Source organism: Melozone crissalis, unplaced genomic scaffold (genome assembly GCF_028551555.1).
Source record: "Melozone crissalis strain CALT ecotype California unplaced genomic scaffold, PUWL_Pcris_2 ptg000027l_1, whole genome shotgun sequence".
Taxonomy (NCBI): Eukaryota; Metazoa; Chordata; class Aves; order Passeriformes; family Passerellidae; genus Melozone; species Melozone crissalis.
This window is the reverse complement of record NW_026535805.1, coordinates 85,313,535-85,457,713: the sequence shown is the minus strand read 5'-3', so window position 1 is coordinate 85,457,713 and position 144,179 is coordinate 85,313,535. Positions and strand designations below refer to the sequence as shown.

Sequence of the window (144,179 nt, the reverse complement as noted above, 5' to 3'; positions counted from 1 at the left end):
GTAGCATTTTCTCACCCCCTGATGAAAAGTTGCATTTGCACAATAAGAACAATGCACACAGACTGAGCCCATAGCAGATATTCAAACCACAAGGCACAAGTTATATAGAGCTACTATAGTTTAATATGTCTTTTCTTCATTCATATCACATGTAGGATAATGCTCATCATTGTAATCTCTCATGCTGCAACAGCAGCCTGCTAAATTTGAACACCAGTGAGAACAACTGCACATTCTTGCCCTTCCCTCACTTCTTTTCCAGCTGCAGGTGGGAGGATCTTTCTCTTGGACATGGAGAAATTGCTTGATGAGATTTAGAGTATTTTTCTTCAACAGAACTACTTCTTTGTCGAGAACTACTTCTTTGTTGAGAAACTGAGATACTTTCATGAACTGGTGATATGCGAAGTTTGGAAGCAGCACAGAAAACGCCAAGTATTGTTGTATTTAAATAAAGCAATTCAGGAAAAAAATGTAGTTGAATGGATGCAAAGCTATTCAGCCCCTCTCTTTGTCCTACGTCCAAAATGCAAAATTCACATTCTAGCAATGATCTTGGAAATCTCAGTATATTGCAGAGCAAGAAATTTTAGCAGAACCAGAGCACATTGCACATTGTATATAAGATGTGAAGCATCCAAGAAATCCTCCTGAATTCCTGCATTCCTTTCCTGTAGACCTGTACCTATGCAAGGTGTCAGGATACTGAGGAAGGGATGAGATCTGACCTAAGGCACTTGTGTGCTGCTATTAGTAAACAAGAAGTAATGACAGAATATGTACAGACTTTCATGGATTACAGTGTAATTACACTAAGCAGATATAAAAGTAATTAACTGGTAAACTGCTGTGCTGTTTGGAAGAGAGAAAAACCATATATTTATCTCATAATCACACAGACACCACATGAAAATTAATTGCCATGTAATTATATGATCAGCATTTGCCATGTTCAAACAGTATTTGTGCCCCTTTAATTTGAAGTGCCACTTCATTTTAAAATATTAAATTACTAAACCTTCTGTGACTGTGATCTAAATCTAGAGAAGTAATCGCTGTGTGTGGTAAAGCATGTAAGAAAAAAAGTCACTGAATGCTGAATGACCCAGTTCACTTTCCACATGCAGAAGGAAAAAAATTAATTCTGGCTGATGGAATTTCACAGTGTCCCTCTTTTGGATTATTTTTTCATGTGCTCTTTAAAATATTTCTGTTTTGACAGACCTAGAGGTTTAATCTAGCCTAGCTCAAGACAGCAATTAAGTGTATGCTCAAACCCAGCTGATCTGCTTGAAGACAGGAGGTTTAGAACATGCTTTAAGGTCAGGGCAGGATTCAGTGCTGTGTTGCACAGAAGTAAGTCATGGCTCTGAGCTTATGGTTCTTTAGAGGTAGCGCAGTGATTTTCACATTATTGGCAAAATTTAATATGCTGCTCTAAAAAGACAATTCAGGTTTTGACTGACCCCGGGTTACTCCTGCCAGAGCAGCATGAGAAACAGAAGAAATGGGACAGAGGTGGATGAGGAGTCAAGGGAAAAGTCCTGGGGAAACCATCATGCTGTTGCAATTGAGACAAGAGGCAATGGCAGAGCACAGGGTTTGAAGATTTTATGAAGGTTGGAGCACCATAAGCAGTGGCCTTCACCTCTCAGCCTCTCCTGGATGGCAGCAGCAAAGAAAGCTGATTTTTTTCAGGGCTCTGGAGTAGCTGTGGTGAGCAGTGAGCCATTTCCAGCTCACTCTCAGCAGTGTGCTGCCTGAGACATCTGCCTGCTTGGGGTCTGGGGTCTGCTCTGTTTGCATGAAGTCAGAGATATTTTTGCTTCATATTGGAACAGTCCAGTTGCTTTGTGTGTGAGGTCCTGGGCAGTGGCCTGTCACCCTGCCCTGGCACTGGAAAGCAGAGGTTGCTTTTGGGACTGAGAGGGAAAACTAGGCTCTGTTGTTTTCTAGTGTCACTGTAATCTAGTTGCTGTTGCACAGAAGTAAGTCATGGCTCTGAGCTTATGGAATGTGTTTATTGTAAGAATATCTGCCTTATGGTGATTTCTTAGACCATCAGCTATCATTCATATTTTCAAGTTGATAATAAATAATCTTTTATCTACACTTCAGATGATAAGACACAAGGACTTTTCCTGCCCTCAAAAAAAAATCCCTTGGAAGTTAGTACAGTAGCAGCACAGAGCAAATAATTCACTTGGATCAAATAAAAACTAAAGAATTAAAGTGGAAAAGTCTTCAACAATATTGTCCTTGAAACTTTATAAGGCTTCCTCCCACTCACTGTTTTCATACCTAGTTCAAGTGGCAGGTTCCATCAGTGCTTGTCATTTATGAACATTTGTATATTGCTCTGTACAGGTGGAAATTTTGATGACTTCACACAATGCAAGGCAGCAGAGAATGAGGAGGGTGCCTTTCCAGAATCCTGAAGCAAAAATGCAAAGATTCATCTCTGATTGATTATTCCTTCAAGGCAAGCTTGTTCCTGACCTCTCTTCAAAATCTACATCATCCAGAGCTACTGGAGGGCAAGTGTAAAATGTACAGAAAATCCACGCCAGGATCTGTTTGATATGGTTGCCTACTCCCAATCTCTATTGATCTTTGGGAGCTAAAATTCCAGGTCTTGATCTGAAATCTGCTACTTTCAGTAACTTCAAAATCAAAGGCTAGAGTGGACTGTCTTTTTCCAGAGCCAGCTAGAAGCAGTACTATCCCTGAAGCTCCATCAGGATATAGTTCACTTAACATTTTGCCTTTTTAACTTATATTTTTCTTTATTGTCTCCTTTTCTTGGATATATCTTTTGACCATTTTTTCTAGTTTGGTTGTAGATTATAGAAATGTGAATGGTATTATTCATCATTCTTTAAGGAGCTTATGAAGACATCTATTCAAACACATGGATGGGTCATAATTTTTGTGCTGACAGCATGAAAGGAGGTACAGTGCTGGGCAAGAAAGCTAAACTTTGTATAGATATTCATGGTTTCATATTTTTTAAAAAAGGAAGAATGAAAGACATCCCACACACCACCAAGAAATACTGAGTGTATAAATCCAGAGTGTCTTTTACCCTCTACTTTTTAAACTCAGAGTCTTGCAATCTCTGCATTCAATGCTCTCCTGTCAAATGAGATTAATTTTTCATGCTGGCAACTAACGAGCATGGAAGATCAAATCCTTAAATAAAATCAATAACTTTACTCAAGTTAGACCAAAATTAATTGATTTTTCTTACTACTTGTGGTCCCAAACTCTCCTAGCTCTCAGTGGGGAATTTGTCTAAATAAGGCTAATTGTGTGTCCTCCTTTGTCTTTTCACCATGTAAATTATTTTCTGCTCTGAAATTCTAAGTTAAGAAGACACTAATTTCTTCTGCCTTTCTCCATTGGACGAAAGAATACTGTATTTAAAAAACCAAAATGCTGCTCATTAATCATCAATAGACTGAGAAAACTGCTTCCAATTAGCTCTAACCATGAGCAATGAGTGGGATAGAAAGAATTCTTTTGAATGACATTGTGGTTTTTAAATATAAACACTTGTTTACTCAAAAAGTACTTTGGGATTTATCAGAATGACAGTTTCTTTAGGTGTTCTAACACCTGGAAAATTATTTGTTTGCTTTGTTGTATTTCTCACAAGCTGATAAAGGGGTAGAAGCTGTCCACAGGTTTTGGGGGGTTTTTTGGGTGAAGATTTAGAGAACTGTATAAAATATTCAGTTAGGGGGGTCATATTTGTCCTCTAGCTGTACTGATGGAAATCCAAAGAAATTGCCAATGAGGAGTTATGGTAGATTTGCATCAGTACAAAGACCAGAACTGAGTGTATGATGGTGCATCTGTATTTGTACATCTAGAGAAGGACATTTATTAAATACTGTACAGTATGAACCAGAATATTCACATACTGATAATGAACTAAAAGATGTGGAGCTACCTTTAAGTGTTTTTGCTGTTTATCACAGCTAAGCTTGGTTGTGTATCTTTGAATATATAAAAAATGAAGAATTTTGAATCACCTATCCCATTTTCAAAATATCAAAATGTGTCGTGGTTTAATGCAGCCAACAGCCATGTCCCACTCAGCTGCTCTCTCACTTCTCTGCCAGTGGGATGGGGCAAAGTCAGAAGAGTAAAAGCAAGAGAACTTGGGGGGTGAGATAAAGGCAGCTTAACAGCTAACGGAAAAGCTGCACATTCAAGCAAATCAAAACAGGGAATTCATTCATCACTTTGCATGGGCAGGCAGCTGCTCAGCCATCCCCAGGAAAGCAAGACTCCATCACTTATAACAGCTACTTGGGAAGACAAATGCCATCACTCTGGAGGTCACACCCTTCTTCCTTTTTCCTTTTTCAGCTTTATATTCTGAGCATGACACCCTATGGAACCCTCTGCTGCCTGCTATGAGGGAAATTGACTCTACTCCGGGCAAAATGGGCACAAAATGAAATTTGATTAAGCATGTAGATTGAGATAAGATAAAAATGAAGAGAGGTATATATTTTGGTATTCTTGATTGATCAAATCCATACTTGTGAAGGTGAAACAGTCTGATATGATCTGTTATTTACATGTCAAAATTACTACACTATATGGAATTGATGTGGGATGCTGAAAACCCTTGCTGGAACTCAGCCTTATAAAAGTGAACAGCAGGAAGTGGTGTGTTTTTCCAGGATCTTATAGAGGCTTTCTTTGCAAACAACACTTTTTCCTTGAAGTTCTTCTGCCCAAGTCACTAATACTTGGTAGGGCACCTATATAAATTGACAGGATTTCCACATGATGCTGTATTTAACACATTACTGTGTATCTCTGAAATCAGAACGTTTAGTCCCATAATTCTTAATATTAAGATTGAAAAACTTTGGTTACTCTCTTTTGAAATGCAAAATGAGAATTATATTCCCAGTTTTGCTTGTTTTCTATTTTCTCCTCTAGACTTTCTGAGCATAGGATAGGAACTGTGGGTCATAAAAATACCATCTGCTGAGACAAAGACACAGACTACATAATTTCTGAGAAGGTGGTACAGCTGCCAGTACTTCCACTGTGTAATGTGTTGCAATTAAGGATATGTGGTTGAAAATGCTATATAGCCTTCTGGCGTTTTTTCCACAGAAAGGATAAGAGACAACTTTCACTTACAATTACAGGAAGTTTTTCGCTTAAAATTGTTTTGAAGAGTTCTGTTTCTGGAGCTGAAAAACATCAGAATTCATATACATCCATGATATGTTACTGACACTGATTTTATGAAATCCTGTTCTGATGCTTCTTAAAACTTTAAACAAAAACACAGCAACAAAATTACATCACACAGGAAGGTAATATAAATACTAGGGAAATATTTATATATACAGTGACATTCAGAATAATATTGTTACTGAAGATTGTGCTCTAATTTATCACAGCAGCTTCACATAGTTATTAATCTAATAATCATGGTAAGGACTCTATCTGCAGAGCACTTTGACACTCCAATCCTTGTCCTTGTGGGACATATGGCTCTACAGAACGGAAATGCTCGACGCTTTTTTGGCACAATGGAAGGAATCAGTGTGAAACTGAACCTTTCATCTCCAAATCACTTCATAAACAAAACCAGACACTGTAAATATCACTACCCCCATTTCAATAGATGAGGAGAATATAATTTACTTTCACACTGTCATGAGTCATTCCGAGCAATTTCAGGACTGCTCAGTTTCAATTTCTTTGCTCTTGATAAAAATAACACAGTGATGAACACACTGTTATTACAGCCTCTTGTCCATAATTATTTCAAGCTACAGTCGATTTACATTGGACAATGTGTGTGGGTATAGAAAAAACCTGTGAAGGTAGGACAGCACATGTCCTATGTGGTATTCATGCACATGTAAAGCTGAGGGAGAATTAATTAGATATATAAATTATTTGTCCTTTGTTGAAAGCCTAAATTTCCATACTCACAATGTTAGTTATTTAATCTGGCCGGTTAGCGCTATGGTTGTACAAAGTGGTAATTTTAACTTCATGTATATTTATTTAATTATTATTAAAAATAATTAACAATAGTAGGCATATAGGATTTTCAATCTAGCGGCAATAGCATAACTACCATAATAAAAATGCACAGATGATATCACTGCAGAAAAAAATGACCCATAGAAAAGAGGTTAATAGTTTTCTTTATTATTTATGGACACACATTTGCAGGTTCTTTAACCTCACTGCCTTTCCAGAACACAGTCAATGTATCTTGCACTTCAATAGAGTTCTTTCATTATAAATTTGGAAAACAAAACCAAGGAATATATTTTTGCAATTGTTCTGTATCGCAATTATTTCAGGTTTTCTGATAATGATTTCTGCTTGCACAATTTGTTGAATAGTAAATATTAGTAAATCTAATACCAGATGAACTCATTGAGCTAGCCAGACATGTAAGAGCTAAATTAAAAAGCTTGATATAATACAACTTCTATTACTGTTTTGTTTTTGGTTTGGGGTTTAGTTTTTTGCTTGTGGGTGTTTTTACTTGTTGTTTTTTATTTTAGTTTCTTTTTTTCATATCATAAAAAATTATATTAACACAAAGTTGCTTTTGAAAAATCTGTGACTTGCTTTATTCCAGGCCACTTCTATGCCATTATCCATTGGGTAATTTCCAAAAGTTGAGTTGGGGTTATTCTCCTTTACTGGAATTTATTAAGATCGAATTTCTTTTTTTTTAAGGAACTTGGGTCTATTTGAGAAGAATGTTTACTGCAATAACAAGATGACTGGTGTATTTAGAGTGGAAAGACAAATGGATAAAAAGCCTGGCACACCTGTTGAACACAGTTAAGTATTTTTCTGGGTAAGTGGAGTGCTTCACAAGGGAGAGAGGCTGAGGGTGATTTCATTCAGCATAGTTAGAATTCCTGACAAGTTCCCTTTAAAGCACCAGATCTCTGTTGGCAGTTCTGGCTTCATTCTGGGTCTCAATTTCCTTTTTACAAAGGCACAATTCCTGTCATGGCTCGATAAGCAAAGTTTTAACAACATGACTGCTTGACATGGCACCAAATGATGGGATTTTTATTCTCTGAAAGGGTTTTCTTTACATCTAGATCAGAAAAAAAGTGTGTAAGGAGACTGCTTGGTGCCATGATGAGGTCTAAAGGTTTTAGCAACATTAATGTTTGAATCCCACATAAGTAATCAGACTAAAAGTCAATCACTCAGGTCACACTGAGTTAAAATACACAGACAGAGGATCAAAAGCTTCAAAGATTTTTAGGAGTTCTAAGAAGACTTGTGGTTGCCACTTATATAGCTATCTTCACATTCAAGCCGTGCAAACTCATAATTCAAAGAAGAAACTGCAAAAAGACAAAAATTTAGAAAAAGGTCCAAAAGCAACACTTATACTCTCAGACATATAATAACCTTGAATGTTTCATCAAGGAAGTTTTAACCACAGTAACCTTGCATGTGCATGTTAGAGAGACAGGAAGTGTGATTTACTGTAACCAATGAAGAATTCACTGAATATTTAGATTTAAACATTATGGTAATAATATTTTTTTCCTGTCAGTACAATACAGTTGCTTTTGAGTAGAAGGCTTTAAAGATAAAGTTATGTGATAAAATTCCACTAAAAAAATCTTGAACCATATCAGAAGTATCTTCTGTATATATGATGCATATAAAATATGCCATTAGTATAATATATATAATTAATATTATATATGAAGTATTCCCTTACTACTGCAGCAGAAGTCTTACAAGACAGATTCCATCTCTATAGAGAAATCTCTATAGAGATTTCACTAGAACTATAACTAATGTATAGCCAGTTGTAAGAGAGTCTGCAGTGGCCCTTCACTCTTTCATTCTGGAGATAACATAGCAAAATAGGAATACCTGATAAGAATATGGGGTTTACATCTTAACCTACAGTTGAACACAGAAGCTGACATAGCTGGCAAAATAATGTGATAATCTCTCTACCCAATCCACTGGTCTAAGTCAATGGGGTCCAGAGCCTCAAGGTCCACACAGACACTAAATAAATCTGTGCCATATTCCAAAACTCATTCTGCCTCTTGAGATACCTCCTGCAAAACCACTGCAAAAATGTTCCCTAGGTTAGCAATATGGATAAATACAGGCTTAGATATCAGTCTGGTACTGTAGAGACAGGCATTGTACTCAGATGGAATAATACAAAGTAGGCAGTGATTTTGATTTTGTTTTTGTGGAAAAACTTGTCTGCAGTGCAAGTTCTGCATTTGCATGTGTGAGACTGTACAACAGCAATAGCCCTAAGCTTGAGCTCCAAGTAGGATTTTAAAATATCAGTAAGAGCCTGCAGCCTGAAATCCTGGCTAATAGTGTCAGACCATAAATATTTATGAACATATACTTTTGCAGAGATGTTTTTGTACTTTCACAGAAGCTTGTTTCACTTGTACTCTAAGTCAACAACATACTCACCAACTTTACACTGAAAGCACCATGCCTGGAGTCATACAGTAAGCCTTGCCCAGAGCAAAGTGCTGCCTTAGGAAGCTATGGGAATTCTGAATGAGACCTTGCTTGCATTCTGCCAGCTCCAAGTACAAGCAGAACAACCTCAGGGCTGGCTGCAAAAGATTTGGTAGATCCTGAAAATAAGCAGATTACAAGCTCTTCACTGGAAACTTAAATAATGGCTAACTTCCCAGTTTTGAGAGCAAGGGTGAAACCAAACTCTGAGCATCAGTAGCCTTAATATATTTTTTCGCTTAATTGTGCAGTGCTTGTATGCAGGCCCAGTGCTGCATCCTAGAGGGTGAATCGAGCATGGGTGCACCTGAGGGTGCTGCTCATGGTTTGGTCTCAGCTGCCAACTCAGCCCCGTGCAGCTGCTCCCTCACTCCCCCCTGGTGAAATGTGGGACAGAAATTGGAAGAAAACTCATGAGCTGAGAAAAACCAGTTTAACAGGTAAAGCAAAAGCCATGCACAAAAGCAAAGCAAAACAAGGAATTAATTCAGCATTTTCCATTGACAGGCAGGTGTTCAGCCATCCCCAGGGAAGCAGGGCTCCATCAAGCACAACGGTGACTTGGAAAGACAAACACCATCATTCCAAATGTCCCCTACCTCTTCCTTTTCCCCCCAGATTTACAAGCTGAGCATGACACCGTATGGATATGGCTGTGGTCAGTTGGGGTCAGCTGTCTCAGTTGTATCCATTCCCAACTTCTTGTGCCTCCTCACTGGTGGGGTGGGGTGAAAAGCAGAAAATGCCTTGACTATGTGCAAGGACTGCTCAGCAGTAATGAAAGCATTCCTGTATTATCAACACTGCTTCCAGCACAAATTCAAAATATAGGCCCATACTAGCTACTATGAGGAAAATTAACTCCATTCCAGTCAAAACCAGCTCACCACAGTGGTGAAGAGTCCTTGGTTTAACTAGCATAATATTTCAAATATTTGCAAGTTTTTACATATCCCAATTTTATTTTACTGTGGAAGGTCTTTGGGGCAGTAACAATATATATCTGTCTTTGTGTGCATATTCAATGTATACATTTGTTCTTATTCTTAGATGCTCCAGGAGGAAAATGGTGAATGCATCCAGTCAAACACAGACACTGGAGGCAGAAGTCATGATATTTTTAAGAGTGTAAGGTGGAGGTAAAACTAACTTCCTGATCTAAATTCTGATCGTCCATTGTTTGTTTTTCAGTGTTCATTCTTGCATCATTTATCAAATATTCTTTCTGCAGGCAGAAAGCATGTGGGAAGAAATCCTGAAATCCTTGGTTTTTAGCCAAGAAAACTGTGAGAGAAATCAGTTATTCCTGAGTGGATTCAGAGCAGCAAACCATGCTTGTTATCTGTTGTTTTCCCCAAATTCTACAGGATATTAGCCTGCTGAATGCAGATTTCAGGGACAACAAGTTCCTGCTGTGCAGAGAAGTGCAGCAGAGGGGTTTGACCCTCATCTCTTTGCTCCTCCCTCCACATTAGTGCAGGGCAGTGCATGGCAGGGCAAGGCAGAGCCTGTGTGACTGTGCTGCAGATTTGGCACCTCCCAAGGACTGAATTCCATTCCCTGAGTCTGAAGATTCAGGCTGCTGTGCTCCTGGGGCAATACAACTGCTTGCTGCTGGCTATTCAGGGCTCACAATAAATTGGCAGTCTCACCCTCACAAATGCTGGATTTTCTCAAAGTGAGAAAAGTACTGCTGGAGAAAAGAGGGACACATTTCAAAGTCCTGCAAATAGCTTAGCTCTGTTAAACTTGGTGGTACTTGACCGCTAACATCAATTCAGGATTTTGATATTTTGGCAGAAATGAGCCTTGAGGTTTCAGCCATAGTGAGTTCATCATTACAGTTATTTTCTCTCCAGGTTTCACGGCAGGGAGAAAAGAAATGGCTGTGAAATCTTGTTAGCTATCTGAAAACCATCTGTATTTTCTTAATGAATGCTGCACTCCTCTTGGAACCATGAAATATGCAATATTGTATGTTGACTCTAAACCAAATTGTGCAGAATTGAAACTTTGCATATACACTGAACTTTCCTTTATTTAACAGATTCTCCTGCGAAATCTACCAACGTGATATTAATCATTTAACAGCTGCTACAAGGAGCTCTCAGAAGCTTTGACTTAATGTATTGCACTGGAGTAATTACTAGGCTACAGGCACTCGTTCTATGCAGGGAGGAATTCTGAATTTTGGCTCATTACTTTTTATGATCACTATGTCCTTTAGTGTAAACTTGTAAGCAGCCTGTCTATACTACAGCTATAAAACACAAGGATGGGGGAGGAAGTATTATTATATGTGCAGCCTACCAGAAATCCTTTAAAATCCTTTGAGGAAACCTTCAAATAGTACCAAATGTTAATACAGAATAGCAGTAAAATATTCAGCTGAGTTTCACAAAAGAAGATGGATATTTCATAAGCATCCCAAAAGACCTATGAAATGTCAAAGCTTATAAGCCATTAAGTATTAGGCTGCTTTGATTCTGAATTCAGAATTGGTGTGCTTTAATTTTTGCATTATCATTAACACAATTATGCAATACATTGAGGTTTAACAGAACATTTAAAAAACCAAAATAGCATGAAGTGTGGTTGGGGGATAAGAGACAGGCTGTGCCAGAGAATCTCCTCTTCTCTCACCAAAATAGTTCACACTTCATTATATGAATACTGTGTGATCTGGGACAGGTTCATAGCTCCTGTGAGCTGTGCACATCCAAGCCACAGCCCCACTCCCTGTTGGCAAAGGAGACAGGCATGAACCCCATTTATACCAGGCCTGACCCTGATTTCCATTAAAAAAAGGTTTACACTACTGAGGTGAAGACCCATGGTGCATTTTCCCACATTCTCCAGTTTGGACAATGAAGGATCAAGGCTGAGAAAGTTGCCACAAACATACCTGCACTGTGAGCTAGATGGCCAGGGATACAAAGAACTTAAAATAAGTCCAATTAAATTCTTTGCTGTATGTACCTAACACTTGCTTGACCTCGTCCACTCATTAATTGAAGAAATGGGATAGAATAATTTGACTTTATAATCTATAAATTGCTGAGTTTATAAGAAACCACTAGCTATAAATCATGTATGGGAAAGAAAAACTTATCTAAAATAAGTTTTGTAATAAAAAATGTCAGGGACCATTAACTTCAGGCATTGTTACTGCTCTGTGAACATTGCAATTAGGCATCTGCTTAACTTTGAAACATTAAATAGTCCCAGATTAAATGAACTAACTGTTTGCATATTTAGCACTGGTTGTAAACTGTTAGCAAAACCACCACCACAGAGGAGACTGTAGACAGCTGCCTTTGACTATTGGTTTTTTTTATGTAATTAAAAGAAACTTTTCCTATTCATTTGTATTCCTGCACATGGGACCATGTCTTGGAGGAAATGCCACATTTGCGTCTACATAAGTGGAAGATGTGGAGATTAGGACATCCTACAATACCTCTGTGTAACAGGACATTTAATTCTTGAAGAGACCTTACCTTTGAGCTTGGAGAAGCTGAGGTCCAGCTGAGGAAGCTCCACAGGGATGTTCCTGTATTAAAGCATCACTAAGAATGAAAAAGAAAATGAGCCACAGGTTCCCTGCTTAACTATTTGACACTGATGGTCAATAAAGCAGTAAAAATAACCTCTGGCAAGAACTCCTTTGCTGCCTAGCAGATCCTCCTCATTTTCCTTCTCCTGACTGTTTAGTCTCGAAATTCTCCTTCTGAGAAGGAGAATCTTCTCTCACAGAGTAAAATGAATGAAAATCAGACAGAAATCCCTGCCACATAGGACAAAGCCCACAGCATTACAGAAAAGAGCACAATGGCATTTTTGAGGACAAAGGAGTGAGCTTTTTGCCAGGGAATGAAAACATTACTTAAAGGAAAGAGTGGGCAAGAGGAATTTGCAAATGTTTTTTGGCTAGCAGAAAGGTTATGTGAGAATATGCACTTTAGGGCTTGGATCCTGCCTCATCTCTGACAGCACTCCTGGACCCAAACCCTGAAGCTTGGAGGTCTGATCTCATTCTGGCTCTAATTCAGAGCAGGGCCTGTCCAGTGCCTCTCCTGCTGCTGGTTGTACAGCCCACAGCAGAAGAGGAGATGCCTCAGTGCAGCTTTGGGAGGTGTGTTTGTCTCCATGGTGACTTCACCTGAAAGGAAAACTGCTGCATTAGACAGAAATGAATTTCTGCTGGATTTTCTGATACACAGCTTTCCAATTAGCCGTGCTGGTGTTTGAGAACTGGGAGCTATTTCACTCTGTTTCTCCCTGGAATTTCATGCCAGTTTTTAAAAGGAGAACTTGCAAAGAAAACCTGAATGTTTTGTGAAACTTAACCTTCATCAGAGACTCCAACACACAAGGATTAATCTCTTAAGTGAAACTGTGTAGACAGGAGATCTATTTAGAATTACCCACCATGTTTCTAGCACTCTAGTATATATAAGCTGGGGAGCTGCGTCTTGGGACGTTGTTTAGACCATGCTTTCACTTCTTGTAGTATATGCACTGGTTATCCAATAATACCAGTGTTTGAGAGTTTATAGGATTACTCACAGGCTCTGTATTTGAAAGTAGGAAGCAGCTACTCAGGTTCCTTATGTGTGGGTACTGCAAATGAAATGAAAAGCAACAACTGGTAGTGACAGTAGTTCAGACTGAACCAGAATCCAGCATGAAATGAGGCCTTGTTGAGTTTGCTCTTTGAATTAGCCTTTCTTTTTTGCTGTCAGGACCTTGCCATGAGCTGTAGGGGTGCTGGTGCAACCCTAATGATCTCTCTAAGACGACACAAGGGGCCCCTTTGGAGCTGGATTTTGTATCTCATAGTGATTCCATATCTTTTCTGTAGAGTTCAGAAATCCTGAGCATTCAGTGAAGCTAATTGCAACCGGCACCTTTCACTAAACCCACGGGCACACGTGTAGCAGACTGGGGGAGAGATTTACTTCCACAGGCTAGCAAGGATTTAATCTTGTGATGTGTTGGATATCTGTATCTCATCTCACAGTCAATCAAAGTTGAAGGCACTCCAGCTACTCCAAGACTGAAAAAATAGAGCCCCATGTCTCCCATAAAGGGAAAAGAAACTCCATATTAGCCTTAATGTGGCTGGTTTCTAGAGTTAGTAATTCTTTTGAAAGAACACTGGTGCGGTTTTTTGTAGTATGTAATTTATGGGTTTTTTGTAATATCTAATTTGTATCTACTATCTCTTGCCCTCCTAGCAATCCATTTATAAATACTCCTGCTAACAGTATAGAATTTTGAAGTGGGGCCATGAAAAGCCTTTCTACATTAAACTGAAAGATAGGAATTAAATCAGGCCCATTCAAAACTATTGATGTCGTTCTCAAGGCTACCCCTGCAGTTAAGATGATTCAGTTATTAAATCAGCTGTAAGATTTCTGCCCATAAAATATCAAGTAAAATTCTATCATACCAATTAATTGTTATTTTTTTCCTCTTAATTCACAGCACTGCAGAACCAGACTGTTTTTAGAACTCCAATGCTTTATTCATAAATGCACTTTTAAAATAACGATATGCTTTAAATGCTGCTAAAGCAAAAATCATTCAAGTTAGAAGCAGCTATAACCACTTCCTTTCAACCAAAAGAATTGAATAGGGATTATAGTATTATTTATTTTAATTTAGTTGGAATTATCTTTCCCCACATACAGTCTTTCCCTACTGATTACCTTTATTTTAAGTTAAAGAAGAACAAGAAGAAAAAAGTCAAGTGTCCATCAGGCATCTTTGCTTTGCACAGACTTCAGAGCACAGAGAATGAAATAGAAACCAACTCTGCAAGAAAAGTGCTTTATAATTTAAGAGTGAAGTACACAAAAATCAACTGCTCTGTGTTTATTGCCTCATATGCCATATGAAGGATATTGCCACTCAAACTTTTTAAATAGCTCTTCAAAATGGGATTGTTCTGTATAGCTTGCAGCTGTTTGCAGTTTTATAAGTCTGGAGGAAATGTACAAATTATGGACAGATTTGCACCACCCATTCAGCTTTGTATCTCAAAGATGCTTTAGACATCAAGCCAATGCAAAATAAAAAAATCAGCTAGGAAGAATAAACTTGGAAAGACTTGACTTTGCCTTACAAAAATGGTACAGCACGTCAGCTAGGTTTCCTTTTCATCACCATTAATTTATTTGGATGTAAGTTCTGAAAACTCAGTGGTTTTTGGTGAGAATTTAAATACAGAACCTGGATAATAATGTTGGGTGACCTTTTATCACTAACAATATAACAGTGGCAGAAGCCAGTTCTCTAAAACTCAGTGCAGGTCCTGGAAGAGAAACTTGAATGATTTCAGGCACAAGAAGTAGAATATTTTGGTTATCACAATGCCTTCCTGCAGCTTTTCTAATATCCCTAGTAATAGTACACATTGTCTTTCAAATCCCATGCTGAGTTTGTCTGAGATCCAGCAAAACTCCAACCCCATTTTATTTAGAGTATGTGATTTAATGTCAAGGGAAACACAAAAATGTTTCATTTTGTAATAACTTCTTTCAGCCTAGTCTTAAAATTTACAACTGTAATTGTGATTTCTCCTAGTTTCCAAATAGCCCTCAGGTAGAACTAGCCACTTCATGTTTACCCTTCAAAACTAACAAGCAGAAAGCTGTTTTCATCTGGATTCTAGTCCTTGCTCCAGAAAATTAACATTCCCTCAGAAAATTTTCCTCTACAATTTACTCTGTGTTTTACACACACCATAATCTTTTCCCCTCCCTTTACACTCATTAATGCTCTCTGCACACTAAAACAGTTCTTTGATCATTCAAGACTGAAAAGTCTGTGCAAATCAAAATGATGTTATTTCGTGCTGGACTTCTAAGGTAGGATATGCTTCACCCAATTTATCTCCACAGGATTTAGATATTTATATGAATAAACTATTTATATATTTATATTTTGTACTTTCAGCCATTTACCTAAACTTCATTTACAGTTAGTGGAGAGAGGCAGGCATCTTCAAGTATATATTGATCTTAAATATCTAAAATACATATCTTATTAGTCATTTCATGGAGATATTTGAAAGGAGAAAGCCTAGGTGTCAAGACTTAAACATTAAACTATACATCCAGCCTTAAGACAGCTGAACTTAGGTGATATGAAACAGCTTTACCATGAATCTGGTTGGTTCCTTTGGGCTCATTCCAGCTGTGAGCCTACTGGTCCCTGTACATGACCAAATTTTTTCCTGCTTTTTATTCTTTCTTTTCTTCCAAATCAGTTCATGTAAACATATATCCAGCCAATCTTTTGCTGGATATTGAGATGGGAGGCAGTCAAATTAACATCAGATGATATATCTGAGGACATGCTAGGATAGTTAACTTGCTGTGAAATAACATGAAAAAGTGGTAATGGTTTTAGAAAAAGTGATCTCTTCAGAGCTGCTTAGATCTACCCAGCTGTTTCACATTGCTTATAAACTAGATTTTTTATTTTTCAGATCTCTGATTTCAGAAATAGTTGATGTCTCAATACCCCGAGAAATCTTGTGTGCCGAACTAATGCATGGAATACCATAGCAGACACTGTGCTGGCTCTTTATTATTTTTTCCTTGAAAAGAAATGGAAATAGATTAATAAAAAATGCAGAGTCTGGACAGCACAATAAAAAACAGTAAAAATATTTTTTTCCCCTTCTCTTGAAGTATTTTTTTCATTTACTTCCTTTTTTTTTCCTTCTAACTAAGTTGACCATAGCAAATTTTGTGGATTGTGAATTGTAATTTCTAAGAAATGTCTCATTTGCTTTACACTTCCCTGACTGTTGTTTCTGTTTGAACCTCTCAGGCTTTCAACCATTTTCACTCTCATCTTTTATGTAATAAAACCCAATTTCCCAGCGTTGCTTCCTTCTGCTGTTAGGTCTTCTAGAACAGCAGTGAAATTCTGTCTCATCTCCTGCTTTGCTTTTATGACACTGAGATTGTTGTGTTTCTAATCCAAAGTGACACCTTTTTTCACCATGCCAGCAGCAGGGAGCTGGTGCTGAGCTGTGGTGCTGCAGGAAGAGGGGTCTTTTCTTCAGCACAGCCATGCATCACAGTCCCACACATGAGGGAAGGATGTGGAGGTAGAAGTGTTCCCTCACCCCTTGGTGGGACATTAGGAGAGAAAATTCTATGTACTTTACACAGTTGTGGCCATTCCACCTTATCTACAGTTCTACTATCAGCACACTTTTGAAAAATTCCTGGGCTTTGAGTTTGGGCCCATGAGCTTTCCTGGAGCAAACTGATGGCAAGTGACAATTCTGTTTGCTCCTCCCACCACACAGTATTGATCACCTCACTGGATAAATCCTTTGATCAATGTATGTGATGTACAGCAATCCAGTCCAGCTCACCATATTATCAGCCAAATAACTTCAAAGAAACATTGGAAAGATCAGAATACGATGGTTCTTTTTGAATGGAAGAAATAATCTAAAACTGAAAAGGCAAAATTCACTAAATACAGGTTCGGCAATCAGGAAGGCAAAATCAAAGGTGTAAGTACAAAATTAGTAATAACTGAGTTGTCAGAGATACTGCAGTGAAGGCTGTGAGAGTTGTAGCAGATCACAAATGAGACATGATTCCCTGCTGGGATGTTATAATGAAAGAAAAAGTATCTCTTATTCTGTGTTGTATTACCAAAAGTGGTGTATAAAGGAACAAATTACTTCCTCTGTTAAGGACTTCTGAGAAACTCGAACTTGAGCAACAAATTTAAAGAAGAAACTATAAAAACCTAGAGAAAGACCACTGAAATGAAAGAAAAAGCACTTGGGAAGCAGTTGGGCTTATTTGATCTAGAAAACAGAACAGATGGGAAGATGGCAGCCGGCTGTGGCTACCAAAATGCAAGTATGAGGATATTCTACATAGTGATCGGAGGTAAAAGTTACTTTCCAGCAAGGCAGATTCAAGGCAACTACTCATAGGAAAAGCACTTTTATCCCTCCTTTATAGTATGAGAAGATCCTTCCTGGGTAGTTTCTGGCACATCACTGGCCAGAGATATTGTAGTTAAAACCACTTTACCTCCAGATACCATGTTCAGTTCTTAAATTCTCTCCCTGACAAAAATGCTTTTGGTTCTATAACATAATCTCTGCAAGCAGTCAGCCTTTAAGAACAGTGGCTGTTTTATTCATTTACTGTGAAAATGTTTTAAAAGGGATAAATATAAATTGTCCTAACTTGAGAAACAATGCAAGTATAAACAGAAATACATGCAAGCTTATTTATTCCATTCATAATTTACTGTGGAATCTTGCCAAGATGAATTACTTCCTTCCAAAATATTTTGTTGAAGGATGAAACAGATGGGCAGGGATTTTTTCTTGCTATGTGTCTATTAAATTATAATTTATGCTACCAGCCTATGAGCTTTGTCCAGCTGGGAGCCCATACATATGCAGATTCAGTCCTAGTAACAGATTATATGTTTAGTAGGTAAGTCAGTGGGTACCAATTGAAAATCAACACAAAAGAACTTAGAAAACAGACTAAAATCAAAAGATATGCTGACGTAATTTTAGAACAAATTCCAGTGAAATTAGCTTTATGTAATTTTGGAACTAAAATAGATTTTTTCTCCAGCAGACTCTTTGTTGAGCCTCATGGATCTAGTGTTGTTGCAGAATAATCTAGTGCGTGTAAATTGTGTGTATAAATTCTGTGTAAGTTGTGTGCTATATTATTGATGTTCCTCAGTGAGCAAACCAGACATTCACCTAAAAAGGCTGCTGGGCCACAATATTTTGATAAAGAATTCTGTTTGTTGGTATTACCAGTGAGTTCAGACACAAACTACACCTGGGAACCGAACATGGAAAAATAAAAAAAAGGGATAGGGTATTTTCCTTGATAATTCAAGAGATATTAAAAAGTAAGCAAGCTTTATTCCAATAATCAGTCTTGCCTGCAGTTGTATGAGGGTTACATTGTGCAGAGGTATAATCCAGTTGCAGTCAGTAAGGTCCACTCAGGAAAAAAGGAAAGTGAACATACAGTGAAATTTTATAAGTAGCATGGGAACAATTGAGTGTTGCCATCCCAAGAATGAAATAGAAGGGTCTTGTCAGTTTACTGAGGCTTCTGCCAGAAGCAGGAGGAAGAAAGAGAGGATCTGAGGCAGAAACAAAAAGAATAAATGACATTGCAAAGTATACACCTTTCATTCACACTCAGCCTAGATATCTGATGGTATCATCTTGCTACCATGAGATTAATTCAGAATAGCTTGGGATATTGGACATAAATTCAGCTCAGCATAACCTGATTTTTTTTGGTAAGAAATGTTGTTCATTCATCTGGTTCTAACCTTCTAACCATGTTTATGTGTAAGCTGTGTTGTTATGCAAATTTGTTTTACTGAGTTTTGATGTTGAGGTTGATTGACCATAACCTATTACATTAGAGAAAAAAGCTGTGCCAGTCAAGAGTTTGGATGGAGAATGTTATTTTTGTGTATTGTAGTGAAAATTAGAACACAAGAAAATAGTGGTGGGGTTGTAAATATGCTAGGACTGCTTTATCTTATCTGTGTGACTTTTAAATTTTAAATTTTAGATCTGCTAGGTTGCACATTCCTTACTCAAAACCTCAAAAAACACAAACCAAAACAATATGTATAAAATTTTTGGGGATTTTAATCTGAGTGGTATGGAATTTTTGAAGCATGTTGATCTAAGTAATGAATTAATATCCTAATTTCCTTCTGAAAAGTGAAATGCAATATGTGTGAAATAGGTGAATTTGGAACATCTATTTAGTTGTGTTTACAAACATGCAAATATTCATTTGATTCACTAAAAGTCTTCCATACTAGGCATCTGATTTGCCATGGTGAATTTCTTTTACATTTGTACTAGTATATTAAGTCCCAGTTTGGTAAAAAATGTGTCCTGAAATTTAAGGAATTTCAGCTTATCAGAAGAGCCAAATTTCTTCTGCTTGCTTTGATATTTCTCTTGATCACCAGTTCCTGTTCTGTGCAGCTCGTATTTGGAAATTTGTACAGAATCTTGCCTTCTATTTCAATTATATGGAGAGAATCCTTTTTGTCTGAATAGAAATTGTGTGCTGTGTTTTAATGAATGGACTATTTAATCAAGAGCTCTCAATTCTCCTAATACCTGAAAAAGATTTAGTTCACTCTTACACAGTTGAACTCTGCAGGAGGGCTTTCATAGTAATCAAGGGGAGGAGGTCATCAAGCAGCACAAAATTTAGGCATAGATTAGGTTCATATTTTATGTCATACCAGTTGTAAAAATTTTGATTTCATTAAAGAGGAATTGCCACTAAAAAGGGGTAAAATCACGTTAAATACAGGAGAGTAAATTATTAGAACTCTGCCAAACTGATCAGGCATTGAACTGTAACAGAAAAAGATTTTTCCTAAATTGAGTTTATGGCTCTTTTAAGCATAACGTGATTACCATTCCCAGAGAATGTGACAATGCCTTTTGCAGGTGGTGGGATGTGATATGTTTTAGTTCATGAGAAAGACTGTTCACAAGTTTAAATAGGTACCTAGTATTAAATGCTTAAATCTATACTTGAAATTTAGCTGCATATCTGTACTTGAAATATAGCTGCATTTCACTAGTGACATATGTCCATGACCATTCTCTGGGACTAGCTATGGTGGCCACACATGTCCACACCAGTCAAATCTATCCTCCAGAACAGAATAGTCACATATTCAGTGCTTCTTGGCATGAGATGACCCCTGAAATGTGCTAGGGAGGTACTGGGAGGGCAGCAGGTGGTCTGAAACATAAGTGGGAGCAGGGTTCACTCTAATAATGAAGTTATCTAGATCCCTCTAGCAATGTAACATACTACATCAGATAACAAAAGCCTGGGATGTGATGGAAAAAGTGACCTTGAATATTTGATTCCCGCTGTCTGTGTCTGCATTTGAATATTTGGCCCATAGTTTCACCAAAAACAGATTTAAGAGAGAGTTGTGCATTCCTCAGTCACTTTAGGGGCATGTTGGGAAAGAAATTCTATGGGGTCAAAAGTTGTGGAAGTCCATAGAGCCAAGCAAGGATGAGCCTTCTGACAATGATGAGAGGGCTGAGAGAACTGTATCTATCTGTGGCTCCAGGAGGCTAATGCTGGCTCTGGAATTAGTTAACAGAAACCAGACTATATTTTCCAGAAAGAGACCAAGAATTCTATTATTGATTCCAGCAACAATGTCATGGTGCTGACAGCAGTTGTGAGGCAGCTCTATTCACACACTGCAGTCTCCAAGGTGTGCAGCTGCCTTGTCCCTGGCAGGACATTGCTTAGCACTTCTGCAGGTGCAGACAGGCAAGCTTTCAATTTACTCACTCAAGAGACTTCCTTTGAGATAAATGATGCTGTTACACAGGTCTGCTATCTGCTGCCATGTCTGAGGCTGACCGAAAGAGGTGCATGCTGCTGGGATTGCCCGAGGAGTGCACATTGTCAAATATCTAAGGCAGGAATTTTAGAAGTTGTCCAGTGAATGTGGTGCTGGCATTGGTCTCCAGAATGGAAAGCACTGCCCGCCTGTGGGGCAGTTCTGAGATGCTTCATGGAAAGCTCACCATGGCACTTTTGTGTGAGGGCACAAGGAGGATCAAACTGGGTAGAGTAGGAGTCTCTCCAACCGGGTTGGGTGTCTGTCTCCAAGAACAGACACAAGCAGATGTCCAAATGTGCAATTTCGTAGGCTGTCGAAGAATCATTTTTTAATGGCTCTTTGGCTGAATGCTTATTTGTGAGCAGCTTGTGTTTGAATGAACAGTTGGGAAATGGTTGTCCTTTAGCAAAAATTCTTAGCTGTCATTCTCATGTTTAAAACATTTTATCTGGACGTTTGAGAAGCAGAGTTTTTGTATGTGAGACATGAAAAATATTGTGTTAAAAGAGCTTTATGTGAAACTTACAAATTCAAGAAGTCTGAAGAAGAAGGAAAAGGTTTGAAACTGGGTTAAAAGTGAAGCAGCAGTTGTTTCAGCACAGAGCTTGGCTTTTGTGTTGCATGGAAGGTGAATGATTGAACCTGCATTTCTCTAAATGTGTAAAAATGGCACATATTTATACTGATGTATGGTAGAAGGAGATTTGTGTCAGAATTAGACATATTAGATATCCCCTAAGGATATGAGGCTTAACTGATTAATTTCTCTCCTTCTCTTCTTGTCTCTACCTGTTTCCCTTTCTGCCACCCTCTTTCCACTTCCTAACTTATCAGCAAATCAGCTGATTTTACAGTGTTGGTAGATGCAAAGATAATACGTTCACATGATTTTCATCAAAATGGACAATGGAATAGTACAAGCAGAACTGTAACGTCCCCTTTCTGAAAGAGAACCTGATTTATGAATGCAACCCCCCAGAGACATGAGGGAATCCACAACTGAGAGCTGTTATGAGTGCCCTAATTGTGAGTAAAGCTTTAATCAGTTATCATGCCTAATTATATGCTAGAGAATCCGACTACAAGACCTGAATTCATAAATTAGGCTTCACTGCTTCCTCTGCTAGAGGATCTTAAAAAGAATATATATCTGTTAAGAGTATGGGGCTGCTGATAAGCTCTGCTGAAAGACTGCTGTGGAGGTAAATTGTTGGTTTTGGTAAAGAGGGTGAGGAAGAGCACCATATTGTCTGGGTTAAAAAAATGATGGTGAAGTGGGATGTTTTGAGAAACTTTTTAAAACCAGAACACATTGTGAAGGAAAACCCAGAAGCAATTAGCTTCAGAGGAGATTACAAAGCTTATTAAGCATGTAGTGTCATACAATGGAGATATTAGAACAATGAAATCAACAATGCCTTGAAATTAACGTTTCTGGACTTCATAAGCAATTTCAATTATATTATGCTAATATGTTAAATTGGGAAAACAAAAGCTATGTAAGGCTTTTAGATAACATTGGGGTGCTGAGCTGATAAATGAATGAAGGGAATTCTCCTGTAGTGGGAATAAGTGACTGAGAAACTCTTAAAGGAATGTAATTGGGAAATACCCTCAAACTAAGCAATCAGCCACTGGGAGAATAATAAGAAACCACTACAACACCCAAGACACCAGCAATAAGGGTCTCCCTTGGGAGGAAGATGGAAAAGTTATCAACTACTTTTGAAATTTTGAAGCTGATATGACCAAGCATCTCAAGCGCTGTGTAGATGTCTAGCCACTCAGATTCAGAAAGGATAAATTCCTCCTAGCAGCTAAGAATGTCAGGGGATGGCAGACTTGTGATGTGGAAAGCAAATGGAAGAACAAACTAAAAGTGGAGATGCATTGCAATGCTATGGAAGCCCATCATGAGCCTAAACTCAAGGGAGGAGAAAACTATTTTTCCTCCTAAGATAAAGCACAGTGCTCTCACAAGATGAGATGGACTTTCACCAGAAGGAATGTTCTGACTTAAGGAACTGAGATTTCAGAGCAGCAAAACACCTTCAAAAGTAAGTTTTGGCATAAGTATGAATTGTACCCTCAGATTTGCTGAGAATTGCTAGTTCTGGGTGTCCTGGACTAGAATGTGTCCTTTCCAGTCAAGTCTTAAATCTTCAGTCAAGTCTTAATATCATGCTGCCTGCAACTGTATAAAAAAAGACAAACAACTACTAGAAAACCAAATGGCTGGAAGAAAACAGGTCTCTCTTCAGTACGGGTTTTCCAAAACCTTAAATGTTCCACTGAGGATAGCTTAGAGTTGTCTTAAAAGGATTGTGCTGAGAGTTTAAGAGAAGAATCTTTGAGACCTCTTTATTAAAGTTGTGGTGAAGTGTGAAAGTGTGCATTAATGTCCACCCCAGGGAGGTGCTCCCAGTGACTCAGTCACACCATTCACTATGGATTAAGAAATTTAGAAAAGTGCCTACAGTGTGTTTTGTGACTAACTTTCCTGGAGAATTCTCGAGATTTTCTGAGTTGAAAGGTTTAGCAGATCCCCTGCAGAAGGGCAATGGTTTGAAGTGAGCTTGCTCAGCTGCTGGGCCTGTGCAGACAGGGGTTTGTATTTTTGTACAGCCATGCTGTACAACAACTGAGCTCCTTCACCCTATGCAGACAACCAGATAGCTCAAGTGTAATGTCAGTCATCAACTCTGCCTCAATTCTTTAATGCAAGGATGAAAACATGATATTTATATAACACATTTTATATAAAAATAAAATATATTTATAAAATAAAATATTTATGCAAGACACCAGTTTTTCTGGAAAGTAAAGGCCATAATTCTGAAAACACTTGTGCAGATGCTTTACATAAGTGTGGAAAGAATTTAAGCCTACAATTTGCAACATCAAAGGAAAACATTTTTATAGATGCTAAAGGGTCAGATATATTTCACCAGCTCTTTGATCTCCTTCATTGAATGGGACTGGTGGCTGTGAGAATTATTATCATTTTGGTGCACATACCTGCATAATTTTGCTGATAAGATAGGGCTCATAAACGATTTTTTTATTTACAAATATATATTTGATCCTTACAAAATGGTAAATGACCTCTGCCTTGCTGCACAATATGTTTACCTGTAAATGCATTCATCTTGAACACAAACTTAAATTTAATGCATCAGAGTCATGTAAAATCCCTACAAAGATTAAGGGTTTGATTCTGTAATTTTTGTAAGAGGTTTTGAGTGTTCATATTAAGTGCCATTGCTTACAGAGCTTTTTAATATCAAACAGATAGAAGATAAAAGAATTTTTCAGACATCCAACATGAATGACTTGAAAAATAATGGAAACAAAGAAGGCTGCACTTTTGAACACATTCTCTTGTTGATCTAGCTCTCATATGGCTGGTAGGTGGCCTACAGGATTAATCCTGCACACCAGGCAGTGCAATCCAGCTCTCAGGAATGCTTGGAGATGCATCTGCACTTTATTATTTCTGGGAAGCCTGTCCAGGGTGCTGGAGGGTTCTGTGGATTCAATGAAGCCAGAAGTGCCAGGCAGATCCTGGGCTGAGACTCAAGGGCTGTGCTGAGACAGAGCTGACAAACTCTGCTGTACACAAACTGAGCCCGTGCAGGATGGTATGACTGCAGTAAATATTATAGTATGGCTAGATGCATTTTGGTTGATTTTTCTTCTGTTAATCAGGGAGTATTGGATAACTGCCTAAATTATTATCTTGTGGTATTGTTCAGCATCACTTGCTGTCTTTGAGCTCAGGACTGGGACTGGTGTGGTATAACCACATGACACCCTGGATCTGCATTTGAGTAAAAGGTTTCAAGGGTAAAGCCACCACTCTGGATGTTGTTGTTACATCCAGCAGATTGCAGTGCAATATATTTGTTTGACAAGCAGAACTGATTAAAAATCACCTGATTGCCCATGTACCTTATTACATTTCATTTCAGTGCATTAAACTTAATGTGAATTAAATCTAATTCAGTGACAAGGAAGGGGCAGTGGCATGAGGATGTCAGGCTCACTACTTCAAGGTTACAGAGCCTGTATTTGTAGCTGGAAATAGATTTTTTTAAGTGTCAAAATGCAGATCGAGGATGTAAAGACCTACAGTTGGTGTAGAAGGACAGGACATGATATGTCTGAGGAAACCACATGGATAAAAGATGAACAGAATGTCAACAAATATCAGAAACTGTGGTAACAGGACTGGGCAGCTTAGAAGCAGAGTGAAGTTCATAACTTGTCAGTGGGTATGTCTGAAAGCTGGAAATCAGCCATTAAATGATTGCTCCTGTTGCAGGAATAACATAATTGTGGTATGGCAATAGTCTGTGACTATATAGAGATTATTTTGAAACCATTTGCAACTCTTCCATATTGATTAACCATATCCCACTGAGTATGTGTTCTTCACACATGAGAGAATTCAGATGACAGAAGCCAAGAGAAGAATGAAAATGCAGTTAATGATATTTTCCTCATTCAAGAATCCTGTCATAGAAAAACAGACTCCTTTAGGAAAAAGAACCATTTCAGAAAAAAAGTGTTAAAATTAGTGTGAAATTTCTCAAATTAATTTCATTTGGCAATTACTGGAATCTTAGGTTTTTGATTAAAGACAGGAATTTTGACAGTAATTTTGATCTTTCAAAAAGCCATCAATCATAACATCACAAACAACTAATTTTGATTGGAAAATGAAACCTGGTAATTTTTCACATTTCAACACAAGCAGTTTTATTTTCATTCCTTCTGATTCATTGTACATCAAAATCAATTGTAATAACAATTGTTTTAACTGCAAACCATTAAATGTTTTTTAATGTGATCTTAGATAGAATTAAAGATGAAAACACTCTGAGTAGGTGAGCTGAGTTACTCTCAGACTCCATTTACTTTTTCAGACTTGTGACTACCTTATGTATACTGGAAATTTAGGAATTCAATGCTTCTCTGTACACCTACCTGTAGAAACCTGTTCTGAAGTATCTTAAACTACCACCAGGTCTTTGATTTGTTATTCCATCCAAAGGGTTTACCAGAATAAAAATACATGTTGAGATGATATATTTCTTGAAAGGTGACTTCTGTTTTAGTCTGTGTCAGAATTGACATGGAGTGTTTTCTATTTGGAGTGGTGGTAGCTGCCTACGCTCAGGCTCACTGGCTGCACACTTGTTTCAATGAAGTGCTTTGTGCTGCACTATCAGCCTGTGTAGAGCTTATGAAGAGCTTATTGCTTGTTTCACTGCATGAAGAAGTTGTGCCAGCAGCAGCCTTATCAGCCAGAGATGCAGTTTCAGCATCTGTAATAGAACACAATTGCTGGCAGGGTTAGAAACCTGCACACCTTGTGTGCCTGACCCTTTTCTCTTTCAGGTCTCACTGCAGTGCTGTGCTTTCAGAAGCATATCATTAAACTGACTGCTTCTGACATCCAGGGCAGGGACCTGGCTTTCCAAACACACAAGGCTTTGTTGGCATATCCAGGGGAAGTTTGTGAGAGGAAGTAGAAGTGGATAATTTAAGAAAAAAGGCCTGTTTTAAAGACAGAAAATTGTATGTTCTGCCCTAGATTGAATTTTCAAAGTGGATTTTGAATGTAAGAACGTGAAAGGGTTGTGTGTGTGAGTGAAATGTGGCAGGAACTTCTGTCACACTTTACTATTGGAAAGTCAGTCTGTCTCTGTACTTGTCAAGGATGAGCTCAAGATGATGGTAAGTTTGCTTTAAGTAAAGGGCAAGAGTTAAATAAACTTTTAAAGAATGTATCCAAATTAACAAAGGTTTGTTACCTCAGAAGTAAAGTACATTTTCCTGTCTGATAGAAAGGAAAAGGTTCTTTGAAGACACCTAACCAATTCTTCAAGGTGCATGGCAGTCAGATATAATATTATGTCTTGGATGATCTGCAATTTCTGACCAGATGATCTCTTCTACTGGAAATACTGCATTATTTATTACATTTATTTCAGTGGCAGCTATTTCCACTGTTTGCATAAATATTTAGAAATAAATCTGACACCATTGTTTTAACCATTTGCTATTTTAGATACAGTTAATCTCTGCAAATGTAGTTTATTTGTACCATAGATAAAGCAATGAAATATGACCATGTAAATTGCTATTCCACTCCTCAGAAAAATTTTAAAGATCATTGTTAAAAACAAGGCAAAGTAACCTTAATTACAATATCATATTAATTCATCTGTGCTGGTTGCTGTACATAGTAATCTCACATGACAGTCTGTATGAATTCAGTCTGACCTTGAGCATTTACAGGAATTTCATGTGCAACAGCTTAAAAAGAACCAAAATTCTGTTTGTGAGATCTCTGCCAGAGGTCATGGTTATGAGTAGCAGCAATCTTCATATCAGACTTTTAATGAGAAGTACCACAAGAAGAAAAAGTGTGACATCAGACCTATAAAATAATGATCTGAGACTATGGTACACTTGGAATGTTCTCTTTTTATTTTAAATATACCTATTACAATATTTTGTTAGGCTTATATAGAGCACTATTATTTACATGATCCAGTGTTTATCCTTTAGGGAGAATTCCAGTGCTCAATAAATAAGAGTCAATGAGCTGCTTCTTAACCACCTTGGAATCAGTGTTCTGAATTATTAATTTCACATAAATGGTGAAAGTCTTTGAAATAATGATGGTTACCTGTAGTTTCATTCAGTAGGTATCTTCAGTCTGCAGTTAAATTATGTTGAAAACTCTGAACATAGCTATAGGTAATCAGAAGAAAGTTCAACAACAACATCATACTAAAAAAATACCACAAAACATCAGTGGTTGGTTGACCTCTACAGTTTCCAGATGCATCTCAGGGTGATGGTAGTGTTCAAAGGGAAGAAAAAAACCAGTTTTTGGTAGACTCCCTGATATAAAATGTCTAGATCATGGGGCAAAATATACAATCGCTAATAAATAAAAAATACTCTTTTTACAATATCTTTCAACATGGCATCTTAGAACGTGCCTGCAGGTAAGAATGGTTTCTATTATTTTTATTAAGATTCAATTTGCCGTGGTTACTCTTTCTTACACATGAATTTATGCATTATATATATATTATATAAAACACATAAAAGTTGTCAGTACAAGGAATTGCATTAGCTGGGAGCACGAAGAAAGGGTTCCTATCAGATCTCACTCAGTGTTATGGGTGCAAGTTCAAATGTAAAAGAAAGGGACTTTGGTCCTGATCTTGCACTAACACAACAAATGCAGTCCCCACATGTTTCTGCGCACAGAACTTACTCTCCCTGCTGAGGTTGTCCCAGTCCTGCCTCGACAACCACCCCATTTCCATGTGACCCATCACAGAAACTGAGCTTGAATCAGGACAAACAGCTTGTTTTTTCCTCTTAATCCTCATTAATGTATCTCAGAGGTAAAATCCATGGCACATTATTTAAGTGACTGAATATCTATGACATTCAGCTATGGCACACAGTTTTGTTTCCTCAACATACACAAAGACAGCAGGGAAATGCAGCTCATAACTACTGGGCATTTATCCTAGAAAATGTGACATTGTCATCATTATTGGACTAGAAACTTATGTTTATTGACAGTGTGCCCATTTTTCAACAAAACATCATTGATTTTAGTAGCATTACAGTTTGGCAAAGAATAGTTTCTGAATTATCTCTGTTACAGATTTGAATCTCTGGCACATTTAAGACGCTCACCCACCTATTCAAATAATATTTTAAAGCAAAATTAATGTTTGATATAAAATAACAGTTGTGTTGCAAATGTGGAAAAATAGTCTAATAAAAATAAGTATAAAAGTGATCTCAGATTTATGAATATGTTTCATATAAACAAGTCCCGGTGAATTATCTGTGTTAGAAATGGCCCTTCACAGGCTGTGTCACAACAGAACATCACATTTTTCACAGTTTACAATAACACAGTTAGATTCACAATGTAATGACACCTTATATCAGAAAAATAGTATTTTACAAACTATACATTTGGCATCTATTTTTAGATTTTTTTTTTCTGTTTCTTTTTCCAGTTCCTTTTTTATTTTTTCCTTTTTTTTAAATTTTCTTACAAAATAGTGCAAAATTACAGTGCGTTAATAGAAGATTTTGTAAATCCTAATAAAAAGTCAGTATACTTAACTGTGTTGTTCATTCACTGGAAACAGTTTGGCACATTAGGATTTTGTATAGATGGAAAAGCTTCTCACTTCTTTTCAGTGTGTCCACGGATTCTTTAAAACATTAAATTACACCAAGGGAGTTAACTTTCCAAACTTTTTAATGTCAGCTCTTATGTGTGCTAGAAAGCGGCAAAGAAAATACAGGTTTTGTATTTAATTTATTTGCCAAACAGCATATATCAGGCTGGCTTTTCTTATGATGTTATAAAGAAATGGATTGATGGGAACATTTTATGTCTGGTGACTGCTAAAGTGCTTATTTATAGTTTCAAGGTTCTGTAGGAAATTTGTCCCAACTTTATATGTATGTGTTGGTATACCATATATCTTTCAAATTTTGCTATCAAACATGTTTCTATATCTGAATCCAACTAGGCTATATCAAGCCAGGGGGATAAAGTTTCATCAAATCCTCTTTTCCACTGGACTAATTCATAATAAAGAATAACAAACAGTTGCTTTTGCTGACAATTTGCAATGATGAAATTATTTTCCTGCTAATTAATTACTTAAGAATGTTAATGAGAAGTTCCCCCAAGTATCAATAATTCATTTGCAGAGACTGGCACCACACCTCAAAAAAATGAAAATTCTCTTATTTCTTGGAACAGCAAAGTCTTCTGCATTCTCATAGGCAGGCAGGGTAAGACACTCTACAGGAGTGAGAGTGTCTTAAACCCCTCTGTGAGTGTGCCATGAAATGCACAGAGGGTGTCAGACGAGTCTCAGCTCTATTCTTTGCCCTCCTTGGCTGAAAGCAGCAATGTAAAACCTGCGATCACAGAACTCCTGCTAGAGGCTGCCAGCAGTGACCTGTGCCAACCAACTCCTAATTCAGGCTGTTAACCTGGTGGGAGAGGCTCTCTGCCATGTGAGCAAAACTCTGAGATATTCACTGCACAGAGGCTGTTGCTTTCAGTCAATTGGTGACACTAAACATTGGCAATTAATTACATTTGCAATGGAGTAATGAAATTACTTCCTCCAGTACGAAAACTGCCGGATGATGTCTTTAGGCCAAGTTATTTCTCGCAAGTTGATGATTTTATCATCTGTATCACCCTGTAGCAATAGTGCCATGAATTAAAATTGCCACTGCAAGGTTTATTTCATCAATTTATTGGTATTTCTGTACCTTTTATGAGCATCTCTAACCAGTATGCTTTTTACATTGATTCTCTGAATGTAGAATTGTCCATAGCACTAACTATATATTCAAAAATTAGAAGGGAAATATCCATGAATAAGACAAGGGTTTTCTACCCAAGCCATTTCATCCTTGGCTCAATCCTTTGTTACTAGCATAGGAATCTCCCAAATCACCTGCTAACTCTGGTAGAAGATTTGCCCAAGCAAGAAGCAAAAGATAAAAGTGAAATAGCTATCTTGTATGAATCATATTGATTGATTCCTAACATTTTAAAATCACTTTTATTAAAAACAAAAATGCTAAAAGAGAACTGTCAGCCAAAATTAATGAAAAACCCCACCAGCTGGTAGGTGGGTATACAAATACTTCCCCTGGACTCTGTTCTCAATAAACACACTAGTTTTGACCAAGGAAACACTTGAGTATTTGTTAAATTTTCACTGCTAGGTTTAAATAGGTCAGAAGCCTACACAGAGACGCCTCTTGTTCCCACTTTGCACACACAGTGATTACTCACAGTCTCACCTAGAATGAACCAAATACTTTCCTCCGAGGAAAATCAGGGGTGGCTGAGACTGACTCTCTGTAGGGCACAGTGAGTCCAGATTTCAGGACATGACCAGGTTTTATGCTTTCATCCTTGGACAGGCCTTGAAATATTATCTCAACATCCTCAGCCACTCTGGCTTCCTCATGTCACATGGAAATTCAGTCACCCTGCACAGCACGGGCAGGCTGTAAGCTGAGGTGCTGTGCTCAGGGGATGGCCTGAGGTGGTGGAGCAGCAGAAGAGCTGGACCAAGATTTATAGGTTGGACGCCAAATCAGAATGAATCCAAGGCTTTCAGTGTGGACTATTCACTTAGTACTCAGCCGGCCTTTACTCTCTATGTACATGATGCAAAAGAGGCTGCACAAGTTGGTCTCTGATGTCTACAGATTGCACACTTTGGCTGGCACAATTCCTAAAGGCAATGAAAACATATTCTCTGGAGCCCAAGTGCATTAAGGAATTTAAGATGCTCTTAAAATTAAGCACACACTTAAGTCTCATTGTCATCTGCATATCCTTAATGCCTTTTTGTATCGTGTCCAGAAGGTGTTGCTGCATGAGGACTTATAAATCAAATAAGAAAATCAGAATAAAGATCATTGAATCTAGTTAAGAAATAGAATTATCTTACTGACAAACCTTTCTCTTCTCCTGAATGTTATTCTGCATCTAATAAAAAAGATAATACAAGGCTAACAGGAGTCCCATTCTTGAATAAAAAGGAGAAGTTATTGGTTACTTTACTGCTTGTTTAGAGATAGGAGAAAATTATGTGGTCTTTTTAAAGCCTATTTTGAGAACAAAACAATGAGTGTCCAGAGAGAGCAAGTAGTCCCTTATTGTGTTCAGTGGTGTCCATTTCCCATGTCTTACTCAGCCTGCATGAACTCTACAAAGCCCCACATTGATGCTCTCTCAGTCCAACTTTCATTTTATTTGATCTCTTTCTTAAAAGACAAATATGTTGCTGGATGTCTCACACCTTCAGTGGGCCTCACTCAGGCTGCTTGCTCACTGTGGTATGGACATGTGGAATGAGGCATTCAAAGAAACTGGCAACAGGATTCCCTGAGGAATGGGGATCTCATACTAAGCAAGATCTGCTGTGGCCATTGTCTATGAAATGAAAGGAAAACTGCTTTAGAAGGATCTGCTGCCAGTTTTGTCTTATACCCGTCCACATTCAGTGGGGTAGCAATGCATGTTCGGTTAGAATTTTATCTGGTTTGGGTCATATTGTCCACACTGAGAAAAGCAGTAATGTTGATAGCTCAGTGCATGACAGAGAGCCTAAAAACATCCAAAGTAAAACAAAGGATGGTGATTACCCTCTGTCTTCACTGACTGCTTAGTTAACTTGGGAGGAATGCAACTCAAGATTGTTGTGGGCTAGCAAACAAAAAAACCTGAATGTCTGAAAGGAATTTCTTGAAAAAACAATTAGGACTGGTGTGATTTCTCAACTTCTAGTTCACTTTTTTTGAGGTAATTATCTTCTTTTGCCAGCAGTACCAAAGCACAATACCTATTTTGTCTAGTCCCTTCCACAGTTGCTTAAGTTTGCTCCTTTTCTTTCACAGTGATTTGTTATTTGAGTGTCTGTGCTTGCTGCCCATGTAGAGTAGATCACAAAAGAAGCACAGACCTCACAGAGCTGAATGTCAGATACTGACTGGGAGCAGCCTTAGGTGAGTTAAGTGTCTAGGTCTAGGCAGGCAGCCTTCGTGCATGCATTGAGCACAGATGTTTTGTATCCATTGCTTCACATCATTTACTACATCATCATAGGCTGAACATGCCCAAAATTGCTTCATCTTCTGTCAGCAAAGATATTTCCATCCAAAATGGCTTAAGACCTGATACTTGCAGATCACCTTAAAATCTTCATAATAAATTGACTCAATTTTGTTCCAGCACTTACTCTTCAAGAATGCCAGTGCAGCATTAGGGTCATGTATATTTTTTAGGACTGGGTAGTGATTCTTATGCACAATTCTGAATTAGATTTCTCTCCTGTTTTATTAATCTTTGAAGCAATTTTAGCAATGTTTCCTGAATGAAATATATACAAGCCTTGTGTGGAGCTTTTCTTCTTGTGAAGAGAACAACACTCTTCACTCCTTCCAGTTCCATCAAAAGACTTTTCCATTTCTTAAAATTCAGCCTAAGATTAGCCATGCTGGCTAGATCTTGTGCTTACAGAGGTAAAGACATTACTTACAGGATTAAAATTCAGAGTATATTGCAAAACTTTCCTGTGTATACACTGACCAATATTTCACACTTCATATATCTTATATATTCTTTCTTGTTATTACTATAAGGACTTAGCTGAATTTGCTGCCAAGGAACCAGTCTGAATCCACCCAAGGCCTTCTAACACATTGAACAGCGCTCACAATCTGAAGTGAGGAATGGTTGTACACATTCACCTCTCATTGAGGTTAATGCAAAGGACTTCCAAATTCCAGCACTGAGGGAATCAGGTTATTCAGCCAAACCAGTGGTATGTTCAGTCACTGAGAATTTCACAGTCCTCCTGAAAAAAAAATGTTATGATGTCCTGTAGGACAGACTAAAAGCTAAAGAAACTTGCCTTCAAAATGATAAGATACTACTTATATTACATGCACATCAGAAGTTTGTTTTTAGAAGACTCAGTTTCCTTGTATTGCATTAATGTTCAAGGTAAGCTTATCTTGCTGCATACTAGAATGCTGGTGAGTTTAGGTGATTCACAGTATATTGAAAGCTAGCTGGATCAGAATACAGCTTTTGAAACCACAGGCAGAGCAGAAGTAATTCTACAACTTTTCCATGGGGTTTTGAGTTCTATAAATTTAACTAATTACTCTTATAGCCTTTTGTGTTTCTATTCCAGCCTGTAATAAGTCCCACTGTCTTTTGCTAAATATTTATAATTTATCTCTCATTTCCTTACTGCAGCAACTTTTTTGTCTGCAAATTTAATCTCAGTTACTTGATTAACTACTTAGCTTGACCAGGGTCTTATTCATCTCACAAGCAGAAGTCTTTCCAGTTTACCTTTTTTCTTTTTTTTTTTTCCAGTAGCAGGTGTGATTTGCAGCACTTTGACCTGAAAATCCAAGCTGATTTGCTGTCATTTGATATTAAAGCATACCCCTACATTTATGCCATTAAACCAACCTTGTATATATGAATATATATGGCAATCAGAAATTCGTCTTAGCTGAGAGAAAGAAGTAGTAAAATCAAATGATACATGTTTGAAGCAGACATCTTAAAATTATGACAACCATCAAAATTTTGGTTTTGCTATTAGAGCAAATTTGATACTTAAAAACCTACTTATATTATCAAATATTGATAGCAGTTGTTGCTCTGAAGAGTTCATTTGTAATACCTTTCATACACAATATTTTCAACCCCCCAAATTTATTAGCTTGGTAAGTTGGAAGTTTATATAGCCTCATAGCTTATTTACTAAATTTCAGCAAATTTCTCTCAGAAAATTGACTGCTTAGTAATTTTTCCCGCACTTATGTGTCATAACATCAAGTTGTCCAGCTACAGTTAAAATTCAACAGATGTTTATAGAATTGGGGGAAAATTCACTATTATTCAAGAAATTATATGAGAGAGCTTTCTAAAATTTCTCAGCAAAGTGCTTCTAAAAATCCATTATTACCAGCTGAATTCAGTGCATAAGTCTGATGTAATAAAACACCTTTTTTAAAATCTGTTTATTTCAGTGTAACACTACTTAAAGCCCTGGTTCAGATTAAAAATACTTGAGACATATTGAAGGCCAAGGGTGTGCTGTGTTTGAATACACTCAAAAATTTGATTAATCTGGGTTCTGGTCAGCAGGATTAGTCATTTTCTCTAAATATGACTTCTCTTTTCTTCAGAGGGTAAGAAGAGACATATTCCTAAGGCAACCTAAAGGGACCATTTGTTAGGAAACCTTTTTAGAAACAAAGACTATCCACTATTCTAATACGTTTAAAAAGCTATAGTTCTAGGTTCATTACCCTTAAAAAGGGGGCAATTAATCACACTTCCATAATGATAGGTATTGTACTCTACTGTGCTCTTAAATGCAAGATGAACATATGAAACTTAGCTGTCTTTTGAAGTGTTACACATATTTCTATCTGGAACAACAAATTATGTTCTTAAAATTTTCTCTGACATTTAAAAATTGTTTCCTCATTTTCCAAATAGGTTAAACAACAAAGATAATGGTAAAAAAAAAAAAAGAAAATATAAAAATGAGTACTTCAAGTGAAAGACTGAGACATGTTTCACAGAAAATGTGGAAAATCTTGTTTTAAATTTATAATAAGCAATCAAATACTCTTCAGTGCACATAATTAGTATATCTATTATAATTTGAAACTGAGTACTGATGACTGCTGCTGCTGATCTTTTAAAATCTCTTACAAAATATAAATAGGATAGCCAAAAGAGAATAACTGATAAACCATGATGTGAGATTCTCTTTTCCTTCCTTTTTTTCGCTTTTCCTCTCCTCTCCACTTGGACTGAAGTCCTTTCTGGCTTCTTCAAAAAAATGCACACACGCACCCACACACACCCACACACACCCCCCACAAATTAATTCCAAAACCATTTTTCTAAATTTCCAATGGACTTGTATTCCTGGTGTCTTTTCACGTGATCACAAGCTAGACATGCATGTGATTCCCAGAACCTAGGAAGATGCACTGAAAAATCCTTCTTCCAGTTGAAATAACTAAGATACATCTTATTATTTTTGTCAAGCATCAGAAGATATTCTGCCAGCTCTCTGGGGGAGAGAAAATCTTCCACATGTATGAAAGAGTCTGCTGGAATGTAATTCTCATAATTTTCTCTGGAAGGGCCCAGTACGACTGGTACTGATCCAGCCAGAAGAGCATTGTAGAGTTTCTCAGTAATGTAATCTTTGTGGATTGAATTTTCAAAGGAAAGGTAGAATTTGCACGTGGAGATAGTTGGAATGAGGTTTTTGTCATTGACGTAGTCTCCGAAGGCTTGTCCGTAGGTGTGGATTTCAATGTATTTGCTGAGCTCATTGTAATACTTGACTCGAGCGTGCTCAGGGTTCCAGTTACTCACAACCCAACAGACCAAGTTTTCCTTACTTGGTACTTCAAATGTGAAGGAACTGGTGCCAACCATCATGAAGCCATAAGGCACCTGGATATCTGAATCACGCCGGTAAGTCAGGGTCAGGTTAAAAAGGTGTTCGATGCCACTCTTTTGTGGAGTATGAGTTGGAGACTCCAAGTTCATCCAAATCCACTTCTGGAACGGTGGCCTGGCTTGCTGAGGTAAATTGGCCAGATCCCAGCTGATGTCTCTGTGATGAATGAGGACAGCGTGGGATCGGTTATAGAGCGAGCGGTCAATGGTCAGATGGCACCCGGGGATGTTGAACATCGTTTGGCAGGACGTCAGATCGAACGTCTGACCAAATGGCCAAACCCAGATCAAAACAGTAGTTTCATTGAGATTATCAGTTTTGGAAGAAAAGAAGTTCTTCATTTTCAACACTGAACTGGCTGATTCTATAGGACCAGAAATCCAGCTATTTGTTGGTTTGATATAAATTAATATAAATGCCATGAAACAACCAAGGATAATGAAGATAATAAAAAATGGCCGGAAAATTCCTTTAGATGTCGATGTCATAATTTGCTCTGAGAAAAAAAGAGGAAGAGAAAGAGAGAAAATAATATTAGGTATTAAATTACATATATTTATCTTTTTAAAATAATTTAGATATCAAATAGATAAAACTTCAATAACACTGAGCTGCAACCTCAGAAATATCTTTTGAATGGAGAGGGCATGGTCTCTTGCACTGTGACAAAGTGACAATATTTCTCTTCTTCACATTAAAAGCTCACTGCCAAATTAAAAGCAAGATTTTAATATGTCTCATACTTGGTGAATTAGTACATATTGAGAAGTTTTTTTGCTCAGAACCTAGGCCAAGCATTTGGAACACAGAAGACAGAAAAAATTACCCTTTAATTCTATGCCTGTGTCTGGATAACATAAAGGATAACATGCTGCAGATTTGTTACATTTGTATTTGTGTGAATGTGGAGGACATAGGATTAGAAGATTGAAAAAGGAAGGGACTAGAACTTTAATTGTGTAATCAATAAGACTCTTATTAGAAAACTATTTCGTGTCTGGTGGCTACATAGGGATGAGCATTCATGCCTTCTCCAGGGGACTCCTAAAATACCTAGGGGAGGAAGCACCAATAGAGAGTTTCCCTATGCAGCCACATATCTCACATATTTCCCACATAAAAAAAATAAAGAGAAATTAATGTAAAATATGTTCTTGTATATTTCATTATGTTTTTATGTGTTAAGAATGAGAAAAAGTAGAGATATGCTGCATCGTTATGAGGCATCCTTTTTTTTTCCATGGGTGGATAGGGCTGAGAGGTTCATAGAGCCTCCTTTGTCCTTGCTCTAGTTGTTTCCTCCTGAGAGAAGTGATCAATCTCTTTCCAGAACTACTCTACCATATGGTTCTTGCAAAACCTAACAACCCTAGTTAGGGGTTGTTAATTGCTAACCTTTGATCCTGAATGTAGCCCTAGAACTCACAAATGTTCTAAAACTAAGAAAAGTTAAGCATGCAGCACCATGGCACACAAGGGAAAAGGAGGGGAAGTCAGTTACAGGAAAAAGTACTTTGAACATTCTGGCACACTGTAGATTCTACAATGTGTTACAATTACTGTAAAAGTTGTCTGACTTTCGTTTTCTGCACATCTTTCAATTTGTTGTGTTTTGTTTTCTTGCCTAGATAGTGCCACAAAAAAATTTTATTAAAACCCCACCCCTATAAACAGAAAAATATATAATATACAGGTGCATAAATATATATATATATATATATATATAAATAAATCATTAAATTCAGAATGAAGACATGATTGAATGTGATTCAGGGGTCCATTAATAGCACATAACTTTGCAGCCTTTGTGAGTGCAAAAACTGATGTGTAGTGAGTGTAGCAAAAAAACCAGAAATGTTTTCACATTCATTGTTGAGGAAAGGAAGAAGGAGGGAACATCACTTAGCTTAGCTTTACTCCAACACTGTATCTTGAAGAAAAGGAAATTGTCACAATATCTCCTGGTTTGGGAAATATGGATGGTTTTAATTCTGGTTTTATTTATAGTGGTGGGTTAACCTTGTCTGGCTGTCAGACCCACCCAGCCACTCTCTCACTATCTCTCCTCAACAAAACATGGGAAGAAAATAAGATGAAAATCTCATGGGTTGAAGTAAGGATGGGAATGTCACTTATAAGTTACTTTATAGGCTAAACAGGCTCATCTTGGGGTGAAATAATGTAATTTATTGCCATTTAAAAATTATTTATATTATGAGAGACAAAGACAAATATTAAAATAAATTTTTCCCCTCTTCTTCCCAGGCTCAGCTTTCTCCTTCATTCCCAACTCTTATACCTCCTACCCACTCCTGAGCAGTGCAGGGGGATAGGAATGCGGGTTTGTGATCAGTCCACAACTATTCCTCTTAGCTCCTTCTTTCTCCTTGTACATTTCCCTTCCTCCAACATGAGTCTTTCCTATGGGATGCAATTCCTTCAGGGAAAAAAAAACTTCGCTACTGAGTGGGCTGTCCATGGGATGCTTCAGGACACATCCTCCTGTGGGGTCCTCCCCAGGCCACCATGGGCTGCAGGGGAATCTTTGCTCTAGTGCTTGAAGTACATCCAGCTATCCTTCTTCTCTGACCTTGGTGCTCACAAGGTTGTTTCTCACGTTTTCCCCCTCATTTTCCACTGCTTGTGCCTTTCTTGAATGCACTTTCCCAGAGGTGCCAGCACCTTGGCTGCAGGGCTTAGCCATGCCCTGCAGTGGGTGTGTTGGGATATGCTGGAATTGGCACAGGGTGGCCCTGGCTGCTCTTTGGAGACGCTGTTCAGAGTCCCTGCTGCCAGTGCCTGGGCACAAACACCTCCTACAATTATATAAAATATATGGAAGGCTGAGTCTGGTGCTTTTGTCAAGGCCCTTTTTCTGAAGGACATAGTTTAGCAGGCCCTCTCTGATTTCAGCAAAATGATTTTGAGGGGAGTAAAGGAGGGGAGCGGTGTGTGTCCATGGCTTTTCCACTTATCCTCATCAGTTTAAATCCCTCTGAAAGAAAAATGAGGCTTTACAGCAACATTACATTGGCTTTTTTAAGCCTGTGTTGATTGTTTCTTGAAATTATGTCTAGAAGGAAGGATATGTCCTATGAGAGCCTGCTTCCCTGCCTTACTACAGGGAAAGGGAGAATGGGACCTCTAAGGAAGAAGGGATTTAGGTTGAACAGCTCTAGGAGATGAAATTCAAGGAAAAAGCAAGAGACTGAGCTGATATTCATGTAAAGCTGTTCTTTGTTTCTGTGCTTTTGAAAGCAATACACAGCACAGGTATAACTTATCACTGAACAGAGAGTGTCAGCTGAGTTTGAACAATAGATTGGGACACGTTTATTTTCAGGAGCTGATAATTTTCTAGGGATTAAAAAGGATGATGAAAAATCAGAAAAAGGATTTTAACATTGTGCCTTGTCATACAGTCACCCTCCAGTTATAAGCCTTTTGACTCAAGTCTCTGACAGGGATTATTTTACACTAAGCTCCTCTGCTAACTAATAACAAACCCCTGCATCATCACATGACAATTCTTACTGCATAGGAAATGACCAGATATTATATCTTCTGTCCTCTGCCTGAAATTCTAGTCTGTCCAGATTTTTGAAATGTAGAGCCAATGTGAGGATAATCACTTGTGGTTTGTGCTACCCCAAGTACCAATATTAACATCTGACCATGTTAAACAAATGAGTTTGCCAATTTTTGTCTCTTCTGGGTTGATTTCCTCTCCTGGTTTTGCTGTCCTGTGAAGGCATGTCCCCCTTCTGATGTGGGATCATGGTTTTTAGTTTTTGCCTTTTACAAAAACATTAACCTACATCCAGGCTCTATAGTCCTTTATAGTCCTGCATCCTTTGGATTCAGAGAACCAGCCATTCATTATGCAGTCTCACAGATCCTTTAGGTGTATTGGCATCACTGGCATGCTTTGCTCTGAAACTACTGTTAATGGGATTGTGGAAAAAGGTTCTAATAGCAGGACTCTTTAAAAAATTGAATGAGAGTCTTGCAAGGAAGCAGAGGACCTAAGCAGACTCCTAAAAATACCACTTATCCATACCCTGAGGAGCTGGACAGGGTTTTTTCGTGGAATTCTATTTTTGTATTCCATTTTGTGGAATACAGTAACAACTATTCAGATGGGAATAGCGGCGATTTTTCATGATGAAGTACTAACAGAATCAATAATTTCTGTGCTTCCCAAGGCAGATTGAGGGACCCATGGAATGGACCAGCAAACTCTGCTTTCATGGCTTTTGGGACTGAGTCCTGGCCACAGTCAGGCAGCAGAAAGTACAGTGAAGGCATGTGTTTAGCACTTGTTGACACATATTATTTGCATAGCATCATAAAGTGGGTTGGGTTGGAAGAGATATTTTGAGAATTAGCTTGCGTGTACTACTAGGACGTAAAGGTTATAGTGCACTAGAATTCACAGACAATTGTTTCCATAATAATCTCCAAAATGGGGAGTCTTTCCCATATTTATTTATGTCCTTCTTTTTTGTGCCCAAGATAACCATTAACATCTGACTGTAATTCTACTAAAAAGGTGACACTAAGGAGACATTTGTTGCAAGCCATCACCTTAGATCACCCTTCCCCTTTCATGGCTTTTCTTCCACCACAGAATCACAAATTTCCTTTCTGTGGATTCCCTCCCCCATGCATGTCGAGTCTGAAAGGAGAACTTTGTCAAAGAGATGTGTTTACTGAGATTTTTGCCAGCTGGAAGAATTCTGTACTTTTGATAGTTTTGTTATAAAGTACATTTCAGAGTGTTGTGGAGTAGCAAGTATTTTCTAGGTGCTTTTTTTCCCAAGTTGAAAGTATAGTATTTTATCAGTACAAGACTGTTTTTCTCGGTACAAAACTTAGCAAGCCTTCTTTTTAAGTGCAAATCTTGGCATTCAATCAGCAAGCAACTGCATTTAGCAGCAACACAAACAGGGAGATAGTAATGGGGTATCAGACCTGTTAACCCCAAGTTTACCAGGCAAGGCTTGCAAAAAAATGTCTGGTTTTGCATGCATTATGACGAAAAATCAGTTTATTAAGAAATAAAATTGAATTTTATGGAAACTGTTTTATCATATTTTCCTTGCAACTGGGACTTGTCAGTCATTCCAGAAGGGACAGATATATTTTGCTTTTTTTCTGATTATGCAATACTGCAGTGGGGAGAAAATATGAACTTTCTCGTCAATAATATTGATGCCTTTTTCTCTGGCATTTTTTGGCACCAATTTCTTCAGTTCCTCAAAGTTTTGTCAGTAGCCCAAAATATACCATTACTTGCAGAGGTATAACTTTTATTACTAGTCTAGTACTGAGATTTTCCAAAGGGAAAGGACAATATTTTAAAATAAAAATGAAGCTAAGATTCTTAAAAGCATGGATACTGAACAATGAAAAAAAAATCACAATACTTTTCACACCTTAGAATTCTTAAGTGTTTGGGGCTAACTCTTGTCCTCCCACTAGCTGGTCTCAGAATTCCTCAGGTGGAAATGCTTAACCTCAAGATCCTCAAGGATTGCTCCTGGCATCAGAGTGGGTGAAGAGCAGAAGGACTTTGAGGTTAATAGAGCTGTCTACCTCTAGAAGAAAACAATCTAGGTAGATACTTCAGGGCTATAAAAGGACAGCTGAATGCAGTGAGAACTGATAGGAATCACAAGCAAACAACTGTTATTGTTAGAAAGAAAGCTCATCTGAGATTGCTCTCCCTGTCCTCTGGCATGTTTTACCCCCCTTGGCCATGGCATATTTGCATTTATGCTAAAAGCTGGAATTTCTTAAAGCACACTTCCAATTAGCTAGAGCTGTTTCACCTGCAGTATTGAAGAAAACCTGCTTGCCTCAGGATAGCCAGCGTGTAACTTCTTATCTCCAAGTCACTGCTGCATGGACATGCCCCCGAGGGCTTTTGCTTTAGCTCTGAAACTGAGGAGTGCTCCTTTTATTGGAATTAACTCACTGCTCCCAGTTAAGCTTTCTCTGTTGCAACTGGAACAGCGGATTTTTTCTCCCCCAGCATCCAAACACAGGCTTGTTTCCACACATTTCCATGCCTGTCCACAGATTTCTGAAAACAGCCCAGCATGAAAAGGCTCAACAGAGCTGCACAGAGTTAAAAGGCTGAAAACAGAATGAGCTGCTGATCTCAGACTGCATATTTTTATTCTACTGTTTACAACATTGTTTTTCTTCCCCTCTCCACCTCCTCTGTTTTTGAGTTATTTGTTATTTCCACAGATTCCAGTTTTGTGTGTTTGCACCCTGAGAATAGTATAGAATAATTTCATTCAGTGGTGGTAAATTCTACTTCGAACAGTTTAAAAAAAATTACCTAAAAGCACCCCGAGGACAGGTGGCCATTAAGATAGATTGCTTCAGAATGGTGCAGAACCTGTCACTGGAGACTGGCAAGAACCAGGTTAGACAAGCACCACTAAGCAATGAGAGATCAAATTGTGCCCCCAGGTCCTAGGGCTGGGCTACAATGACCTCACTTTGTTCCTTCCAGCCTTGTGCTCATGGCAGTAAACACAGATTCTTATAAAATGAACCCAATAAGAATACAAACTGGCAGTCAAAAACTGCAAAGAATTGTGGAATAAATGAGTAAAATCATCCCCCATCCTCAACGTTGTCTTGCAAACTGCTAAGTTGCCGCATGGCACAGAGTGAAAATGTGAAGGAAAGCAAAAAATTATGTGGACAACAGCAACTACAAAGTCCCTGTTTTTAAAGGCTAAACCTAAATCTTGCTGTCAATTGCTGGATGGGGTACAGCTGCTTTATTTTGTGAATGTCTGAATCTTGACCCCCTTGCTGAAGAAAATCCTATTCTCAGCTTCCTTCTCCAAATTGCTGTGCAGTGCACAGCATCCTGCCATGGCTCAGCAGCCCCCGCCTCCCTGATTGTCATTATCCTCTCCTTCTCTCCATGCCAGCCACACACTGTCACTCTCCAGCTGCTTATGCAACAGCTCAGTGGTTCCTTACTGCGATCCAGTGTACAGCAAAAGACATTAGCCAGGGACACAGTCTCTCAGAACAGCAGGGGGAAATGGCTAAAGCACTGCTGTCCATACCAGAGTGACTTTATGTCCACCAACACTATCACATATAAAAGAAAAAAAATACAGTCCTATCAGCAAGAAACTTTTCCAGACAATCCAAAGTTAGTGTCAGGACGCTGCACATGGCAGCAGCATTGCTTTCTAATCATGAGCTTACGAGTTTGTCTCAGAGGATACAGGAGGTACCTTTTTCTTCCCTTGGCACAATTGGAAAATAAATGGCATGCAAAGTGATCAGAACCTCAGCAGCATTGCCAGCCTTGGTAGCATGTAGACAAAACCTTTTTTTACCTTAACTTCCACTTTTGCTTGTCCACATCACAGCTAGTGTATGACCAACAGCAATCTGTGAAAGGGGTGATGGCTTTCCATACTGTGCTAGGTATAGAAAATGGAGTTCTTCACCACTGTAGCTTAGCAGCAAATTTTATCTGCCTTGCTAGAAAAGAGCTTTTTTATCTTTCTGAATATAAAGCTCATCCTAGTTATGCAGCACAAGCCAGTCCTGCCTCTTTCAAAAGCCCTGAAAAGGCTCTGCACAAAATGAAGCTGATCAAAGAAAAGTGCTCCAAAAGCAAGTGGTCTCTTCCTCCCCTCTTTCCATGTGGTTTGGGAACAGCAAACTGCTGTTCTCTCTGATTCTGCCAGAATTGCAGAAAGAGCTCTTCAGCAGCTTTGTGGCTGGCTTGTAAAACTGCAGCCGGCCAGCTGAAATATGAATAACATACCTGCACAAACTGTGTGTTTGTGATGGCCACCCGCCCACCAGAAAGCCCTGGCTAACTCACAGTGCCTGTGAAAATGATGTGAGCAAAGCCAAACAGAGAGAGAGCATGAAGTGGCAGGAGAAGGACCATAGGCATTCCTGTGCACATAAGTTAAACTCCCCATCAAACAATCACAGTTGCTTCTGACTGATTTCCTAATATGTAGTTCCCCTGCATAGTGGAAAAACACCTCCTCCTGTGAAGAAGATAAATCAGAATCAGGAAAAAGCAGAGGATGCCTGCTTATCATATTGAACACTTACTCTGGGGTATATTAGTTCTGTGGCAAAGCAAGGCTTTTGGAGCTCTGAGCCCCAGCTGTTTGTGCAGATATGATTAGAGGCTAGGTGCTGTAGTTACACTGCCCTATCTTGCTGCATAAGCAAGCTCAAAAAATTTAATTGAGGTTTAATGCTGCCTTTTGTGCAGATAAACCTGCATAGATCTGAGGATTTTGCCACTGGCAACACAACTTTTGAGACAGCTCTATAGCCAGGAAAGGAAGCCTGAGAGGCCTTTAAGAATACCATAAATTCCCCATAATCTGATCTCTGCTTAACATTTCACTTCTCTGCTTGCCTAGCACCTTTTCCTTAAGAGACTCGTTATACCTCTAGGTTTGGGATCTGTACTGAAGGAACCAGTTTTCTTCAGATGCAGGTCAATGTTCTTGGTTTAATTTGAAAAATCTTCTGTGCTGTGGATCCTAGTTGCCAGTGAGACAACAACTGCCCCAGAGAGAAAAGAAAGCTACTGGAGAGCTGAAATCCATTGCAATCTGCTCTGTGGCTGAATTGGGGAATGCCATTTACTACTATGTTAGCAGAGAATAAAGGTGATAATTTATAGGCTTACTTTTTAAAATATGTCCATCCATACTCTTTGCAAAAGAGACTTTTTCCCCTCATAGAATGGAAGGATTGACATTTGTTTTAAAAATACAATCAACAGAATTGGGTTTCTGGACTATTCTGAGCTAAGAAGTAACTAAGTGTTTGTCAAGAGGATTCAGGACAGCCAAGAATCCTCAGCCAGGTTCTGCTAGTTGTCTAGATGCCTTGAGCAGAACTCCTCACTGATCCAGCTTTCCTAAAAGCCCATCAGTGACTCAAAACTTCAGGTTAATCTGTGCATAGAGAATACAAATCCTTCATATTGTAACATGCTGAGTGCCAAAACAACAGAGGCTTATTTTCCGTCTGGGGGAAGTGCAATTCAAATAATTGATGGATTGTAGAACAATTGTGTGTGCGAGGACACCAGCACTAATTGGAAGAAAAGAAAAACTAGCACCAAACATTTTCATTGTGCACCAACAGATATGTTCTCAAGATTACTTGTGTTGGTAGTACCAAATATTTCAAAAGAATAAGCTGTTAAGTGTAAGATAGAAGGTGATTATCAAACAAGACTCTTGAATGAAACACTTGTCATGCTGGAGCAAGATTAGTAATTCACTATGAAGGTTATACTATACTGTAAAGTTTGGACACTGAAAATATGAACAGAAGAGATCTCATAGATCTCTTTTAAGATCTGATACAAGTGCCTTTTTACTCAAACACAGGGAGAAAGACCAGGATCCACAAAAACTAAATTCAGAAACTTTCCTATTAAGAAGTTTAAACATATGCATGCACACAAACTGAAACAAAAACTTAATCACCCAAAACCTAAAGCGTGATAAAACAAGAATGAAAGCATATTTAAAAACCAATATATGTTTTAGATAGTGTATACTATAAAACCAGCAAAACTAACAATCCCCCAGCCTCTCAAACTGTACACTCTTCTGAGAAAACAAAATTGCAGTTGAGAGAAAGCAGTCGGTAATTTCTTGGAGCGTGCACAACTTTCTCTTTGTGTGCACAACAAAAGGAGGAGCAGATAGCTGGAACTAGAAGTATAACAAGCTGAGAATACAAAGCTTAACAAAGTCACTGAAGAGACTTTTCTGTAGAAAAGAAAAAACCTGAAGTTCTTCAGAGAAGAAATAGCAAATACACAAAAGGAATGGGTTGAAGGAGCAATTGTCTGAAAAAATCCTCCAGTAGCTGCAAACACCAACCTGTTCTAAGGTGATGTTTTCTTTTTACTACTTACTCTCCAGGTTAACATAGACACTGATACCTCTGAGAGCAACTTGAGGTTAGAACATGTCAATGAAGAATATTCTGCACAGGCTGCTGACAAAAACTGCACAAAGCCAGCAGTTAGTTCAGAGATCATATTTCTTTTGAAAAGGCTCAAGTTATTTGCTATTTCTTAGCTTATTGTGTTCCTTTTAAGCATATTAAAAAGAGAAGTTAAATGTTTGCAGTCTAAGTTTAATTCTAATATTCAATTTGCCCTTGATTCTAATGTTCAGTTACTGGATTTTAGTGTCATACATTATTCTACTCTTAATAGAGAAAAAAGTTCCATAAGGAATTAATGAATATTTTGCCACTAGAGTAACAATTCAATGTACAACTATTTACTGTATCATAGAAATACAATTTCCCAAGTAGTCTTTTTTCCATCTTAGGGTTTGCAACCCATAGTGTTTCTCTGGCACAACTTGACTGCTTATTAAAACTAGGCATTTAAAAAGTGGAAAGAAAGAGATTTCCTTTGTTTCTACAAAGAAAGGAAGACTTTATATAGCAATCTTACTCAGAAAGTAACTTTCTAAAGAAAGTCTGGAGAGATAGGTAGGAGGAAACACAGAAAGAAAAAGAGCAAGGGAAATAAGCTGCAAAAGATTAAAAAAGGGGTCTAGATATGAGGTCAGCAGCACTTAATGCTGGATTCTTTTACTTTAAGGAAATTGGTGTAAAAAAAGTGATGGCAAGCAGCTGCCTTTTCAAACAGACTGTGAATCCATGCAGTTAATTCAGTTTAGCAATTGGGGGAGGACTAATTTGATGACAAAAATGTTAAGAGGAGCCTAAATCTCTAATCCTAAGTGTCCTCAGAAGCCCCAAACCAGGAACAGGCTCTACTAGTAGGGATCAGGGGTTATGTTGCAATCCTGCAACCCTGAAAACCTCTGCTCATTTGTCTGCTAGTGCTGGTCATGCTTAAACTCTCTCTGACCCTCTGCCTTTCAGACTCCTGTGCTCTTGGCTGCCTGGTGCCAGCACATCCCCAGAAGGGGCTCATTCTTCACGGGGAAGGGCCACTCAAAATCGATAAACCAGCTATTACCCCAGCTCTGAGCCCCAAGGAAATAGATGTGCCTACAAGAGCAGACTCCATCTTAAACGCACTGGTAACAGCTGCTTTTTGTTTGTTTGAATTTAAAGGAAACAGGCAGAGGATGAAGTCCCTTTGTGCAGAAATTGAAGCTATGACCTATTTAGATATGAATCTTTCTTCAACCTCAAGTGATTCAGATCTCGATGATTCAATTTCCTTAAAGGCTTTCTAGCTCCTAAACAGCAATGTCTGTCGATTTTACAATGTGTGAAGAGCTTAAGGAATAGAGGTGAGCAATCCTTTTCCCCTCACTGGAGGCCTAGGTGCTAATCAAGACAATACTATTTTCTTTTGACCTCTTTCTGTCTCCTGCCTATTGACTCCCTAATGATTTATGCCCAGGGGCACATCTGCAGCAGTAGAAGGTAGAGTCAGCTTCCTTTCCCAAGCAGTTTACAACCCTGTAAAGAGAAGGTTAAAGAGAGGGTTTAAATCTCCATTGTTGGAAAGAGCACAAAACCTGGTATTTATTTTGGGTGAATAATTTTCTGGCTGTGCTTCAAAAGGTGTAATTTCCTAACTTCTTCATAAAAGGAAGGGACTAGATCCCTGCTCTTGAGGGAGTTTTCCTCAAGAATCCTCTGATTCCTCAAGATTCCTTCTGAATCCCTAGAAGGACCCGATCCTTTAGAGCACTGGAAGTATCTTGGTGAAGTATCTTGGTGAAGAACCCCAGTTCTGTCTTGGGCAGCCTCTTTCACTGTTTGTGGTGTGTTGCACTTGGAGGTGCCCAACAGATGATCTGCATTTTGTAGATGCTCCAGGAGCCCTAAGGAAGCTTTTGGGCTAACAACCAGACCTGCTGCTGGTCAGCAGGTGGTGGGTGTTGAGGACAGCCTTTGATCTCTGTGGTTAGTTGTGGTCAAATGTCATACAAAACAAATGTTAAAGTACTACAAAGACTTCTTCCCAGCCAAATTAAATGGAATTTCTGCTAGAATATATGTCTGTTGTAAATCCTCCTAAAGGAAGTTTAATCAAAAGCAATGATAATAATGTTAGGAAATCATTATTTCACTGACAAGCACATTGCTCTGCTGGACAGCAGTAATTTACCTGGGCAATTAGAGCCTGCTGATGCCCTGACAAATCTCACACACAGGACACAGAACAAAGTGGTAGAGAACTTCCTGGCTCTTTTATCAGTTTAATCTGAGTTTAGTTGAGCAGAATTTCATTTGAGTTAGGCACTAATCACTTTGTCTCATGGACACCTAAAGTGTAAGACTCCTTTCCTTCAATAAAATAGCTTCAAATCTACCAATTAAGAGTACCATAGAACCAAAATAAAAGGTGTTCTAGTGAAAACAATACATTCACTTTTGAAATGTCTTTCCCAAAAGAATCTTTTGGACTTTTGCAAGCATAAAGTTTGTGGGATCTCAGTCTCTCAGAACTGGGGCGCAGGGTGAACCAGACCCCCCCTGGGGGGCTCGGGAGTCCTGGAATGCTGCCAGAAATGTCTGGTGGCTGGACTTTGATCCCACATGGGAGATGACATCAGTATGAGGACGGGAGGATTTCACTGGGGTGAATGGTGAAGGGACAAGTTAATTGGAGTGTGAGATACAGGGTTTAAGATCCCTGTACAGGGGGGTCTAGAGAGGCAAGATGGAGGGATTGGGGCGTGCCCTTCTCCTTCTTCTTCTTCCTCTAAGCCTCCATCTTCTGTGGTGGAGTTGGCACTCCGGGATTGGACCTTACTAGGGGAACACTGGTTAATATGGGTAGAGGGTATTGGAGAAAAATGATAAATATTGTATACGTAACTCCGGGTATAAAGATAGGTGACCGCCCCAGGGGCTCTCAGTGTGTGCCCATGGCTGACTGCTGAGCAGAACTCTGTCAGGCCAAGAGAAAATCTTTTAGATAAGCAATTAATAAACACCGAGACCGAGAACAAATCTGAAGCTTCCTCTCGTCCTTTCGAACCCGGGGGCCCAAGGCCATCTTTGGGCTTTTCCCCAGACCATCTAAACAGCACCGAAATCGGACAAAAGTTTTAATCAAGCCACAGTCAGAAAATTATTACTGGAACTGGTCTATGTGGAGTAAAAGAGCAGTGGAAATCAAGTCCAGGAAAGATAAGTAATTTTCACATTATCATGAAAATTTGAACAACTATTTGACAACTATGACTTAAATTTGCATCAAAATGGTTGAATCTGTGGGATAGAATATTTTCTTCAAACAAACTGCACCTGAAGAAAGTCATATCACATTTATTCAGTTCAGATATCTTTTTTATGTATCTTTGTTTCAAATCTCTGAAAACACCTTCAAACTTTTTTGATTGAGGTAAATTAGTACAGAGAAATGGAAGACTTAGTCAGATTAAAGTCAGCGACCCCTTGATCTTCAAAATAAGAAAGAACCAACCTTTTTGCAGAGCTATAGTTGAAATTGTACCAGCATAGCTGGATTTGCTGAAAGACAAGAAGTATCAGAGATGAAATTTTGCTCACACTGTAAAACCTATTAATTTCAGTATGGTTAGGGTTTTGTTCTTTCAATGGATTGCAGCAAGATGCAAGAAGAGAAAAAAAAGAGAGCTCAAAAGCTATTCCTTTGTGTTCCTTAATGTTAACTTAGAAATAAAAATCCTAAGGCAACTCAGGAGACAGCAAGAGAGGATGTAAGTTAGAGCACAGGGAATCTAAAATTTGGAACAAGGTGCAAATAATAAACACCCACCCTTATACACGCACATATACAGCATCCCCTCAATCTGTAACTTCAGGAAAGATTTAATCACCTTTTGGAAGTGTTTCTGTTTTCACACCTGCTGTATTTTATAAATACATACTTCTATGAATATTTGTGTATATATATATATATATACACACACTATATATGTGGTATTTGTAGCACACTTAATTCCTTAGATTCCCTGAAATGTGATTTATCAATTATGCTTTATATTTCTCTGTATCCTCTCTACATGTGTAGTATGCAAACAAACCCAGACACTATGAACTTATGGATGTTTAGGCAGCAGTGCCGGGGCTGCTGACCCTGGATGGAGGCTGAGTCCCAGTGGGAAGTGCTGCTGCTGTGCTGTCCTGGTGAGATGTGCTGCCATGTGACAGCCAGTGGGTGCAGAAGGCAATGGAGTCACTATTACTGCTGTGCTGGAGGGAAAGAGAGCACTGAATTCACTGGGACACTGAGCCAGGGAGGGGTGGATGGGAAAATGAGGCAGAAATTAGAGACAGGTAATATTATTACAGGAGAAATAAAATATTTTTCATTCTTATGTGCCTTAAGTCTTTTGTCAGAGATGATGTGAAAGAACCTATTGCTCTGAAACAATTATTTCATCAGGAAACACAGCAGCAGGCTGAATCTTGCAATCCTGAAGATTATTTACAGCATGAGATGCATGAAACCTCTGTATAAATTACTGGAGATGGGAAATCTGCTTTTTGATTTCTGGAAAAAGTCTAGCAAGGAGCAGAAGGCAGTTGCTTAGACTAGAATTCTGATGTAATATGGCATGGGGGAATTGGGTGAATTTACTCCCCATTAAGGAAACAAGCATGTTTATTGATACAGCTGATATGGATAGAAAGCTTTAAAGATAAACAATTTTTAAATTCCAATTTAAGTTGCATTCATATTCTGTCCCTTTTTACATTTTCAGCATCAGCAATTATTATCAACTTCTTTTTTATTACCAGCCAGTTTCTTTCAAGGCTTCTGTTCTTTAAGGTTTTTAGCGATGAATAAGACAAACACAATTGTTTTCAACAAGCTATTTTTAGTGGATTAATTTTAGTTGCCAATACAGATGTCTAAGATTTATGAGCATGTTTAAAAAATAATAAAAAAAATCTAAGAACATGTTGGAATAAACCCTTTTAAAGGCTTTTTCTACACAACTTCTGTTTGTCTTTTGAGTTATTCAGGTTCCTATGTCATGTTCAACACCTTAGCATCTGGTTTTGTTATTTATTGCTCTGAAATTATGCTCTGCAATGCCAAAAGGGAAGATAAAAATGTAGGCAGAATTTGTTACAACAAATCAAGAGAAAGATACGAAGATCAGAGGAGTATTTTTAAAAATTGAGTTACTTTGGATTTTTTGATGTGTAACTACAGTGCAGAATACTTTTTAATAGATTCCAAATAATTTAATATTAACTGGAAAATAGAGTTTTCAGCTACTTATCAAATAGTTAGAAAATTCCATACAGTTTAAAGGCAGTTTTGCTGCTTTAAGCTGTTTGTTTGAGTGCCAAGCAAGCATTTATTCAATGTTTATGGTGTAAGCATTTAAATAGAAAGTAAAAGATTACTTAACAGTACTTGTGTGCGATTGACAGATATTGGAATTTGACTGCACTCTGTGCTACTTAAAATGATAACAAATGAAATGTGTGCATCCAGAAAAGCTGGTTTTGGATGGATGAACTTGACTTGCTGATGAAAGTAAAATTAAATAAATTACACTTCAACCTCTCTGAAACTGGCATGTAATGCTGAACTGAACTGTAAGTATTTCACTAGGAGAGTTCAAATAGGTTGTCTAAGATTTTTTCAAACCTAAATAGAGAATAAAATACAATAATCTCCATGAGACTTCTGGAAAGATACTTTAAATTGTCATTTTATGCAAGGAAGCATGACAGAGTTTTGCAGAGCTGATGTGTTGATAATATGATTATTTCATCTAGATTTATTTTCCCTTTCGGATTTTACATCACTGGTTTATTTACCTGCCTCATAGAAGGAAAATTAGATAAAAATAACAGCATGAAGGAAAATTTATCTTTGGAATAAATTGACTTAGAATATTTAAGAACAATAAAAACTTTTCCACTGCAATAATTATTTGAAGTGAAGAGTAAATTCTTAAAATTTATTTTCCAAAGTCCCACAGCATATAACCTGTTTTCTGCCAGTGAAGGACAAACTCAGATTTACAGGATAGAAGCTATAAACTATGTGGAAATTAATTTCTTATTTTCATTGGACAGGATGAATTGGGTCCTTTGTTCCCTATTCTCTCTTCATAAACTGCTTCTAAAACGATTTTTTGATGCATTGTGCACAAAACTATATTTTGATCTATGAAAGTTCAGAGACTCGACCACAGAATGTTTAATTCTTTTTTCGCTTGTAAGTTTGTCAACACAAAAATCTACCTTGGGAAAGTTGAGTTTGTTGACATTTTCTCAGGAGTATTTTTTTGTCATATTTGAATCAAATTTTAAAGGAAGGGCAAAGATGCTTTCATGTCAGTGCACCTCATTAGGGAGAGATTAGTTTGAAATATTTCAATTTTGCTCTGAACAAAAAGGGAACATTTCAGTATCACAAAATTTTGCAGAGGACAAAAAGTCATCCCAGCTATCATTAAGGTTCCCTTAATGGCTGGAAGATTTCTTCTGCTGTCAAGCTTGGACGAGCGATACACATGTCAGGATGCTGTCAGGGTGGGATATGACAACAGCCTCACATCCCTCTCATGAGCTGTAAGGCTGAATTACCTCCTAAAAAGAAAGTAAGAGGGGAAGAAATGTATCTCACCTTGATACAGACATAACCTGAGTAATTAGTAGTTTCAATCAGGAGACAATCCAGCCACTGTTGCTCTAGCAGCAAGCACCCACAGGGGTACCAGTGTCCCCAGAGCTTCCCAGTGTCCCCTAAGGTTTCAGGTAAGGGCACCTCAGAGGACCTGTCCTAAAGAGCTTGCACCTGAACATGCACATGTACAATGCTTCTACAATGCAATGCTTCTCCTTAGGGTCATAACTTCAGATATTATGGTCCTACTAACAGATTGACCTGCTCTCTTAACTGCTTCTCCATTATTTTTCCCTTCCACTGTTCCCTTTTCATAATTCTGACCCTGTTTTCATCTTTACTCCTTTTCTTTTTGGGGCAATGTCAGAACCTTTCAGTTTCTCAGAATTAGAGACAGCTAAGGAATTCTGTCAGCTCCAGCAACAAAAGCACTTCACTGAAGTATCCAAATAACACTGCCAGTGCCTCTTTTCCTAGCCTTTGTCATCATTTAGAGTGCTTTTATTTACTGAACATTTACATATTTTAAGACACATTAGCAGAACTTTGAGTGTTTTTGATAGGGTCCAGCATGTTAATTCAACAACAATTGTTTCATACATGGAAATTGGTGAAATAAAGATCCATGAAAAGTCTGGGAGAAAAGGATTCTGAAATGTTGCAATTTCTTTTCTTTGTGTACTGTTCCTCTGAGAAAGGGGAAAGATTGTCAGACAAGGAACATTAAAGAACTGGATTTCTTAAGACTTCAAGAGTATGCAGGAGAGACAGGATCACCAGACTCATCCAGAGTAAAGGTGGCAGAACAGAGGCAGTTTCTTGATAGTTATTTTTCTGTTAAAGACATAATATACATATGTCCTACTGTGCTATTTATTCTGTATTATTGAATCAGAATTGAAGAATTGTGGCTTTGCTATGTTATTTATTATGCAGAATTAATCTCCATGCCTATGCATGTTTACACCAAGGGTGCTACATTTACTTTCATGGAGACAAGGTGCAGGGTACATTACATCCCTGACATTTCATGTAGGCTCATAATCTCACATGCATTTCACACCACTTCACTCTACTAATTCATTACTAGAGTTGGACCCTGTTATCCCAGCAGCAGACACTCCAAATTAAAAATGACTGCAGGATCTAATCACTGAGACTTTCGGGTGTAATCGTTACCCAGTTAATGAGCATGAGTTAAAAATCCCATTAATTTCATTATAACACTTTATTTTGCACACACTTTCTGGACCTATGATTGCAGGCTTTGTGTAGATTGCCATGCAAATGATGCCTAAAGAGGCTGACCTGGAACAAAGGCTAGACAGAGTTAAAGGAATAAATTGGTATTTATTGAAAGGCCTTCAAGGGATACACCTCGGGCAGTACAAGAGCTTGGCCATGGCTCTGCCAAAGGTGGACCCAAGATGGATGCAAGATGCACAGCATGTCATGAATTGTCACACTTTTATAAGTTTTGGACCATATACATATTGGGGTCAATTGTCCAATTACAGCTTCAGGTTATGAAATCCCATCCTCCCAGATTGCTTTCCTCAATTCACCATTGTTTACACTTCTTGAGCCTAAAGTTGCAATGGTATCCTTGGTTCTCAAGCTGGAAAAGGATTGTTTTGTCCAACTAAACTGTGAAGAGACCTTGCTAACACTTTATATGAATTTCATAGTCACACACTAAGGCAGTACAGAATCTAAAAACTATGAAAGCTAAAATTCAAGGCATCACAAATACCTCATTGAAATAAGAGGTGTTATGTTCTGTCTGTGCCCAGCTCTGTTGGTTCCCAAACCCCGTTTCCTCACTGTCCTGCTTCTCAGATCTTCTGGAAGACTTTGGCTGCAGGTGACAGCACTGTGACCAGCGATGATCCTCTGAAACAAGCTGCTTTTCCCCATGTTTCTCAACATACCTGATCCAGAGCCTGCATCTGGCCCAACATCCACCAGGTCCTGTTCTTTAGTGAGGTTCCATACTGGATCTCACTTTTAATATGCCTGTATATATATTTGTAAGCTTTTGATATGTGTATGTAATTGGGAATCACTGTTCTCAAACTTTCCCTTTTGATTGGCCACAGTATAAATATGATCACTAAGCTATAAAGATATCTGTACACAAACTGGTCAAATTATGATGCCACAAAAAGCAGCATAATACACAAAACCACAGAATTATATAGAGTATAACTATTATCAAACTGAGTGTAACACACTAAAGTAATTCCTTCTGTAGCTGCCAGGGAAGAAAACCACTTTGACAAAGCAAAGCAAGGGAAGCTTAATAAATAAATTATACAAGGAAGGCAATTCTTAACCCTCTCCCTTTTAACTTTAATGGAAAAGTCTCTTAAGGAGAATAATTCCAAAGAGCTGCTTGGAATAGGGAAATGGATAGATGTTTTTCTAAGGGCAAAAAAGATAGGTGAAGCACAAATATGGACTTTCCTGGTCTGCACTGATCAGCACTTTGCCTTTTGCTTTGAAAGCTGTTATTACTCCCTAAATAACCTCCTTGTTGTTACTCCACTTTCTGTGTAATAAGGGTGGCAGCTGTTTGCTATCGTGCGTCACAAGTCTGAAGGTGTATTTTGGTGGTAAATACAGAGTATGAAACCCACAATTTGGATGTCATTCCCACAGCTCAACTAACATGCTGTCACTGTCATTTTAGCATCCTAATTACATCAACATCGTCCTTTGTGACTCTCACTGCAGATTTCCAATCAAAATGTCTGTGATGAGGGAAATAGCATTATTGCAATCAAACAGCTGAACAGCATCTCTAATCCTAGCTTGTTTAACTTCCCAGACACAGGACATAGATCTGAACAGCTAAACATGGCAGGAAAGTACACCTATGCTGTGACCTGCTTTGGCTTAGACAGCTGCTGAGGAGCAGCTAAACATGGATGAGAATTGCCAGACTTCAGTGCACCTCACTCCTGTAACATTGAAGGATGGTAAAGAAAGAGCATAACCAATATAATTTCTGCCTCTTAGTATCTTTCCTGTGTGCTTGCATACATGCATATGAATTCACACACACACACAAAAAGTCCCACATGATTAAATTATTCAAAATATTTTACCATTGGTTCTGATTCAATTTCATGGTAAACCTAAATCCAGGAAGCCTAAGGTTCCTGGGTTCTTCAGCACTGTGAATACACAGAGATTCCATTTTCCCTGAGAGATAACATTTCTAGGAATCACAGCAGTACTGCAAAGCTTAAAATAGTAATGTGCTCTACCCCAAAAACTAAGATGCAAAACATACAGTATTGATTGCAAAAAATCCTACTAGGAGACTGTAGGAAAGCAGCTCCTGAGTTTCACTGCTATTTCCAATTGAGTATAAAGAGCTTGCTGCTCGTTCTCTCAAGGCAGAGAGCCCTTAACGTGGAAGGTTTGAAATAGTCTCGAACAAATGCTCTTTTCTATCTTTTCTGCTTGTTTTTCTTCTTTTGATGCCACATAGGTCTGAACCATGACTGCAGCCTATTTTGTGTCAGGAGCAGAAGTTGTGCTGGATACACTTGGCTGCAATGCATCGTTAGGAACTGGTTTAGCAATTGTGTAGACCGAGAATAGTAAAATATTTTGAGTGATGCTCTCTGTGATTTGGAACTCATCAGAGGTGTGGAATGAATATGGTCTGAATAGCTCTAGCTCTATTACTGTAACAGAATAACTGCTCTAATTTGGAGAAATTTGCCACTGGTTGGATGCTCCTGTCCTGTTTTACTGCATCATAGGTCTATGTTAGTTAGCATGTGTGGTGAAGTTTTTTCTGTAAATTGTGGCTTTTTTTTTTTTGCTTTTCTCCTAAAATGATCCATGAATTTTACACTCCTACCCTCAGTTGGTATCTCTACCAGTGAAAGCACTAGTGAAACAAAAATTTCCTCTTCCCAGTAATGATATACACATTGCTGTCTGCACATTTGGTGAAGAAAGCAATGACTGTGGTTTGTCAGCACTGTCCTTGCTCCTAAAATATGAAGAAATATGAAGAATATGTTTATTTTGTGCAAAAAATACATGAAACTTTTATTCTGCTGGGAAAAGATATACTGAAGTCTAAAAAAAGGTTTCAGAGTTACTTATGCTATAAATAACTAAAAGTGTCCCTTTCCTTATTCTGTTATTAAAGAAAAAAAAAAAAAACTTAGGACTCTTGCAGAAGTCTCAGATCTAGGATCTGTTCTTGGGCTAAAACTTCATCCTGAACCATCAAAGCTGTCTGATCTGCAGCAAGTTTTCCCAAATGCACGTGGAGTTCCCATTCACATTCTAGTCTCTTTCACAGTTTTTTCCTCAGCTTGTCAATCTCACTACTTAATCAAGGTATCAGTTTTCAGCATTGCTCCCAAAGGATTGCTGAGCATTGTAGCAATTGCCTGGCTTTGGAAATCCTGGTACAGCCAGATATGTTACCTGTAAACAAATCTGTTTTTTTAAGAGATTGTGGAAAGCATAATTACCAGTCTGGTATTTAATTTTGCTATAAAGATTTTTATTACACAAATAAAATCTCCCTCTACACCAAAAGGAACAGGTTTATTTCACTGTAAACTTCTTTATACTTTAAAAGTATAATTTAATTCCTTTACATAGGCAACTAACTTCAGATTGCCATAAAAGAGAAGCTGTGATGGCACTTCTGACAGAAATTAGAAATGAGAGAGACCTATTATAAGTTTGAGTGTTGATGACATTTTACCTGGTCTGCTTGAATGTTGAAAGAGCTGATGGGGACACTGGCAAGTCAGATCTTATGCCTTGATTTAGTTTCCTCAAACAAAAATGGAGTTAAAGAGACTCACCTTCTTTGTACAGCATTCTGAAAGTAGGTACAGAAATTATCATGTAACTAATATCGTGTAACTGTTTCTCTTGTACTGACTGAATCCTCTGTTAAGGGAGTAATTGGGGTCTGTGACAGCTTTGGGCTTGTAAATCAGCGCAGATGAGATTCAGCAGACTGGAAAAGCAAAAATCAAAAAGTGATCTATCAGATTACTTCCTAATCTCAGTGTCATGTCAAGTGCACACAGTAGGTTGTAGTAATTGCAGAAGAAAGTCTGATTTGCATTTCTGGTAGGTCCAGATCACCAGATCATAGCCTCAATGTGTTTGCTTTCCAAATGAGACCAAAATAAATCATTTTATTCAGATATCATGGGAGCACCAGCTGTAATTTGCCTGAGCTGATGTATCCAACCTTTCAGCATGGCTTTGGGAGGGTTGACTGCACTGATGTCCTGCAAAACAACACGGAGCCGAGCGGGCTCACTTCTTGAGTATGGCCAGATCCACTGTGCAGCAAAGATCTGACACAGCAGAGACATTGTGGCAGTCCTTATGAATCACAATGCATTAGCACTCCTACTACTTTACTCCAAAGGGCAATGGGGTCAGAACTTTGCTCACAGGAGGCACGTACAGGTAATAATAATGCGCTGCATGGATCTTGTGTGTAAAGGATTTCCTGCTTGAAAGATTGTCATGCACTTTCCTTTACTGACACCAAGTTTTTTTAAGTTGAGAAAATACAGTTTCTATTTTAGTATGACTTCAAAGCCTGGAAAAAGCAGTTTTTAGCCTCAAGGTGATATGAAGAAGGAGAACACTGATGGGCACAGAGGAAAAGCAGACTAGGCAAATATACCCCAAGCTGATATGCAGTACAGCTATTATTATTATTATTACATTTTGTCTGGCTTTTTATACTGTATATTTAGAGGCTTGGTAGTAGAGAGGAATTAGCAGTCTCTGTTAATCTATTCATTACTTTCAGAGACATTTCAAATGCTTTTTTAGCTGGCCCAAAGAAATCTAAACCCAAAGAAATCAATAAGAAGAAGTAGACTACAACAGTTACACATAAGAAAAAAGAAAACAAAAGTATTTATGTAGTTCTGTCCCATGTTATCTTCTTTTTTTCTTACTGCATTATCAGTGTAGTTATGCCATTGTAGCACATTGCTATTTAAATTCCTTTACAAAGGTTATTTTTGAGAAAGTTTAAAAGTTTTCAGTTGTGCCATTGTCTCTGAGGCAAAAGTTACCTTGAATTCCTTCTTCAGTTTTCTTCTCTCAGGTACTTCAGATTATTTCCCCAAAACATGATTATCAATTCAGAGCTATCTTTTAAATGACATTTGAATTACAGCACTGATCACAGATAATTTTTTCTGTATTATAACTTTATTATGCTCTTAGTAAGCTCACAATATTGCTTTATAAACTTTGTTATAAGAGTAATAGGGAAGAATGAAGACTCTTATTTCTATTTTCTTTCAGAATCCATTCTCTGTGGGAGCTAAAGAAAAAAGAGCTAAAAAAAGGTGTTGTGACAATAAGAAGATTAAATATTAATTGTCAGCAAGTGCTTCCATTTCTCTGCAAAGACTTATATATAAAATTAGCTTTTAAAAGCTTCTTACAGAGTATTTTATAACTGTTTTACATGGAGTATAAATAAATCACCTAATTTTGGACTAGCCATTTAATAGACATAAAGAATCTTAAAGAAATTAACTCTTTTACATCCAAAAAATCCCTGTTAACTCTCACTATATGAGTCTAATTATGATGGCCACATTAAATTCCTAATTTAGTACATACTAATGATTTTGAGAACAAGTGTAATTTAAGCTTGAGCTAGATGTTGCAGAATTCTACAAAGTCCCAAGTCAAGACAATAAGCTTGATGAAACTCATCCTATTTGTGGAAGGAATATGGTCCCACTTTAAAAATCACCTGACATCCATATGTGACAGAAATCCATCACTGTTTTCAAAAATAACCTAGACATTTTAATTGGAACTTCAATCTTCTAAAAGTTAGGCATATTTTCTAAATTGGGTGTTTAATCTATTTTCATAGTTAAGGAGAGAGACTACTAAGTAAGTAATTCACAAAATAGCTGTCTTCTAGGGAGACTAGATGCTTATTTCTTATTTCCTCTAGGGATGTAGTTATAAATCCTTTTTTGGATTCAAGTGGATGAAGGAGTAGGATCTTTCTGTATTGGCAGGTGGGGAATGTAAGGAACATGTCTTAAATGCCGTTCTAGAAAATAGAAGAATAAAATCCAAATACCTTCTGTGTTTGATTTGGGTTCTTATCTTCCAGGAAAGAAATCTAACAACTAATCTGTAAGGAGGAATTCAGAAATAAGAGTCTTTGTGCATCACAGGTGAGACTTAAATACTTGACTACTGTAACAGAATGTGGTTCTCACCAGAACATTGTGGCTGTGGAGACAAAATCTTCCATCTGTGATGCATCCTAGAATACAGCAGCTTCATGTGACAGATTGCAGAATGGACAAATATCTGTTTTAAAATGAAACAAAACACATTTTAGGGACATCTTGTGACATCATAAGTCAGTGCTTTCAGCTACATCATGTCAATTAGGTATCCTTCCTCTCTCTCCGTGCTGACTTATGTGAAGTTCAGTCACGCTCCAAAAATCCTGAAGGGTTGAGACATACTATAGGGAGAGCATGTTTTGATTTGAGATTCCTAGGAGGGTAATGACTTTTTCCCAGGCTTTTGGTAGCTCAGTCACAGCAGAAAGGTCTGTGGCTTACTCAGAGCCAAGCAGCCAGTCTGGATTCTCATGCTGGAGACTTCACCAACAATTTGGATGAAGAGATCTCCGGAGACAGAAAGCCTACACAGCAGCTGAGAGGGTGGAATGTCCCACAGGTGCCTTAATATTTGAACTTAGGAGCATGAGTCGGTTGCCTAAGTCCTCTTCAATGAGACTTTGACTCTCTAGGCTCCATACGAAATATTTCCATAAGTGCCTTAGTTAAATGTTTTACTTTTATGTAAGGACCTGAAAATTCAAATAATACGCCGAAGGGAATTTACTAAAGATTCTGGGTATTATATTAAGCTGTTAACATTCCTACTTTCAAATTCTGTCCTCTCCATGCCTTGTACATGCTTTTGAAAATGAAATTTTAGAAATTCTTTCATAACATACTGTGAAAAACTACCCTCCCATTTCACTAGAAAAATGCAGAAATTTTGTTGCTTCAAACACTGACCTAATTTTCATACTGTCAGGTTTGCCTATAAAGAAGAAATAGAGTGTAAATGCAAGTCTTTTAGGGCTTTGATATGTTTGAAAACAAAATCCAATTAAACTCCTATATTTGCTAATCTTTGTCTTAATAAAGTTGCTGTGGGTGTTATTGGCTGTTTATACCATGAAAACATGGCAAAGCAGCATGATTATTTTCATATTTGTGTTTAGATATTTTACCATTATAGACACATGAGAAAACCTGCTTGAATCTTTTCAATATAGAAATCAGCAAATAGTTTTTAAAAGGAGAGAAGGTAATTAACTTCACTTCTTAATGATGCTCTTAATTTAAACTATGCAAGAGATGTTTAATGAGTGAGAGAAATGTTGCAGAAAAAACCTGTTCTTTGGTTAAAAAAACTAAATTAGAATCAGCAGAGTTTGAATCTATTTGCACATCTTCAGCAGACTTACTCTATGACCTTAACCAAAGTGTTTCATTTTTGTCCCTTGTGGTTTTTCTATAAAACAGAAATAATAAGAATGAACTTGCTGAGAGATTTTGGGCCTTAATTGTTTAGTATTTATATCTTCTGAGAGAATATAGATAGGATTGCAGAATGTGATGAATGATTAGCATTCTTTTGCTATTACCAAGCTCTGATATTTTTGCACAGCTATTTTATAATACAAAAATCTTTACTTTTTATAGCCCTGTATCCACCAACTACCCTGACTGAAATGCATTGAGCAACAAATGTGAAGTCCTTCTCTTGTCTCTTAAATGTAATTAGTGCCCAAATTACTCTCAAAATCAGTAGAGGACAATAATAGTCTACCTCCACTAATTGTACCTGCCAGGTCCACAGGAAGATGAGTAAAGAGTGACTTCCAGGTAAAATATATTTACACAATTTAATGGTTCAAAGTCCCCCCAAATCAGCACAAAACTCATTGTCTTCAGGCTTAGCGTGCAGGTCCTGGAGAATGGAAAAAACTTCAACTTTCTGCTTCTGATTGAGCTGGTGAATATGCTCATAAGCAAGAAGACAAGATTTGTTTTGCAGGTGATGAGTTCCTGAAGCACAGGTCTGGCCCCACAGCTGCTGGGTCTGGGTACCCCAGACAGAGCATGAGGCAAACCCCTCAAGCAGTACTAACAAAAAAAGGCTACATGGGTACCAAACGTGCTCTAATGGTTGGTGAATTGTTCAGAGAAACTGCAGAGTAGTACTTGTGATGAATAAGTACTGCTATTTTGATGCAACAAGCAATTTCCAACAAATACTTTCAAAAATTTCCTACATAGTTCAACAGACAGAGGTTAATGGTCTTTTTATGAAAACATTTTCTTATTGTTATTGGTCTTACTTTGTGCATTGTTACTTTGGATTGGGGTGTGTGGACAAAGCTCTTCAACTTCTTTAAATATTTGATGCAGCTAAGCAGGTGGAATTTCCCACCTGATTTATTTGTCAGCATAAGCTAGGAGAGGTTTTTCTGGTTATAAAAATAATTTTATTTTGCATGGAGAAAATTCTAATGTTTTCACACAAAATGTGTAACAAGACAACAAAACCAGGGAATTAGTACTCTTTCCTATCTACATTTAATCCTGCTCTGTGGAGTTTGCATATATGTATTCTCATATACATATAGTATATGTATATCAGAATATATAGTAATATAAATATATAGTAATATAAAATGCAATGACATCAGAAACATACTATACCTTGACTATAGACTAAGCTGAACTATAGCTCCTGAACTGTTATAAACAGGGTGCAAAACAGTCTATATAGAACTCTTATCTGTACATGTCTCCTTTACTTTCTTTTAAAATAAATATCTAAAGGGCAGTGTCACTACCCTGGATGTTGCAGACTCTGAAAAGCATTTTATTTGAAAACTGCAAGCAGCGGCTCGGGATATAAAGTCCATCATGCCATTACAAACATGAAATGAATCAAACAAACAAACTAAAAAACCCCAAAAGAAAATAACATCTATCCACAATAAACACAGATCCAAAAATGGTTTATGAAAGTATTGTGGTAAAGAAAATAACACAATAAAATAATTAGAAAATAATAAAATAAAATAATTAGAAAATATGCAATAAAGTTTGCCGTGTAATTATTTACTTATTTATTTTATTTATTATTTGAAATTATAATCTTTTTAATTTAAAATGCTATCAGTAACATGCAGAAATATAATAAGTTTTACTGTGATGAAGAAAACCAGCCTTTTCAGGACAGAATCATAGTCTCTTCTATCAGGCTTGAAGATAATTAAACATTTGTCAGTGTGACAGGTCCTAAATTCCCAGAAAATAATACAGGGATGCAAAAAATACTATTTCACATTCTTGAATGCTAAGGACATCAGAGCTACTGGGCATGACAAGTGAAAATGACAGATCTAACCATATAGCAAGTATGTTAAATTATGTTTGGAACAAAGTAAGAGTGCAAACTTTATGACTTACTAGTAAAAAAAAATTGAATGCCCTTAGAAGGACAAGATGCAGATATTTTTGACCAATATGATCATATTTTTAATGTGCCAAATACATTACATTACATTTACACAAATGTAATGTAATACTACATTACATTTAGTATCTGGAATACATTTGCAATCTATCAGATTAATCTAAGTGTCAGATGTGATTTGAAGAAGGAGAAGGAAGAAATGCAATTAGAATATAAAAAAGGCACAATAAGTTCATTCTTTCTTGAGTTATCGCTGTCCAACTTTCCCATGTGTTTGTCACACCTCTCCAGTCTCACCTTCAGGGTAAAGAACCAAACACGCAAAACATCAGATTTTGTATTTTGTACTCACAGACTTTTTTATCCTTTTCTAGCTATTTCAAATCCATTTAATATTTCAGTTGTAGTTTGGGTATTTTCAGACCTCAATAGAAGAGTTTCTTGTTTTTCTAATGGTAAAAAAAGTGAAAAAAATTATTTTTACCTAGTTCATGCACTAAAAGATTTCTCTTAGTTCACTATCATTTACTTTGTCAGTAAAACTCCTCTTGATTAGCCTCTGGTTTTCTTTGCAGTAATCCAAATTCTCCTTCAAAGCTGGGTCAAGGCTTTTTGAATATTCCCAACTTGCTGGTGTGTAGGGTAAGGATTTCAGATGAGTGTTGCAGCTTGCATGAAAACTGCCTGGTGTGCTAAGGATAAAACCAGCCTTGCCCCAAACACAGAGCAGGCCTTGGAGAACAGCTCCAGGGATAACCAGCGTGCTGCACACCCTTACCTTCAAGCAGCTGAAGAACACTTGGCTTAAAGCATTCAGTAGATGTGTTCTTGAAAGGCCAAGGTTGTACTTCAGGAACACATACTAATTTAAAATGGAATTAGCAGCTACTTGCCACAGTGAGATTTTCCACAGAGAGACTCTTGAGGATGCTTTGAGCAGATCTTTTACACAAAATATTGAAAATGAATGGCAGCACAAAACCTCTTAGCTCCCTACACTTACCAAAGGCATCTTTTCCTACTCCCTCACTTCCAATAGACTTTTTTTCAGTGTTTCTGTTTACCCCCTCAGAGAAATCAAAAGTGAGTGTGTGTCTTTGCTCTTTTTTTTTGCTCCATCTGATATCACATTAGCTCTGAGTCACCTGCATTCTCCTGAGCTCTCAGTCTGATCTTGTCTAGGAATTGTACTCATTAGCTCAGCTGAAACAGCAGCTCACAAAGACATCACTAGCATCATGTACAGAGCACAGAGTCAAGGTCAGGTTGCTTAACATATGCATTTGTTCAGCTGTTTCTGAATTTCCTCCTGCAAATGTGAGCTTGGGGACTGAGTTAGTTTGCTCAATGCTTCTAGAGATCCTAAATGGAATAATTTGATGTAAGGTTCTTACATCTGCAAAGCTGGGTTTTCATCTTTAATTTATTTTTTTTTTTGCTGTTGTTTTAAATACTATTTTAAAATTTCAGCTACTACAAATAGAAAAGATAGTATTAGAGTGTATTACATTATCTGAGAAATACTTAAATATATGTAAATGTCAGCTGTACTATAAAATGTGTGGAAAATAGTAAAGTTAAGACTACAAAAGGAAGTTGTTTTTTCCTGGTGGCTCTAAACTATGATATATATAATGAGAAAAATTGTGCCTTTTTCTCAAATTGAAAATCTGAAGTACATTTTCTTGTATACAATACACTTTATTATTCATATTCATTCTATTATACACTTTATTATTCATATTCATTACATTATACACTTTTATAATTAATATATTCATTCATTTTATTACTCACTTTATTTATTAGTGGAATTTGACTTGTACTTTTGTGTTAGGAGTGATGTCTTGCTTAATAGATGATGGACTGTGCCTACCTCAAACTGAGTTGATTTGGGTCATCAGGTAGCTCTAACTTTTTTAATATTTTGCAAAATTATATGACCACAGAACCTGTTCCTTTATAAAGATGTAGTTTAACTGGTTAATGTAACACTTAGTTGTAGTTTCTAAAATATTATAATAATAACATATCTTTTGTCAAGCTCCTGGAGGGCTCCATCAGAACAAAAATTTCATTGTGCTTGTATCATGAACATCCCCTTGCAGGTGGAAAACTTGCCACAAGAAATATTTTGCCTGAGCCCAGATACAGTAAATGATGGCAGCAAAAGAGGAGAAGAATGATAAGACAAAAATAGAGCAAGGAAGATCATGCATTTAAGTATGCAGGTCCCAATGGCTTTAGAAAACTTAAAGTATCTGTTCTATATCAGCCATCCTATTTGCTAGTGAATTCATACCAGAGTGCTCTCTTCTTTTTTTTTGGTGTTTTTTAACTTTCCTTTCCTTCGTTGTTAATGGCAAGATCAACTTGAGGAGCCTATTGTAGCATTAAAGGGCAACCTAGAGGGAACTTGAAAGGTGTTTGCTACCACAGCAGCTAAATGATGTAAAGATGGACAGGTTCCAAGGTGAGCACAGTGCCAAAAACATAAAGACTGACTCTGATGTAGTAGGAAACAGGAGAAGGAGAAAGGGCTTTAGAACAGAAGCAAGCCTGTCATATCAACTGACATGGCTATTTTGGCAGCTGTATTGTATATGAGCAGAACAGAGTGATGAGGAGCCTGATCAAAAACCTAAGAGAGCAGAGGAGGGCTTTAGCAGCAATTAAAGAAAACATGGTATAAGCTCATCTGAAGGAAGCCCATGGCTTTAGCATGTCAATAAAGGCAATGGAAAAGGAGGAACTGAAAATTTTCTCTTGCAAGTTAAGACATCTCTGGATTTTTAATGTTGGATTATCTGAACAATCTGCAAGCACTGCCTGGTGGCAATCCAGTCTAATGGTGGGAAGGGATGGAACATCTAGGTAAGAAAAACACAGAGTATTTCTGTGTCCACATACTAAGTCAATGTTCTTATTGCTGATCCTCATTTCATTCCCTTTCTTTCCAGTGTACTTTACAAATATTCTATATAGCAAATATTTTCCAGCGTGGTCTTCTGTCTCTCCAGGTTGATTTCTGTTTATTTGGTGTTTGCTGAATACTCTGAATGAATAATCTGAAATCTTTAAATCTAATTGCATTATTTATTATCTTTTTGAGTAGATAACTAATTCTGCCCTTAGACTCTGAGATGTTAGAACTTGAGTGGATGCTGTCTTGGCTGCCAGAGAGGAAAGCATTGTCTTCTCTTTTTCCTTTTGCAGTGTGACTACCACAGTGAAGGTACTATCCCCTTAATCTTTTTGAAGAAGAGGCCTTTTCTACAGGATATATCCTCTCAGAGCACAGGGGAGGAGAGAGGGTTATAAAATGCATTTATACTTCACAAGTAGAAGCCAAAAGGCATTTATAGCCAATAACAGCGATGCTGTTTGTATGAATTATGTCTCAATAATTGCATTGCTCCTGAGTGAAATAATTTCCTTACCCATTTTTCTGTCATCTTTTCTCCATCAAATTACAAGTATGATATCTGAGTGCAAAATAGCCCTAAGATTGCCCTGACATCTACAATTCTTTCCCAAACTGAAAGATTCCATCCCAGATAACACTCACAAATCGTCTTTCCATCCTGCAACCACTCACTTCCCTTTTAACATTAATCTCTAAAGTGAAATCATCCTAAACACTCTTTGAAATACATACTTCACAGGTTCTAGGAATAATTTCCTCTGCTCTGAACTCATATGCATCTTCTAGTCTTTTATGCAGGCAGCATATAGCCACTTTTTTCTGGCTTTTCTGCCTTTTTTTATAATCTAAATCTTGTGGCAATTTTATAACTTTTTTCTAATGAAATGAAATTGAAGAATGGGAGAATACATGTTCAGACTCACTTGTCTTAAGAACTAGGAAAGGGTTCAGGCAGATACAGTTTAATGCTGCAATGCCTAAAACTTCCACACTTGGAGCCAAGTGTAATGTTTGCACTGAGGAGTGCACTGTGCTGCTGAGAAGGGGAGCACTTGGAGTTGTGTTTGCACTACAAAATCAGGTGCCCCTGTTCCCTTGAACAAATGGAACATATAGATGTGTACAAGAGGGATTTGCACTTATCAGCAGCTGAAACAATTTGTGGCTTAAACCAGTCCAGAGCAGGGCTACTCTACAACTCCATTTTGTTTGCAAGTAGGCATCTTTGGATGATAGCTGTCATGTCTCTTAAACAGGAATAAGGGTCCTGAAGCCCAGCCCCTGCCCTTGGCTACCAAATAAGGTGTTAAGTGGCCCTTCCTTCCTCGGATGTGAAGGATGCATGATTGTAGAGTACAGCACTCAGAATTGTTAGGGTTGGAAAAGACTTTCAAGAACATCAAGTCCAAGTAAGAGCAAGTATTTTCAGAAGAGTGACGTAGCAAACAAACCAACAAACTCATTGTGGAAAGATGCTAGTGAAACAGCTTATATTTTTTCCTCTGTTGCATTTTGTCAGCCAAGAATGTGAAAAAAATGAAGGCCAAAAGGATTGTGTTTTTTCCACATCTCACCAGTGCAGAGCTTTGTGTTACAACACACACCTAAGAAAGAGTGTTCTAGAGGAGTCCTGCAAATATACTCAATTGTAGGTCCTCAGTAAATATAACGTTTGACCTGGAGATAATTGAAAAGATAAGAAATAAATTCTTCCTGTGCTGAGGAGGCTTAAAGCCAGAATAGTTATAGTTGCCTTAAAACACTCATCTTCAAAACAGAAGCTTCACCCATGAAGCTTGGATGCTACTTTGAATTTAGACTTGGAAATTGTTATTTTTTTCCATTTGAACCTTCTAAATGTTCACACTTGAAATAAGCAGAATTACTCATTAATTCTGCTTAACATTAACATTGAACACAAAGTATTTGGATGATATGGACATGAGGTAATATATATGATGCTTAATAATGGAAGTGGGATTTTTAAAGTTTCTGTCTGTGTTAGTACAAACTTGTCTCCCTTATCTGCCAACTCATATATACCAGCATGGCTACTTTGGTTCCAAATTACAAGGTACCTAGCTGCTTCTGTTCTGATGGGAAAGCCCTCTTCTCTCTTAAAAGAATTTTGCAAATCTTGAAAGCCTTTTTAAACTTTCTCCAGCTTCATTCAAGAAAGCCTACTTGTTACTGATGTTTACACTAGGTAAGTTGTCCCCATGGGAATTAGGCAGCATGATACTTTCTAGAACAGAGCCAGTCTCTTGAGATCTCAAAGCCTTCCTACATTAAAGTGCTGCTTGTTGATAATTTCTTTCTTGGTTCACATATGCACAAAAATACCAGTGAGTATCTAAATAGTACTGAAAAACGGATTAAAATTTACTGGTGTTCTATTACAAAAAGGTACAAAATACTACATAATTGTCTTTAGAACGAAAATGTTTCACAACTATTTAACATTTTATCTCCTTTTGCTGATTGTAAATTCCACTCATATATAAAATTAAGTAATTAAAAATATTATTAAAGCAAATGTCTAGTCTTTTTATAATACAAATCTTCTGCTTCAGCCTCAAGTAGTTTCTCTTCCTGTGTTGTTAAGTTGATTGACAGTCAATCCACTTTGTTCATCAAAAGATTTGAGGAAGCCATTTCCACCACAAGTTCTTCTCTGCTACTTTTAAAACATCAGACAACTTCCTTTATCTTTCCAGATGAAATGGCATTCACTGTATCTCAAGGGTTTTTTGTGTGTTTGTTATCCATAGGTTATCTTTTTCTTTTTGTCAGTTTTCTGTGTCTTTTTCATTGTCCCAATTTAATCTGATCCTGTGATTTTTTTCCCTAGAAGTGATTTTTTGCTATTTATCTTAGTTGATAACATAATTTTTCTTGAACTATTTCTTATGCTCTTGTCTAACTAGCTAAGAAATAAATCTATTCCACTCACAAAAAGGGGAGTTTATACTTCCTTAATTTACCTACTTCAAGACACAAAATTGATTTTAATATAATTTTCAATATAAGCCAAACATCTTGTATTAAACTAGAATCACTCTCTGTTTCTCCAAAACTGAAAATATTCTAAGGATGTTGGTATTCCTTATTGTACTAGCTTTCTAAAGGAGTTATAAAAGTAATTTTCATTAATGTGTGTTGATAATTCTACTGAGTTGTTACTCACATGTAAAGAGTTAAGCACATACAAAAGCATTTCCCAGGAATAATTTTAAGATAATGATCATCTTGGGTAGTTATTTAGAGAATATTGTACTGAAGCAATTTGGATTCAAGTGCCCTATTTTTGGTTTGAAAAAAGCAAGACTAAGGCACATGCACATGATTCCTCACACCTACACATGAGTACAAAATTTTTGGTACCTCAATCTAAAAAAAGTGATCATTACCTTCAACAGCTGTAAAGTAGGACAATAACATAGTAACTTGGCCAATATATTTAAAAAAAAAAAAAAAGAAAAAATTATTTTTCTTCTGTAAGTTCTGCTTGATTGAAAAGTTCATGATCAATTCCCAAATCAAGAGCTATATTTTCCCCAGTATATATGTCTGTATCCTGTGTCCTTTGGAGACACTGTAGCAATGTGTAGGTAAATATGAGAGAGCAGAACAGGCTTAATAAAAATCAACAACAGATTTGTTTGAGCAAGGATTGCATGATCAGGATTTTTACTAGCAGGCTGGCAAGTATCCAAGGTTACAAGTGCTTAGAGGGAAAGAATACACAAAGAATGAAGACAAGCTGAAATTTAGGGTAAAAATATTTTACCATTTGAGAACTCTTGTCTTGGGAATATATAGCAACTTTATATTTTCACTGTGTTTCTGCAGTGCCAGATTGTACAAGCCTGACCTGTGTTGGCCCTAGAATTTCCATCTGCATGTATTAGGGCAAACTATATACCTTGGAGCTATCCCCTGCTCACTCTTTCCAGTTATTATTCCTAAAACTGACACAAGTGAGTTGGCAATTGTTGAACTAGCAGAAGATAAGTCACTTTTTTGCTGCATTTCCCCCTCATCCACTTAAGAAAATTAAGTGATGTAACATAGATTTTATTTGCAGAATACTTCTCTTCCAGAGAATTATAAAATATGTAATCCATTTGTATAGGATTTTTCTCTGAAGTGAAATCTCCTTAATGTTGCAAATGGGCAGTTCTAACCAGCTCATTTTTGTCCTTTTGTTGGTGTGTCCTTCACATAGGTGTGATTTATGCCACCAAAAGAGTGTCACAGCTAGTGTAGAATTGAACATTTATCTAATCAAAATAGTTTCACTGCAAAATTTTTTTTTTTATTTTCTCTGCACAGGAATTAGAATATTCAACCACTATAAAAACTGAAAAAGAATCTGTGCAGTTGTCCCACTGACACTACTGCACTACCAAAGGAGACACTGTGGCCTTATAGAAGAATCCAAATTCAAACATAGGAATAAAATGGGTAAGGGAGATGAGCCACAATTAAAAAAACCAAACCACCAAAAAAACCCCACGCCAAAGGGTTCTTTGCCCAATCTTTTGGGCAAAGAACTGAATTGGTAACTAATTTTCATCTGGTAGCAGAACATGGGAAAAAGAATAGTGAAATAAATCAAATGAATATATAAACCACTTTATATTTAAGTTAAAATATTTTTAAAAATCATCAACTCCCTTTTAAAATTGCAAAATAATGAACACATCAGTTGCAAGAACTAACAGTAAACATCTCTATGACTCAGGTTTGCAATTCCACCAATAAGTAGCACTTCTCTGTGTCTACCAACTCATTTAGAGAAAGAATGCTTGGTTTTAAATAAAATAATGAAATACATTTAAAAAAATGTAGTTTGTTAGCTAGAGATAATCCCTTCTGTTGTTTATAGGTAATCTGTTATAGTTGGTTAATAGATTATAGATCATCTCTTCATAGCTTTAAACTCACCAGTATTCATGGTGTCCTGTTAAGCTGTAAATTACCCATCTAAAGTGTTTGGCAGATGCATGAAATGCTGGTTTGGACCTCTTTGTAATCACACCACCAGAGTCTCATTGTCTTCATGAACCAAGATTATCCCTTTTCACTTGGGCCAGAAGTGAAGAGAAAGTTAAAAACCAAAACAAAGCCTAATTTCACTAGCATAAGTGTGTGTTTCCCCACAGACTTGAGTGAGAAAATCTTTTGTCTTATCTACTAAGCCATCTGGTACCATTAAGCTGCTGAGAATTGATCAGATGGAAAAAATCACTGCAGAGACTAAGCATGGTCAGAATCAACTCTGTGACAATCATTGCCCTGTTTTCACCAAAGTTCTTAACAATATAAAAGGCTCCTTTTCTTGGAAGTGGATCTGTTAATTTTTCCTCAGTGAGCCAAAGTTTGCAAGAGTAAAATGTTTGCCTGACTTAAATTAGTTTTGCATGAATTTCTGTGTAATGACAATGGTTCAAAAAAAGAAAATATCAAAAGCCATATTGTGGTGAGCAATTCTTGTGTGGAAGCACATCATGAAGGTGATTGTCTCTTTACTATCATATTCTTTTTCTTTAGTACCCTATTCTTTTTCTTTTCTTCTTCACATCCAGTCTTTTTTTTAATCTTTAGCAAATACAATGCAAATCAAGAACAATGTGGAGTTCAGATTAACATAATTTCCATTACTTTCTCTAAAAACTGGTAAACAGTGAGACTGTGGGCTTTCATGCACACTTTTCAATACTGGCACATTTATGCTATGGTATAGTAAGATGGATGCACCTGCTTCTCTTTTGCATTGCAAAGAGCCCCCTTGATTTTAGTGAGCTAAAGCAAGCCTCTGAGCATGCCTTTGCAGGATCAAAGCTCAGCTGCTTCAAACTTCAAGCTTCAGTAAAAACATGACATACCCAGGTCAAGTTTCTTTTCTGTTTTAATAATCTGTTTCTGTAATTGCTTTGTTAAGTGCTCTGTTTTTCATCCTACCTTCTGTAATTGAATTTGTAGTTCAAACCTATACTTATTTAGCAATTTATCAAAATAAAAGTGAAACTAGCTATGCTGCTTTTGACAAAAATACCTCCACAGAATAAATAAAGCAGGTGAAAATTTTTTCAGGAAAAATAAAGTCAAACCAACAGGTCAAGTAGAAATTCATAAAAACTGAAACTTATTTATACACACACATAAGAAATCTTAGAATGAGACTGGAAAGGCAGAAATAAAATCGTTTTCTTGCAGATTAGATGCCTATGAATTGCACAAAAAAAAGATTGGCCAGATATTTCAATTTAAAGCATAAAATAGCTATTTGTTAAAACCTGTAATAGCTCCATAACTGGACATAAAATAAGTAATGGAGTGGCACGCAGGGAAAATGTTTCTGTGTTTCTCTGACAGAGTTTTAAAGTGCAGGCAACCCAATAAGTCTTATACACTTTATATTTCAAATTATTTGCATGAATCTTACCACATGACTGTATTTCCTCTGAAGATTTTTCTTCCTTTCATTTGCATCTACTTTGTGCATTCATACCATACTGGTTTGCTAGGTGGAACAGTAATGTAAATGCCTTTAAAACTGACTTTCTGATTTGGGAGTTTTGCTTTGTAGATAGCCGGCAAAGTAGTCAGATTTTATATCAGGCACTCAGAATCAATTTGACCAGGCCTGTCTATGGTGGAGCTTAAGCTGCTGATTAGCTAGAGATAGATGTGAGCTTTATTGGATGACATGCTTATAAGTCACCAGTTTATGGAATGGATATAACAATAGAAACTGGATTAATCTTGTCTTTGTTTATTCTCATCAGCCTTCAACTTGATTATTTACCTAGAAAACATTATGCACAAAAGTGACTGTCTTTGTGCTTTTTACTCTGGCTATCATAAATACCATGGCTTTGAGCATTTGGAAGATGACATTTAGGCCACTGCTTTACTTCCCTTTTTTGTCTTCAGAACATGGTCAAATGTCCTGAGTGATGGTGGTGATTGCTTTTGATTTATCTAACTTTTCCTCTGGAGTATGTGAGCTAAGTACTTGACATTCTTCCTCAGGTCTTGCCTGTCATCTCTTGGTTTTGGTCAGCTAAAGATTCTTCCAGATGGTGAATAATCATAAGGAAAGACAATAAATTACAATCAGAGAAAAACACTGCAGACTGAGGCTGAGTGGGAGCAGTGTGGTTTCCTGTTCTTAATGATCTTCCAACTATGCTCCACATGCTGGAACTACCTGATCATCCAAAATATTCTCATCCTTCTGTTGCTATCTTCCTAGTGCTGAAATTAGCATAACTTTTTTTTCCTCCAGTAGCTCTACTGACTAGCAATTAAATAAAACTAAAAACATTTGCTTACTTTATAATTTATCTGTGCAATTTGGCTGTCTTATAATTTGTTTCAAACTGTGCATTATAATCTCTAATATAAAATATGGAGGAAAACTTGTGCTGCTGCTGAAGAATGCAGCTGGACAGCTATTATTAATGTAAGCAGAAGTCAAACAGCCTGATCCCTTTAAAGTTTGTTGGCACTTAAATACTTAAATAGTTTAAAAATTGTGGAAGGAAACAGGATACTTTCAACTGACTTCCATGTTAAAAACCTACCAGTATTTAGACACTTTAATGCCAACCTTATATATTCACCTGCTTCACCTCCATAAAGTGAAAGTAACTTCCTTTTTAATCAGTTTTGTTCTATTGGCCAAAAAGTCTTCATCTTTCCTTTAGCAGAAGTCTCTTTTGAATAGCTGAGCCCTTTTTTGCCATTCACTGAGAATTTTCAAACTTTTGTTATTGGTTAGGCAAGGTGCTTTGGGAAAACCAGTTTTTGTGCAATTAAAGATATAACACATACACTCACACCAGGGCAGACTGACAGTGACATACCTTGGCTCTGACACTTCCCAGCTCTGTGTTTTGGCTTTCCAACCCAAGTAAAACTCTTCAACCCTATTTTTGTGGGTGAAGTACTGGTTTATGTGAGTTAACATTTGTAGGAAGTGTGACTCAAATAAAGAAAGGATAGTCTGAACTAAATTCAAGTGTTGCACAACTTTCCAAAAAATGTGAATTCACTGTGCATCAAGTAGACTGAGCAACTTTTCCTACTTTGCTTTCAGAAAGCATTGACTTGACATCATCATGTTATTCTATGTCTTTTTGCACCTTTGAGAATGCTTGTCTGCTCTTTATCATTGCATGTAATTGTTTATCTTCCTCCCAGGTAAGTTTATCTACAGCTATCGATATCTTCAGTCTGTAAGTAAAGGAAAGAGGCTTCGTTGGATTTCCAAGTTAGTCTACAGTAGATCAGTATTTGGACACTGTAGGTTAAAAAGAGGGCCATAGCAACTTTGGAGGGATTCTTGTATGCTTTTACTGGGCTGCACTAGTTTTTTGTAGAAAAGAGACTGTCAGGTGAAACTTATAAAAAATATACTCCTAAAAATATTTGTGGAAACAAGATCCTAGGAATAAAGTCTTCCATTTCTTTTTCAATTCTGCCATTGTATCTATCCTGCCTTAAGGAAGCTGAGACCTCAAGGTGTGGGTGGTGAGAACTCTTGCTCAGTTCTCAGCACTTAGCCCAGCTTGATGGATATGAACTTAATACGAGTTCATCAGCTAAGAACAGAATGAATAGGACGGGATTTTTCTGACTGCTACAATTCTGAGATTGCATTTGAGTCTGCAATTTTCTTACTAAAATGAAGTAGGGAAACAAAGGCCCACAGGCAATTGCACATATAAACCCAAGTTACTGGGTCATAAAAAGATGAAATATTTACCATAATTTTAACACAGTGTGGAACAAGCAGCAGATATTGGTCTCAGTGAACAAAGTTCCATCTTTTTCTTAGCATCTGGAGCTGTAAATTTCTAAAGCAACAATGCCACAATGAATACAAAGGTTTCTGCCATCTGTTCTGTTTGATAAAGATTATTTGTTGCCCTTGTGATTTTGGAAACTTTCCAGTAAATATTCCAACAAATTTGGGCATAGAAATAGTCAGGTATGAGGCATATGACCATTATTGTGTCTGATGTGCAATAAAACACGATGCAGTGATGAAACACAAAGGAGAAGATAAAAATAGAGCACCAAACATAAGGAAAGAAATATTAACAGATATAAAGGATATTTGATTAAAAAAAATCACTAAAATTTCACAATGCATAAAAAAGAAGTAATATTAAGGCCATGATTTCAAACACTTAAAAGCAGTAAATATGCTGTTGAACTCCTTATCAACTGCATAGAGGTCCCTTGTGGCTTTATGAGAAATTTTCCTGCCTGAGAGGAGCTCAGGTGACTGTGAGGCGTGGAGCTTGTGACAAAGATGAAAAGATACTGATGGCATATGTAAAATGGACAGCAGCAACAAGCTCTAAAACAGAAGTACAAAGATAACACTTTAAACTGGGAAGAAATTATTTTTAAATCATTACCTTTGGTAGAAGAATTGACAACAAGTTAACACATGGCATTTCTTTCATTTTGTGAGGCACTGCATAAAATTTAGCTTTACTGTATTCGAGTGCCTGAGAATGTCCTGTTGTCACTGTGAACTAATGAGGTACACTTTCTCTCATCTGCTCAAAGTTGCAGCAGAAAGTCTCAGAATTTCCTATACAATGCCTTCCAAACATAAAAAAATTGAACAAACTGCAAGTAGATTTAGAAAAACATTGCTGTGACCAGGATTCATATTAACAGGAATAGTATTTTGAACAAAATAGAGAACTAGCTGGTCTGATTTCCATTCAGATCCTTAACACAGTCTTCTTTTTGATCACAGAGAAGTGAGATCATTAAAGATGATACAGATCCTTGAAATTTTTCACTTGAGCTTTTTATTTTTTTTACACTCAGTTTAATAAAATAATTAACTGTAAATCTATGAAATGAAAAAATTGGAAAATTACAGCTACTCCTCCAAATCTGAATGGGAAAAAGTCTCAGGTTTCTTTTCCAGTTTGTTTGAGTTTTGTGAGCAAGTGTTAGATGCTTGTCTAGGGCCTCTAGAATCTGATATAGAGCTATTGCAAAATTGAGGTTAGAATGTTCATGGCAAAATCAACTCTGCTATCTCAGCTCCCAATCTGTATAACTTTGCTTACTGTTGCAATGTTCTCCTGAGTTGCTATTAACATGTTTGACCAGTCAACAAACAAATAAAGCAAATAAAGTGTTTACTTTGAAAAAAAAATAATAAGGCTGCAATCCATAGTGAAGAGAATACAAGCTGCCAGGGTTACCAGAGGACTACGGAAATATGTTCCAGTTCAGTATTTGTTCAGTTTTCTCTTCTCAGACTAAGATAGTCATAAATAAACTAAATTAAAGTGAAATAACATGGACTGATTTTTGTAAAGGCATCATCAGATAGGAAAAAAAAAATACAATGACTCTTTGTAGCAGTTGTGGAAGGACACAGTCCTGGACAGGAAGGCTTCAGAAGATATTGATGAAAAGAGAGCAAGACCATGAAATGGAAACAGAGTGATAAGGAGTCCTGGAGGCATTGATTTATGAGAAAGATCAGAAAGGTAAAAGAAATCTATTGCTAATCAGTGACTGAAGATGAAAGACAGCAATGGATGTGGGCATGCTTTATAGTCATGCAGGGAAATGTTACTGGAATAATAGGAGTTTTGGAGATTGACAGCCCAGTGATCTCATTCCAAAATGATCTAAAAGAGCTCAGTAGGCTGAGTAACATTTGAAAGCAATGGAAATAGAAAAGGCAGTAATTGAATACAGGTGATAGAAACAACATAACTAGATTTTTAATTTAAAATTCAGTACCATACTAATATACTAATATAGAATTGGCCATGCTGACTGCTATAGTGGCTCTCCTCAGCCTATATCCTCTTTTTTCTGTGGTTATCCCTATTACACTGGGCAAGGAAAATTTGAGGCTCATGTATTTCTATGGAGCTAAGTAGCCTGTGGGGCAGGATATAAGGATACAAGATATTCATTCAGCCTAAAGTCAATGCATGGGGCTGTGGAAAGTATTGAACCTTGACCACTCTTAACAGTGTCTGACTCATCTGCCCTTGTGTGAGCAATGACCCCTCACACTAGTGGCCACAAACACACTGTGATCCAACTGGAAAGAAACTCTTGTTGACCTGAAATGAAGTATATTCATATTTATATATGAATATATAAATGAAATACTGAAGAAATTTTCTGGTGTGTGAGTTGATGAAGAGGTGTTAATACCAGACTCCAAAAGGGCACCTCTGAGTTTACCATATGAATTACAGAGTTCGATTGGTACATCTGGAGGGGAAGAAAGCCAGAAATATGTTTATTTGAAAAAATGACATGAAAATCCCTCTATAGTCTAGTGAAGAAAAAAGGCACAGCATGTCTATGAATGTACCTGTCTGCTAAAGATAATCCTGGCTCCAGGATTTCTGGCACTTGAAAAAAACTATGAGTGGGATTTAGGATATAAGAAAAGAGTGAAAATGGTATTATTCGATGGTTCCAACAAGCTTGGTACTGCTTTTAACAAAGGTGGTTTAGATCATGTGTTCTTCTCAAGAAGACCTTTTAAGAAGCTAAGAAAATGCCAAAGTTGCACTAAATGAACAGTGAAGGTCACATGAGGGCGCCAAAAATTACCATTTCAATAAAAAATTAGGTTAATTTGGACTAAGAACGGCTTAACTTTCATGAGCTCTCCTGTTCTCACTGCTAGGTTGACTTGTGAGTGACCATCCTATATAGGCTTTTGTCTTTAGATAACTGACATGTTTCTTGGTAAAAAGTGTTTTGGGTAAGAATTTTTTTTTGCCTTGGTGACCAAGTAAGTAGGTAAGGGCTAATGGCCAGGGCTGTGATTCAGAGTGATTTAAGCAGGCTGGAGGAATGGGCCAGAAGAAAAGGTTGCAAATTTCCACAACAAATGCAAGGTCTTACACCTGGGAAGAAGACCCCTTGTATGTCTGGGGAACAGGCCTGCTGAAAAGCAGCTGAAGATCTTGGCAGACAGGGTGTGAGCCATCTCTGCCGGGGCAGGAAAGGCCAGCAGCATCTGGGGGTCCAGGGAATTTATTAACCCCCACTATTCAGTGCTCAGACAACACCCAGACCCTGTGGCAAGGCACTGGGTCCCCAGGACAAGACTGATAAGCTGGAGTCAGTTCAGTGAAGGACCACCAAGATGCTCAGGGGGCTGGAGCACGTCCTGTGAGGAGAAGCTGAGAGAATAGTGCTTTTGAGCCTGGAGAAGAGGGACTTTGGGGACACTTAACAGCTCTTCAAACCTACAAGGTGGTCCCTGAGAAAACTAAACCATGATCCTCTCTAGTGGTACCTGGAGAGACAACAAGACATGATGGACAAAACCAAAATAATAAAAAATAGAGACAATTTTTCATTCTGAAGACAGCCAAGCTGGTCAGAGATATCAAGTAGTCTCTGTCCGTGGAGATTTACAAGACTCAGCTCACACAAACCTGAGCACCTGGTCTGATCTCGGATCTGAGACTGCTTTGAGCAGGACAATGGAATAGAAATGTCGAAAGGTCCATTCCTGCCTCAGTGACTCTTGGATTCTTACTCAATGACTCTGCCAGGTCAGTTGGGTGGTCTTGCATGGTCTAGGCAGCTGTAATCTACTTAAGGCTTTAAATGTGTTTTAAACTGATTTCAGTTCAATGTGAGAGTACTACATTGAACTGAAATCAGAGGGGACTGTAGCTAACCAATTTACTGGAGCACTAGGTTTAATACCTAATATCAAATCTGTTGAAATGTGTCAAAGACTTCGTAAACACTTCAGTACCACCCACTCAAAGGGAAAAAAAAAAAGAGTAGGCCAGTTTCTGCTCACAGTTGCAGTGACTTAAGTGTTTTCTTGTTCACATTTTTTAATGTGCAAAGATGAGTACATTCACTGATGTCCCATAAAACCAACAAATAAATTATAACGATACAGCGCTCGAGCAAGGGAAAATGAACTGCACATGGAATTCATATAGCTCTCTTCTTGTTTACCTGTATAATTTATAAAATCTATAAAAATCCACAAGCAAAAAGTCTTAGCAAAAAGAAAAACCCACAAAAACTTTTTAATGGATTGAACCCTAGAACAAGAATAATTCCAATAATTCAATTTATTATTTAATCAAGGAATACAGAATTCTAGATATGCTACCAAAACCTTTTAAAAAGCAAGTTAATAATGTTCAAGTGACTGACAATACAGCAGCACTATCCTTAGGCTTTATTTTGAATCTAATTTATTTAATCCAAAAAGCTCAACCATGAACAAGCAACGCAGTCATTTCCAGTTTAAGTAAAGATTTGGAGGTAAAGAAACAACATACTACAGAAACTATAAATGTTATGGGTTTTTGCTTGATTTGCCATTCAAAAATTATTTAAAATAGAAAGACATCCATTTTGTCCTATAATTATTTTTGTCAAGGTTACCAATTTTATACCTAGCTGACTGATTTTTTTTTCATGGTTATATTCTCTGCTGAAAAAATATTATGTTTGAAATGAAAGACAGTTATAGTATACCTGGAAAATTTACTTTTAAAATCTGTACACACTATCTATATTAATACACATTATTATCATTGTAACAAAGCTTATAAAGTTAATATGAACTGTATTAACTTGGAGTGGATGCATGCTTCCATTTATGTTTGTTCTGCTGGGTCATGAGTCTCCATAGCACTAATAAACATGGTTTAAAATTATCTTTTTTGTCTATTAATTTTCCTTTTACACTGTGAACATTTCCTTTCTCTCTTCCTTCCTCCTTCTACCTTTTGGAAGTTCTCCAAGTTGTCTTTATGTTTGAACTGCACATTTCTTCTCTAATTATTCTCTAACTCCCTGCTTCCTTCTTCTTCTTTGTTACACATTTGTCTCTCTTCTTATTCCAATCCATGACTTGACATTTGTTACTCTTAAAAGAGGACCTCATGGAATCTGTAATATCTCATGAGACATGAGGCAGAAGCACACAACCTATTGAAAGAGGAATTGAAGAAATTCAGTATGGGAGGGTGGCAGTCCTCACTGTACCTTAGATATCAGGAGTCTAAGAGTGATAGATGAAAGAGCAGTGCAATTAAACATCATCAGCAAAGAGCAGCAGTTGTGGTGGTCATGTTCAAGACAAGGAAGAGAAAGGCAATGTCATATTGTTCAAAAAAAGTTACATACATATACATATACATATACATATACATATACATATACATATACATGCACTATCATTGCTGTAATATTTCCCTTCTTTGTGTTTCTGCTTTCAGAGCTGGAAAATCTCTTATTATTCCTTTCAATGTGTTTTGATATCAGAATTGATCTTTTTTTAAACACTGTCTCCATTAACAACTGCATGCTTTCACCACAGTCTGCATAATTAAGAAACTACTGTGACTATCCTAAAGTAATGAGAAATGTGCAAATTAAATTGGCTGTAGAAAATGCTAAAATTTTCTAATTGAGGAATGCATTCCCTTGGAACATGAAATCATAAAAGTACACAAATCAGAGCACTGTTCAGTTTCATTCTAAGAACAAAATTTTAATTCTTTGCAAATTACGCAAAAAGCCAGATATCAAACTATATTCAGAAGTCACACTAAAACTGTGATTCTGGAATTATATTCAAATACAAGAATATTGTATATGTGTACATATGCAATATGTATATTCTTTATGTGAAGAGTTTTATATGCTTTATAAAAGCATATGCTTTTATATACTTTATTAGAAGAGTTTTACATATATATATACATGCATATAAATATACATATATACATACATACACACACATATATATACACATGTATATATATATATATATATATATATATACACACACTTACATATATATAACTACAGCAGAAGAGTTATCTCCTAGACTGTAAAATGACAAAAGGTATAACTTCTCTGAGACTGAAATTAATCTTGTATCACATTCAAGAATTAAAGATGGCAACATCTTTAATATTTTTTAAAGCTGAGAAGTTTCCCAACTATATAACTTGGGATTAAAAAAAAATCTATCAAGCAATCAAGGATAATATGCATAAATGTCACAAATAATGAAGATATTTTGACAGAAAATATAAAAATTTACTAAGATTTAGTCAGTATAGGAAGAACTGATTTTTTTCTAGGGGGTGTAAAAACAAGGATACTTTTTATGAGGACTAAAAGTACTTATATGTCACATATAAAATATTATAGAAATACTGTATGCTTTCTCTTGAAAACATTGAAATAAACCAATTTAGAGAAACACAGATTTTATTGGTCTGCATAAGTCACCACGTGTGATTTGTCTCAGACTGGGGTTTTTTAAAACAGTGACCTGCTGTAATTTTAAAACAAGATGTGTCTTGTTCCAAGTTTGATGTTCAGGCAAAAAGCTTTTAATCTTTGTGCCAAATTTTTAGAATAGGTGGTCATGCCCTACTGCCATGGGTGTAATATAAACCCTTATTTCTGATGGTCTTGTATTAGCCCAGCTCCCCAGGAGAATTTGGGATCATGCTTCAACAAAAATAAAGTGACAGGCACAAATATGAAAGAAAGAAATACTGCCCAATACAGGTACACTGTTTAGGCCATACAATACTGAAATTTCACAGCAGGAATATAATTTGGTTTTAAAAAAGAACAACATGAGAGGGTTTGGGATAATATACCATGAACAGAAAGCTTTTTAAACATAAAATTCTCAGAATAATGAGAAAGTTACAGCTCAGAAAGGAAAAACACAATACAGCTCCGCAGAGACACTTGCAAACAACTGCCCTGCACAAAAGACCTTAATCATATATGCTGTTCAGCTCTTTTTTTTAAACCTCTAACAGTCATCTTTTCCTTTTTTCATTCATTAATATTCTATAAACATCTTTAAAGAAGAGGAAGATGAGATATCAGTGTGTACTGTCATAAACAAATTATCCCAGACTCTCAATGGCTTCTCCACTTTCTGTTTGTGCATTGGGTTCTGGTACTCTGGCAGGGGCTACTGCTGATGTGATGGTCCAAAATATCTCAGTTTCCCTTTCTTTCCATATGTTTCTTCCCTCAAAGTCACTGGGGACAACATGGACTTTTGGCAATGCAGGGGAGGAGGGAGCAGGTCCTGTCCTCCTGAATAAGAGATTTTGGTGGAGACACTCCAGTGATGATCCACACTAATAAAAGGCAGGCAAAGAGTAAGGAAAGACACATTTCTTGTGTGACCCAGCACATAATTTACTAAAATGAAATTATTCCTTGAAATTGTATTCCTGACACATTTTGGAGTATGTGCAGACGCAGACATTTTGATTAGAATTTTGTGATCCCAAAAGGGAAAATTGTCTGTGAGATGAAGCAGTACTTCAAAAGTGTTTTTAGATTTTGAATTGTTTTCTTGGAGTTCGATGCTAAAATTCTCACTGTGGCCTCTGAAGTACCATAATTTGTGTCTTCTTTTGTAAGATCAGATGCCATTTCTGAAATAAAATCTACTATTCCTGCAACTCTGCGAGTTGACCTTGTAATTATGTAATTTTTTTTTTTTAGTTCCTTTTTCTCCCCACTTTTTAGGATGCTGCTATCTTTCATTATTCAAAGTACATTCAAAAGTACATTCAAAGTACATTCAAATCACATTTTTTGTGATTTATATTGATTGTGCTTTTATGCAATCATCCCTTTGCTCTCATGCCTGTGTTTCAGCCATTGTCAGTGTGCACCTTTATTACATCATCAGCAGAAAATATTTCTCTTTAGGAGTAAATCCATATCTGATTTTTAACCGATTAGTATAATATTTGATAAAACTCTTCTTTTTTGTATAGTTCAAAGCCTGAATATGGTCGCTTTTTTTTCTTTGTTATCTATTCTCTAGACTGAAAATATTAGCTGCTACTTTCTCCAAGTACTCAGTAAGTGTTATTAAACTATTTAATGAGTGAAAAATATTTTGAAATACATCCTTACCATGATATTTATTATTAGAGGAATTAAAATGAGTGAAAATGCATTTTTGCCCTTGCAAGATAAAATATATTTGTGTTTCCAATTGCAAAAACTTAAATAACATTGTAATTTGATTCTCAATAATGATCAAATATTTGTGCTGAACTACAAAGATCCTTACTCAAAGAAAGTAACCAAATTATACTACATGTAGCATAATGAATATGACTGAGGAATGAAGGCAGAAGGACAGTACAGTAAAAGCAGAGGAGTTCCCTGCATAGCAGGATCATATTTAATCACAACTATGCTAATGTTTGGAAGGATAGATCCAAATCAGGATTATTTATTATGCTATCTAGATAAATAGATAGAACATATCTAAGTAGATAAATGACTGATGAGATTCTTGCAGACATCACAGAAGAACAGGCTGATCAGAAGGGCTTTAAAGAAAATGTAGGAGCCCTGTAGGTGTTGTAGAATGATGTAAAGGAGATCATAAAGGAAAGAAGTGGTGATGGGAGAAAGGAGAAGAACCTGAGGGTAAAGTACCCACCTTGAAGCAGCTGAGGTGCCTGCAGAGTGTGCCAGCAGAATCACCACTGCAATCTGCACCTGAAGGATTGGCTGGTAGAATGGACAGTGTACAAATGTGCACAATCCTAATGGCAGTGAAAAAGGGCACAAACCTTGGCAATGGCAAAGAGGAATTAGAACTGAAGGAGTAACAATAAATACAGTGACAAGCACTCACAGATTTTTAATCTGTATGACAAAAACAGAAACAGAAAGAAATGGTGCAAAGACACAGTATTATTTAATTTTCATGTTTTAAGAAGACAGCTGTGTCAAGGAAAATAGCTCTGGAGTAGATACAGTTTATTTCCAAACATATTGCACTCTGTATTTAAAGTGTGCTGTCATATAGATACTCTGTACAGCTCCATGTAGTGACTTGGAGCTGTGCTTCACTTTCAGACTGATTATTGAGGTTTTTCACAGAAATGGTTTACTGGGAATGGAATAAAATTGTCCCCTAAGAGCAGGCATCATAAGTGACTGCCAATACGATGGAGATGAAATAGTGCCTGAAATAATGTTTGAGCATTCTTATTTTAAAGCAAAACATTACAAGAATACACAAATCTTGCAATGTATTTATTCTGTCATGGATGAGTAGTTTTCAGTGTATGGAATTTTTACAACTGTAGTATTGAATTTCAAATAATTTAATTGGTTTGATTTTTTTTCTAACAGGAGGACAGTAACCTACAAAGTACACAAAGAAAAGAATTTATCTAGGCCAGTAATATTTCCTGTATTCTTTCAGGTCAAAAGCCTGATCTTGTGAAGGCAAACAAGCATTTTCATACCTATCTAGACTCTGCAATCAACTCTGCTTTGCTGCTATAATAAGGATGAATTTATTCACCTGCTCAGTGAATCCCAGGTGTGGAGTGAACGCCTGCTCACTGTCCCAACCCTTCTCTGCACCTGCCCCAAAACTTTGGTTCCAGTAAGTAAGACTGGAAATAACACTGTTATTGTTATAAATAAATTGAAATAACACTGTTAAATAATTCAAGAGCAAATTTTCATTTTTTTTAAAGCTGTGAAATTCTATTTCCTCTTTAAGTCGAATTCTGGACCACAACATGTCACAGGGACTGAGCAATTTACTGAGCGCTTAATTATCGAGTGTAAATTTTCCCAAGTGCCTCAATAATGACTAAAAACAAGTAAAGGTGTATCCAGAAAGAGGTTCAATTTAAGCTGAGTTTTATGAATTTAATATTGTTCTCTTGGCCAATTTAGATGTGGGTAATTCCTGTCTATATTGCTTTTGCAATTCAACTGGAAAGGATGGGTTTCCTTTTTCACATTTTAACATCTCTACTTTGCTGTCATGTGTCATCAATCTGTTGCTGCATTTTGACTCCAAAATGATCTTTTATTTTTTGTGGCTTCATTTAACTTAGTGCTCATTAAATAAGGGCCCAATTCTTCATCTTCAATTCACATCTGTACTTTTATTCCCATTTATGTTCTTTATTCATTCATAAGAGTAAAGTTGAAAAAAATAATCTTTGTAATTTAAAGCACTTACAGATGAACCAGGAATTGACGTTCTATCGCAGATTTCTAGGAACTCTGCTAGGCAATCTCTTGTTTGTTTTTTTTTAACCAGTGCTATAGGGCTTAGAAGAAGATTCTAGAAACTCTCTCTCTTTTTTTTTTCCTTTCATAATATATGTGATTTTCTCAGTTAGGTGTTTTGTCCAGATCTCACAGAGACTTGTTTGAGCCTCAAAACATGAAAGTACTAAGCCTCAGGACTTATCATAATGTTTCTAAGTAACAATGGTAATAAAGATGGTCGGTCTTGTTTTTTATTCCCTTTTTATTGTATGACACAAGATAGAATGCCAGTCTGGTAGTCTCAGGATTGTCCTCACTATATTATATCTCATGTAAACAATCACAAGTCTGCCAAGTTGATATAAAAACATCAGAGCCTTGCTGGTTTATGTCCATTTTTTTTTTTTTTTTACTTTGCACTGGTAAACACATGGTAATAAAGGTGAGGGGAGAAGAAGACCTTCCCTTTAGACAGTTTAAGTTTGGATCAAAATTGAAGTTCCTTAGGTTAATAGCCTAATACCCACTAAGCTAAATGCCTACTACATTCCATGCATTGGATGAAATATCAGAAATTAATTCCATTTGGCTTAGAATACAAAATATGTGTTTCTAACCTAAAAGAAGTGGAGCTCCTTTATAATGTGCATTTTTGGGAATTATTTTAGACTTGTTGTCAAACAGGCTCACTTAACTATTCAAAAAGCCTTGCAGTTTTCATTCTGCATCAGCAGAAAAAGCTTGAACAGTGAAAGGGTCAGGCAGAGAGGGAAGTGCATTAGTTGAACATGCCAAAGGGTAACCAACAGAGAGAGAAACCACTCATCCTTTTAAATTAAATTGCAGTGTGTGTGCTGTGTATTCTATATTCAGTGCTGTTCTTTTTACTGCTGTTGAAGTTCTTTTCCAGTTCAGAGCCAACAGCTATAGGTGTAACTGATCTAGATTAATTTACACTGCATTTTGTAACATTTATTTTGATAAATAAATTTTTATTAAAATAATCCGTTTCAGCCTATAAATAACAGCTGCAACGTTCTCCTGCAATATTATCAGTAAATTTCAAGTAAACTAGCTGCCTGAGAAATAAATAGAATTTAAGTCCTAAATAAGTAAAATATGAACTTTGAGATCAATAGTTCTAAGGCTGTGGAATGCTCTAGTTGTATGAATACGATGTGAATTAAGCTACTGCCATGACTGATGAATTAAAATGCATTATTTATTATTTCATCTCAGTCTCATTTAAATCTTTGGCTTGTTCTGATTTGTAAGTTGAATTCTCCTCATTTCCCCCTAGTTACTTACTGACACAGCCTACAGAATTGCTTTTAGGATACTCTAAGGCAAATCTTTTGCTTCAGTAGACATGGTAAATTCCTAGCAGTGTTAATATAACAAATTTGTTTAAGAACTTCAGTTTCTGAACTGATCTCTTATGCTTGAGATATACTCTTTCTAAATGTGTGTACTGATAAAAGACATGAATATGAAACCAAAGTACACATGCTGTACTTTGGTTTCATTTTAATATGAAAATACAATTTGAGTTTGAATGTGAGGATGTGCTCATAAGTCTCCATTTTTAGGTATTTTCTGAGGCCTTGAGCCCTGTATAAATTCCACAGTATTTGGATTAGGAACTATCAGAGCTAAAGGTAGTGAAGATATGGAAGTCCATAAGGTTCTGTTTCTATGCTGTGTTCTGCCATGCTGAGTTATGCTGAATGCTCTACTTTGTTTTGGATGCTGTCTGTTGCTAGTACTGATAGATAAACATGCTGTCCTTACACACTATCTCAACACCAGAGATGTAGAGAGGAATGAGCTCTAAATTTAATTCTGGAGATTAATGAAAGCAGCTGATGGACTGGACTAGTATTTCATGTGTTAGAATAATGTTTGGCAGTGCCCATGTAAACATACATCTATGGCTTCAACAAAGTCCTATGTTAGGATGTGGTAGTGTTGCAAAAGCTTTGAAGGCCAGGTTCTGACTGTTGGGTGTGTATAAATGCTAAGTCCTAAAATAACATTAGTCAAGACTTTATACATTTTGTCTCATTTTTCAAAATTATGAGCCGTGACTGACCAGTAATACTTACAACTTTGTAACCTGTGATTGAAAAAGCAAAACAGTGTAAAATAAATTCTTATTCCTGTTCACAATAAAATTGGTGTAAATATGTTTAGAGAGAAGAAAAAACCTATGTTTGAAAAGTAGAAAATGTTTTGCTCCTGAAAAAAAGCAGGAAGATCTTTGGAGCAGATTTAGATTCAATATTTTTATATAAGAAAATCACAAGTTTTCAGAAGCAAAATTGGTGAAACAATATAATAAATGATTTTTTTTGTTGTTGTTTTTCAAGTGTTCTGCAATCTGTAATGAAAATCCCGGTCAGAGCCATGAGCATGACCAGATTCCTCCTGTGTAAATGACCTTTAACCCAGGATTGGAGAGAGCTGAGGTCAGATATTGAAACCCAGTTCAAGTATTTGATTAAAGAAAGATGGCTGATGGCAATGAATTTAGGATCACACTTACAGGTCAAAACCCAAGGCAGAGACTGAGGTAACTTTTGTCCCATGGCCAAACCTCTTTCTCCTGAGGTGGGTCAGATTTATCAATACTGCTGGCTGAATTGACTCTGTATTTTGCCAAACTCCAAACCGTGTTTCAACATTTCTTAGCTCCAGAGAAAATTAAGGCAGGGAACATGCTAAGAGCTAACCAGTGTAAGATGATGATAATGACTTGCTTGTTTAGCTAATGCTGATGCAATGTCCTACATTCCAGTCTTCCCTTCATTTTCAGGGCTATAATTTTCAGAAGTTCAGCAAAATGTAAATATTTCTGCTCAATAGAAAAGAGCATGACAAGATCAGCTCAACCTTTCAGTACAATTACTCTGAATCCCTGAGTGCAAAGGCATTGGCAATAGAGCATCTCAGCAGGTGAGAAGAATTGTTATGTTCATTTTGACCACAGTAAGGTCGGTACTGAGAACAGTCTCAGCTTAGTTTTTCACAGAAGTTATAGAGAAATCTGTGGCAAGTCATGAAACGTCCACGTGACTCACTTCTCTCTTTTATTTAGTAGTCTTACTATCTTTCTCTTGCTTTAAATGGCAGAGAATACCCCAAGGTGCTTTTCCTCTCCTGATTTGCAGTGATGGTTACTCAGGCATTTGGCGAACATGGATGTTGCCTCTCTGATGCTTCCCATTCCAGAGCTTGCTTGCTGGAGCAGGGAACCTCCACAGATGGCTACCCTACAGCACTGGGGTGCACATGCTGTTCTCTTCTTTGAGTACCAGGGTCTTCAAAACCAAGCACTCAGGACTGAAAGCACTTTTAGTTTTAAGCTTATAAGGCTTTTAAGGTTTAAAGTGATGCTTGAATTATAAGTTTTAAGCTTTTATATCTCTAAATAAAATAATATAATTATATTTTTTAAACTTTTATATGTAATTAACTTTTTTAATATAACAAGTTATAAGGTTTAGGCTGCTGCTGCTGCTGATGTTAGTGCTCTTGCTCGTAGTGAGACAATGTTTTCTAATTAGGCTTTAGGTGCTATTTCCAGAGATATGACAACATCTGAAGTTGCTTTTTAAAAGTGGGTATCAAAATATATTCAAATTATTGAACCACATGTGCATTTTGGTTGCACAACTTTTAAAATATTTCCTTACTACTAAGTAATAAGATGCGAAGATGTTTTCTTAAATTGTTTTTTCTTTGGAGAGGAATTTGTTTTGATCTTTTTACACAAGTTGCAAAAATTTCAGGTTTTAAATTTCTCAATATACTGGATAGCAAAAGCTCTCAGAAGACATCTCTTTGATTCTATTTTTCTTCCCAAATCATTATTACAGATGCTATGTAACATTACAATTGCCAGTGAAACTTAGATGAAATTCAGAATAATTAATCAGATAATATTCTCAAGCTTTTTTTTTTTTTTTATTTAGCCCTTCAGAATTTGGACTATATGGGTTCATGATCAACCAATACAAAGACAACATTTTTCTGTAGCTTTTTTTCCCCAGTACATATTGTGGAATTTGCAATTAAATGAAGGCAAAATGATGCTGCTCAACTTCTCATGGAGTTTTATCAATTCTTTTGGTGTACAAAAGATGAGCTACATCTTACTCTGGCAGTTTAAAGGCATATCACTCTACATAGACAGGAACAGCACAGAGTGATACAATGCTTTGTAATCCTTAGAAGAAAGCCTGTCATTTTCTACTACAGCAAAGCATACTAAGAATCATTTAATTTACACATTGCTGATACAATGACACAGAATAAAGCTGTAGCATTTTACCTGCACTTCTATAAATCTGAATTTTCAGCTCTTTTAAGATGGATAGGATTTTGGTGGGATTGTTATAACTGTAGATCATTATAAGAAACTAATCCCTATCACAAAATTCCCATGCATGTACAAGAACCTTTTAGCCAGCTGTTTGAGAAACGTTTTTGTAAGGTACAAAACATGAAAAGGCATCAACTCAGAGGCGTAGCCCAGGCACTCAATTTTTGAAACAAAATATGAGATTGGGACAGGAAGAGTCTTCCCCATCCAACAACATGATGCTGCAGACACCTGTGAGATATTCCTTCCATCCTCCTCTGTCCTTTTCTCTCAGGATCATGGAACTATTTATATATCCATATCTGTATATCTGTATCTATCTATGCATAATTCATCTTCTACTAGCATCTTATCACAGTCCTCTGCACTCAATAGGAGAAATTGATTTTCATCATGAAAACAAAATGAAGTTTCCTCATCAGTAGTATCCAGAATATATTCATATTTTTAAACCACATACTTTCCTTGAACACCATGTAATACATATGTCTGACAAGAAAAATTTGTTTTGAGGTAAATTCTCAAAGAGAGTTCAGTCATTTCTGACCACACAGCCTACTGTACACAGAATAGCTAAAGACAAGAGAATTCATTAGTATTCTAGTGGCCTTCTAGACGGACTGCACACGAATCCCAAAGGTTAATTTAGAGCTAAATTAATTAAGATAGCACATAATTAATAGCACAAAAAAATAAGACAGCACATTTTCAGGGCAGTGACAGGACAAGGGACAGTGGGCACAAATTGAGACATAGGAATTTCCATCCGAATATGACAAAAAACTTTGAGGTTGACAGAGTTGCCAAAAGAAATTGTAAAGTCTCCTTCTCTGGAGTCATTCAAAACCTGTCTGGCTGTGACCCTGTGCACCCTACTTCAGCAGATGGATTGGACCAGATGATCTCCAGAAGTGCCTTCCAGCACTAACCATTCTGCAATTCTTTGACTGTGATAATATACAAGATAAGACTATGGTCTTTCCAGAATTTTTCAGTCTGAACAAGGCATTAGTTCTTAATTTTTTTCTTAAAAAACCAAAACTTTTGTGCATCACAATATATACAAAATATTTAAGAAAGCAAAGAATAATGAATTTCTGATGCACTTTCATTCCTGTTGAGTTATATCATTCAATCATCAGTTCCTTTCCTTCTATTTTATCAGCCACCTTTTCCTTAATCATAAATAAATGCAAAGGTGTAAATGATTCATTAGTTCAAAGCCAGCTAGGGGAAGCAGGGAGAAAACATGAGAAATCCTATTCAGATGGAAAGGAGGTATTCAGGTCAGAAAAAGGGTAAAATAGACCAGTGATGAAAATTACAGGAAGGGCAGCCATTGTTTGCATACATTAGAATGCCACTATCATTTGAGTTCATGCATCTTTCCATGAAATGAAATGACATCTTAACAGAACCCATTGCATCCTATGCAGGAAAGCAAAGATGATAAATTACTGAATTTTTAAAAAGCAGAAAACACAGTTCAGATATATTTGAGTAATTTTGTCTTAGGAGTATCAGGAGTCTCCATAGGTTGGCATTGACTGACCAGGCCAATCAGGTCACATGGTGTCTCTTTTTTTCTTTCGGCCATAAGTAATAATTGTTTTTTTCCATGGTTGTGGTTCTGAAACAGACATTGATCACTTCATAGCTTTTAAGGCCAGGAGAGAACACGGCACTCATTTAGTCTGACACATAATGTGACATAGGAGGTAACAGTCCACCAATGACATCTATATAAAATCCAATAATTTATGGTTTAATACAGTACATCTCTGGAAAAAAACCCATTATTGATTTTAAAATGTTGCATGATGGACAGAAAATCTACTACTTTCCTTCATAAAGTGGCCCAATGGCTATTTTCTCTCACTGGTAGAAACATGTCTCATATTTCCACTCTGAATTTTTCTATCTATAAACTGTAGGCGGTGAGTTTTGCTGTGGCTATAAATAACATGGCATCCATTAGCCCTCTCCTACTGCATCCTAGCTTATTATTATGTTATAGGTCAGTCTCTTTATTTCCTCCCTATGGATAGACTGTCCCCTTGAGTATTTCCCTGTGAGGGGGCCTTTGAGTCCCATGATTCATTCTGAGTAACAGCTAGAAATTGGGTTTTCAGACCACTGCTTGAAACTGGGAACTAGTTCATGTATGGAGACAATATAAGGTTTTGAGTCTTACTAACCACTTAGCTGTATATGTAAAAATAATTTAAAAGAATAGGAAACAATGTTATGAAGATGATGGTGGATCTTGCAATTTTATGTCTTAATATGGCAACAGCTCCTGCAGATTGGCAAATGGGACAGAACTTACAGATGGCTGGATACCAAGAAAATAAGCTATATTTAAGTTATGTAGTCTGAAGGGGCTTCCTTGCCAGACTGAACTATCTAATGGTCTGCAGAAAGAGAGGTTCCCAGGAAGAAAGAGGCAAAGAGGGTGCCCAAATACATGATATTTTCTTGACCATAATACCTACTGCACTGGCAACATCTTTATGTAACATTGCTAGAAATGCAAAATATGTATTTTTTTATTTAGGATAGGAGAAACTTTAAATTTAAAAGTGTGGTTTGTTAGTGTGTGGTTAGCAAGGCTAGTTTGTTAGTTTGTTAGCTTGTTCCATGGGGGTGTTGACGTTTTTATTATTAAGTGTTAAAAATTAGGTCTGAGCTTGAAATATTCTTAGGAACCCCTCAGATAAATGAACTGGCTAATTTTATGTCCTTTCATGTTCCACAAATGTATTGTAGAAGTCCTACTTGACTAGGGCCAATGAAGTATTCTAGGTATGGAAATTAGTTTCTAGATTCTGAACTTTCTTTTTTCTAAGCAAATTTTTCTCACTTTCAGAACAATCCAATTTCCAGTATAAGCTGCTCTTCTCCAGCATCTCAAAACCAAATGAGACAAACTGGATTTTCTGGATTGTTCTCATGGCATAACCTAGTTTCCACAAAAGGCAATGGAAGATTTATCAATTGCTCTAATGGGAGATTAAATGGCAAACTTGTCAAAAAAAAATCTAACCATAACTAATCAGCTTTTGTGTCAATGTTAACTCTGCCAATTTGAGCTGTACTGAGGAGCCAACCTAAAACAGCAGGATACCTGATACTGCAATTACCATCCTGTCTGTCAAAAGCCCTTCTTTTTTGACAACAATGCCATGATTTTTTCACTTGAAACTTCTTTAATTGCTGTAAAAACTCATGGACGGTGTTCAAGCAAGATGGGGATGGAAACAGTTCTGTGTTTGCAATGGACATCATAAATAAAAAGTTCCTAGAACCATCGAAGACTAATTTTAGGATTTTTTTAAATCTTATTTTTGCAGCATAAAAGCATCTAATCTGGGCAGTAGAGCATGTAAACTTCTAGTCCATGGAGGCAAGTGGTAATCCATGTGACTGACCTTATTGCCTTCCACAGTAAAGTGAAAGGACCTGTGGGCAAGGATAGAGCAGTGGATGTCATCAGCATGAGTTTGAGCAAGGCTTTTGATTGTCTCTCTCAATGCTAGTGTATGCAAGTGAGGATTTTATGACTAAGTAGAAAAATCTAAGTGTAGAAAGATGACTGGAGTGTTAGACTGAGGGTCTTGCATTTAATCTGTCATACTCTGCATGAAGGAGAGTAACAAGGGATCATCACAGGGTCTGACTGGATACCCCCTCTCCTCAACACTTTTGTCTGTGACCTGGAGGAGCCACCTCTCATCCCCCAACCCCCAAAGTCCAGGAAAGGCATCAGTAACTTGGAGACAGCACAGCAAGGGCAACCGAGGTGCTCAGTGAGCTGGAGCACTTGTCCTTTGAGAAGAGTGATCAGCAGGAGGAGAGGCAGCTTTGGGGAGACTGAACAGCAGCCCACTGTTAGCTACTCGTGGTCATTGAGAAAGTGGAGCTGGCCCTCACAGCTGTGAACAATGGAAGGGTGAGAGACAGTGGGCATAGCTTGAAACATGAAATGTTCAACTAGATGTAAATAGAAACAGTGGAATAACTTGTGTGGAGAGGTTGTGCTGTCTCCATCCTTGGAGGCTTCACAAGTCTAGCTGGATAAAGCCCTGGGAAACAGTGAGTTGGATGAGAAATGTTCTGAGGACTCTTCCATCCTTGATGCTGTGATTTTAATTCTTCATAATAGCTAATTGCCCCCCACGCAGGGTGCCTAAACTGCTATGGAAGGAGCCTTTCTTGGGTTAAGATGCCTGGTTTTTAAGATGCCAGTGAAACAGGAATATCATCCTATCAAGGAATGTAAATAGTGCTAATTAATGGAGTCATAATGCTAATCACAGCACAGGACTCTTAAATGACAAGCCCCTTCTTTAACCTCACCCCTGTAGTAGTGACCAAGTCTTTTTCCCTGGAGAAGCCATTTTCTGTAAATTCCTGTCATAGATATTTAGATATTTTCCTCTTTCACCCACACATTCACACACACACTAACCATGAAGCCACATTCCAGCTAGCTTCTGAGCTGTATTTATGCCAATTTTACTTATCTCAAAGTGCAGAAGGTTCCTCTAAGTCCCTGTTTGTGCTTGGGGATGTGAGATACCCAACAACGTTGCTGTCCTGCTTTCTATAGTCGCTGGACTTCACGTTTATCATAGAGTGTTCCTTGAAAATTGTCCTTCTGCATCTCATCATAGTCAGATGAAATAGCTAAGAACCATGGTTCTGCTGGTCATGCTTTATTCAAGCAGTGCCTATTTATCCATTATAGCTATGCTTGCATCTAAAGCTGTACTTCAGGTCCAGTACTCTGTTAGATGTCTCTGATGAGCATTTAGCTTTTAGCTGCTTGCAACTATGACCTTTTCATTAACTAATACAATAATAGCTAAATTACAAATGCAATGGCCTTTGGTACCATGAAAGACAAGTGTTTTAAGCAACAGCAAAGTCAATAATAGTTTAAAGGTATGTAAAGTTATTATCTGTAGTACAGATGTGAGAGGGGAACTGAGAGTCTGAAGGGTAAACTTGATAGCCTAGGATAAATTATACATGCCTAATTACTAGATAACTATTTTTCTACCTCTATTAAAATGTAGGATAAAAAGATATAAAATAGAAATAACCTTGAAGATCTCTGTAGAAAGGTTGGCTGGAGCAGACATGCAGCCTGCCTGATCTTCTTTACACTCTGAAATGAGTAGGGGGAGCCTGAAGAGTAGGAGATGTCTATGAACAATATAAAATCCTTTAAAGAAAATATATGGACTTTTTATTCATATGAATTGGAAACTATTGTGTGTGTCTTAAGCTTCTTATCTCCATTCAATTTTTCATCAATTATAAAGTTAGTGAATGTAGTTTGTAAATAATCAGTGAATCTTTCATTTACATGATTCTAGTTGCATACATTAACAAATTTACACAGCTTTGAAGAACTCTGTCCTTTCCTGTTTTTAACCTCCCAGTCATGCCATCTGGTTCTGTGCAATGGCTGCTGAAATAGTTCTTTTCCTTTTTAAGGTGACCTTGGGTTGACTTCACATTTCACATAACTGATTAAACTTAGTGGCAATTATTTTCAGATATTTTAACATACTCTGAATATTTTCTCATGTACTTGCCAGAAATCTAATTTTAAAATAAATTTGCACATGTAACATTTTCGCTATTTGCTTTAAGTGTATAATTATACTGATACCACTGTGAAGACACCTCCAGTGTGTCCAAAATGGGTGTAAAAACCTGCCAGCAAATGTACTCAAAATGGTAATTTGGGCATTATCTTCCAAATGTACAGGTGTTGATGAAACAAGTGCAAGAACACAGTCTTTAGAATTAGGCCTGTAGTAATAGATATATTCCAATAGGTAAATGTCTTGAGTACTCTAATGTGCAAAGTGCCATCCCAGTCATTTATTCCATGTGGAAATTTCTTTGAATCTTTGCCATATGATGAGGCAAGGCCAATTCAGCAGGCCGGTTGAATTACCAAATAAAATTCAAATGTCATTCAGGCATTTTGTTTCAATGATTTGATTTTGTATTGTCATTTTTACTCAGAAGTTATTATAAATTAATTAAAAGACCATCTGAAACCCCTCAGGTAATTTTCAAACAAAATGAGAATCTCCCTTCTACAGATACTGCTGTTCCTGTCATTCTGTGAAGATATTTTAATCAGATATATTAATTTTTCTCCACTAAAATGGAAGGGGGAAATATATGATTATGGTCTGTCCCTGCTGTCAGTAATGCATAAATCTACTGCCATAAGTAGGATGCACAGGGTGTAAGTCAATGGCACAAGTCCAGTATATTCTTTCACTTGAAGTATAGCCGGCTATAACAAAGCAAAAATCCATTCTGTGTAGGCTGTCATGTGTAAGAAAGCCAAGATGCAGAAAGATTTATTTAACACCTTTGGCAATTAATATACATATGTGTTATGATAGCTCTTGGAAGCAGTTGGCAACAGAACCCTCTAAAATAGCAGTTCAGCTGAGATGCTCAAGGATACAGGAAACCCACTGGTGACAAAGGATGTCTGTCTGAAAGCTGCCTCTTTCTCCACATTTCTCTGTTAGTCTTACTACTTGAGTTGTCTGTTATATGTTTTTGTGCAAGTGACACACACACACCACTTCTCCTTTTCTCGGTAATTCTGGTCTTAGATGCCCAATATCTTTCTGTTCCTATTCATGGGAAGGGTATTTTACTGCTTTGCTGCCCATGCTGACTTCTCTGTATTAATAATGAGCCATTGCAACAGGTGGGTGAGCCTTATTTTAATTTCATTTTACCAGTACGGAGCCAAGGCTCTAACTGGTCAACAGCGGCTTTTTAAGATCTTAATATGTTCCTACAGGTATTGGCCTCCTGGGAGCTGATAGAAAAAGTGAAAGGGCATTGCCTTCTGAGCTGCCACTGCTCATAACCTTTGACACTCCTGTAGAAGCCACACATTTCAGTTTCAAATGATATGCTGAACCACAGGGTGTCATGACCCAGAAGATAATATACATTCACTTCTTCTACTGAGGCAGAAAAATTCTGGAGCAAATAAAAAGGGATGACCATTTCTTAAAATATGTCACCAAAAATCAGGAGACCTCACTAACCACTTCCACTTGAATTTTTCCTTCTGTATTATTCTATTTTCCATAGGTTTGGCCAGAGGAAGTAATTTTTTAGGAATGGTGCTTCTAGAATGGCAAAGGATAAGGAATCTCCAGCATCTTGCAAACTAAGCTGGAAATAAAGAAGTAAGATGTATTTTCATTAGGGCTTATCTGTACTTTAGGGGAAGCTCTTCACATCTTTGGAGAAAGTCACGTTTTTTTTATGAATTCCCAATAAATTAAAATACTTATTGTTGAACTGTGTTTTCCTGCCATGGCTGTTGGAATTTATAATCTTGATAAGGGAGATACAAGTGGAGTGAAAAACGACCAAAAAAAAAATCTCAGTTTGCTTATATGCTTCGCACTTTTGTACTCTTCAAAATACTTTTCTTTAGGGCAGCAATCCCAATGTCTCCTGTTACCCACACTAAAATGTAAATGGTGGTGTTAGTGGGCTGCTCTATAGAAGTGTCACTGCTGACTTGGGCTTTTATATCCTGTTTTCTGTTGCTGTACTGAAACTGCAGAGGCTGAGCAGAGAATTGAGGAGAATAGAAGAGAAGTGGGCTCACTTTCTAAAAGGTGATCACATCAACTAACACAATTTAGTGTTTGAAGGGAAAATGATTGCAGTCCAGGTTCTAGGCTCTCATGTAATCTTTAAGATAGGCTTAAATATTTCTAAGGTCAAAGTATTGCAGATACCAAGCTTTTTCAGGACAGCTCCTGTGGCTGAATTCCATGCTCACTCAAAATTGAAAATACTGTACTGTATACTGGATGTCAAGGTCACAACATTTTTGCTTCAATTACCCTTTATTTTAAAGGCTTTTAAAATTAAGAATGTCATTATCCAACACGGACTTTGTAACCCATGTGCTTAAAATGAACGTTGGGAGGAATGTGTTAAAGAGCCAAAAATAAAGTAAAATCAAGCAAATATCCCATATCTACAAACTAAATCATTGACTAATGATTATATTGTTTGAATTTTTTTTCTTATCTAATCTTTACAAATATGTTTCTTAAAATTTTGCATAATATCTTGGTTTAGTGCCTGTCTCAACACCCACAAGAAATCATGGAATAAAGACATGAGAGTCTTATAGCCAGATTTGAGACCACAGGACTTTTTGACCAGTCAAACACAGTTGTAACCTGTGGAATATACAGTTGCTTTATCCTTTACTAAAGATAAGGAAAGGACCTACAAGATACAGTCAATCCATCATAAATGGAAGAAAAAATGAAAAGAAATAAATCTCTGTTAACACATGAGAATATTTTATTTTGGATCTGAACTGTCAGAATCCCACGTTTCTATTTAACTGTCATTTGGTTTTTCTCAAATAAGCAGGAGATTGATACTTTAAGAATGCCAGCTAGAGCTGCTACAATGAAGTATGACCTCTTGTGTGATCATGGACAAGAGCATTTCCATGTATGTCTGTCAAGCTTATAGCAAAATCAGCTGAGGAAGTCCAAATTCTACTGCTAATAAATATTCCCACTAGATACCCTGGAGGGAGACAAAGAAAATGAAAAAAAACCAGAGAAAACAACATATGAAGAGAAAAGGAAAAAAGAGGCCACAAAAGAGCATGAAGTAAGAGGTGGATTTGAAAGGGAAACAGAAAAGGGAGGGGGATGGAAGGATAATGAATACATGTTAGAAACAGGAAAGATTTTGATAACACCATACCATGAGCTTGCATTTGTTCTTTCTTTTTCCTCAAAGAATATTTAAAAGTATGACCTGTGGAATTGCAGATGAAAATAGAGAGATGAATGATACATACAGTACAGCATACATAACCCACAATTAATGATTACTGTGGAGTGATGCCATTATGGGACTCACAAGCATTTTAGAGGGATAGCAACCTGCAAACAGTGAAGAAATGCAGAAAAGAAAGTGCTCGAACTAAGAAATCACATAATTATGTCTTGCAGAAGTCAAGCAGATGAGAACCCTTTCATTTTTAAAAGCTCAAATACTTTTTTATCATTTACTCACAAAAAACAGCACTGGAAGAAGACAATACTTCCAGGCTGAATCAATTCAAGTACAGTTTATTCTTTTGGAGACCAGGGACATTCCCAGTATTAGCAAGAGAAGTTAATTTTTAAGAGGCAGTTTAACATTCTCAATTACTCAGAGGAACTGAAAGTATAATAAGGAGCTGGTGGAATACAACTGTAAAGGAAAAGTTACTTTCAAAGGTTAAAGGCATATAATTTACAATAAATTTCTTTCTTTGACTGTAGCTGAAAGTCAGAATGTGCTGAACTCTCCCAATGCTCAGACTACAAAACATACTGATTCACATTTTTTCCTCGGCCTTGAAATTTGTCCATCACTTTATTCCTTTGGAGCTTGTGCTCTAATGTGACATGCTGGAAAATCTGCAATAAGGAATCACAAAATCTATAGCAGTACTTAAAATACAGCCTCAGATTTTAATCTTAAGTAAGCAAGTATTGGGTCATCCTAAAAGTAATTTTTTATCGCTCTTTCAGAGTGAGATATTAAAATAAAAAATTGTAACAAAGTTTTTTCATTTTTAAAATGTACTTTCTGGCAGGGAAAGGCTCCAACGGAAAAAGAGTTTATTTTTATATTTGGAACAATTTGTGTCTGCACTAAAATTTAGTGAGTGGGTTAATGACCCTCCATTTGAACCTCAATTTCATACACTTCAGTTCTTGCATTTAGATAATTTTTCTCCTTAACAAACCAACAAATAATTTAGCTTCCTAGGAAATACAGTATCAGAGCAAAATCCAGTAGGCTTTAAGTGAGATATGTTTGAACTTTCTAATAATATTGGGAGTGTTTTAACAATTATTTCGCAAAGCTTGTAGAATATCATGCTGCTAATGAGATCACCTTGCAGTTTCAGTGGTATCACCTACTTTGTCAATACAAACCATTTTCTTATAATTTATGTTTTCTCAGCTGGTTTTTTTGGTTAACAAAAATGAAATGGTATTGCTCAATTTTTTTCAGCTTGAGTGAATGCTTTTTTACTTTGCAGTAGTCATTTATAATTTTTATTCACAACGCATCCTAAAGTAGATTGGAGACTAAAAAGAGACCTTTGCAGGGCTGTGAAAGAGTTGTGGACCTGACTGTCCTTGCCAAGCTGCCCTGAACCAACCCACAGCCCAGGATCCCAGGTTAGCACCCGTCAGAGGTGCTGCAGGGTCTCCAGACCTGTTCCTGACCCCTTATTTTGATTTCCTGGCTCGTCCTTGGCCCTGAATTGTTACCTGGTTTTTGGCTGGTGTTCATCAATCTGTCATCAGGGTCTGTTGCCATCAACACCCTGCTTGCAGGAAGATGCTGGCCTGCACCTCACCCTGTCAGTGAGCTCACACCTTTTGGGCCCTGAGCTGGGCACCAAGAAGACAAAAGATCCCATGGCCCCCAGACTTCAGCTCTGCACCCAGAGCTTCCCCTGCCTCACGTCTCCTCCAGTGTTTCCACACCCACTGAGAAGTTGTTTTTCCATCTGATGCACTTAATACTGCCTGCCTTTGCCCGGGGGACAGCAGGTGTCAGCCTGTGGCAGCACCATTCCCTCCTGGCTCTCAGGAAAGGCTCCTAACTGGATTAACTCCTATGTGGAGTCAATGGCTGCCTGTGACTGAGTCACAAACATTTATAATGGAAGAAAACTCAGAATAGATGGCTGTGGGTGATGTACTTGCAGTGCTTGGAGCAAAAGGTAGAAAGTGATAATGACTATGGTAAAGGGAAGTGAAGTTGAGCAAGGGAGTTGGACTGTGTGCTCTCAAGAAGTCCCTTCCCATCTACAAGATTCAGTGATTCTGTACAAGAAGCTGCTCAAAGTTTGCTCCAAAGTGAAAGAGAGAAATAAAACCAGAATTGACCAAATTGCAAGAGAAGTTGAAGGTTGTTTACTTTAGCCTACAGTTTTGTGCAAAACCTCACTCTCAGGATTGCATCTTTGATATAAATAACATATACAGATAAATAGTGATTTACCTCTAATGGAAAGGAAAACTTAAATCTAAAATTAGTGCCTCAATTCATGCATTATGAGTGAGGGGTATAACATTTTAGGTACTAAAAGCTTAATTTTCTCTTGATTTTCAAAGAGAAGCATTAATTTTGTGGTGCTTGAGATGACTTGATTAAATCCTGGAACCACTGAAGTCTGTGTAAGGTTAGACACTGGCAGAGTTTTGCATAATTTACTCTCTGCAAGAGAGTAAATAATTTACTGTGTAAGAGTCATTACACATATGTGTTGGAATTCCTATAGTGCATCTGCAAATGTTGTAATGAATCAATTCCTCCCATTCCCCTTCACTTTCAAGTTTACAAATTTGTCTTACTAGTGTGCGCATCTTACCTGGCAGACAGTGTGCTTGCTGATCTACTCTTTTCCATAATTTTTTCATATTTTCCATTTTTTCCATATAATTCTTTTCCAAAGCTTCAGAAAAGTTTGGACCCAGCCTACACAAACTCCTGTGTCACCACTAAAGCACCATCAGCACCACAATATTGAGTAATTAACTGAACACACAGCTTATAGAACTCAGAAGTGAAAAGAAGCACTGCAGCTGCATGATGCATCCAGATTCTTCCTCATCAGTGGCAACTCTGCCAGGTCTCCTCAACCACTCAGTAAAGCCAAAGGAACTGAATCAAATGGGCATTGGAGACCCCACGTAAAATTCTGCAATTCTGACCAAGGAAACAGAGGTGGGTCCCTAAACTGCAGTCAAAAGGGTAGGTCTGTACTCCCAGCACGCTGCAGAGTGTGCAGAAATGCTCAGAGAAGCACTCTAGGCTGCACACTTTGTACCTGTCCACACGGAACTGCTGTCCAGTTCTGGCCACAGCTCACAGTCTCAGCTACTCCTACACAATGAGATGCTGAACAACTTGCAGTGGCTGCAGTGGAACCCACATTAGAAATTAAAGTCTATTCAAGATGACAACATATGAGCCAGTAACAGGAAAAGTAGAAAACTAGGACAGGTTGGATTCACTCCTGGTAAGATGTGATATGCTTCACCTTTCACCACTGACTGGTCTAAAGAAGGAATTGTGACAAGGCTGACTTCCTTCTAATGCAGTTTGAAAATCCCATGCCAGGGGGTAAGACATGATGACGAACAGAGAAATATTCCGTGTAAGCAAAATAAATAGGCAAACAAATGAATAACAATCTCCCCCACCAAAATCAAAATATTTAGAAAACTGTTTCTGTTTAGAATCTACTGCAGACCTGCTATTTTCATAAAAAAATTTTCATTATGTCAGAAAATTGAATTCTGTCAGCAGAGCAGATCACAGAGTGCATCTCTGACTGCTGATGAATTTTCAATACACTTGTCTTGAATATTCCATACCTGAGACCATCAACTGTCTTGGTATGGACAACTCAAGACAGTGGAATTTTTTTTTTACTGTCTCCAGTTTATATGTATGAAGAACTAATTTGTGTTTCCAACCGAAATGTCTATTCTTTTCTAAAAATAGTGCTGATAAACCATAGACTGCAAGTGATTGTAAATATGAACTTTCAACCAGAGATGGAAGTTTCACCCATGTATAGAATAATAGAATCATAGAATATTCAAAGGTAGAAGGGATCCCCATGCATTTTCCAAAACTTTCTGCTGAGCACAGCAGTAACTTTGATATCCTTTTGTTCAACTTCCAACAGCTGCTCTCTGTTCCTAGGCTGTATCTACATGCTGTAGTTGATAACTGCTGCTGTCTCAGTCCCTATGGAAATGGAAATAAACTGAGATGATACTGAAAGGTTGCTAGGAAACAGTCAGATGATGGTGATGAGGAGGATAGTATCCCTTATTCAGGATATTTTCTACAATTTGTCAATCTAGATGGCCTTTGACAATTTATCAATTATAGGCGCTGCTAAAGAATTACATTTTAAAAATCAGGGATGCTTTTCACACCCGCACTTAGCAAGACAAATGCAAAATTTTTTTTGACAGGATTTTGATGCTTTTCTCAACTGCGCATGGAACAACTCTTAAAATTTATTCTAAGTCAGGCTGATGCAGAGTGCAGTAAATTATCTGACAAGTTATATAGCACACTTATTATACTTCGTATATCTCTTTATAGCACACTCACAATGAATATTTGAGTGCTTTCCAGTAGTGCATTAAGCAATGTGACTAATGCTTGTTACATGTTTATTCTTTCATTCCTCTCCCCAGGGGAAGATGTGTCTACTGTGTAATGTTTTGTTATACAACATATAATGCTTGTCTGACTGTTTGTCTAAATGTTTATGTTGCAGAAGGAAAGGTTAAGAAAATTTAATTTGAACTTGGAAAGGAGGATGGCACTCAACTTGTTCCGGACCTTGCCTCCTGCATGAGTCGATTTCTCAATCTCAGACTGGCCCCAGCAAAAACACTGTTTTCTATTTAGTAAGATTTATTGTCCTTGGAAAGGTTTCCCTTCGCCGGTAGAACAAAATCGTCAATCACTCCTTTCATTCTGGGACTTCAGTTTAGATACCCTGGGTGCTGGTCACAAAAAACCACAGTGCAACTTTAGAATCCAATTCAGTGGCTGGAGAGGCTGGAAATCACCCTCTGTAAACCACAGCAGTTGTTTGTCAGCTGGAAGAGCTTGAAATCCCCCACAGCTCACTAGGCTGCTACCACAAAGATTGTTTCTCTTGCCACATACTCTCGCTGTGACCTGCAAGGTGACCAGGATTGACTTTCAGCAAAAGGGTTTTCTGATGGCCTGTGTTTTGGGAGCAATGCTTGCCTGTACAGGAAGCTTCTGAATTGGAAAAATACAAAGATTGGCAGCACACAGGTCCCAATGGGAAAATCAGATTGCTGGTGAAAAAAAAAAAAATTAGGTGGGAAGGAAAAGAAGGGATTTGTTGTCTGGTTTATTTTGATATATTGCAGAAAACTATTGAAAGAAATACCTTTGCTAAGTTTTCAATACAAGGCAGAATCGTTCAATAATTAATGAGATCTGTAGTGAGCTGCAAGCAAATTTGTAAAGGGGAAGTATAAAAGAGATATTGATTTCAATTTTATTTTTATTTTATTTGTACTCTATAAATTGTAAAATTTCATCATAAAATTCTTACTTCACGCTTTATGGCATTTTTATACTTAAGTTGTATTACTGCCATTACTGTGTATTTTATATTTCATAGCACATAATGTTTCTCATAGCCATAACAATGTCTTTCCTGGTAACAGTCAGTATCATAAAGAGTCCTGAAGGTATGGCATAACTTCTGGAGATGAGCCTTACAGCAATCAGGACCATGTGCCCAGGCTAAAACATCTGGAATGGCCATAAGGCTCAATTTTTACATATTAGCAAAACTGAAAACAAGAGGTTTCAGCAGATGTTAACAAATTCAGAAAAAAAACTACCTACATGCAGCAATGAGTGGATCAGTGTTCATTAATACATATTGCTCTTATTTGCCTTCATTTTCAGATGGCAAACAGCTTCTCATGGTTTTATGTTGGCTTTTTTGTTGTTTTTTTTTTTTCTTGGCAACTTGCAGTTATCTTTAACACACAAAGGAAAAGGTAATGGATCAATCAGGTTTTTACAACTATTTTTCAGCAAAAAAGTTATGACTGCCCTGAGAGATTAACATTTTCTTTCTTCTCTACTCTTCCTTTACATTTTAATAGATATTTATTATAGCTTGTCAGAACTGTATCTGAAATTCCTGCTTTTCTGAAAGGATATAAAAATAAATATTTGTGTGTTATACTATACTACAGAAAAAAATAGTGGGTTTTTTTAATGTCCTATGTTTATAAAAATATAATCAATCAGATATATAAAGGAAAATTAAGATTCCTTTGCACTCCTTCTTGTACCACTAAATGCATTTTTATGTTGGCAGATGTTTTTCTCTAAGATGGAAGTTTTTCTCATCTCATCAGTAAGTTACAAGTAAATCAAATGATGACAGTGAAGGACCTATCATTCCCTACAGTACAGCAGATGGGTCCCATGGTTTAATTAAATAATGTTGCTGCGGGCACTATGAGTGAACAGAGGTGTTGAAAACTTCAGTGCTTCAGAATTCACTGCCAAAGAGCAAATGCAAAAATGGCTACTTGGGAAAACATGTAAGAGGAAAAGTCAAAAGTACTCCTTCTACCTTAAAAAAAATAATTGGAAATCTACTGCTGTTCATCTTAACCTGGCTATCCTCTTCTCTGATCCTCCTTTATACTTAACTGCATTCTCAGTTGAATGAATAAAAACAAGTTTGTTTCAGTTTTCTCCCATTTCTCAGTTGATTTATACCAGTTGTAACAACACAAGTCTCAGAGGACTAATCCCATAAAAATCTATCTGCACTGGGGTGTGTTTTACAACAGCCACCTTCAAAATCTTCCTGTGATAGCATCTTTTGTAATGTCTATATGACATGTGACAGCATCTAAATCTCACATGTTTATTTGTCTACCATCTTTGGGTTATTCTTTCATCAGGAAATTTGCTATCGTATTTGTCCCAGTTTAAAAAGCAATTAATGATTTTTTTCCCATTACTATCAGAAAATATTTCTATCTCAGGAAATAAAATTCTCCCTGGTAAATTTTCATAAGCAGAAATTTTCATTCCTCTCATTTAGGTAATTTATTCATTCAGAAAAATGATGTAAAAAGCCATACTATAATGATCTGAAGGAGGTTATTTCTTTTTTAGGAAAAGTTAAGAGGCCTAATAAAGATGAGATTAAGAGGGCTTGTGGTGAATTTTTACAAATATATCATGGTAAAAATGGGAGATAAAAAATGCTTTAACTGAAAGGTGGCAGCCATTAGTAATTTAATCAATAAATTCCTCAAGGTGCTATCATATACTTAATTAAACAATAAAAATCTTTTCTGTTAATTGAAGTTCCAGGTTTCTCTCAGTGCAGCTGAGAACTGGGGTTTTACTTTGGACCTGAGTCATGACCTTGTGCTACATACAAGCCCTTGTAAGAACTCAGTCAAATATTACTCATGATAACATATTTTGGCTTTTTTTCACGTAAGCTTATGAATAAAGAGTTATCTTATCAGTCCTGTATGTCTTTTTCCTTTCTCCTACACATTTCTCAACATTAAAATGAGATTCTGTCTTTCCAGAAGACATCATATATTTATATTATTTATTCAGAAAATTAAAATCTATGCTGCAATCGAGTAACATGGAAATATTTTTTAAATCAAGTGGAAACCACATAGAATGGTTCAGCCACAGTATGCTACAAAAAATAAAACTTCTGTGAAGTCTAGCAGAGTCCAGAATCCTAGAATGACAATAGCTGTGAAAAGTAGTAAAATAAAACAACAGGCAGCCTGTTATTTTTCTAAGCTATCCAGTTTTTACACAATTTAATGCCAATGCCAGTATTCATGCACACAATTATATTCATGATTGCATGTGGAGACAGTGGATATAATTGAGATGTTAGTGGAACATGTATTCATCTTCTGATAATGTCTCAATTTAAAACCTGCACACAAACTGAGTGGGACAATCACTGTCAAGAATTATAACAATGGGAACTAAATATGTAACTGCTGCTACCTGTAAAAAATAGTGACAAAGATGGTCATCCGCACTGTCACCGATTTACTGCATCCCAATTCAGTATTTTCTCTGCAAATCTCCTATTGTGTGTATGGGCTTTGGTTTCAATGAGAAGAGGTGTGAACACAATTTCAGATTTCTGGCTAACTGACAGATATATCTTTTTTGGGTTTGGCTTCACCAAAGAATTGCTTTTCCTTGCAAAATTCTGCACAAAGTGCTTTACCTGTGCAGCCCAGAAATGGAGCCAGAACCTGCAGTCACCGTCTCAGAAATAGTGCTACCATCTTTTGCCTTGTGAGGATGTTACCAGTTATCAATGTTCTAGGATTCACTGTCACTGCTGGTTTGGGACTTACTAGAGCTCAATGACCTGGATAAACTGGAAAATGTATTGACAGAAATAGGAAGTCAATATGAAGGCAATCTGGGAAATTAGAAGAAATATGAAAGAGCAGGGAAGAGACAGATAAAAAGGACAGAAAAAATTAAATTATTAATTTAATGGAAGGATGGAATGCAAGGATATGGGATTCCAGATAGTAAGAACAAAATGAAGTTAGCATCAGAATGAAAATTAGCTGGTTTTGGAAGATGCTGGTGAGTTCAATGGAGACTAATGACATATATTTTATTGATGAAAATAGAATCCTGAAGAAACTTGAAATCTGAGCATGTGAACCACTTAGGTTTGTTTGTTGTTATGAGTGAAGGAAAATTATGGAAGGAAGTAACATTGAATCTCTATTTTGAAAAAGAATAATGATACATTGTCTATAAGTGGTCAAGTCTATCCTCAAAACCACTTTGTGCAGAGGACTGCTCAGACAAAGGTCAACCTGAGCAGCTCAAACCTAAATTTGAAACAACAGCAGAGAAAACAGTGAATTATCTGCTAAGTATCATTCCATATATATATATATTGTTTCTGCTTTTTCATTATTATTTTTTGTGCAAAAGGCAGATGGATGAAATATGTATAATTTCTAACAACCACTTCTGGGTGTAGGGTCTTGTAAAAGCTATGTTAAATCAGATGCATTGAAGGATTAGGGCCTGGAAAGTTGGGAAGCAGAACAAGTATCAAGTTTCTAAATATTGCCATTAAGTAGGAAATACATATGCAACTAGACCATCTAAATTTATGTACCAATTACAAGTAGTATTTGCATGCTTAGCTGGCTTTCCTCAAAGGCTTACCTACCTCTTTTTATGCTCCCAATTACACAGACAATTGCTATTATTAGGCAAGCAGTGCAGATGAATCTGTCAGAAAATTCATCTTGCAAAAGGAAGGAGAAAAAGATTGTTGGCAAGGGTTGGGTTGTTTCATTCTATCTCAAACAACAGAGTCTCCAGGTTTTGAGGAGTACCTATCCTTCCTTTTGTCATATATCTAACATGGAATTCAGGTTCCTCTAAAACTGAAATCTTAAGTTCTTAAAATACATGGAGGCTATCAGGCTTGCTCCCTGACTTTGCTACCATGCCAGCAAAACAGGATCTTTGGGAACATTCTGCTGCAGAAGATACTGAAAACTAAGTAATAAAGATGCCATTTTTTGTCTTAGTTTTTGTTTATCTTTATGCTATAATGAAACAAACCTAAAAATATGTGCTAATAACCAAAAGTTTGGCATGTAGAACAGAGATATTTATGAATGGGAACATATAATATTCTGTATAAGATGTGGTTGCTTTCATTTCAAGTGAAGTGGGGATGACTTCTATAAAGTATGGAAAAAGAAAATTTCAGGGCACTTTGTAGTAGACATTTGCCTGTTAAACAGTTTTTTTTGGTCTGTTTACATGTTTTAGACTGTATTTTTGTTGGTTTATTTGAGGAGCTTCTCTTCACAAAAAGATGATCTTCAGTGCCATTACATGGCATTTGGGGGACAACCAGGGGACCAGGTCCAACCAGCATATTGTGCCAGGGGAAACTTAGATTGGGTATCATAAAAAGTTCAGTCATGGAGAGGGTTGTTATGCATTAGAAAAAGCTTCCTGGGGAAGTGGTAGAGTCAGACTCTGGGGGTATTTGAAAGACATGCAACTGTGGCATTTAGGGACATGATTTAGTGTTGGACTTGGCAGTGCTGGGTTCATGGCTGGACTTGGTAATCCTAGAGGTTTTCCAACCTACACAATTCTATGATTCCATTATATACAGCAGTGCTTCCATTTGCTCAGAGAAATTGTGCTGTTGTAATTTGGGTCAAAGATGATGTACTCAGCTCCTACTGTACTTGGTAACCAAAGGAGTGTGCTGCCATTCTGCTGTAACAGACTAAAGCAGAACTCCACCATGTGTTAACTTGAAACTTATGAGCACTTGCAAAGTAATATTGCAAGCTAAAAAGTGGAAATAATTTGTAGTATTTTCATACTTTCTTCTTTGGCACAGAGCAAACAAAGTAGAATTTCCCATTGAGGAATGCTGGTGGTTTCTTGGCCACTTCCAATCAAAATAAGTTTTTTATTCAATAGCAGTTGATAAGAAAGATATCAGCTCTCTGGCTAATTTTCCCTGCTTATTATTGTATTTATGCTAGCTTGACTTGTTTCATTTTTCATTGCCAACATCTTTTCAATCAATTTTTATGCTGTGCATTCCTCTGTGCTTTGTTTCCTGCTGTATTGTGAACTTTGCAGTGAAAATATATTATAATACAAGAGATGGAGAAAGCAGCCACAGGAAGCAGCCAAGACAATAATACAAAAAATCGATATTAAGCCAGCTGTTATGTTTGACTTCCTTACGTAGGAAGCCCTGGAGGAAGAAGTGAGAAGGCTTAGTTGAGAACAGTAAGTTTGGCATTCTTGCTATATGTGCCTTTCCATGACATCCCAAATATTTCTCCTTATCATTCCCTGCTAAATAACCCTTCAACACTCCAGTCTTATTCCTGCTGTAAAAAGCCCTGATCAGTAGCAGAGACATCTCTGCCTCCTGGGCAACACAGACACAAATCCCCATTTTGGTGCTGACCACCACTTGAAATGTGTCTTGATTTTGTTGTTCTCAAATTTAGCCATCACACAGGCTTTCAATATTTGGGAGCACAGAGCTATGCCAGGCCTGCTCACGAAAAGGGAAAGAAAAAATATTTCCTAGAACAAGATAAATGTTACCAGTCACTTGACAGTCACTTCTACCTATGGTAAGCACAAACCCCCGTCCCCAGGAGACATGCCTTACATTAATCATCCTACATTATGCAGCCATTGGGTACAGAGATGATGAAAGTTGTGCCCTTTGCGAGGTTGTTATTGACAAGTTTCACTGTGCCTCTGTGATGAACAGCTCTTATTTTTCTTTCCTCCCACACATGTTTCTAGGCACACAAAACAATATTTAGCCTTTGCGGTATGTCACAGATTCAGCTATGATTCTTTGTTAATTAGACACTATTAGTATTTAATAATGCCCAGTTTTATTGGGTTTGAATATCTTTGCTTAAGTACGCCTTATACAGCAATTATTGGTGTTCTCTTCAAGCCACCTATAATTCAGTTTCTTTCCTTTCTGTGCTTACATAAAATACTATAAGCATCTTCTTTAGGTAAATAGAAAAATGTGCAGAATGTATCATTAGCTGGGATATAGAAAAATGAAGTGTTCCTGCAGAGTAACTAGTTCTGATTATGCCTGCTTTTCCCCCACATTTTTCAATCTATTTTCAGCTCTTTTCTCATAGGCACGAGGGATTTTACACTGTAATAGCTTCTTCACTATCCTCAGAGGAAATAAAAGTGATAACAGACTTTTCTATTAAGCAAGCAGCGAAGTCAGTCTGCTGACAAGATGTTAATTTTTTTAAAGTTTCCTCATTTATTTTTTGTAACCTGACATCATTGAAGATAATTGGCCTTGTAGTTTTAAACTCACATGGCAATTGTGTTGTCACTTGTTTTCTCCATTTAAAATATTTGTAAATTCATCCATAGATACTTCGAACATTTATGCATTTTTCACATAAGATTATTATACACTTAGATTTTATTAATTTTAAAAGGATATGCTGTATTATTTCTTCAAAGTAATGCCAAATCATTCAATTATGTCCTTAAATGTAGCTTTTTCTCATTTTGGAAGAAAGCCAGTTTCCCACCCTTTGCTTTCTTCCTCACTGTCCCTGCCCTCTATTTCCAGTGGTCATGAAAAGACATTTTCTTTCTCGACTGCTTCAACATTGCGTGCTTCTCTCTTGTTAAAAAAGTCAAGCATTTCCTACTAAAACTTAAACTGACATTTTTATTATACTGCTGATTCTGCTGAGTGAGAAGACCTTAGACAAAGGGCGCTTTTATAAGGGAACTATTCACAGGAGGCTCTGTGGTTCTCAGGAATGGGAAAAGCTTTACCTAGTGACAACCAAGGGCAGCAAAACAGAACAAAACAGAATGCTCTAACAGAGCCTCAGATTTCCCAAGCTGAAAGGCTGGTTGTAGGCTGCAGCATTGACCCTTTAAAGGTAGGAGATAATAAAGCTGAATATCAAACAATAAAAAGAAGGTGTGTCCAGAGAAATGATGTGATAGTCCCTCTGTTTTTAAGATCATGTCGTAAAAAAAGACACAGAACAAGGAAGACTGGAAATGTCATAACTGCAGAAGAGACATTAGGCAGACAGTTCTGATAGTAAGAACAGCATGACTCAAATGAAGATGAAAAAAGTACTGCCTTTGCTAATAATTTAAAAGTTAGACTATCACTATTTTGCTTAATTCAGTACCCAAATACAGCCCCCCCCTTGAGCTAATTTGGCTGCTTACTTAGGATTTAAAAGAAACAATTCTCTACCTGTCATATCATATTTGGCTTTAAATAGAGCTATTTTATTATTTATTAATTTTTGACATGTTTAGTTATAGAGAATTATGTGCTGTTGTAAGGAGCTCAAGGATAAAAACTCATAGGGTAAAATACCATCCTTTGTTTGGACATTTCCCTCTTGTTCTGCTTTCTTCAGCCACTCTTAACATTTTCCTCATGCTGATGAGCAGGACACAAGAATTACAGCCTTCAGTGTACCTGCTGCCTGAAGATGATAATCCCTAAACCAGATCACAAACAGATTTTGTTAAATATATTTGAAGAGACAGTATTTATCACATTTTATGCAGCAATGAAAATTGTTGGGGCTCCTGAATTTGGAAGGTCTTTTGAAGCCCATGATTGGACTCCATATACTGCAGGTCCCTACAGGTTTGGTGTGGAGTATTTAGCTAATCAAGCTCTATGCATGCCAAGAGAACAGACTTCATTTTAAACTGGCAGCAGTCCATACCTACAGACATGAAAGAAGGGTATCTAAGTGGGAATTATATATAGTCTTATTGCCTGACAGTGCCCACTTCCATGTTTTCTTAAAGATGAACAACCCGCTTTTAGCAAAAAACTAATTCAACTATTCCCTTTGAAAAAGAGAGATAAGGAATACATACAAATCAGGGTAGCTAGCAAGCAATAATTTTTTAATATTTGAAATAAGTGTCATCTCTTGATGTCTGGGGGGAAAAATGGGATTATCATGCAAGTTATGGTCCCATTCTCAGAAGTGGAAAGGCCAAAGGGAAAGTGATTTTCTTTGTAGAACGAGGCAGCCTGGGTGATACTGCCATAAATGTCATGGATTTGGACATGACCACTTGCTGCCAGTCACACCAGTCTTATTTCTATTTTTAGCAAAGTCCAGCACAGTCTTTTCAAACTTAATATGGGACTACGCTCATAAGGAGGTTTTGGATGGAATTTGGGGGAAAATTGCACCTTGATAATTCAAAAATCAGGCTGCATAAACCATGCTTTTTGCACCTGTCTTAGTAAATCACCAGTCCCTTAGAATTTCTATTTAAATCTTTAGTTTTTACATATATGCTTCCCTTTCTTGCTAATTTTAAAGGTAATTTCTATTTCTCTAACTGGAAATAATGTGTGTAATACAGACATTGTGCTTTCAACAATTTATCTGCAGTGGCTTTTGTAGTCCTCAACATTTCTTTTTTCTTCTCTGTCTTTGCTCAACATAAAAGGGTTTTATTTCATTTTGCTGTCTTTAACTATTTCCTTTAAGACCCTTCTCTGGATGAACATTTTCACTTTGTTATGTGCTGCTGTTATTTCTAGTCTTTAAAAAAGCTTTATTCCCTACATCTTAGCACAACTTGGGAAGATCATTAAATCACCCACTCTGAATGATCCATTCACCATAATTTCTTTCTAAAGATAAAGATCTTTAATCATGGAGAGAAAAATCCTCTTGGACATAAAGTTATCATTAATTTAAAAAGTTTCTCTCAATCTTGTTAAAAACACACACAAACCAACCCAAAACCTCATGCGGCTGGTGTCACAAGGAAATGCTCCCTCCTTCAGGAAACGGCAATGCAGGTGTGTTCATAATTGTTCAACTACAGTAAAATTTGAGGAGTCCATGGTTAACTGCAGACATCTGAAAAGCCACATCTTAAACTTGATTTTATTCTCTACAAACTCTGTGCCTTGAAATAAAGCCAAGGTAACACATATTTACTCCCCCAAATCTCAGATAAAGAGCAAGAAAATGTTCATTCTTTTAAACATTGAAATTCTATTTTTTCTTCTTTATGAATCAATAGAGTTTAAATATCATTAGGAAAACAGCCCATGTAAATGAGCAGAATAAGTTTCCTCCACTCCAAAGGAACTTGTTAAGAAACTGTTTTAGTTTTTTTTAATGATGTTATTTGTATAGATATTAAAGCTCTAAATGTGGAATAAAAAAATTGATTCTTAATCATTAGTGCAATAATTTCACCCAGAAAGATATCTCACATTTAGTATCACAGCAAGAGCTTTTTATACTGCCTCTAAAAATATATGCTGAACTGTGTTTAATCACTTTCTTAAATAAATAAAAAATGATTGATGCTGTAAAGAGATAGTAAGATTCAAAAACAGAATAAATTTGAAGTGCCAATAAAAAAATAGATTATGCTGACCATACTGAAGCAATTTTGTAAAATTAGCATTAAAGATCTAATGATATGCATGCAGTTTCACATTATTTAAAATAAATATATGTATAATCAGCATCATTCAGTTTCATTTAGCATCACTACGAATCTATATAAAGAAAACCTATTTTTTTAGATCCAATTTGCTCATCTTGACATAGTTTTAAAAATTAAGCTCATTTCCAAGGACTGAAATTTACTGCTTTTACCAAGAACTGGCAAGGTCTGGAGAATGGACTGATAACACTACAGTGGCCATCGTGGACAGAAATCAAATTACATTGAATGCAACACTTGAGGCCTTTTAAACAAGTATGACAAATGCCAGTGGTGGAATATTGTGGGATGAGGTTTACATTTCCTTAATTAGAAAAGAGATTCGAAAATAATTTTATTCAGCAGGTGTGAACAGTGTATGTTGAGGATTTCTCAGAGGACAGGTGTTACAGAACCCCTTTAATTTCCTTTGAAAGCAGGGTTTGTTCTGTGGTGTCTGTGAAGAAGGAGACATGTTTTCTCCAGAACTTCCAAGACTATTTTGGAAGCCTCTCACAGTGCTGTGAAGGACTGTGAGGTTGTTTCCCTTTATCCTTGTGTAAGTTCCCTGTGCAGTTCCCCAGCTGATGAGAGGTTGCAGACAAGCCTGCAGGGTACCCAGGGAGCTGTGCTGGCTGCTGCAGCCCAGCATTTCCAGCTTCACAGCAGCAGGGAGGAGCAAACCTTTAGAACACCATGGATTGTTTATTTCTCTGGATGCTCCAACACATCTGTGATGCTCTGACCTTGCTCAAGGCAGCTGGGTCACACAGAGCAGTGGGAGACATGCTGTGAAGGTGCTCCCTGGAGGCCTGACACCTGTTCCAGGTGTTTGTGAGGCTCCCTAAATGGAAAACTCCTAATCTGAAACATCAGGAAGAGCGCACAGCGAAATAACATTTCCTTTAATACTACATGCCAGAGCTTAGAGCAATATTATGTTAACTGCAAACCTCAACTAGCAATCCAGATGATAAAACTTTCCAAAATACATATCCAAAGTGAATATTCTCTGAAGTCTGTGGTCCAGTATTAGTCCTCTCAATCTCTTCCAGTGACATAAGAACTGGCTCTTGAGGGTGGTAACCCAATGCTCAAAATTCTTCAAGGACTTTTTCAGTCTTGTACCAAAAGTAAAAGAGTGAAATCCATCTAGAAATCAATACCTATCTGCATAGGACAAGAGGACTGTGATCCCTAAGTCATGTAGAGGATACACTGTTGGCCTACAAAGTAGTTACTTAACACAATAAATAAATTTAATTGAGGGTTTCCATTTCCAAAATCCACTTGTCAAAAAAACAAAACAAAACAAAACAAAACAAAACAAAAAAAAAAAAACAAAAGAAAAAAGTCTGTGAAAAGACCCGTATTTAATAAGAAAAAACCCAAACCAAAATCAAACACAGTGTGACCTAAAATTCAATAACCTAAAGCAAACCAGAAGTTTTCCTGAAAATTTTAGAAACAAAATGCTGTATTCCACAGGGCCATTAAATCACTCATGTTATAATTCTTTTGAATACTATGCTCTAAAATGTAGTCTGGGATTAAAATTCAAAATGAAAATTATTATTGTTTGTGAGTATTACCAAGAAAAATAGGAAAATTCATTAATTTCTAAAATTATACATTAGATAATATATTAATCTGTTACAGAACAATGTTGATAATACATGAAGAAAATCCAGATGCTTATGGAATTAACAGTTCCTAAAACATAAATAATACATAAAGCTAAATTTCAGATACAATCTTTTGTGATTAATGATAAAATAAATTACTTAGTAAACATGAAGTGTTAAGTGATAGAATTACTACTACCTTTTTTCTTTGGCAAAACTCAAACAAGAACCTCTCCTGTGAAAGTGGATAAGCATCAGATACAGAAGATATTAAACAATGCCTCCTCTGTCCATATGGAGGGCTCAGAATGAATGTTGGCAGCATGCAGCCAAGGACCTGAGTATTTTCCAAGGGAAAGTGATAGTCAGAGGAATAGCTTCCAAGAGGTGGCATGTGCCCATGGTGCAGCAGACCTTTAGCTCTTGTACAGCTGATTTAGCCCTCAAAACTGCAGTAGAAAAGTGCACACCCTTAGTATTCTGTCCCCCACCCAGCTATTTTTGTTACAGTCACACCTTTCTCCCACTGTTTTCTTGAGGTATAATTTAGACCTGCATTCACTCGTGCTTATAAAACCTTCAGAAATTTCTGCTGGAGAAAAATAAAAACACAGATGAAAATACTTGACCATCTTGGAACATACAGTAAAGTGGGTGATATTAATGAATCAGTAATATATAAAGAGCAAGACCTAATGAGGAAGTAAAATATGCAGAAAATCAAAGGCCTAGTGTAGAGCATTATGTTTATCAGAAAAAGCAGCTGCTCTGGGAGAGCTGCAGCTCACAACATCAAATCATAATGAGTCATCATCACCAATTCCCCACGCCCTACCCCATAACCAAAAAACACACAGACCAACCAAAGGCTCAAGCATAAGGCTTCTCCTCAGTTATGAAGCAAGATGAACAGTCAAGGAGACCACTACTTTGTGAAAGATTATAATCCTAGCATCAGGCATTTCCATGCTGATTACTCACCCTGATTTAAATTCCCACTGGTGAGTAGGCACACTGATGTCAACAGTACTACCTGCTCAGGTACACAATCATCCAACTATGGAAAATAAATTGGGATTAGGATTCACCAAGGTTAAGATAGTTCAAATTACATATATCAAAAAGACAATTTCTTAACAGGTTGCCTATGAAAACTATTTTGTATAGAAGTGGACTGATTTTATTCCTACTGTCCTTCTTTTTATTACAAGAAGTGAAACTTCTATAAGCCAAAAAAATGTGTTTATTTCTGCACAACTTCATAGTTCTGAAAAGGGTCAAGAAAAATAAAATTACTAAAAAATGTGTCAAATTACATAAAAGGTATGTATAAAGTAGAAAAAAAACTCATCTCATTTTTGAAACACAGTTTTATCCAACTTCAGTGTACTCACTCAAATTCATTATCGCTCTCCAGGCTCCACCTGAATTACCCCAGTAGCATAGATTTTTTTTTGTAGAACTGAGAAAAGAGCTTAAAATGGTAGCTCAAATGATATAAGACTATGAAGTGTTCCCAAAAATTATGTGGATCAAAAAGAAAGACACATGGATGTTTTTAAAATACTCTTTACTTTTTTGTTTTGGTTCCATTTGTTTGGGTTTTTTTCTTACGGGATGCCTTTTGAAGATATTGTCTACATTCATGATATTTAGAAAGTAAGGATTCAGAAGCACATGATCCTTCATCATGCTCTGGTTACAGATATGATTACCTTGATTAACTTCTACTAACCCTCCTGTCACCTGAAAATTATAATTTCTCTGATCCAGAAGTTCAATTTCTCACATTAGTACATGCTCATAATTTATTTTGTCATTGAGGTTAAAATATCTAGTGTAACCTAAATGCTTTATATAGTATCTGTTTCCTAACAAAACTGAGAAGACAATAATATGCCTAGTAGCTAGAAAGATTTTTGCATAAAAAGTATACTATTACTGTGTGTATATTTCTAGCTTTCTCTCTTTTTTATTTTTTTCCCTGTCTAATGGCATTTGAGATTTTCATGCAGGGCTATAATTTTCTAAGTTGGAGCATTAAGAGAAAAAAAATCATAGAATATATCACAGAATAATGAGATTAGGTATCACCAGCCCTTTCATGTGCCCATAAGTGGCAGGAAAACTATGCAGTGAATTTTTAGGAGTAGAGTCAATGTAAAGATATTGCTGCTATAAAACTAGTTCTAGTTTCATTATTTTGTGTGGTTGCTACTTTTAAATCAGAAGTCCATTAAGGAACCAATGTATGAAAGTGAAAGAATTAAAGCCAACTTTCTGCTCCAAGAACCAGGGCTGGGTCCCAAACCTGCTGTCTCCGTGCTTTCCTCCTGGTGCAGAGGCAGCTTGGGGAAGCAGAACAAGTTCACATCTCGCGCTGTCCTGACAGCTCTTAGGGAGGAGCGCCAGCAATTCCCTCAGAGCAGGACAGCTCCCAGCTCATCTCTGCTGAGAATGACAGTCGTAAATTTAGCTGAGCCCTGGTTGTATTGGTGTAGGATTTCCTTACACACAGATTGTCATTTCCTGACCTAGAAGTACTTTTAGGCGAAACAACACAGTTATATTGTGACAAAGAGTAGTAAACCAAAACAGAGACCAGTCTATTCCAATGTAAAGATATTTTTCTTGGCAAACACAGATTTGATTCTATCCAGTCAAAATACTTTCTCTTACAAAACCCTATGAAGCACTAATACTACAGGGTCTAACTTAAATGAAATCTATTCAGCTGGTAAAATGATAAGAACTGTGCAGAAAGCCAGACTTGCTTCTCAGGCTTTCAGAAAAATTGCAGTTTTATCCTCTATAGTCTTGCAGTTCTAAAAGAAGTGTTGATATATCATGAAAAGCTTCAGAAAATCTTATTTGGAAGGGCACTATGAGCATTTATTGCAGTAATTAACGACATGCACTTGTCTACTAGCATTCAGCTTGAATTCATTAACAAAAAAATAACAAAAGGACTTTTCTGTAATTTAGTTAAGTTGAATTACTCCTCCAGAACTGAATATCATGATGTTCTCACTTTTTTTCTTCTTGACATGTTCTTTAATATAGATGTGCATACATGTAGAAATTGGAGGGTGAAGGAATGATTGCATTGCTTCTCAGGAGAGCAGGTACTCTGTAGCAGCAAATAGCTCGTACAAGATGTATCTAAGATGTTTCTGAAGGTTTGTTATGGTCTGTCCAAAACCAAGTCAGAAACTGAAACAACGTGGTAATCTGGAAGAAACTTGCTAAGTATGTGGACTTTTCTAGTCTGCTTGCTATTAAAAAAATTCCCATGAATTTTTGCATTCTGCCAGTGAATGAGGCTGGTTTCGGCAGTGTTTCTTTACACAGTGTGCAGTGCTGCATGAACACAGCTGTGCTGCTCCACAAAGACTTCTGTGCTGGCAGCTCAAATATCTGTGTGCCACAGTCCTCCTCTTTCCAACTGCAGGGGAGGCACAGCAAGCTCATCTGGCTCCTTTCCTGCTCTCTACACATAACCCACATCAGCCTCACTGGAAACTGAAAGTCCTGTAGAAGTATAATTTATAATCTTAAATAATGCTGTCAAATTTTTAAAAGAAGCCTCCACGGTACATATTCTCCATAGGACTCACTAAGCCCCTCTCTAGTGCTATATAGTCTCACTCCTTTATAGGGGGAGAGAGTCTAAGAGAAAGGTCCAGAAAGTGCAGTGAATTGCCCTCTTGGGATGGCTTTCTCTCTCCTAACTGCAGAACTCTTGAAGGTTAGCTGACTTCTCGGTGGCTAAAGTTACCTGAGGGAAAAACCACTCATGAGTGCATTTTGAACCTCTCCAGGCTCACAACTTTGGGTCAATTATATATAATATTACAAGTAAGATCATGACCCTGAGTGATAGAATACTGCTAGAAAAGATGGGAAGGTACAGAAATGAGAAAGAAAGGTGCAGATTACTAGCAACAAAAAGGAGGAAAAAAATACTGGGATTAAAATACTTAAACCTAAAATTTAGGTGGCTTCACATGGAAGGTTAGGCTGTCTTTCAAATTAATTAAATACTTAACTGTCAGAGACACACCTCTATCTTAACTCACAGGCTTGAAAGAAAACTCAGAGATTTCGAAATGCAAATATTTAAAGTTGGCTTTCCCACACATATGAATGTGCTCAATCCATAGCTGAGGATTTGACTCTAGCAGGAAACAATGACCATTGTGGCATAGCTGTGCTTCAGAAAGAAAAGATAGACTTTGCAAAACTCACAGAGACATAAACCCAAGAATAATCTGAAAGATTAACATATTGTAGAATAGATATATTATAGTCACTGGACTGTAAATTCAGGAAGAACACGAGTCATAATTGGTCTATCCAAGAGTTGCAGGGTACTCATCCAAAAGTAACAATGAAGCTGCACATTATAATCAGAAAAATAACATTTTCCAACCTGTTAATACTTACATAGATACTTTTTTTTTTTTGCATGAAATCACATTGCATTGGGTTAGAGGAAGTTGTAAAAGGTTAATAGGTGAAGGCAGCTTACTGCCTGCCTACCACCAACAGACTGCAGATATTTTTGCAGACATTGACAAAATAAACATTTGGGAAATTCTAATGCTCTTGTCAACTTAATCCTGCTTCAGAAAGGTTTCCTTCTAAGCAGGGAATAATAAACGCCAAGGGTTTGGTTTCTTCCATTTTCCATATCAGGGAAGATTTATCATAAACATTAGAGTTTTCTATGGAATTATATCTGTAATTTGAAAATTTCTCAAGGAGCATTAGGAACTATGAATGCCTAGCTGAACTTGAATAAATTATATTTTTAAGGACATCAGCAAATCAGTTTTAATGCTACAGAAACCTATGTAAAATAAAATCGTAATAGCTATATTAGATTAAGTTGAACCATCACATTAATCCAAGATGATTTCTGGGACACAGGACCCATGAAGACTTAAAAGTCTTCAATAGGAAGAGCAACTGGTAAAGGACTGGTAAAGTCCTTTTGAGTAAATAGTCTGTCAAAATGGACTATTTATGGGAAGTGATATCAAGTTTCATCTGAAGCCTAATTCCCTTAACTAAAACATTAACTTATTCATTTGAACATTAATTTATTTTATGCTTTTGCCATTTGAATATCTTCTGACAATAAATGGAGACAACGTGGTGAAGTAATAATGGAAAGCTATATTATCACTCACGACACTCTATCTCCTACTTGAAAGGAGAGATATCTTTAGTTCCTCAAACTGGATACTAACATCTTGCTCTAAAATGTTACATTTACAAAATGTTTCCATTATTAGTACCTTCCTGTGTTTCTAAGTGTTGCTTTATAATGCCCTAAAATGGACTACCAGCTCTATCAAAGGATTCAGCTCCCACTTTGCTCAATACCAAGTTGAGCATCCAGACACCACCGACATTTTCCATCCTCCAGACAAGTGCAGCTCAGTCCCAGCTCAGGGTGCTCATGCACCAGCTCCCTCAAACCCTGACCCTGCCAAGGTTCCTGCACCCCAAACCTGTTCTCAAGAGGTAGCAGCCTCACAGTCTCACCCCACAGAGAGAACCACTGTCTTTTCTGAGAACACACTTGCCACAGCAGATGTCACATGCATGGGAGGAAGAAAAAAATAGATAATTTTCTGAAACTGCAGAAAATTAAATTCCCTCTCGGGAAACTGACAAAGCCCACTTTATCTGATCTACAGAGAGTATAAGAATTAAGATTGTCTGCCTCCCAGGAGGTTCCTATTAACCAGAAAGTATTTGTTATTTGACAAGACAACTTTTTAATTTTCCCCTCTTGGAACTATTCGGTTTGCTTTTAAATATTTATTCAGCCAAATAGCAAGCAACTCACTCCACAGACCAATGTTAGTCTGCTCTTCTGTGAAGAAAGGGTGTCAGGTTTAAGTTCCTGCTCCATTAGCTATTTAATCAATTATCCAAATTGGCAAGGTTTCAAGAGGAGAAAGTCACTAACTTCATCCCAAAATAACCATTCAGTGAGTAGCTAGGGCACATTTCTGACCTGAAAGTGTCTATGAGTGAAATTTTTTCTCAACTCAGGAGTGTGTTTATGTGTTTAAAAGGTCATCCACCTCAGTGGTAAGTGCTCTAATTACTGGATATTTGGGCATCAATTAGCAGCATGTTTCTAATAATTTTGAAGAAAAGGCAGGTTGGTCTTATATATTTATTTTCAGGGTACAGTAGAGACCTCGCCAGAGCTGAAAGGAGGTACCTTAAAAGTGTAGGTTTTATGTATATTACTGTCCCATCATATTTTCTTGAGGATATTCTTCCTCCTGCTCAGTGATTTCTCTGGTTGCCCCTCTTAGCCATCTATCTCCTGTGCAGGAAGCCTAACTCGGGGTAGAGAAAATCTTTATAAACAAAGCACCTGTCAGATCAACACTGCAATGCTTGATGGTTGCATTCAAAGAAGTGTTAGGGAGCTAAAAGCAGACTGATCCACCACATCACTTTTGATGTCTTGCCCCCATGCTGGATGGAGCATCCATATTTTAGTGTTTATGAGGTGTATGGGCATCCCTCAGGAAGGTAAGCAGTACACACTGGAGTGGGAAAACCAAAGAGCTGGGTAATGTCATGGCACTGAAAAGGAACTTTGATACAGAGGAGAGTGTTAATCACAAAGTCTGTTTTAAATTTTACCCAGCCAGAAGTTAAGCACCCTGTATAAGATTAAAAAGAGATGCATCTATCTGTTCAGGCTTCAGATTTTGTTAGCCAAGTAAACTTATTTTTAGAAAGTGGAGGGAGGGGAAACAAAAATGGAATCAAGCTTCCTTTTAAAATAAAAGGATAAGAGATGTGCTGATGTTCTCCTAATGATATTGTGATTAGATTTGCTAGCCAAAATATTGACAGTCTGAGTTCAATTTTGCTGATTCCCTGCTGTAGGGGTGACACTGTTACTGCCAGAGACTGTACCAAGATAAAACATTGGCCACACCTGCAGGAACCATGATCAGAATGAGGGAAATAAGTATTTATTTGCCCACACATTAGTGGGGAATGGCTCTTTAGCCTAGTGCCTGACACAGCTGCCCAAGGAATGAGTAACTGATTGCAGTACTTGGTCAGTGAGCCAGAACAATGAAATATTTACAGTTCTCAGTATTGTTCAATATTCAGAAGACTTAGGGCTCTTCTGGGGACAGGAGCAAATAAAAATTTCAAGGCTAAGAACTGAGTTAGGAATGTGCAATTTCAGGACAAGGTGGTGGAGTTTGTTGTTGGGAACCTGGGAGACTGCCCCTGGACTGGGAGGCACGGTGAATCCCAGTGAATTGGTTTGCAGTGAATCCCAATTGTCTCACATTGGTTTGGTTGGGGAGCAGCTCTGGTGGGCATGGATTAGATTTGTCTTGAAGCAAACTAAACTGGAATCTCTGCCTACAGTCTGTACCAAATGTACTGTAACCTGCAGTGGGGACAAAAGGATCTGAACTAATTAGTCCTTCAAATAGCCTCAAACTACTTTCAGGGTAATAGCATTTTGTCTGAGACAGGAAACTGGATCTAGTCTGTGGTAAAACATATTGATCATGCTTAAATATAAGGACCTCCATACCAGATGCTGCTCTGCTCCTATTGGGCTGAATTAGTTGCTAATATGGACAAAAACACCCAAGTCACATTTTCTGCTGCATAAAAACCTCTACAGAACTGTCTCTGTGTGGATTTTGCTCTTGTTCATCACAGGTAATTGTTAGTGAAAGCCTTAAATTTCCCCCATTTATTTTTCCCTAGGTTGAAAAAAATAAATTTTCAATAATTAAGTAAGAAGGAATAATTGGGGAAATGATACAAAGGACAAGGTGGAAATTAAGAACTGAAATAAAACAAATACGAGGAACAAAATGCAGGAAGAAAGTTTCACAGAAGTTAAGGAAATGTTAAGTAATGACTAACAGGGAACAAACTAGAAAGAAAAACAGGTGGTAATGAATCAGGAGGAAAATGCTATTTTGAAGCAATAGTTTGTAGAAAGTTTAAAAAAAAAATACACATTCCATATATATAGAGAGATTGGTTTTTTGTACATTCAAATGTATACATAACAGTAGACAGCTATCTAGGCTGATCAGAGACTATCTTCCCAAGTCTATACCAGCATTTACTCATTGCTGGTGAAATAACCTATGATTATCACACATTGCCTCCCCTTCACGGCATTAAAATTATTGTCCATATTTTAGGGAACATCTATGCTAAACTGATTTTGAACTATATGAGGAAGCATGGCTGAAGCTGGGGATTGGGAACTTAGAGCCTTGGCTTCTATTTGTAGCTGTGCTTCTCTGACCTCCAGGGAGGGATAATTCTGGAGTTATTTCTTTTCTACCTACCTGAAAACCACAGATAATCCATAACCATTGCAAGGCATTAAGCACTTACAAAAACAGGGCACAAACATCAAAATTACTTATTCTATAACATCAAGAAAGGAACAAATATCTGCATAGTAATGTGAGCAAAAAGAAATACAAATTAGGCCAATGAATTAGGCAAATCCAAAAAATTTCAAGAAAAAAATTCACTTCATAAATTCACTGCAGCAGATTGCTCTATTGGGAAACAAGAAACCCCAAAACTGCTGAGTTCCAGGGTGGAGGATTTTACCAGGTAGGGTGCCTGAGGAGATCATCTGTTATTGGAAGAACAGAAGTATATATTTGTGTGTATGTACATATATATATGCATATTCCTTTGTAAGTGTGTATCTATATATGTATATGTATGTGTATATATGTATAGATACACTAAAGAATGATATATATGCATATATATGTATACACACATACACAGGCACACACGCACACATATATATACAAACCAATTATATTGTTAAAACACAGTGATTCTCTTCATCAGATTAAACTACTGCTGTTATACTCCTTAACACAGAAAACTGCAGGTTTTCCAGTAACTTCTAGTAGGACATGATATAATTCCTGTAGATCTACAGCTGCATTAAATTTATCTGGGAAGAATGAAAGAGAGCTTGGTATTTTTACACCAAAAAAACCCCAAAAACTTGGGAGCTGTGCAATTTTCAAGAAAAAGTTGTTTTGAAATAGGTATATTTGTAAGGTTTTTCTTCTGAAATACCTTTCCATTGCAGTGTCTTTTTCCATTTTAATGAAGTAACAAATTTGGTTTTATCATAATCAATCTTTTAAATTTATCTACCACTAAGTTGACCTAAAGCAGAACTACTGACTGAAAAAAAAGTCCACTTTTTAAACATTCAATTTATGTTTTTGTTCTTTTGGAGAACTGGTTAAACTGTAAAATTTCCATAAATGAAATCATGTTTTCAAATGGCCGAGCGCTTCATTGATAATGTAACAGACTCTACTTCTGTCTTTTTATTGAATTGAGTTGATTCATTCATACTGTAGTTTGCATGTGCAAACACATAGCAGCCATCTTCCTATTTATTTCATTGATTGAATCAAATTAAATTATTTTCAAGCTCATGCTGGATTTTATCGACTGTATAAAAATTTTCAGCCTTGAGTTTCATAGCAGTGCTGCTGTGTTTCACTCCAGTGCAAGCAGTTTGGAGTTCCTTCCCATTGGTACCGCTTGCCATGCAAGGCTTAAATGTCTATTGTCTGGAAAGCTCTATAAAACAGATGTAATTGTTGTTGTTATATTTTTTTTATTATGATTGCTTTAAAAATACAGATGCTCTCATCTATTTGTGCTTGCCTTCTCTAGGATGTCTGTGAAAAGAAGGCTTTTCATCTCAATGGGGCCTTAAGGAAACATACTTCTAGCTATATGCATTTTAACTGCCAAAATATTTTAAATGCCATTTTAAAATTTCTCATATCTTTCTCCCTGAATATTCTTTAGTTTGAATCTCAGATACTGTCAGCTTGTGGCAGGTGGGCATGCAGGCCAGAGCTGGAGCTCCAGCAGGTCAGCAAGCTGTGTACACAGTACTGAGGCTCAGTGAGGTCAAATAATTGGGAATTTTGTCTGTGCTCCCCAGGAAGCTCTGCTGGGGAGGCAGCTGGTCGCTCCTAGGCTCACCAGGCAGGCTGCCCAGAAAGGGTGGCTGCTGAGCATCTGTAGGGAAGCCATGGAGACCATCCAAGCAGTGAAGCTCAATCCCTTCCCTGAGCTCCCACCTTCCAACTCTAACACCAGTCCTAATATTGAATATAGGACGTCGGCTGTCTCGGTGTAGCTGGTTGAGGAGTTTGTGGCAAACATTCTCACTGGAAATTCTCCTGATTATTGCAAGTTCTAGAATTAGCAAGCTTGTTACCTTTCCAAAAGCCATTTGTTGGATACTACTGTATTTTCTTTTACCATTCATCTAAATGAGGTTGCTTAAAAACTCTTTTTTAAGTCTGGTAGTTGCAAGAAACTAATTAGCATTTGTGTCAGAGCAATCTTACTTCATTATATTTGAACATTGGCCTTTAAACTATGGGTATTTAGAACTGCTGCTCAACAGTCTTAAGCAGCTAGTTTGTGAAAATCTTCTATTGTCAGCTTAAATAAATCATAAGATCAGTATAGCCTAGGTTGAGAGCCTTGGCTGATAAATTTTATTCTAAACATAACATACAGGCAATAATTTAACTGCTTTAAGTGTAGTTTGATGTCCTCTTATTCCATTTAAATGCAATACTCAGCAGTAGTGGCTGTAAAATATTTACCACTTCAAATTCTAAATTGCAAAACTTTATGTTTTTCTGTTTTTCAAGATAAATTAGTAGTCTTCTGTTACTGACCCACACTCATGCCAATTCTAATTTCAAAGCATGAACTATTTCCATTGAAAAATAATCTTAATGGAGAATTCCAGCTTAACTTCTACCAAAAGTTCTGCCCTCTCCCTCTAAGACAATATTTTCACTGCTTTGCCAAACAAGGGCTCAATTCTGGTAAATTCAAAGTACTTGCCACATGAGTAACTTGATACGCACAATCAGTTAATTTATTGGAATACACACTCCCTGTGCTCTGCATCCTCACAAATAATTTTAGATTGATGCCTTCATTCACCACAGCCTTAATTTTAAGGAAGGTGTTTCTTTTCTAGTTTAAGCCATGGAAGAAAATTTACTGAAATCCTATCTTGTCAGAATACAAGTTCCACTCATTTTGCTTCCCAAAATTGAAATAACTTTGCTGGGTTTAGTTTGAAAGGAAAAAAAAGATTTAAACCCAGAAATATTTAAATTGTTTCTGATATGCTGGTATGTGTATTACAACACACATACAACACCTTTTATTCTATCCAAAACGTTTTGATGAATAAATGTTTTTTGAGGATTTCTAAATTTGTGCCTTTTATTTCAAAAGGAGAGATTTGAAATTTGAAATGTCATGCTGATAAAGAGAGAAAACTGGCTGATAAAGAGAGAAAACTGGTTTTGTTGCTTTGTGAGCCTGCATCACCCTGTGGTGTCTGGCATGGTCTCCCTGCCACCTGCGTCCATCTGTCCTTGGTTGGTGATCTGCTCTGGGCACTGCTGTGGGTACCTGACTGCACAAGATGTGGTGACTCATTTGAAGAAAGTCTTTGAATATACAGGGAGTTAATGATGCTCGATTTTAAAAATAAAGGCTCTTGACAAATACAAATTGCCAAATTGCCCCCCCACCCCACCCCATATGACATATTTTTAAAAGCCCATACTTATTGCCTCAAAGAGAAAAATAATTTTGAAGGAAACATTTATTTTATGTCATTGTGACCTTCAAAGCTTAGACCTTATGGATCCCTGCCTCTCATCTCTGCTCTAACACTGGAATGGAAAAACAGGCTTTCCTGCAGTTTCAGCTCTAACACACTTTCTCAGTTTGAAATTCCTGTAGTAGCTGTCCTGGATAAACTAAGAGGAAGAAGACATCTGTAGAAAAGACAAGAGACCTTAGAACAGGTGGATTATTAATTAAATGTTCATTTTCAGTGTTGGTGGCTTTCCTTAATTCAGTAGCATTATTTACATTGTAGGTTTCGACTGTAGCATAAAATGATTACAATAGCTTTAAGTTGTTTTTTTTTCCCAAAGAGTACTAGGCTTAAATTAGACAAAATAAGCCATTTTACATAAAGATCTATGATAAATAATAGATGTAGATCCATGATAAATAACAGATGTCTATTTATTCTACACTTGTTTTCACAAGTATTTATTTGATCTTTTAGTGGCAGATATGAGGAGAAAAACCAAAATCTCCAAACATTAATATTAGAATGTTTCAATTTAGCCAGGTATGAGAGTGTATGGTTAAATCATTTTCTACTGTCAGATCAAAAATGAAGCAATATGTGGTAAAGAAATACAAACCTATGAGGCTGTTTGCTCACAGATTATATATGTATTCCAGAATCAAATATCTGGCATTTACAATCTCTCTACAAAATAAAAAAAAAAATAAAAAACAAACAAACAAACAAACAAAAAAAACCCCAAAAAAACCCCAAAAAACCAAAAAAATACTGCCCCCCAAAAAATCTGTGAAAGACTTTTTAAAACAAAATAAAAATATTTGTGTGTAGTTAATTCATTTCCCTCTACCCCAGTCTCTGAAATACGAATAAGTATTTCCAGTAAGCTCTCCTTGAGGAACTAAATGTCTCAGGGGACTGGTAATCACATTTTTGGAGCCTTTCACCTCTACTTCACTGATTCAAATACAGCCAACATGCAGTAGTGATGGAAAATCATTGATATTTGAAAGCTGGTTTGTGGCCTGTGTGAAATGAACTGGTATTTCACTGCATTTCTTAGAGGATCCTGAGCAGGAACTTGGCACCTCTGAAGGCACTGATGCTGAGCTCCTTGCAGGATCCAGTTGGGTCCCCACAGAGCCACAACCAGGGCTGAGGTTATCAACTAAAATCCCATTCCGGACAAATTTCCTCAGTACATCGATCCCTTGGAGCAAACTGGTCCTTAGCCACCTGGAAGATCTCAGCGGGCAAATGTTTTCTCCTTGTCAAGAAACCAGCCTGAAATGGCAGATCATTCTGGGGTCACCACACTGCACTGCTGCCTCCTGTGCTCCACAAAGCCTGGGTGAAAACAGTTTCATTTTCCAATTCTGGTAATCTGGTACTTTGTACTTCCAATTGTACTTTCAATTAGTTATACTTAATTTAGGGAGAAAAATAGCAGAAAAATGTTTCTTCCTGAAGAAAGAAATTACTATATTTCTTGAGGGCAAGGGTGACTTTGACTCTTTCTTTAGACAGAGGTTCATCCATAGTTAGAAACAGTTAATAAAATGTCCTTTATGGAGATTATACCTACCATATTATAGAAAATTTGTCTGACAATATTTTTTTTCATCATCGAAATATTATCTCAGTTCTGTTTCCCAGTGAAGGCTTTACATTTTCTCTTAAACGATTGCATCTCCTTTGTCCTCAGGACTTATCTTCACAAAACTTGCATATGTTTTTATGAAAATAAAGTAGGTTTTTTATGAACATTTAATATCTTGTATTAGGAGTTTCCTCAGAGGGAAGAAAGAAAAGTCTATCTTCATTAACCACTAAATATAATGTGAGGAAATTAAAACATTTGGATGTCATGTCAGCTATATAGGTTGTCTTCTATGATGTCACATTTGATTTTCTTTTTTTATGACTTTGACAGCATCATATTAAAAATTTGATTGCACTATGACATACAGGCTTTGAATTATTCAGCTTATAAGTGCAGTCTTGCAGGAAGACTGTTTTGTATTTCTTGCCATTTCTGAAAAACTGACATTTAAAAAAATGCAAAAAGAAAGGGAAAATGGTTACCAATAACTAACTAATAACTTGAGCTTGGCAAAGGTAACATCGCTTTAATAGAATATCACACAAATTAAAATCAGATTAACTATCATGTGCCACATTTTTTAAAAGTCACTTGAAACATTATTCTCAGGTTGACATTTTGGCCCTGAGAAGTAGATAGCAAACCTCCAATTTATTCTCAGCAAAGTCAGGACTTCCTTCTAACTGAAGAAAGCCCATACATTTCTAATCTGATTTCAGCAGCTATCACTCTGAATTCTTGTAGCATTTAGTTGAAATACCCATCTCTTCTCTTAGCATACACTCATGCTATTAGTGTTTACTGAAGTCAATGGGGCTTTTTCCATTTGACTCCCACAAGGGAGCCAAACAGTCAACATTGGAGTCTCTTGGGCAATTTTTGCAGCTCTTTCAGGATTTATACTGTGCTTTTCCCATGATGTCTTGTTTTTGCCAGCTTTCCTTTTTGTTCCATTTTACTACTGTCTAGTGTTAAAAAAGTGCAATCTGTTTGTTCATTTGTATCAAATAACTTTATTTGTAACCCTTTTCAGAGTGTCCAAATTTGTCTTTTCTTCATTACGACTTAAGGTTATTTTTAAACCTCTAAGGATATTTTTAATCACTAAAGATAGAAACATCTACCCTACATCTTGATTAAATTAATCTAGTCCTTTCGTGTCAGAACCTTAAAGCAAATTATCCCATTTTAAGAAATGCGTTATTCCCACTCCCTAATATGAAATTTTAGTGGTTTCAGATATGAAAATATCATTCAAAGTCAAACCTTTTTCCAGTTAACATGACTATTATTTGGTCACAATAAAGCTGCCCCTAGTAAAACATGTATTACTCTTTCTCACAAGAATTATCTCAGCTGGGCTGTCTGGACAGGTAAGAACTGTAGGCCTGACTACTGCTTAGGAGGGTAAAGTGTGGAATATTCCATACAAGATACAAAATAAACCCTTCCAGCTGTGATAATGGGGAAAAATACAAATGATCTTTTCATGTCCCCATTCCTCAAAAATGGATAGCAGGGTTGTCTTTGATTCTGCTCACAGCAGTGCCTGGGGAGAATCTCATTCTGATTTAGCTGGGATCAGAATCATGACGATGGTTATACTACGAAATGGGCTTGCACTCCCTCAGAAATACTTGATGTTTATTCAAGAGTTCCCTCTGTCATTAAATACATGTATTTTGCTGTTCTTCATCTCTCTTCCAGCATCTCTAAATTCCAACTCGAAGATAAGAGAGCCTGTTTGCATGATTAACAGTGAAAATTAATTATGGATCACTTACACTACATTATTTTAGTTCACTTATTTAACCTGAATCTAGCCTGTTTCTACACATGAATCACCCTGGGACAGCATTTTTTCATCCTTAAATAAACATTGACATGTTTGTGTTTCTTTCCTACTGATAAGCCAAACATTTCAAAATGTACAATTGGAAACAAGATATCACAATTCAATAACATTTCATTCTGCAACATCAATATCATTCTTCAAATATTCTGATGGAAATAAAAATTCAGGAGCTACCAGGACAAAAATTCTCTGTCTCTATCATTTACTGCCCAATCTCTACCCAAGCAAACTCTGGTCGAAGACAACAAATGGTATCTACAAAAGTGCAGAGTAAAAAATGTCAAAGTAGTACAGCCCACTACCAATTTTACGAGTTTTAACATCCATCCTCCTCAATGGTTTCAGGGTTTAAACACTGTGTCCAAAAAACCCTGACTAAACTGAAATCAGAATCAGAGTGTTTCCCTTAGAATTATATGTGTTTTGACTGAGAATAGGCTGACCATTAAAGGTGATAGAGAAACTTACTTCCATAATAATCTTAAAATCGTATTGTTTCAAACTGCCTCCAGCTGTGGCAGGTAAGATGTGCTGAAACCATTCAGATGAGTCTCATAGAGATTCCTCTCTGCATTACAAGGAGGAAACTCTCATCCTGTGACTTGTACAGAAAAGCAAAATCTACAGAATTACAAGATTTTTCAAATGATGTGCTTTACTTGTATGTAAGAACACTTGAATCCCTTTACCCAGTGTAAAGCAGGAATAAAGAAATTCTCTGCAAGTAAGAAACAACACTATGAAAAAGTATCAATGAAACACATGAAAAAGCACAAACCACAATCAAGCTAAAATTCCAACAAAATTTAGCAAAAAGCAGGAATTAGGTGGGGGGGAAGACATTTTCCCCCAGCCTCCTCCAGTCATTAGCGTTATCACAGCACCAGCTTCTGGAGAAGGGAGTGAAGATTGAGTGTGAATCTTATATTTGTACTTGCTGTCTATTTGGCAAAGAGGCACGAGGCTGCTTTATTTATCTTTTTATCAATTTTTTTTCTTTTTTCTTGTCCTTTTTAATTAAGGCAGTTTCCAGGTCTTTAACATTACCCTGTGCCAGAGATAAAAAAAAAATGAAAGCATCGGGGACCGCCGCTGCCATAACAACCCCTCGACAGGGAACTATTGGGATACAGATAGTTACTACACTAGCCACCACCAGCCGTGTGCATCATGACACATAAAAACCAGAAAACCCTTTCAGAGACAGCATCCCGCCGTTCGCACTCGCCGTTCTGGGCAGCGCAAGAAGAGCAAGCGGAGACTTCCAGCCCCTCCACCCCCACCCCCTGCCCCCGTCACTTTATTTATTTGATTATGCCAGTCGAGGGAGTGTTAGCAAAGTCCATTTGAGCGCCGAGCCCTGCCCGAAGCCGCCCCCGAGCCCCGCGGGAAGGGCCGCGCTCGGCGGCTCCGGGGTGGGACCGGGACCGGGACCCTCGGCCGCCTCCCTCCGGGGCCGCTGCGGGGCAGCCGCCGATGCTGCCGAGCTGGGTCCTGCCTCCCCACCTCCGGATGGTCCCTCGCAAAAGTTACGGCTCTGCCCCCTCTCTGAGCCGCCCCGGGCGGGCGGGGGTGCGGGCTCGGGGGGCTCCTGGCCCCGTGCTGCTCTTCCATGGGAGATCCCCTGGGCACGGGCAGCGATGCCCGGGAGGGGCAGCAGGGCGGGAGCCCCTCTCTCTGCTCGCATCCCGGCGGAGCGGCGGGGACATCCCGGCTGCCCCGCGGACCGTCCGCACGGGCGGAGCGGAGCGGGGCGGGCCGGGACCCTCCGTTCCCCGGGGCGGGGGCAGGGCGGGAGCGCGGAGCCTCCCCCGCGGCCCCGCTCCCCCAGCACCCAGCCCCGGGGCCGCTCCGGGATGGGAGGCGCGGGAGCGGGGGATGCAGGGCAGGTGCTCTGGGGGCGAGGGCGCCGGGCCCGGTCACTCACCCGTCCGAGGCGGGGGCTGCGGATGGCGCGGCGGCGGCGGCGCTGCCCCCGGGGCGCGGGGGGCGGCGGGGCAGGAGCAGCAGCGGGCGCGGGAGCAGGGGCGAGCGGCGGGGCCCGGGCTGCTCCTGGGCGCGCTCTCGCTGCCCATCCCCGGCGCTGCCGCCGTCGCCGCCGCCGGAGGAGGACGCGAGGGAGAGTCAGCCCCGGGCGCGGGCACGCGCAAAGCGGAGCGGGGAGGGAGGGGGCACCGGGAGCGGCGCGGGGGCGCGCAGCGCAGAGGGAGAAGCGGGGAAGCTCGGGCTCTCGCTCTGTCCTTCGGCGCTTCCATCCCTTCGTCCCCCAGCCTTTATTTTCTCATTTTTCTACACCTTCTCCCCCAATCCCTCATCCCCGCATCCTCCCATCCATCCGTCCCTCACCCCTCCATCCCTCCGCCCGTTATCCCTCATCCATCCGTCCATCCCGCCATTCCTCAGCCCCTCCGCTTCCCCGGCCGCGGAGCCGCCGTGCTCCCGCGGTCCCCTCCCCGCTCTCTCCGCCGCAGGCTGTCCCCGGAGCTCCCCGGGGCACGGCAGGCGTGATGCTGCCCCCGCGGGGCATCCGCACTCCCCCTTCCCTCCTCCTACCCCCGGGAAGGGCGAGCTGCTCCTCTGAAGGACAGGAGGTCCCCAGCCCCGCTCCCTCACTCCCGCCACAATCCCTGAAGAAAAAGCACTGCTAGAGCCTTCTTATCCTGCTCTCCTGCTCTTCCTTTCTTCTGCTTCTTTTTTTTCCCCCTACACGGCAGGAGGAAAAAAAACGGTTCTGTGGTAGGGAAAATGGGGGTAAACAAGAGGGAAATATAGAATACAATCGTCATTGATTGTATGAGAAACCAACCATACACTGGATTAGTTTTTAAAAGCAGTCTTTCAAGCCTGCTCCTGCAACCTAAAGGATTTATTGGATGTTTATTTAGGATCAAAAATAATACTGATCATTAAATATAAAAGAAAAAACCAGCTCAAAGTACATTGTGTAAAGATGAGACCTATGAATCAAGCGAGTCAAAAAAAACAAGCACACCAAAAGCTGGCTATCAACTCTTTATCCTCATCCTGAACTCTCCCTGCATTATATAATGTTGATAAACTGCTGCAAGTACATTTGGGGAAAAGATACTGCAATGATGAGAACATACTGCTTTTTATTAGAGCACATTAGGATCCTTACCTGACAAGTAGTTGCTTCAGAGGTTCATTTGCACGTTTCTCATCAACCCTCCAAGTAAACAATTTACTCGATTTTCAGTGCAGACATATGATTCCCTGGTGTCACTGTCTCTGTCCTAGACGTTTCTGAATGGCTTGTGGATTAACTTACTGTGCTCTTCTGCTCTGCCTTGTACCAGGAGCTGTGCAGGTATCAACAGCTCCCACTTGTGAAGCCAGGAAAGAGAGAGATTGGGCAGATTTCCACGTAGCTCCACAAACTGCTGATTTGCTGTAAGGGCTAGAGTCACCTAGAGAGTGGGTCTGGTCTTCTAACAGGTTAATTCAGAAAGAGAGGCCTGACCCAAAATTCACTGTAGACAATACAAATATTTCTATAACCATGGTGGGAATTGGTTCAAACCCCCATGAGCTTGCTGCTGGCGTGAAGGTATTTTTGAGTGCAGCTATTCTAGTGAGAACTCCCTGGGAACAAGAAAATTACTCCCAGGGAACAGAAAAAGGTACTAAAATATGCATCTTTTTCATAAGATTATTGAGAGAAGGTCAGGGACCTGTCTCTGTTTCCCTGCAGCTGTTGGCAAAAATATGTACTGGAAGGCAGGTTACAGCCCCTGGCTGGAGGATGTCTTGTGCTGCTGCAGGCTCAACCAAGCTACCAAACACAAAAATGAAAGGGGAGGGAAATTACAGGTCCAGCTCTGGGCATCACTAAAGTCAGTAAGAGAAGAACTTAATGTTTCGTTTTGAACCACTGCAGCCTGCAAAGAAACTCAACAAATTAATCTTTCAGTGTGTTTTTCTTCTCTAGATCTAAGCACCATTCTAACTTGCAGATTTTTACTATTTTGCCTGCGTTTGCCCCTCCTCTTTGCCTTCTCCAGCACAGGATCTAGGCTGTTAAGAGAAATGGAGGTAGTCAGAGAAGGGAAATAGGGCAGTGGGAAAGTTTTGGGCTCTGTATAGATAATCACATCATCTTATCTAGCATGAGAGGTAAAGAAACTGGCTTATATTTTTTAACATAGTTAAGACAGGAGTTCAAAATATTTCATGTAGTTTTTAATGTAGCTAATTTTTTTGTTGTTTCTCACTTGCCCTCTAGTTGCTGATGAATGACTTCAGCAGGGACAATACAATAGTCTGGTAGTTAGAGTCATTCCTGAGAAATGAGAGACTGAGTGTACACATTTTTTTCACTGAGATTCAGAATAGGAAATGAACCGTTGAGGTCCTGTCTTACCTCAGATGAATGGCTTTAGCTCTCCTATCTTTGACTACAAATTCAGCTTACATTAAAGCAAGTTTGTATATGCCCCCTGAATAGTTTTTTTTCACCAAAATTATTTTGTTGACAATTGGTCAGTTCTTCAGGAAATTACAGGGCTTACTGCAGATTCTTGCATCCTTTTTACATATTTGTGCAAGGATTTATGTTTATGTACAATGATTTAGCTGTTTTTAAATTATAGCAGAATTTTGCTTATGAAGAATACAAATATTAACCTTTACATTTCAATGACATTGTAGTGAGCCGGTTTATTCTTAGATACTAGGTTTCCTCTCTTCTATAAAACCTTTGTAATTGCAGTAAATATTTTTTTTCTCATGGAACATAAAATGTAAGCTTTTTGTGATTATAGTGTTGCTATATAAATTGCCTTTGCAAAGGCTGGCTGCTGAGCTTGCCACCTTAGACTGGAAACACGCTTATGCTGTCTTCTGTCTGAAGATTCCAAAATACTTTTTGAGAGCACAGTAATAGGTTTTACCCACATAATGGAAAATGTGGATATTAATGGATATTTTTAAAGTAAAAAAGCATGATACTGTCAGGGTCAAAAGAAACAGAACAATATTGCAAAAATAAAACAAAAGAAACAATTCCATTCTCAATCAGTTTCCCAAATGCAAAAGTAGATATTTATCAAAATCATGGAAAAAAAGAAAATTATTAATTTTTAATCTAACATGATGTTATTTACATGAGATGTTTTTAAAGGAAGAATATTTAAGAGCTTACTGAAATTCTTACATGCTGTACCTAAACGTGTGTTCTTCCACTGGTGCTGTTTCCATAAAGTTAATCCCATCAGTGTTTGCAAGGATAGGCCTCCTCTTTTTGTCCATATTTATTTCAAAGAACCCAAAACCCATGCCTGTGGGAGTCCGGTGTGCATTTAACTATTTGCAATTGATTGGGGGTTAAGTGCATCATTTAAAAATCTATCACCCTTTGGCTGGCTGTTGTTGCCATTCATTAGTCAGGCTTGCCTTAGGCCTGGCCCTGTTTCTGTGGCTGGATTGCCCAACGCCAGCCCCTGGAGCCATGCAATCAGCCCGAATGACCTTGATGGGCACAGGGACTTGGTGCAGTTTGCAAAGTTGGGGACAAGGAGTAGGATCCTAGACTGGGACCAGAACCGTGTTGTACAGTGAGACCCAAACCCAGAGTGAGGCTTTGGGTTTGATTCAGTTTAACAAATAACACACAATGTTGTTAATATTTGAATCTGAGAAAGAACTGTATGCTTTCAGAACACACTCGGATGTCTGAGTGGTTTGAGTCTCTCTTTTTAGCCACATTAACTGCCTGTTAATGTCTTTATTTTAGAGAAAATAAAAGAAATAAATTATTAAAATATTTTCTATATGGAAATGTAGATAATAGGTTATATTACTGCTTTCTTTTATTCACAGGAAATTTTGTTTGCCCAAGATTAAGAATAAGTAATCTGCTGTGAAGTAGGGTGCTTTGGGGTTTGGGTTTGGGGGTTTTTTGGGGGTATGTACACAGTACCATTTTTGTTAAGTAAAGTTGTTTGCTAAGCAGTAGTTCCACATTATAGAGGATAATCAGATTTAAAATTTAAAATTAAATGCCTCTGCACTATGACTCATAGGACTGATCCTGTAAAAGTGTTTTGCTCCAACAGGCCAAGACAAAGCAAGGACTTAGTTCTTGAATTCAAAATGGTCTGGAGTACCGCTATCTTTAAAGGGACCATGCTGCATCTAAGCCTCAAACTCCACTGAGCTCAAAGGATGGCTGAGAAAACTACAACTATTCTAGTTAAGACTTTCTGTCACGAATTTCTGAACAAATTTGGTCATCTTCTCTTTTCAAACACAAAAACCTTTACAAGTAATCTTATATCAGCTGGTGAAAAAAGCGAGAGAGAAGAATTGAAATACAGCTACCCCTTTCCTATTACAGGAACAACTTAGGATAGGGAAGATAGAATCAGAAACCAAACATATTGTATACAACTGGCATAACTTTCTTCCCATTTTAATCAAGTGTAAAAGGGACAAATAATTGAACCAAGGAACTTCAATATACTTACAGATTCTCATAATATGCAGTAAATCTTTACAGTTCTAGTCTCCAAGGAGATTCTTGAGTAAATAATAATGACTTTGGCCTCTTGGATAAATGAAGATGGATGCACTGAGAAAAATCTAATTATAGATTTCTCCTGCCTCTTTCCTGCCTTGACTCTTATCTTGTGCACCAGTATTATATTGTTGATACTTCATATATATATATATATATATATTTCAGTAGTGGTACACTAAATGGAAACTTAATACAGGAAAAAGGGAGCACAAAAACTTCAACAGATTTGTTTCTATGTTAGTTCAGTGTTAAATCTGGTGGTTTTGGGAACAAAGAATCTACCAATATCTTTGAAAATTACCCAGTGCTACCAAGTCAATACAATTACACTGCAAACTCTATCTGTTCTGTGTATCACCAACAGAATTCTTCATTAAGGGCCATGCCATCACTAGGAATGTTTTAAAGTTATTCCTATAGTAATGTGCCATAGTAGTAACCCTTTCTAAATAAGGATGTACCTTCTCTTGTGAAAGTTATGTATTGCATAATTTATTTGAACACCTCTGAATTAAGCAAGCTAAGCAGCTGAACAAACTTAACAGCTAAAAGCTCTGGTTTTTTGTGGGTTGCTTTGTTTAGCTTTTCTTTTTCAGATGTGAGTATGTGTCACGGTGCAGGGAGGCTCGGGACCCTCAATATGAGAATTAGCAAGCTTCGTTTATTGATCAGAGCATTAGACATTTATCTACAACAAATAATAAGCTCATACATATTCTGCCAGCCAAGCAAACTATTGGTTATATTCTAGATACCAGCTTCCTCATTCCAAAGGAGTTACATTTGCTTTTTCTCAAGTCTCTAGTCTCTCAACCACAGCACCTTGTTATGGTAACACAGCTACGCTCAAGGACAGTGTCCTTGCAGGCGCAGGACTTAGATTAGCTGGGTTCTTGTCACGTAGCTATTTCTCCACAAATATGCTTATAAGAGGAGCTTCTGTAAGACATTTCCATATCAGTGGATCACAGGGTTGTACCCACAGAAGTCTGCAATGTAGGCATAGCTGGATTTCAAGTTGCAACTGGCAGCAGAATATAGTAACTGTTATTGAGTGCATTACTGGAAGAAAACAAGGACCCAGCTGGTCTGGCCATTTTTACTGCTAACACAGAGGGAATGGAAATACAGCCTTTTCATGTGAAAGCCCAGTGTGGCTGGGGAGAGCCTACAGTGAGAAAAATGGACATGTTTTCTACTTGAAACATAAAGACAATTATAGAATGGTTTGGGCTGGGAGGGACTTTACAGATCTGTTGCAACTCTCCCTGGGCTGGGCAGGGACATTTTCCACTAGAACAGGCTGATCTGTATACATGTGACCAAACTAATGGAGAGAAGTACAGACATTTAACTCCACAGTAACTCATTTTACAGTGTCCTTGAAGGGACATATTAAACTTTAAAAGTCTTCTTGCCCATGTGAGAGTTAATCCTCTATTCTCACAGTGTTTTTCTTCAGTATCAGTTGCAACTGTTAAAAATTAATTATAGACCTGACTCTTTATTTTGCACTGTTCTCTTAGATTCCTGTCTTCTCTCATTTGTCTGGAAGGACTATAAGCTGTTTGGATTCACAAACCATAATTTGTTCTCACTTTTTACAATATTTAAGACAATAGGATCGTGGTCCACTGTATGGTTCCACCTAATAGCTAGTAATAACAACACATCAGCTCCAAATCTTATAATTGTGTGGGCTAGACAGCTGGGACACATGGAAAGCCTCAGATTCCTTTGATGTTGACAAAATATGCAATGGAGTGGGAAGCAGCAGTGAAACGTTTGTGTATGTAGACAAGCCAAAGTTAGTAGCCCACCAAGGGATTTGAAAGGTTGCCTTTGTGCTGACCACTGGAGATACAGGAGATGTGGTGAAAAACAACTTGGAGCTTAGGAAACCTCCACTTCCAGTATACATGATGTCAAAGGTTTTAATGACAGATAATGGTAAATTTTTGTTTAAATATTGTTTGCAAATTTTCAGAGAAAGTTGAATTATGTTTGAAGTTAAGTAGATAGTATCATTTGTATACTTTATGAATCATTAGAGAAACAATGGGGACAAAATCGGCTGGCATTCCATTTTTTTTTTTGAGCGTGTAAGATTGAAGAACAAGTTGGGCAGTGATTAGTTTTTTCCCACCAAGGTCCACTTCAATAAAATCCATGCAGTAATTAATGTATTTTGAGCATTTACAAACTCCAGAACTTCATTTGTGTGTTCAAAACATGATCAGTCATACTGGATGTCAATATTTCAGCTTAACTCACTCTCCTGAGGAAACATGTTCCAAAAACCTAGGAGGTTCCACTAAACCTCAGACCACAAGATGAGTCAGAATATTAACAAAAAATATTGATTTGCAGAATTACTGTTGTGACAATCTAGGGATGTAAGAGAGGCAACATGTCTTGCAAAACTAACAGATAGATTTGGAAGAGAAGTGGCACTTCCAAACCACCTTCTCTTCCCCTCTCTTCAGTTGCTACCATCTCAATTATGACCACTCTTAATTGACTAAAACATCCCTGAGGGAGTGTTTAATTAGAGTGACTTCTTCTCTGTCAAAGCTTCCTAACTATCTTTTAGGCTTCTCTAAATTTTAGAAACATACAGTTCAGATGTAAATTTATGGTTGATACAAAATAATGCAAACTTTTCCAAACTAGTGGCTCACATTCTTTTACTTCTACATGTGTGTATATATATATTTTTTTTTTTTTTTTTAATTCTGGGAGAGGAAAGTCCATTATAAAATCTATTCTTATTATTTATATTACCCCTGATAAGGAATATAGTCTCTGGAACATCTAAAACATTCATTGATTTGGAAATAAAGACAGTGAAGGCAAATGTAAGCAAATGTCAGCAGAAGCAAAAAACAAGAATGTCATTGGATATTCTTGAATGTAAACAATTTTCACACCATACAGTAGTTTTCCTCAATCTTTGATCAGTTTTTTATTCAATTCATGATAGAACAGAAATCTAGGACAGTGTTTGAGTTCATACATATTAAGAAACAGTGCAGATATATAATGTTAAAAAAAAGATTCATAATAATTACCTGTAATTAATTTTGGGGGAAAAATGCAACAAAACAAAACAAAACAACTTCACAAAACAAAAACCAAAACCAAAAAAGCCAAAACAAAACAAAAAAACCCCAAAACACCAAAACAAAACCCAAAGGCACACTGCCAGGCCAGAAGATAAGTGCTCCCTACTGAGTTCAGTGAATGCTTGCTGTACATCCAGTTGTATGTGTCCATCTCTTGTTCATCATCAAAGGCAGCCTGGGGTGCCATGGACTTAGCCTGCATGTGTGGATATCACAGGACAGAAAATATTCTCCCTGGGGAAGCTTTTTTCCTTTTTGCTGTCTAGCACCAAAATTTATTGTTTGCCTCCAATCCTTTGGAAAATCATTCAATCTTGAATTAAAGACTGAGTTATGATAAATTTGCCACTTACCTTGGCAAGCTGCAACAATGATTAATTACTGCTCTTCCTAAAATCTGTCTCTTCTCCCTAGTTTTTACTTTTCTATCTTCAACTTACTCAGAATCTGAATCTTTTTATGATGCTGTCTCTCAGATTAAAGTGTCTTGAATATCTGAAGTCTTTTCCTCTGGGTTCTTATGAACTGTGATCAAGTTGCCTTTTGAGCTTTGTTTGACACACCTAAGTAGCTTTTGAATCAGGATAGAAAACCTGACAATAAGTCTCTCAAGGTGTTGAAGTCACTTTGGCTGAGTGATATTTGGAAGAATTTCTTAAGGATATTATACATTTGTTCATAAATTTTTTTAGTTGTACTTACAGGTTCTTAAGAAAATAGAAGAAAAACACGTATCCTGTCCCTCAAAATTCTCTTCACAGGCTTGATTTTCCTGACTAACTATAGCTTGAGTTGTGTTTTTTCTGCATTATCTATTCTACTGTGTGGTAAACCTGCCCATGATCAGGTGCTAAGATGTTTTGATGGGTTTCCCACTCTTTTTCTGAATGTTTCAAAGCCTTTAGTTTGATGTTTCTTCCTGACAGCCCTGTCAAAAATTTAAATTCAAACTCCTAACTTTCACATATTCAGAGACAGATTTTTTTTAAGTTTTACAAGCATAGGTAAGCAAAGTAATTTGCAGATATCATTAGCCTACGGATATGCTAACCCTTACTCATGGGTGTAAAGGATTTAATTTCTCATGTCTTCTGAGAAAATCCCTATAGGTACAATTTTTGCTACCTGAAAATATTTTAAAATATCACCCTTATATCCTTAGTGTCACAATACTTAGGTTTGCTGGAGAACTTTGTATATATACAACATTGGTCAAGTATATTTTGCTTTTAGATGTGAACACTCAGCGCTGTTATAAATCAGACTCCATATGTCTTGGGTTGAATACTTACAAAAATTCTTTCTTTTAAGTTATCTTTTACTCATTAACTCTTTCCCCCCCACCCCACCCAGTCACTGTGCCATTGCTTTTCCTCTTTATTTCAATAGTCAGATTACTTGAACACACAGCATCTCAAGTCCTTTGCCATGACAAGAGGGTTGTTGGTAGTTTCTTCCTCCTCAGCCAAGTGTAAATTTAGGCCTACTGTGGCTTTCCAAGAAATCCTACACTTAGGTCTTTCTTCTTTAACTTGAAATTTCAAATTACTTCTAAATTTAATTCTATATGGTGTATATTGTATATGCCAGACACCACTTGTGCTCTTGGTGACTCCAGAAATCAGTTTCATTGAGCTCCAGGAGCTTCATTCCAGGAGCTCCATTCCTTTAGTGCTCAGAACTGGATAACAGGCGAGCTGTGCAGAGCCCTGAAGCCTCTGTGCTTGGGCCACGTTTCTGTGTACTTGTATTGCCCTACACCACATGTTTTTCTGGAACCATAGATGCCTTATTCTACTCAGACTAACTACCAGAATAGCTACCTCTAACCAATATCTATTATTTACAGGACATATAACAGCAATAATTGCTGTAACACAAAATTATGCAAAACTAAGAAAGGCTAAAATAAATTGGGTGATGTCCACCTGGTCATTAGGCAATTGCAGTTTCAACTATGTAAGCTGGAATAAACCTTTTCACTGGCAAAGGCAAGAGCAGACAGTAAGAGTCAGAAAAACTCCATCCTGAGCCCTTTCTGTTATTAAAAACCTGTAACCTGAGGATACTGCATGAACTTGACAATTATTTATCTCATTTGAGAATCTAAAATTAGATTAGGTGAATCTAGTCTTTGGAGACCAGGCTACAGCTAGGCTAGGATTCGGCTACTGCCAATGGTGAGGAACAAAATGTGTGTTCCTGAGCCTGACATACTAATCATGGTAAAGATACAGTTTCAGAGCTCTTTGGGTTGTACCAACCACGAAATCCAATATAGCTGGTAATGTTAAAAGTATAATGAGCTCTCCTGTAGCAGACATCTTTTAATGAAAATCTTTTTCTTGGGATTTTTTCTTTCTGAGAAACTGAGAGGCCTCAGAAACAAGATGTAAACAATGGCTGTCTGCTGCTGTGGAATGCAACAGGTGGATCCGTGATCAGTCCTGTGTGGATGTTTAAAATTAGTGACCAGTCACGGCAGAGCTGGCTCTCGCTCTCTGTCCGAGCCACAGACCTTTGTTTTTATTCCTTTCTATTCCTAGCTTAGCTAGCCTTCTGAGATGAAACTTTTCCTTCTATTCTTTTTAGTATAGTTATAATGTAATACATATATAATAAAATAATAAATCACGCTTTCTGAACATAAAGTCAACATTCTCGTCTCTTCCCTCACCTGAAAACCTCTGTGACCACCGTCACACTCTCCAATATTTTAATTTCTAGTGTTGAACATTCCTAAGAATTTCCAAGAATGAAAGTCCTACTGCAGTAGTTGCGAGGTAAAATTTACATCTCACCAACTAGATTGGCTTTTTAATTTCCTTTTTTTTGTTTTTTGGCCTAAGTTCATGACTCTAAGGAATTATTTGGTTAATTGGATAATGTTGGCTCAAGCTTTGCTATAAATTATTAGATGAATGCAGGTTGGACCATGAGACCAAGAGAAGGAGGATCTTTGCTGGGCCTCTTGCAGGAAGAGGTGTTTGCCATGCTGGTACATCTGTGTGGTTTTGCTTGTCAAGGTGTGGGCAGTCTCTGGCTCCACCTTTTCATGTCAACCAAATTGTTTAAGAGTTTATGGTGACTTCTACCAGCAGTGCAACATTTTAGAAGGGGAAAACTGAGCAATATGTGCATTGTTCTGGTGTGTTACCCCTGCAAAGAGTTTGACTTGGAGGATCAGCAGCAGCAATCTTCCCCCTTGTAGCCTTGTCCAGGCTGCATGTGAAATGTAGTAGTTTTCTTTATTGATGGCAACCTTCCAGTGTGCTGAGGCTATTCCAGTATGTGAAAACCTCTGCATTTGGGGCATAAGGACATGAAAATGCTGATAGAGAGCTTTGATAAAGTAGTCTTGCTGGAGACATAAACAGACACATGAAAATATGATCTAGGTCCTTGGACTAGCAGTGAAACCACTAAGCAATAGAGTAAAACCAAACCACATAGAATTAGATCCTAGGTTCAGATTAGTACCTGTTTTTAAAGCCGCTGGCAGTTGCTCTTTCATATCCAGAGGGAGAAAGTGGTCTTTAATAGTAATTAAATGACTCTTGTTTACTGTCATCTGTTGATTAGTGTAGAGAATTGATGCAACCTGCAGAAAACCACTCAGCAGGCACCACAAGCCCTGTGTAAAACGTCTCTGTATTTCAAATCTGGAGAGCCCATAAAATCCCTGAGGATCACACAATCCCTAGCAAACCTTTGAGCAGAGATCAAACACTTTCCAGCTGATGGCACTGACTGTACACCATCTTACACTATAACAGTATACAGCATATGCAACATTTGCTGCTCCTGTGTAATGAATAAATATTGCAGAAGGCACACAGGGACATTAGGAAGTCCATTTTACAAATTGCACATGAACATCACTAGGATATCTTCTGTAAATCAATCTTTTGGTATGCATGACAATAATAAAACATGATTTTAAGGAGGCAGGGATTGTTGAGAAATAAACATATCATAAATCCTTATGAAGAAGTTGTCAATATATGTAGAGACTTGGATGTCTGAGGACAACTATTCAGCAGGCATCTCTTAAATCTGTTCATGGGAAGGACTGGTGGCATAGCTTTGCAATTTCTTGGGGTTTTTTGAGGATTGAAAATAACACTTACTTTTCTTCATTTAACATATTTTAACAAAAAGCATTCATATCACAAATGAAGCCTTAATGAAAATAGCTGAGGTTCCTGGCTGTTGAAGAATGCTCTCTGGTACATTTCAG

General features: G+C 37.4%; 1 protein-coding gene across 6 annotated transcripts; it reads right to left on the bottom strand.

Annotated features, from left to right (window-relative positions):
* Positions 1-32,277: 32,277 nt before the first annotated feature.
* On the bottom strand, positions 32,278-133,478 carry FUT9 (fucosyltransferase 9). Of its 6 annotated transcripts, none has more exons than XM_054279523.1 (3): positions 132,204-132,264; positions 59,997-60,090; positions 32,278-36,594 (listed from the first exon to the last, which is right to left on the bottom strand). In XM_054279523.1, exons 2-3 carry the CDS (start codon positions 60,061-60,063, stop codon positions 35,507-35,509), a joined length of 1,155 nt encoding a protein of 384 aa, XP_054135498.1. In that variant the 5' UTR covers positions 60,064-60,090; positions 132,204-132,264; the 3' UTR covers positions 32,278-35,506. The 6 variants fall into 6 exon arrangements, with proteins under 6 accessions (XP_054135498.1, XP_054135499.1, XP_054135503.1 ...); XM_054279524.1 differs by lacking the exon at positions 132,204-132,264 and adding an exon at positions 57,573-57,730 and having other exon boundaries at positions 59,997-60,054; XM_054279528.1 differs by lacking the exons at positions 59,997-60,090; positions 132,204-132,264 and adding an exon at positions 133,416-133,478.
* Between the last annotated feature and the right edge of the window lie 10,701 nt (positions 133,479-144,179).

Coding starts and splice junctions, on each gene's coding strand:
- FUT9 (XM_054279523.1), bottom strand. CDS start 60,063: ATGAAGCTGCTGTATTCTAGGATGCATCACAGATGGAAGATTTTGTCT. Junction 36,595..59,996: donor TCCACAGCCACAATGTTCTG/GTGAGAACCACA, acceptor TTTTTTTCTCAG/AGCAAATTATGACATCGACA.